The sequence below is a fragment of the Rhea pennata genome, chromosome 16 (genome assembly GCF_028389875.1).
Source record: "Rhea pennata isolate bPtePen1 chromosome 16, bPtePen1.pri, whole genome shotgun sequence".
NCBI lineage: Eukaryota > Metazoa > Chordata > Aves > Rheiformes > Rheidae > Rhea > Rhea pennata.
The window spans coordinates 8,845,312-8,987,288 of NC_084678.1; the positions used below are offsets into that span (position 1 = coordinate 8,845,312).

Genomic DNA, 141,977 nt, shown 5'->3' on the forward strand with positions numbered 1-141,977 from the left:
CAAAATCTGAGGATGAAATCTATTTTTAGTGTAAAACCAATGATGCTAGCAGGGCTACAGTAGGAATGAAAACAGTACTCCTATATGATAACAGGAATTAATGTCTATAGTATAAGAAACCAGAAATTTAAATAAAATACAGGAACAACCAGAGTGTAAGATACTTGCAATAGAAAACAAAATCAAGCTAAAGCCACAATCTGAAAATTACTTCTTTTTTTTTTTAATGATATTCTGATTTATGTGTTATTTGTCGCTATTTTTCTGTTATTCCCATCACCATGATATATAGCTACCAGAGTCTCCTTCCATCTGCTAATGTGGCTGCTAACATCCGGATTGGATATTAGGAAGAATTTCCTAATTGGGTAAGTAGTGAAACACTGGAGGCAGCTAACCGAAAAGCTGCGGAATCTCCTTAGAGATTTTCAAGAACAAGCAACATTTTGCGTTAGTGTTTGAAGATGGATTAAATGATCTATGGAGGTGCTATCCTGCCCGGCATTTCTAGGATTCTGACTTGGAATAATTCATTCATTCCACAACGTGCTTTATTCATTTGATTCAGAGGGAAGTTCAACTCAGTTGCCTTAACATCTGCTTCAGCTGACAAACTGTCAGAAGGACTATAACCTTCTGATGTTGTCCCACCTTTATTACACTATGTTTTCTGGTGGCAGACGAGGCTGAACATGCTCTTAGTGGGAAAAAACACAAACAAAAAACAGATTACACCCTGATAAACCGTGATCTTAGGACAAGCTATGAGATCACGCTTGTATCACAGCCATACTTGAACTGTTGACCTGCAAGGAAAACTGAAAGTCTTCAGACAGTTACAAGCCATAAAAATTGTTTTTAGATAGAGGTACTTCCCTCACTTCTTATCCTTCCTTGTGAGTAATGTTTGATTTCCCCTTCCTCTAACGCATTTTTTTCAATGTAAGTAAGTGGAGTCTTCAGCTCTCTGTGAGCCAGTCCACATAAACCTCCGCATGGGAGGGGTGATCACATAGCACTGCCTGTTTTCCGTGTGAAATAATACTAAACTAATGCTTTGCACAGATGTTTGGACTTGGAACTTGTTAGTGTTTTTTAAGATAAAATGTGCAAATCTTGACAATGCGGCATTAAAAATCCATTAGTGTCACTTCAAAGGATAAGAGCATGAGTCCTACTGACTGGGAGGTAAGGAAATAAAATGACATTCTGAACAATCTAATGTGCCCCTGTAATCTCAATTATTTGTATTCTTAATTTGATTAAGAACATTGCGGAGCGACGTGGAAGAGCTCACTGCATTCCAGTGAGGGCTGCAATTTTCTGAAGGAGGGTGTCAAAGGAAAAAAGTTAATAGTGATCATGCAAGTGTTGGAGAGTATGATATTAATGCATCCTCCTTTCAGTACTTTAATCAATATAAATAATTGCAGTAGTAATTGTACCTGTAATTCTTTATTATTGATATTGGAAATATTACCTGAGACCCAATAGGCCTATTTCCACTTAAGAACTCTAAATTGCAGCAAGGAAGCTTGTAGTTTTTTGTCCTGACACAGTGTAGGGACAAGAATAGGAACCAATTTTTTTTTTCCTTTTTTTTTTTTTTTTTTTGTGGTGGTGTTTTTGTTTGTTTGTTTGTTTAAAGAGACCAGACAGCTTGTACTGCTTTGGGGACAACTATTTTCTCAGGAAATCGGCCGAGAAGGGCAGGCCCCAGCTACAGCTGCTGCCTCGGGGCGCTGCGCAGCCGCGCACGGACAGGCGCCCACAGCCCACTGAGGCAACAGAGCCTGAGGCTGCAGCGAGGCCGGACTCGTTTGCTTTGATCCGGCGCTTCCGGCCCTCACCGGGCGGGCTGCCGCTCCGAGCAGCCCGAGCCCCGCGGCCCCCTGGCAGCGCCGCGCGCTCCCACACGGCGCGGCGGCGCCGCCGCAGAGGTCAGAGGTCACCCCGGAGCGGGCGGGCGGGAGGGTGTGCGGGGGGGGGGGGGGGGGAAATGCCCGTGTCACGTGACGGTGACAATATGGCGGCGCCGTGGCGCTGGCGCGGGGGCCGCCGCTGAGGGAGCCGCGTCTCTTCCGCGTCATGGGGCCGCGGCGCGGCCGGAGCCTCTGAGCGGCGGCGGCGGAGCAGCACCGAGCCCGAGTCCGGGGCGGCCATGCAGCCCCCGGCCCGCGAGCAGGACACGCGCACCAAGAGCATGTTCGTGTCGCGGGCGCTGGAGAAGATCCTGGCCGAGAAGGAGGCGAAGCGGCCCCCGCACGGGCAGCTGCGCAGGGCCTGCCAGGTGGCGCTGGGTGAGTCCGCGGCCGCGGAGCCGGTTCTGAGGGAACCCGCGCGGCCCTTTAGCTGGGGAGCGGCTGCCCGCAGCTGCCGGAGTGCCGCGGCCGGCGCCGCCCGCTGCTCCGCGCTGCCAGGCGCAGCGCAGCGCGGCGGCCTGCGCGCCCGGCTTGAGGGGCGCGCAGCGCGGGGGCGGACTGCCTGAGGAGCTGCAGAGCCCGCAGCCGCTGCAGCCGCGGGCTGCCCGGGCCTTCCTGAGTTTGCGAAGGATTTACGCTGGGCTGCTGTTACACTCCGGTTGTTCTGCGCTAATGTTTTTGTCTTTATCTGCGGGGAATTTGCTGTATTAGCACCCGAAAGTGGCACAGAAGAAAAGGACGGTTGAGGAGGTGAAGGAAGTGACTAGATGCGAGTCCTGTCAAATGCCCTCTGAAAGCGAGCTGGGAAAATAGCTACCTCACTTGCCACGTTTGCCATAGTCCTTGCCTTGAGGAAATTTGTAGAAGCTAACTGTAGTGATGGTATAGCCAGAGAAGAGTAACCAGATAACTAGATGGAAGAGCAGGGGGTGGGGTTTCTTTTTCTTTTTTTTTTTTTTTCCCCTTTTTCAAGTTGACAGTATTAGCAATGATATTGTATGTGTCCACCGCAGCAGTTCTATTTTTTTCCTGCTTCTTCCTTTTTCTCCCTCACTTCCCCCCCCCGCCTCCCCCTCACACCCCCCCCCAAAAAAAAAAAAAAAAAAAAAGAAGAAAACACACACACAGAGAAAATCTCCCTACCTGTAAGGTATTCAGTACAGGGTACAGTCCTTTACAGGACTGAGAACCTGTTTTTCTGCTACGTAAAATACATCTAGAGGGCGAGAAGGGGATCCTTCTCAGATGATTACTAACTAACTTCTTTATGTTTAACTAATATAACAAAGATCATGATTTTCGGGATTGTTGCACAGTAGCAACGTATTAGCACTATTTGGGTTGTAACTATTCTGTCTGTATATGTTTTAAGGTAGAATAAACTTGAGGTTCTTTAGGTCATTTCTATTACTAGCATTAAAGTTTTTGCTAATCTCGATTACAAAAAAAAAAAAAGTTATTTGCTGGACTAAAGCAGAGGTCAGCATGAATAGATAACCTTCTGTTGCCCAACTGCCCTGCTCAAGTAGGGCCTTGATTAATGTACTAAAGGATTTCTGTTATATCTGGTAAATGTTGTTGCATCATTTTAAGTAGTCAGCAGGAATGCAGTCCCTTTTATCTATACGTGTGATTTTCAAACCTTATTTTGTGTAGGATTAAGATCCTTTATACTCAACTGAAGAAAGTCACCATTATATTTAACTAAAGTCTTACTTAATTTAATTAAGCCTATACTTTAAGTTAAATAAAACTAACTAATTTAAAAAAAAGTTAGCTTAATTATCAAGCCTATGCTGTAGTAAATATGCAAAGCAACATGAGAAGAACATTTCTTGCAGTCTGAGGAATTCAGGCCAAACTTCTTAATCTGCACAAGTTCTTTTAGAAGAAAGAAACTTCAGTGCCTCTAATAATAAAGTTCAGTTATCCTTTAATAATGAACTGTGAGTAAAATTAATTCAATCTGAGAGAAATGTATAGTTAATCTTACGTAACGAGTAACAGTACCTATCAGATGTTAATCCCCCCCCCTTTTAAAGTGTCGTAATTCGTAATAATCGTTTTCTACTACTTCTTAAATTCTGTTTGCTGTACTGTTGTATTTATACAGTGGTCTCTTTAATGGAGACTTGAGGTATTATACCACTAATAAAGCAATCAGCAAATGCATGGGTCATATGTAAATGGTATGTCTGGCTGTATGAGGGAAGTCTGTGATGCATCCTAATTTTAAATACAGAGGAACTAGTGTACTTCACAACCAGCTAATCTAAACCAACCTGCAGCTATTTCTGTTACAGTAGTGTTTCAGTTAATTACACGTGCTTTAAAATTACTGTTTGACTATATTCTTTACTTCATTTTATGCTAAACTATTCACCTGATGGGTGACAAGCTCAGTGGTACTGGAAGAATTTTAACCAGCTGTAAAAGTGTTCAGTGATCAAAACTGAATGTATTTCCTGTGGGATTGATGACTATACTTCTAATTGTGGGAATGATGGTCTTACTTAAAATAAATAAACAACATGTGAAAGAAAATGTTAGTCAAGTGCTGAGACTACTTAAGTGAATTACTGCTGAAAATTACTGTCATTCTTATTCAGGAGAAAAAAAAAGGTATTCTTTGATTCTAATTTTAAACTGTTCTTATGCTTCTCCACTTCCTCTCTCAGTAGTATACCTGTTACTATACCAGTAGTCTGCTGTTTTAGGCTGCAAAATAGCTTCATGACTTTGTAGAAATGTGAAATATTGCAGGCTCAGATAGGACTTTAAACATGGGAAGGTGAAAGAAAAGCAGTGCTTATTCATTCCTTGAACTGTACAGGGCTTGTTAGCTTGTACTGATGGCCCAAAGCAATATTAGGTATCTGTCCTTGGAAAGGAGTTTGCTAACACAACCAGTTTCTGTACATTTCTGCTCTTCCCTTCCTACCCCCACCCCCCATTTGAAATATTCAGTGTTAATGTTGAGTAAGCAGAGTTTGAATGGATTCTTTCATTCAGTCTCTCGCTTCATCAGTAGGTGTAATAGTTATATCCTGTGTTCTTAGTACCAGTAAACCACAGAAGAGACTGGGAGAAACTGAGTTTTCTCAACAGAGAAGCAGTTCTGCTCTGCTATAGCAAACTTTTTTTTTTCTTTTTTTTTTTTTTTTTTAGGAAAACTAGTTTTCAACAAACAGCCAGTGTATAGTATATACATAGTTGATTAATAAGCATTTTTGTGAAGCTCTAGATGCAAATGGTTCTTATTAAATCTACTGATACAGTCTCTATCCTGAAGAATTTACAGTGGAACACAGACAATATATATTACAGCAGTTCATGTTGGTATAATGCTAATTGTGCACCTGAATCTCTCATCCAAACTATTTAGTCTTCTCCTATTAGGAGTTTTTAATGATGTACTGTGCAGCCAGCCTGGTTCTGTAATCTTCTTTGCTGAGGAACCTCCAAGTATATCTATTTGTGAGCTTTGTAAACAGCATAATTTGTTTAGTTAACTTGTTAATGAATGAAAACATCTTTTAAGCCTTGCCTTGCATTCACTCTAGGAATCTAGATGGGTTTTTAAGAAATTTATTTGTATAAAGGATGTCTAAGAATACCTTTCTTAGTCTAGTAAAGCCTCTTGACTAGAATGTTTTGAGAATACTGCAGCTAACAGGAGAAAATCTTGCTTCACTGTAGCAGCTTCATCTAAAGGTTTTGTTGATAGTTTGATAGAATCAATAAATGTAGATGATTATTTGGTTAAGGTAACCTGGAATTCGGCAATGCAAGGCAGGGGTGGAGGGGAAGCACTTTTGCTGCTTGGTGTGTGTTTATATTGGCAGTGCTCTCGAGTGCTCTGACCAGCTGTGGAAAGACAGACATTGCTTGTGTCCTTGTGGTAACGGGCACTATGCTGTTTTTGGCAGAGGAACTATTTTGTTTCCACTGAGATGAGGTTGACTGTTCATTAACATAGGATGCACCTAACTGCAGGCAGTTACGTCCTTTATGTTGGTATATAGTTTTAAGTACAAGCAAACTTAAACCATCCATCTAATTTGGAGCAGTAGCTGCTTTCAGTATGAGCTGCATACTGCTGCATACTTGCTTCTACAGCAAGAAGCTGTGGAAGAAATTGCTGCACATCCTTGCTGGTTATTCCAGTTAGGTTACTCGGTACGCGTGCTAAAAGGCCTGATATGTAGTGGACGGGATGCACACCATGCAGAATTGAAGAGGGTGCTGCTGACTGAAGTAGATGTGATTTCTACCTGTATGTTCTGTCCTTGACATGAATAGGGAGCTCTAATACCGAAAGCATGGAACGAGGGGCCAGCGTTGTTCTGCAGTGGCCAGAAGTTGATCCAAATTCAGGTTGCATTCTCCAGCTGTGGAAGGACTTGAGCTGTGCCCCTTCCCTTATTCCTGTGCATGGAACAGAAGAATGACAGCGGCAGTAGGTCAGGCGCTGGCTCTGCATGGTGGAGGCTTGGCATGGTATTAGGGGCTTCAGTTAGGCAATAATTTCTGTTTCACTCTTTTTGGTGGTCAGACCACCAAAAGAGCACTTAATATGGAGATTTCCAAACTGTTTTGATGAAATCAGTAACAGAGGTATGCCTGTAACTTGTTTTTGCCCACTTGTTTATTATTTTCAGCCAACATTATTTGTTAATATTATTGTGATGCAGACCTTTCTATACTGCTTTGGAAAACCCTTCATATAATAGAAATTATAGGGCATTTGGTCAGATCTTGAGTGTATTTTATTTTTTTAAATTTACAGAGTATTTCTGAGAGTGAAATTGTTGCTGCTCTCGTATGGGAATCTATTATATTTTTCCTATACAATATCTCATGTAACTATTGGAAAAGGTATCATTACACTATCAAAAAGCATAAGAAATGTCTGATTGTGTCTGCTTATGGCTAAATCTTCATTGAAGATCTAAATCAGTGGAAAACACTTTTTTTTTTTTTTTTTTTTTTGCTACACTGCTTTACTAGTGAATAGTGGCTTTTTTGGGGGGGGGGAAGAGAAGAAGGAAAGCGATCTGTTTGGAGAAAAAAAAAAGACAATTTCCTTTGAGCAGGTAGACATATGTAAAAACAGCATTGCTTGATTATACCCTGAACTTGGCAGCAAGTACTTCTGTAGCTGAGAATAACGTAATCTAACAGTGAAACTTGTTTTCTTGTGCAGTGTCCAGTTTTACAAAGTAACTTCTTTCCTTGGGTGGACTAATGGTTTAATACTACTGTAGCTTGAAACAGTTCTTTTTACAAATGAATTAATTTTTAGATAAGGAATTTTTAAGGTGGGGTAAAAAGCGATCATCATCTGCGAAATAGTATGGCAGAATGAAGATGCCAATTAAAATGGTGTTTGACCTTCAGTTTTCTTTCTGCCAAACATTTGATGCCTATGGGAAAGAGGATGCCAAAATTCAGCTGGCTGAACTGAGAGAAGCTTTGGGTAGTAGGGTGACCAGACAAGTTGACACTAGACAGATTTCAGTTTCTACTGAGAGATCATGAAAATTGGTGCCTTAACAGTTCAGGAAGTGGCAACTGCTGAGGAGGAGTGGGAGCTGGATAGGTGTGGGGACAAAGAGGCCCCTGAAGGAAAAATGTTATCGGTGAGCTAATGTTTGGATTTTTTTCTCCTACATCTCTGAGAATATTCATTTTGTTGATCTGATACTGGGAAAGAATTTGCAGCAACTCTTTTATATATAAAATAGCTTTCTATTTCTTGTGCTTTAGAGATACCTGTGAAAATTCAAAAGGTCTAATCTGGCTTGGCCAAAGCAGCGTTAAAACAAATTTTTCCAAACTAGGCAATTGACCTAGTGCAAGGACAACCACTTGACTGTAACTCAGGCATAGTTAGCCTTGTTCAGAAAGTATTGTGTTCCTGCAATCATTAGAAATCCTATAAACCCTGGTTCTACAGGGTGTCTGAAATATCAGCATCAACTGTAATATTGCTGACCAGCCTGGCATCCTGCTGGTCTTGGAGTTATGACTGTAGCTGAAATATGCCTTGCTTTGCTGAGACCCACAGGCAGGATTAAGCATTCTGAACATTGAAAGTATGCCTAGAAAGCTGTGTATTAAGCAACCAGGTCCTGTATGCAACAGTAATACTCCATTCTAATAACCTAATAATACAACAGAATAAATCCGATCCTTTAGTGTGTATTACTCTCAGTAGTTCTGTGGATTTTAATGTGCTGCTGAAGATGGGAAAAACCACCTAATCAAATCAAGAGTATTTGCATTTAAAATTTTGCTTAACTGAACTTCTGACTAGCACACTTGTCAATTAAGCCACCTGGGTACTGGAGTGAAGAAAACGATGATCCAAGAAGTGGTCCTGTGTTAAGATTTGCACTGTCTATCTATTTGGCACCTGAAGCCCTGATTATTTCTTGATCAGCCATCAAAAATCAGTCTGTGGCCTTTATTCTGTTAATTCTCCTGATCAGCTGAACCTTGAAATAGTAGGAGATTACAAAACTAGATTTGTACCTCAGAACTACTCAGTTAATTCCATCTCCGCAATCCGAGGCATGGGATGTTGTTCTGTGCTGCTTGCTCATTGCCTTGCAGCTGTCTTGTGTAAGACTGGGAAGTGAAAGTGGTCTCATTTTGTAAACCTCTGTTGCATGAGAACTGCTCCATGTACCGTGTATTCGTTACTTGAGTAAGATGTTAAGAAAGTTTAGTTGTTATCATCTTGCTGTTCCAGTTGAGTTGGAACCTCCTGAATGGAGGCTGTTCTGTCCTGGTCCAAGGCGAGGTGGAGGTGGTCGTTGGATTGCATGCGAGGAGATGGAGTGCTCAAGAATTTCCCTCCAGCATTTTCCAAGTAGTGGCTGGCTTTTGTAGCTCAGTGTTCCCATTTTGGGTTGGCTTTTTCCTGTAAAAGCTGATGATCTTGGGCTCTTAATGGTAAAGCACTGTGATTATATCCAATAGAAGTAAGTGGAAATACGTGCTTGTAGCTGGGCATCAGTCTCTTCTCTTGATACTGAGTTTGAGTCTCCTGCCTCAGGAGATTGGATCATGAAGCTGTTGTGTAGCTCAGGTTTCATGAGTACCACTCTAATTTTTCTGTAAATTTGACAAAAGGGGGGGAGGGACCTGCTATAAACAGTCCTAACAAGAAATAAATACATTAGTAGTTTTTCTATTTTAAAAAAGATGAAACTAGTAGAATAGTTCGGTAAATGGTCTAAGCCTTTTCTATAGTTGATGACAGTCAAGGTTAGAATTCAGATATGTTTTTCAGGACCAAGAGAAAAATTATTTTTTCCTCTTTGAACAGTCTTTTAACCTTTAACTTCAAGAACGTGCATTGATTTGCATAAAACTGTATACTAGGTAAAACATTCTATGAATTGGACACAATCAAAGAGTTGATGATGGAACCAAGCAGCTCAGTGTTTGGAAGATACGGATTTGTGCCAAGTGTAACTGGACATGCAATATATGAAATCCAAAGAATTTAGATATGAGCTACATTGCAGAAATTTAGTGGACTGACAGGGCCTCCATGACTCCAGGGTCTTTGGGTTTTGAACTTCAAATTTTCAGGACCAGGATAATTACTGCTGCTGTTTTTCTCCTCAATACTACACAAGAACACTTTTTTTTTTTTTTCCCCAATCACTGTATAACTTCAATATGATACCTGCTACAACAGTGGGGAAGGGGGAGAAACAACCAGACACATGAACCTTTTTAAACCTTTGGCATCTGTGAGCTCAGTTTAGTGAGAGAGGTAAGCATAAGCTTGCCTTAAGTAGCTGGGATGGATACAACTCTTGAGCTGAGAAATGGTAAGGGATAGGCATAACCTAAGACTGGACTGTAGCATTTTCTGAAAGTAATAATGAATAGGTTATTTCAACTTAGAAATGATCGACTTAGAAAATGAGGAGCTTTTAAACAGTGCCATGACGTATTGCAGGTCTGTAACTGTCTTCATTTTACTGTTGTTTACTTTTTTGTCACATACAGGTTGGATAGTCCCTCAGTTCTTGTCACGTCACTTCTTGCTGACAGATGGCAAATCGCTTGTCCTTTCCCACTGCTGAGCCTACTGGCCTTCATTAATGTGAGGTGACGGCAGGCAGAGTAGGAAGTCCCAGGCCTAGGTGTAGCTTGTTACTCACAGCTTGTAGTTACACAACCTTCTCCCTCTTGCTTGTGTTTTCCTTATAAAATTGGGATAGTAATGCTACAAAATGGGCATATTCTGTGAGGATTAATTCTTGTAACATTTCTTGAATAAAAGAACTGTGTTAAAAAACCAAAAAACAGAAAAACCCCAAACCTGTAATACATATCTGTTTCAAACTTGTCCTTTTAATATATTAATGTTTTGGAGACAGAGGAAACTATTAAGGTTCAAGGGTAACACTGAAGCCATCTGAACTTTGCATATCTAATGCGAAATATGGTGCTACTCCAGCAGTTAAGGAGAACAAGCACTGGGTGCAAGTTTTTGGTTCTCATAACTTTGTAATTTAAACAATTTTTGCTGTTATATTATTTTACAGGAGGGATAAGATAGGTGGGATGGACAGGATTCTTCATGGTGCTACAAGCAGTTGTAGCTGTGCAGCCTTACTGTTCTGTTATTTCTTGTTCAGTGTGTGCTTGCGCTGTGTTCAGTGTAGTGGGATGTTGGTCTGTATTGTACATCGTGGTGATGCATTAGGAATCCTCAAGACGCTGTATTAGAACCTCAGTGGATTTGTTGCTGTGTGCAATGGAAATTACTAAGAAACAAGTTTAAGTATTCTGAAAACCTTCCCCAAAGTGAAAGCTTTCAAAGGGGGGAGTGGGGGCAGAGGGGAAGAACACCACCACCCTACTGGAAGATGACAGCATGCCTTTGAGATGTCTTATCTCTAAGTGGGAGTTTGTTTATTCAGCTGATGCCATATTGCAGGGTTTAACATTGGTAGGCTAGCAAGCACCTTAACTAACGGGAGTATCCGATGCTTTGAATTAAGTGATTTATGTTGTGACTTAAAGACTTTAAACTTGAGCTTTCTGTATGTAAACTTAACCTTGAATAAAAATTGCATGCTAGTGCTTTCTAAAGGTATATTTTTGTTAAGAATATTTGGAAAAAATAGAAGATGTAGAAGTTGATGCCTTTCAGCAAATAGGCGAGTTATCTTCGATCTCTGGTTTAGGAAGCCGAAGATGTTACAGGAAAGGAATAGCAAACACTGAAGTGCAGGGCTTTTGGTTTGAAACAACTTTACTTCATTACATTTTTCATATTTTTGTTATTGATAATTATGTTCAGTGTCAAGTATCTTGAATTCTTTTCTTCCAGATGAAATAAAAACAGAGCTGGAAAAGCAAAGGTAAGTTAATAATTGCTGTAAACTATACCACACAATTGCAAGTTAGATATTGTGGTGGTGGAAATGTGAGAGCATATACAAGTCATGGCAGTGAGCTTGTGAATACCCGTTGACATACCTTTCCTGCCAAAGCACATGGTATGGCCCATATTTCCTAATTACATAATGTTTGTGGCTCTGTGTACTCAAGCCATAACTGCCACTAAGTTTCATTATGGATAATTGCAAAACTTCTAAAAGGTGCTAGTTTTCTACTTCCTTTCTTTTACTGGACTTAATATAGCCTGATAGAAAATCATTAAGATCAACAAGTATCTTATGTTTGTTAGTATGCTCTCTTAACTACCGAGATCAAGAATTCCAATTTAAATATTATGTAAAAATCTGCCTTTATAACCCTTCATAGCACTGTGCTATGATTTAAAAAGAGTTCCAACCTGTGTGTCTCTTTGTTTAGTATTGTTTATACAGGCCTAATTTAGGTAAGTTTATCCTTACATTGTGTAGGAATTCTCCTCCTTTCAGGCAATGTGATGGCGCTGATCTCTATTGGTGGAGGAGGTAACTTGAAGGAGGAGGTAATATGAAGGAGGTCAGGTGTAATATAAGAAAATGTAAAGCTCTTTTCATGTGATTTTGAAGGAAGTACAACTTTCTTTTGAAAGTATGCGTAAAAAGAATTTGCATTAAATTTGTATGCTGCTATGTACCATTCAGCTTTTAATCTGAAAATGGAGGCAGTGTAGGTTGTGATATACATGTTTATGAAAATTAATAACTCTTCTCCTCTGACCTAGAGAAGGCACTGCCACTCCACCAAAAGCAAACTTCATTGAAGCAGATAAGTATTTCCTTCCGTTTGAGCTGGCCTGCCAGTCAAAGTCTCCACGCATTGTCAGTACTTCACTGGATTGCTTACAGGTAAGTGTTCTGATTAAACCTGGACACAGTGAAATGGGGAAAAACACAGCTACAGAAATATTGTATGCTCTTGGCAGTCTTCATTTGAAGAATTGAGGTTATCCTGACTATATACATGTGTGTGAATAAACACTATGGGTAACACATGTATAAACCATGCAAAATAGGCTATTATCAGACTTGGCTGAAAGTGGATCTTATCACAGTGAGAAATGCATGTGGTTTGTTTTAGAATGAAACAAGCATATTCATCTTAGCTCTTGGATGCTTATGCTATTCTATGCTGATAAAATAATACAGAATATTTCATACAACTCTTCTAAAGTAGTATTTACCTTGGATCTGTCTTACAGTGGTGATTTGATGGTAGATCGGGCTCTAGAATCTTTCTACCTTTTCCTCCCTTAGATTCTTGCAGGAAAAAAACAGATGCAACTTAATTGCAGCTAATTACTTGGGTAGAACCTCTCTGTTGTGAGTAGATACAAAGACTGACAATAAAAATTTGGTCTGGTTGCAATAGAAAGAAATTGTCTGGGTGGCAAAACTGTGTATCTCTCCATACATCTAGACAAAACAGGTTTCAACAGACGTGTATGTGGTAGCCAGGCTTATTGATGGTGTTACATCTTTGTTATAAATGGCTAAGTGAGGTAGGCAATTTAAAACCCTCTTTTCATGTTGTACTTAACTGTGTTTGTCTTAACAGTGTGTGATTATTTAACCTGTATTCTTTCTACCTAGAAACTCATTGCGTATGGACATATCACTGGCAATGCTCCAGACAGTGGAGCTCCTGGAAAACGACTGATTGACCGAATAGTTGAAACAATTTGTAATTGCTTTCAGGGTCCTCAAACAGATGAAGGAGTACAATTGCAAATAATTAAGGTATTTTGGAGTATTAAATTTTTTTTTCTATCTCTGATTCTGTAACTGGAACAAAATTGAATCTAAGTGCTACTTAGCATCCAGTTTCTCCGTCTCTTGCACGGTTAGATGTATCGTCAAATTTAGAGAGGCTTTCACAGTGTCTGAATTAGTATGTGGAATGTATTTTCTCCTGCTGAAATAGAGCATATAGCTGTTAACGCTTGTCCTTCATTCTGGGCTGAGCCATGGTCTGGAAGCATTATCTTGTAAAAATAGGACAGCTTGATGGTAGCACTGCTCATCTCCTAGGCTTAGGATGCCTGTGTTCACAAAGCTTATGAAATACTGTGAGCCTTCAGGCTAATATACAGAATTGCCAGAGAATTTCAAATGAAGGCACTGTAACTGTGGTGCATTGTCATGGACTACTGCTTGAGCCTGTCTGCTCTGGTATCTCTTTTCCCCAAGATTTGCAGTATATGTTCTCAGCAAATTGTAGTGCTACCGGAGTATGTGTTCTAATATCAACTATATTTGCTCAAGTAAGTTCCAGAATCAAGTTGATGAACATTTCAGAAGTTTAATTTGGTGGAAGTTAAGCCGAAAGGCCCCTTCGCAGAAAGGAAACTATAGAATAAAATAACTGTTAAGAGTTTGGAGGTGGAGTATTGGATGTATTCTTTTTCCTTTCACAGCTCAGGAGACTGATCTACGAAAGTTCTGTTAAACTTTCTCTGATTTGAAAAGTGCTTTCAAAGAACTAGAAGTTCCTTAAAAAGTCTTATAAACAGATGTACATGTTTCATAACAAAGCCACTGCTTATTGTGGAAGACCTATGTGATATGTATTGCTGTTTACTTATTTAAGTTTCAGTCTTACTGTTTTATGTATTCTTTCAGGCTCTCCTTACTGCAGTAACATCTCCATATATAGAAATTCATGAAGGAACAATTCTGCAGACTGTTAGAACCTGTTACAACATCTATCTGGCCAGTAAAAATCTCATTAATCAGACGACTGCCAAAGCTACCCTTACACAGATGCTAAATGTCATTTTTACACGGATGGAAAATCAAGCTGTATGTAGCCATTACTTCTGCTAATCTCAAATGCTTAAGTTTGAAGAACGAATGGAATATTTTCATGCATCTGTTTCATTGTAGCTGAGTACCTATCGATTTGTTATTTAAAAAGAATTTGCCAAGTCCTGCAGTGAAGTCCTGCAGCAAACCCTATAGACTGATTAATAATAAAGTATGAGGCTTATTGCTGATAACAAGATTTGATGCTGTAGTTTCTGACAAACAGCTGAATAAACAGATGGGATGCTTTAAAGATACTCTTGTTTCCAGAGTAGCTAAACTAGAAGCAAATCAAACTGGCTAAATGAATCTATTTCCATTGTCTCTTTCTTGTTGGCACTTGAACTCATAAAGCAGCATCAGTCATCAGAGATATGTTCCCCTTATGTTTTCTACCTCAGATTAACTTTATCATATTATGGGTTTTTTGGGGGGTTGTTTCTTTGTTTCAAGATACAAGAAGCCAGAGAAGCAGAAAAAACAAACCAACAGAAATCCCAGTCTCCTGCGATTCAAATGGTGACAAGGTCTCCAAAGCTTGGTCACTTAAAGCACAGCTGTCAGGAAAGCAAACCTACTGCTCCTGTAAGCATAGAATTAACTAATGGTGAGCCTGAGAGGACAGAAAATGGAGACCTGAAGTCAGAACAAGATCGTATTCCTTCACTATCAGGTGAAAAAGAATATATTGTCTGTTGTCTTCAATTAAAATATTTCTACTGGAAAATGTTCTTTTGTACTACTATGAGGAGGAACAGGAGGGGTTATTGGCTCAAACCATGTTCATATCTTCATAGTAGTTACTCAGAGTATGCAGACCATCCTTAAACTATTTTAGATGTGCTTAGACATTATAACTGTTTAAGAAAGACTCATGTTTGCCCTAGAATTTTACTAAAAGTACATATAACTTTTGTATATAGAATTATTTTGGAGTTTTACTGGATTATATTAGGTTGATAAAAGGGAAGGAAAACAGAATAATCATGGTATACTTACAAGTGCTAAAATTGCTCTGGGGTAATTGAAGTCCTGTGGTAAAAATAATGTTCATTGTAAAGACATTATCACAAGCATAGACTGTATCCAAATTAAGAACACAAAATATTCCAATATGAAAACTTTGTAACAGTTCATAAATACAAATGACAAATTTACTGCATTAAAAAAGTGTTTTGATTTAAACTGTGAAAAATAACATCAAAGTTTTTTTTGTGTTTTTGTATGAACTTTTGGAAATAGCTTTAAAGGAGAACAATTAAAGGAAATCTACATTTTTTTTAACCTTTCTGCCTCCTTCTCCTTTCCCTCTTCTTCCTAAACAAAAGTACAAAATACAAAGCTATCTTTTTGTGTGTTTCATCAGAGGAAACAAGTGATGGAGGAAAGGAAATGGTTAAAGGCATCTTGGAAGATGTGGTCAAATCAGCTGTGGAAGGTAGTGAATCTTCTGAAATAAAATGTGTGTAATGCCTGACACATACTGCTGTGTTTATAAAAATGAACTTAGATTTTTATTGCTAAACATCTTGTCAAGAACACTTTACTAAAGTAGTAAGAATAGACTTTCATTGCCTCACAGGAATACTTCCTTTGTTATGGCTGAGAAATTCCCTCTGATTTACCGCTGCTGCCTCTCTGTCCCATTCAGTTGTAGAGCTTCACAAATATTATGCCTTTAAAAAAAAAAAAAAGCGGGGGTGTAGGTGCTCAACAGATAAATTCAATTATTTTTCTTTTTCTCCTTCAGTGGCTGAAGAAAAGCATTTAATAGAAACAGTTGAGGCTCTACCTGCATTAGAGACTGCAGATACTGCTTTTTCTGGCTCTAATAATGAAAATGTACAAACAAATGGGATTCCAGATGACAGACAGTCTGTTTCCTCCACTGATAACTTGGTAAATAACTTCACTGGATGTTAACAAGAGATTTCTCTCTCCCTGTGTCTACACTATGCCAACTAATTTCAGTGGGATTTTGGAGGGAAGAAATAAGCTTTTACTAAAAAGTCCTGCTCAGATTTGGAAATTGAGTTTAAGCAGCAAATCCAGTTTAAGTATATGTTGAAAGTAACTGCTTTGAAATTGATTGTGTTTATTGTATTTTAACACTTTGGGGTGGGAGAGGAGTCAATCAACACTATGAAAAGATCTCGATCACTTGTGTTCCTGTTTAGGTTTGGTTTAAATTTTGGAAGTATGTTGTTCTCTAATATGTGGCTGATTCTCAGAGGAGCTATGGAATCTTCCCAATTGCTGTGTTCCTGTGTTCCTTTGCCTTATTGAGGTTTTAATATTGTGATTCTTGCTTGCTAGGAAACAGATGTACCTGGACATCAAGCTGCTGCCAAATTTTCCCATGTTCTTCAAAAGGATGCCTTCCTTGTGTTCAGGTCCCTGTGTAAACTTTCAATGAAACCGCTTGGTGATGGACCACCAGATCCAAAGTAATAAGATTGTATTTATTTTGTTGTCCTCTCCAGGTATCTTTTAGAGACAGAGGATGCACAGTTGTGCAGCTGCTTTATACAGAACAAGGGTTTGGAGTTCCCCTGTTCCAGTTAGGTTGATGATTCTAGAATTGAAGCTTGCTTCAAATAATTAAAGTGTAATAATTGAGGAATTTTTTGTATAATGGACTTATTTACTGTGTTCTTGAGTATAACATTTAAAACTTTTGGAAAAAGTACTTCTCAGTAGTTGCAAGAATCTGTTATTCTAGTCCAAGATGATAATCTTCCTGGACATCTCCAAATTAAGGTGGTCCAGCATTACTTGCAAACTGATTGTCATCTTGAAGTGGATAAAAATAACAGTCATTGCTTCTTGACATGGAAGAAATACTATAATACTTAGACTGAATACAAATGTGTGTGTTTAGAGGTGCAATGAAAATTTTTGTTGAATTTCTTCTAGATCCCATGAATTGCGTTCTAAGATAGTGTCTCTCCAGCTTCTTCTCTCAGTATTGCAGAATGCTGGTCCAGTTTTCAGGACACATGAAATGTTCATCAATGCAATCAAGCAATATCTTTGTGTAGCATTATCTAAAAATGGAGTCTCTTCTGTTCCTGATGTATTTGAGCTCTCTCTAGCCATTTTTCTCACACTGCTGTCAAATTTTAAGACCCACTTAAAAATGCAGATTGAGGTAAGAGGTTTTATCTGATTTATATGATCCTGTAGTTCTTAAATCAAAATACTGAAATGATATGAAGCCAACTGTAACTTAAAAAAAAAATGGCTTAATTTTGTTTGCTAAGTAAACTGGTGTATACTGTGGTTAAATTACAATATGTGAGATGGTTACTATTTGAGAAATTGCTAAATGGAAATGAATCTGTGCAGTTAACCTAGTTTTAAAAATTTTCAGAAAGCTGCAAACATCAGATCCTTTACCTCATTTATTTTGCAGGTGTTCTTCAAAGAGATCTTCCTAAATATTCTAGAGACCTCTTCAAGCTCTTTTGAACATAAATGGATGGTGATTCAGACTTTAACTAGAATTTGTGCAGGTATTTTCACTATTGTAAAAAGTGACCTTTTTCTCTGGAAGCTGAAAAAAGTTCTTTTTGAGACATGCCGTATTTAAATATGAAAAAATGAATTTGGCCCCATAGTTCTTGGGTTAAATATCTGGATTCACCCCTGCTCCAACTGGGTGATTTCCTTTTATAAGATGCTATTTCATAGAATTCTAATACTCTGCTTTCTCTTATTTTCAAGATGCCCAGTGCGTGGTGGATATTTATGTTAACTATGACTGTGATTTAAATGCTGCTAATATATTTGAACGCCTTGTAAATGATTTGTCTAAAATCGCACAGGGACGAAGTGGACATGAGTTGGGAATTACACCTTTACAAGTAAGAATTACAGCTTTGGAGATAACGGTTATTTTATTTTCCATAAATAACAATGTGTCATTATTACTGGCATTTCCAGGGATTCATGTTATGTGTAACCTACCGACATCAGTTATTTTTTGTTAGTTAACTATGTTAGATTAGTTGTAATTGGAAGATGAAACATGATTGATTTAGGTTTTATTTTTCTTCCTGTATGTTTGTTATGATGATAGACTTGTTCTGAGCACTTCTTTGTTGGACTGCAAAGGAAGAAGAAAACTCAGTGAGCCTTCTTTTGCAGTAGTCAAGTGACTTTCCTTCTGGGGCTTGTGCCTCAACAGTTTGTTCCTCTTACATTTGCTTTGCACAGACAAACTTTGTGTGCCCTATCTCCACCACAAGCATTTTATTTTTAAAATTGCACTTTCCCAGTCTTTGGAGTAGCAGTGAGTGTGGACATTGATTTCAGCAAGAGTAGGTCTTTCTGACCTTGACTCTGTCCTACAGCGGTGTTTTTTCCAGCTGAGCACAGATGTCTTTCAGTGCTGTAAAATGAACTTATTGCTAGTCTTGTTATTGCAGCTGAGCGCACCTCGCTCTTTTGGTCAGAGCTACATAAACACTTCGTTTTCCTGTATTTCTTTGACCAGAAAATGGAATACCAAAAGATCTTTATCGCAGTGTTTGAGTAGAATTGTTTACTATATGACTGAGGTAATGAGTCTTGCTTGTGGAGAGATTTGACTCTAGCAAGTTTCTAGATCTTCATAATAATTCATACAACAAAAGGGTTGAGTTTGCATTTTGGATTTGTTGCTAATCAGTTTGGTTGTAGTTATCAGCTGTCAGTAGATCTTAAAGTAGCTGGGATGTGTCCTGATGTCAGTCTGAACTATTTTATGCAGGGTGATAGAAGTGCTTCTTTGTTAAAAGCTATGGTTCCTTTTGGCCTGGGTATATTCAACCTAATCAGTCAAGGAGGAGAAGTTTACTTTTGTACAATTAGTTGATCTCCTTCTAATTGTTAGATTCCAAGTTTAAATCATGTGATGAAATGTCTCCTGAAAACTTGTTTGTATGCATATTTTTACTGAACGAGAGACAGACAGACAGAGAAAGGTAGCATACGCTTTTTGTCACTAAATTTTGTAATTAATCTGTATAATGAAGCAAAATGTATTGTTTTTTAGGAATTAAGCCTGAGGAAAAAAGGACTTGAATGTTTGGTTTCTATTTTAAAATGTATGGTAGAATGGAGCAAAGACCTCTACGTGAACCCCAATCATCAGACTACCTTAGGTAAGGTTGTTTCTCTATGGCTGACCAATTTACTTAGTAAATTGGTCCCTGTGTATATCTAGTGTCTAGAAGTTATGCTGGGTTTTTATGTAAAGATTTGTTTAACAACTGTATGTAAAAAAACTTCATTTGTATAATGCCATTGCAGTAAGTGTCACTCTAGGTGTCTGGTTCAAATACATAGATTCTGTTTTTCAAGAGTTTTATCCAGGCCATCATCAGTACTGTAAAAGCTGCTTTAGGTAGAACAAGAAATGTGACAAATGTTGTGGTTATTAGATTGAATCTAGGAAGAATCTGTCTCTGTAGCTGCTGCTGTTCCCTCTTTAAAGTTTGGATTATTCTATAGCTGCATCTGTTTAACACTGATAGAGGGTAGACTGCTAAAAAGTATATCTGATAGAAGTTTCTAAAGAGATGATATTCTTGTAAGAATTCTTACTATAACAAAAATCCTGTTTGACTGAAATGGACCATATAAATCTCACTCTGTTTGTAAATAGGTTCATATAAACCATCTGAACAGGAAATGAGTGAAGGTAAATGCCTTGACAGTGGAGGAAGACGAAGTAGTGTAAGTTCCTTGGATTCTACTGTATCATCAGGAGTTGGAAGTGTTGGTACCCAGACTGCTGTCCCGGATGACCCTGAGCAGTTTGAAGTCATCAAGCAACAAAAAGAAATAATTGAACATGGGATAGAATTGTAAGTGCGATGGGGGGGGGGAGTTCATTAGTTTAAAAAAGCTAGGTAGGCAATCATATTGTTTCTTAAAATTCTTAAACAGTCAAATTTATAGGGACACTGACATTAAATTTACTGCTTAAGATGCTTGCTGTTGTCAAAAGCTGACTCTGGAGACTACTATAATTTTCAAAAGGAGTTCAATAAAATCTTTGGTCCGAGTGCAGGTGGAGGTGTTGTTGAACAGATTTTCTTTGTGCTGGTTCAGCCATACAGAGGAAAGTTTGTCTACCCAGACAGACATTGATTTGAGCAGGCAGGCTTAATGTTGTCTTCCAGCTTTTACACTATTTGTTGCCTTTTAGTAAAATAAGGTTTGGAGAATGAAATGGTTGTCTGGCAATACTTCACTAACATTTCATTAATTTGAGAATAAGTATTTGTCTGTAAACACTATAAATGGTTTTGAACAGCAGCTTTTTAAGATTTCATGGAAATTCTCCAGTTTTAGTATTTGAGTGGGTCACTCTAACAGTTTGACTTTCTTGGCAGTAACTTCAAAGCTTATCAGCAACTGAATATGTCTTATAAGATGTAGCCTATGGTATGATATAGTTAATATGGTTATATCGTGTTCTTTGACCAAACTTTTTTAAGGTGACATAGAACTACAGCATGGAATCTTTAGTTTTACAGAGCACTTCTAAAGATAAATTTTTATTGGCACTTAGACCTTCAGTTGCATGACCTACTTTCCCCTGTGTTTTGTCTGAGTAGGTTTAACAAAAAACCAAAGAGAGGAATACAGTATCTACAGGAGCAGGGAATGCTTGGCACTACAGTAGAGGACATCGCACAATTTCTGCACCAGGAAGAACGCCTCTGTTCTGTAAGACTACATGCAACAGGATAGTTAATGATGCTTTTAGAGAAATAATCCTGGCCCTCTCTTCTCTTCCCCTGTTCTCTGAAATCTGCCTGTGTGTTCTTGGTCTTTTTCATTAATAGATAACTAAAAGTGTAAGAGTTCTAATAAAGTTTCTTCAACCTCCATTCTAATTTCTATTTACTTGCTGACCTAGGCTTTTTGCTAGAATGAATGCATTTATGAGAAAGTGCTGGAAGGATTCCCCATACATGAGAACATAGAATTTATCTATATCTACATTAGCAATACCTTGCCAACGAAGGAGTGTCATGTACTGCAGCAGCAAAGCATTCTTCACTGCAGATGAGATTTGGCATAATACTGTTTTTCTTAACTGTAGAGTAATGCATGCACCACCTTAGAATGAGGGAAGCAGGAATATAAAGGCTAAAGCCATTTGTTCAGTGATGTTACTGTGTTTTAGTTTTTAGAGGCTGTCCTTGTAACAGTTGCTCTGTCCGCTTCGTGAAGCACATCAGTCTTACAAAACTGACTGCTGTGCAGCTCTTGTGCCATAAACTTTCTTGTGAAGCTGTCAGCTGGATTACACGCTCATAACTGTCTCTTGTGTTTTTAGACTCAAGTAGGGGAATTTCTTGGAGAAAGCAACAAGTTTAACAAGGAAGTGATGTATGCATATGTAGACCAACTTGACTTCTGTGGGAAAGACTTTGTTTCTGCTCTACGTATATTTCTGGAAGGTTTCCGGCTGCCAGGTGAAGCCCAGAAGATTGATAGATTAATGGAGAAGTTTGCTGCTAGATATATTGAATGCAACCAACGGTAATTCAAAACCTATTTGTTTAATAAGTGCTTGGGGACTGGCTTTTTTTGTGTGTGTATGTGGCCTTTAGGGATAAAGTGCAACTTCCACTTACACCAGAAAGGTTGGGCATCTCTACAGATTTGTGTGGGAGCAGATCTTTGTTGCGTGCATCTGTGCTGAACCTCTTCAGTAGCCAGGCAGAATAGTATTCTGCCAGGATTTCCTGGAGGTAAAAAAAAAAAAAAAAAAAAAAAGAAAAACAACACTAAAACTTCACAATACTAATGAATGCTGGCACTTCATTAGATGCCATGTATTTGTTAGAAGAAATTCTTGAAAGATACAAGCCTTGAGCGTGTTAAAATTCTGTAATGTATCAGTTATTCTCTCTTTTTGATCAAATCTAGATTAGTCAAATATCAATAGTAGTAGCAATTGCAAAAAATAAAAGTAAATGGCTTAAGTAGCTAATAAGATGCTGTAGTTTTTGCCTGCTGTTAGTCATTTAACAAAGATGCATATAAATCACTTACATAAAGTAGACCATGTTTCTATTATTTCTGATACAGTAAACATGGTAGCATTGACATGTAGCTAGATATTCAGTCTTAATTGGCTTCCCAGTTAGTCCAGTTGGTGCATCACTATGTCTGATTTTGTGTAATTCCTTATGAAACTCTGTGAATTAACAGTAGCCCATTTTTCTGCTTTTTGTCGAAGGACCCAGGGGAGGATAATATGCAATCTTTTGAGAATAGGTTTAAAAAGTTCAGTCATCCTTAGTACTCAACCTTGTAAAGATAATGCATTTATGTTCTTTTGCTTTTTATTTGCGTTATAAAACACTTGGGGCTTTATGCATTTCTAAAGGATAACTTTAGGCTTTATTGCTCTCTCTTGAATGAATGTCTAGCACTTCTGGGTATTTCTTTCCTGTATATGGAAATAGATCTAATGGACTGAGGAATTAGGGCTCTAAAACCTCTGTTTTATTATTATTTTTTTTTTCTTCCCCCTTCAGGCAAACACTATTTGCTAGTGCTGACACTGCCTACGTTCTGGCATACTCTATTATAATGCTGACTACAGACTTGCACAGTCCACAGGTAGAAATAAAAAACAAACAAACAAACAAAAAAAAAAAACAAACAAAGTACGTGTAGAAGTTCAGACTTCTCTAGAACTCATATTCAAATCTAATACTAATTTCCATTCTCTGTTGTAGGTAAAGAATAAAATGACAAAGGAGCAATACATTAAAATGAATCGAGGAATCAATGACAGTAAAGATCTGCCAGTAGAGTATTTATCTGCCATCTATGAAGAAATAGAAGGAAAGAAAATTGCAATGAAAGAGACAAAAGAATATGCAATTACAAGCAAGTGTAGTAAGCCAAGTAAGGAGGATCTAGAACCTAAAAGCTCACAATGCTCTGAAATACTGCAGTAACTTTCTTTCAGCATGGCATAGTGGAGTTCAGATGCTTTTTGCAAACATCTCTGTGCAATACCTAAATTGCTCCTAAAATGACTAATATAGATATCTGGAATGAAACTAGCTTGGTTATTGTTTAATACTGCTGCTTTTGTGATGGAAACTTAGCTGTGTGAGTTCATCTAGCACCATTGCAGAGGCAATAGAAATTGTAGATTTTTTTTTTTTTTCGAAGTGGAAATGTGGGGGGAATGGTTGGCACTTACATTGTAGGTTGTCTTCTTGCTTTCATATACTAAGCAGCTATATTTTGTGCCTGCCTGTCAATAGCATGTCGTAGTTCAGAGGCTGATAAATCGCAAGGACCTTGTGATAAAGTGTTTGAGAGACTGGAGAGGTTTGTCATGACTCGGTCACCTTTCCTCATCTAGAACAAACATGGACTTCTGTGTAGTGTACACCAGAAACTAGTAGCTCCAATTGTGCTCTGCTCTTGCTAAGAATACTGGGCATTCATTTGATTCTAATTAGTGAATTCTGAATCTTTAACATGTATTTTCTTTAGTGGTTTAGGTATATTTGCAAATTTTCTAGAACAGAACTGTTAGAGATTTGCCTGAAAAGTGAGGTTGCAATCTTTAGGATAACTAAATTAAGTTACTGTTTCTTTTTCTAGCTGGGTGATGGCTAGTTTTCTTTTGAGGACTTCAGCTTAAAGAGAAGATGCATTTTATGTCCATTTTTACAGAAGGAGTGACTTGAAGTATGCCTCTAACTTTCTGTGATCAGGTTTTAGCACCTGGCATATAAATGGAGGGCAGAATTAATTATGTTTAGAGTAAAGTATTAAGTTGGGGTATGCATTTTGGTGCTGAATTCTTGACCTGCATACTATGACAACCTCTAAGTTGTAATGCTTTGGGGAGACTTTTACTGTTAGACTTCATTTTTGTACAGCTTCATTTAACACTTGCAATACCCAGAGCTAAGGCATGGAATCTGCTATTTAAGAAACAGAAGCAAACAACAACAACAACAAAAACCAAAAAAACCTGACCCAACTGTGTGGTGTTCCCCTTAGATGTAGCTAACGAGAAGCAGCGGAGATTGTTGTACAACTTGGAGATGGAGCAGATGGCTAAAACAGCTAAAGCCCTCATGGAGGCAGTAAGCCATGCAAAGGCTCCTTTTACTAGTGCCACTCATCTGGATCATGTCAGACCCATGTTTAAGGTAAGTGTATGAAATTCTCCTTATCTTCATTCCTAAGACAGTTTTACGCTGAAAAAGGTAGAAAATGACCATCTAGAGTTAGATAATGCAACAGATTTTTTTTTTTTTTTTTGGATACATTTAGTCTGCCTAGTGCTTTGGGGTAAAACCTTAACAGATTTCTAAGTGAGGTTTCTTCCTTTCTTTAGCTTGTATGGACTCCATTGCTGGCAGCTTACAGCGTTGGTTTGCAGAACTGTGATGACACAGAAGTTGCATCTCTTTGTTTGGAAGGAATACGATGTGCAATTAGAATAGCCTGTATCTTTGGAATGCAGGTTTGTATAAGACTTTGCATGGAGCTCATTAACAGTAGTGTAGGCTCTGGGAGGGAGAAGACAAATTGTGAACAAGCCATCTCATCTAACTTTGAACAAGTTATCTCATCTAACTTCTTGAAATGGCCAAATAAAAGTAACTGACTTCCCTCACTAACTCTTTAGTTTATTTTGAGATCTTGATACTGTCAAGCTTTTCATAAATTGATCCCCTTCCATTGCTGAATCTTTTATTAGGTGTATTTGTATGCTTGCCACCTGGTCTCCTTCAGATGGAGAGTGCTCAAAATGTAATTGCCAACTATATACGGAAAGAAGATTGTGCAGGCATGCCAGAAGTGGCCTTCTCTAGCTCTTGAGGAACTTAATTACATGGCTTGTTTCTTTGCCTTGTAGCTTGAACGAGATGCTTATGTACAGGCGCTTGCTCGTTTTTCCTTGTTGACCGCCAGTTCTAGCATTACAGAAATGAAACAGAAGAACATAGACACCATTAAGACGCTTATTACAGTTGCTCACACAGATGGCAACTATCTTGGGAACTCTTGGCATGAGGTAAAGACTTGAATAGTTTAAATAGTACAGCTACAATTCCCTTTGAAAACTTGCAGGATTTCTTCTTCTAGTTTGTTTATTACCTTCAGTCTTTGGTAGCTGCATTTAGCTCCCTGTATTTGTCGAACCCTGCTTGAAACTTGGATTCAAGTACATTAATTGGTAGGATTTTTTTTTAATTATATAATCTGTAGTCTTTTTTGGGGCAGACAACCTAATTGTACTGGTCATGTAAACAAAAATATTCCAGCTCATAGCTCCAAACTTTTCTATGAGGTGTTTGGCAACGTTTATAGCACAATCACATAAGAAAATAGAGCCAAAGTAACTTGGTCAGGAACAGATAAAGATAGGCTGTCAGGATCATAAATATTTTCCAAGAGGTCTTTAATCTGACCTAAATCTGTGCTATTGCTAAAAGGGGCATTTCTACTGCTTTATCTTTGTCACTAGTCTTTTGCTGCTTAGTAGTATGAGCCCAGTAGTACTCTAACTGACAGGTTATTTAGACCTGGCTTGCACACACCCCTGCAAATGCTTGTGGCAGCCCAAGGGATGTTGGAGTTGGGGAGAGAGAAAGAAGAGATGGTCTATTTTGTGCAGATGGCAAGGCACAACTTTGGTATTTTCACTAATTCACATTGAAACTTCATTGCTACAAGTTGTAGCTGTGATAGTCTCTTATCTCTCTGGGTCAATGAACTGTTAGGAGGATGATCCCAAAACTGTTCTTCTGAACATGACTTCTTTTCCAGTTACATTAGTAATGGTGTTTCAGCTATATCAAAACTGGTGGTGGTGTCAGAGTTGTTCTAAAGATTGGAGAACCCATGAAGTGTTAGGAATACAAATAAGATGGTATCCTGAAACAAAATATTTAAACATAATCTTTTTCAGATCTTGAAATGTATTAGCCAGCTGGAACTAGCACAACTTATAGGAACTGGAGTGAAAACTCGGTATTTATCTGGCTCTGGGCGTGAAAGAGAAGGAAGCATTAAAGGCTATTCATCTGGAGGGGAAGAATTTATGGGCCTGGGATTAGGTAAAGTTATTAATCTACACAAAGGTGCATTTATAAACCAAGTATAATGGATAAGAAAGCTTTATGTTGTAAGATACAAAAAATATCTGTTTGCCTGCCTCAATCTGAGATTAATGAAACAGAATAAAACTGAATCTGATATTTCAGCATCATTTAGTAGTTACCAACCATGTTCCAACTTTGGTTTAAGATATCTAATAAAACTCCACATTTATTTGTTGGAATGTGAATGCTGTCAAAACCGTTCTATCAGATTTACTAAACTACAGTTTTAAGTGTTGTCATCTCTTTTTACACTGTTTAGAAGTAAAACTATAGAAATGGTATGTCTTTAGGAACTATCGGTTGTTTTGATGATTGGTTGGTTTTCCGAATAGTTTCCCTATCCCTGCATGTAGGATTTGCTATTTCAGTTCATATTAATCCATATAGAATGTACAACAAACAAATCTGACTCTTTTCATTTGTAAATTAAAGAGAGGAAAGTAGGTTGTCTTAATCTTTGGAAAATCACTGAAACAGCCTTGCAGAATGTTACAGAGTTAATGCTATATCCAGCGATGATGGTGATGAATGTAACAAAACTGCACAGCATTGATGGCTCCTCTCTGACTTATAGTGGAAACAATAAGATTTATTATTTAAAAATCTTTTATTAACAGCATTACAACTTCTTAACTTCATTAACCTGAAGGTAAAAACATAACACCCTAAGAAAAATCTCCTTTTTACTAGGTGCTCAATTTTGTAATAATTTGGCACAGATCAGACAAAGCACCATCTGATCCATATAAATTACAAGCTAATAGTCTCTTTTATCTACTTGTATGAAGTTTGGGGTTACCTTATATTTAAAGGTCACTATTTCATGAGGCTAAATAGTGATGTTGAATTTTATTTTATTTTTTTATTGTAGGTAACCTAGTTGGAAGTGGAACTGATAAACGGCATATGGCAAGCATTCAGGAGTCTGTGGGAGAGACCAGCTCACAGAGTGTGGTGGTAGCAGTAGACAGGTATGGAGAATATTATCTTTCTTACAACTTGAAATTACTGGCCATTCTCACTTCATCTGCAGACTCTTGTCAGGCACTTTAGTTCTTGAAGTCTTTCTCTCTCTTTTTTTTTAATTAAAAAAATTAGCAGTTTTTGTTTTGTAAATCCCTATCATAGTTGTCTCTGATCGATGTGCATGTTAATCTTTCTGGAGTTAGGCTGAACTGGACTGGTATCTGAAATTAATAAATACCCTTATTAAATCACACCATTTTTTGGTCTTGTGAACTTCAGTATTTCAGCATTTCTTTATTTGCTGTTCTGAGGTCTTTTATCCATTAGTCACTGTGGTTTTTTTCATATTTCTCATCTGTGTCTCTACACTGTTGTATGAAGAGGCATTTCTAACACAGGCAATGTGTTTGAAGGAGACTTTTGTAATTACAGAAACTGTTAGGCAAACCTGTGGAATCATAGGTTCAGCCTTTTAGTGTTTCTTGTAAACTCTTCTCAAGACTCTGAACAACTGAAAGAGAGAGGGATGATTGCAAGTCTTTCTGATATCTGTTTTAACAGCAACAACTTAAACTACTCTTGAACTGCATAAAAATCAAGGTGGTGGTGACTGGCATCCAGTAAAGTCTTGCAGCAAAACTTTCTTAATGTTTTTTCATTTTTCCTTATCACGCAAATGGGTCTTCAGGCAATACATGCACATGAAGAAAAATGTGAGCCTGTGTTTTTTTTCCTGCAGCAGGGGGGAACGTAGGAAAGTGTTTTGCAGCAGGACAGTGAATATGCAAAACTGGAAGGAGAAGGACATCAACTTCTGCCAAGGAATAAAAATAGAACAGTTGCAGAGTTCATGACATAGAGGGTTATGAGATACCTTCAGGGGAGGTGGTGATGCTTGCCTACAGTGCTAAGATATATTGACTCTTGGGGATGTGCAGCTAAAATTGTGACTCATTTTATTTGTTCCATAGGATATTTACAGGCTCAACTAGGTTGGATGGAAATGCAATAGGTATGTATGCTGACCATATGGTGGTTTACAGGGACTATTGCAGTGTAACAGCCTGAACTTACAGTAATGTGTTTTAATGTTCAGTTGACTTTGTCCGATGGCTATGTGCTGTTTCCATGGATGAGTTGGCTTCCCCACACCATCCACGTATGTTCAGCCTGCAGAAGATAGTGGAGATATCATATTACAATATGAATCGCATTAGGCTACAGTGGTCAAGGATATGGCAGGTGATTGGAGATCACTTCAATAAGGTAACCTGAAAATCAAAGTTACAGCAAATACATGAATGCAGCAGGATTTGTTTGATCAGCTTTTTCATTTTGTGTTCTTAAGTGGTGTAGGCTCTGTTGTGAAAACATCAGGATCCATTAAAGGCACTAAGTTTCCAGCATCTGAGCTGGGAAATTTTGAACAATGTTTAATTAGATACAAGATTCTAATTCCAAAGGGAACAGACATTTAAAAACTGAAAGAGTATAAGTAGAAATGGAATTAGTGGAAATAATCTTTAACTACCTTTTTATATAGTCTTGTATTTGTGCTTTTCTGTGTGCCTTTGTATCCTCCTGATCAAACGTGAGAATTGTTTCCCTCTTAGATGATCCTTAAACAACAAAGGTATTTTGTTTAGGAACTTGTACCGTGTTACCCTTCTAACCTAATAGTTTTGTGTGTCTACTTGGTGATTATAGTAGTTCTTCTGCACTTCTTGCATACAGGATCTCTGGGGCTTTTTACATAGATAAAATGTTTGAGATAGCTCCTTCCAAAAGTAACCTCTAATTTTCTAAATATCTGAAAACTAGAAATGTGCCAAAGATCCTCAGCTGACTGATACAAAACTTATATGATGAATCAATGCAAGTTGTAGTATGCTAGCTGCTAAGTGTCTGAAAGTTTGCTTTTCTTCTAGGTTGGATGTAACCCCAATGAAGACGTTGCCATCTTTGCAGTAGATTCATTAAGGCAGCTGTCAATGAAGTTTCTTGAGAAGGGAGAACTAGCCAACTTCCGTTTTCAGAAAGACTTCTTAAGGCCTTTCGAGCATATTATGAAGAAAAACAGGTGTGCATGCACAAGAATTTCTGTGTTAGCTTGCTTTAGTCCTGTTTAAAGATGTGCTCCAATGCAGCTTGGATTCTCTTGTATGTGGAAGTGGCAGTTGACATCATGTTAATTTCTGCTTTTTAAGATCTCCAACTATTCGGGACATGGTAATACGCTGTATTGCTCAGATGGTGAACTCTCAAGCTGGTAATATTCGCTCTGGCTGGAAGAATATCTTCGCAGTTTTTCACCAAGCAGCTTCAGACCATGATGGGAATATTGTGGAGTTGGCCTTTCAAACTACAGCACATATAGTTAGTAAGTAATAGTTGACAGATGCAAGTACCAAAATTAAAACAGCTGTGATTCTAGTTAAAAAGGTCTAGCAGAAATAGACTCTTGTATTACTAGGTAAATAAAGATCTTACAGCCAGATTTTTTTAAACTCTGCAGTTAGGTCTTACCTGTTGCGTTAAGTCTTCTGATTTCCTATGGATGGGGGGAAAAAATAGCTACAGTAACCTCCTACAGATGGCTAGTAGTAGTAAATTTCAGTATTAATAAATTTTTAAAAGTACTTCCATTTGTTTTCCACAGCAAATATTTTTCAACAGCACTTTCCAGCAGCAATTGATTCATTCCAGGATGCAGTAAAATGCCTTTCTGAATTTGCCTGTAATGTAGCATTTCCGGACACAAGCATGGAAGCTATTAGACTTATTCGTTACTGTGCAAAATATGTTTCAGAAAGACCACAGGTATCTTCTTACACGTTTACCCTTCTATATTACTGCAGCATTTTCTCCTGTTAAACTGAGATTATTCTTGTAGCCAAGAAGTAGCTCTCAAAGTTCAGTCTCAAAGAACTGAATGTTTGTATTAAAAGTTTATTTAGAATAAGGCTCCATTTTGGTATTACGTAGGCAGTAAACTAGGAGTAGTAAAAACATTCTTAAGCTCTTTTTTGGTCTAGAATGGAAATAACTGAATTAAATAGTCCTTTTTCTACAATGTTAGGATAACATGGAAAATAAAGCTTCATGTTATGTCACATTAATTTTGTCTAGTTAAACTAGCTCCAAACAACTTTTTTGCTACATCTAGGTCTATTGTATAAATATTTAATAAAACATTCACTTTGCTGACAAGAGCCTCAGGTTAGATTACAGTTGCATGTGAATGGTTGCAAGATATGCATGGTATATGCCGAAGAAGCATATAACTGGTTTATATGCAACTGTTAATCTAGATCCTATTATTACTTATATATCTATATCTATAATTTTGCTGTCACTGTTAAACATGCTTTTTAGTGCTGAAACCTCTGCAACTTGCAGAAACCTTTGGCAGGTCTAAAATAAAACTGACTTGACGTAAATACTTTGTATATTTTCCAGCTATCTTCACAGATAGATACCTGTCTCAGTTTTCTTTTTGAAAGAATGAGTGTTACAGCAGAAACTGAGCTAACTTTCCAGATCAATTTATAACATTAGAAGTATCTGTAATGCTTCAGAATTAATATATTTTTTTTTCAGTTTTCTTTTTTTCCCTTGTTTTTTTCCTGCTCATCTCTAAGGTATTAAGAGAATACACAAGTGATGACATGAATGTTGCTCCTGGGGACAGAGTGTGGGTCAGAGGATGGTTCCCTATTTTATTTGAACTTTCTTGCATCATCAATCGTTGTAAATTAGATGTTCGAACAAGGTAGTAAAACTCTTCTGATTTTTGTTTGTATACAATTAGCGAAAGAATCACAGGTAGCCATTTTAACATCTTTTCCTATAATTGTTGTTTATAGAGGCTTAACAGTGATGTTTGAAATAATGAAGAGTTACGGCCATACTTTCGAAAAGCACTGGTGGCAAGATCTGTTCAGAATTGTGTTTCGAATTTTTGATAATATGAAATTGCCTGAACAACAAACAGAGGTAAAAAGCAAATGAAGTCTTGAGTTACATTTTTGGGAGAATGAAAGGGTTACTGAAAATCTGGGAAACGAAAACAGTTGTGGTTTATTGCCCTAAAAGGAATCAACAGAATTAGTCGTCTTTTCTAGAACTCCCAACAGTCCAGGCAAATTGTATGGTTTCTCTTAATGTACTTCAACCCTCATGACATTTTATTTGTCATTATGATACCACAGAATGCAGCAGAACATGAAGTGTGTATGAAGCTACTAAAGCGGGTAGTTTCCAGGTGGAAACTTGTCAGAGATACCCAGTGACCTATTTGTCTGTTACCAGGGAGAATATTCATCATTTGTGAAAGTTTATAGCCTTCTGCAGTGATCATGTGGCTACCTAAATGCTTCAGACAACAGACATCTCCAGTAGTGGGATTTTTTTAGCTTTATCTAAATTCTGTTTCTCTCTTCAGAGGTCAGCTCCTTTTTTCTAATAGCTGTTCATAAGCCAAGTGGTATCATAATAGAAACCACATAAAAACAAAGGCTTCTCATTTTCTAACAGAAATCTGAATGGATGACAACTACATGCAACCATGCACTTTATGCAATCTGTGATGTATTTACGCAATTTTATGAAGCTTTAAATGAGATCCTTCTTCCTGACATATTTGCACAGTTACACTGGTGTGTAAAACAAGGTAGCTTCTTTACTTATATCTTTTGATGAATGTCTTTTTAGAATGCTCATTTTTAAGGAGAAAGTTAACTGAATTTTGGAAGACCACTAGAACAGTGAGTTAAGTAATAGATGTGTATTGTATCTTAAATATTCCAAAATCATTCTATTTAATCAGTTAGGCAACTCATTTGTTAATAGCTTTATGGTGCTGTTGTAACAGAGCAAAACCTCTCGAAGAGTTGTGTAACCTCTTGAAGAGTTGTGTAATTTTTTGCCAACAGCTTTTCTCTGTTTGGCTGCTTGGATAAAATTCTTAATTTACTTACACGTGTGTGTGTATGTATGCATTCTGATCTCCCTCTTTCCCAGTACTTTTAGAATGACTTTCTAAAAAAAATAGTTTATTTTGGGCTTTGACTTTTGTGCCTGCAATCCTGCAGTTTGCTAGCATGGAACGTGAGGGGCTAGTTAGGAGGAAATGTAAGAACCTCTAATTTGTATTTTCTTTTTTTCATCCCACTATAAGCTTCTGTCCTTTGTCTTTTCTGTTTGGATTTCAGTCCCATGATGTCTGTTTTTAAACAATATTTTCTGTTCAGTAGGATCCCAGGTTTGGTGTTACTATAATACGTTTTACAAGTAGGTTTTGAACTATTGTGGGCACTTTGTACAAGCACAGTGTATCTCTGAAAAAAAAATAAATAAAAGCTTCATAGAGCCATAATAAAGAATAATTTTCATTGTTATTGTAGAAGTTGATAAGTATGAAACATATCATTCACAGATAATGAACAGTTGGCTCGATCAGGTACGAACTGTCTGGAAAACCTGGTAATACTAAATGGACAGAAATTCAGTCCTGAAGTCTGGGGCCAAACATGCAACTGTATGCTAGAAATCTTCAAAACTACCATTCCTCATGTGTAAGTATATAAAGTATAATTCTAATACTAACAGCTGTTTCAGAGCAATAGTACTTATACAATTTTTCTTTTTCCTATGAAGATTGCTTACATGGAGGCCTGCAGGAATGGAGGAGGATTCAGCTGAAAAACACTTGGTAAGAGTTATTTCAGTGCAATAAATTAAGCTGAACACTAGTGTGTTAGGTTAGTTTTAGAAATACTTTATTTCAGTAAATGCATTTGAAAACAAATACTGTATTTGATGGCATTGTGAAATAAGATATAAAGAATGGATGGAGGAAACCTTTGAATCTAAGATTAGTTAAATTATCTAAAAACTGGTAGTTGAGTGATAGTTTTTTGGATTATCAGAATTCTTCTACATCTTCTAGGATGTGGACCTAGATCATCAGTCTCTAAGCAGCATGGATAAAAATGCTTCGGAAAGAGGACAGAGTCAATTTTCAAATCCTACAGATGAGAGCTGGAAAGGTGGTCCTTATACAAGTAAGGTTACACATGAGTTAATAAACTTTTATAGCCACTCTAAATCCATCTCTGCAGTCTTTCATTGTGTGTTGGGGGAAGCTTTAGGGCACTTGATAATTTCAAATGTAAGTTGTAAAGACTCAATGTAGCCTCTTACTGTTTGGAGAGAAAGTGTTTACGAGGTGATTCACAACATCACAAAATATGAAAATGCTAATGGTAGTGTGGAATTTTGCTAACCTGTTGTAAGTGTGTTTTATAAATTACTTCTAAAATTTGTTTTGTTCCATTTCATTAGACCAGAAACTATTTGCTGGCCTTCTTATAAAGTGTGTGGTACAACTGGAATTGATACAAACCATTGATAATATAGTATTTTATCCAGCAACAAGCAAGAAGGAAGATGCTGAGCACATGGCTGCAGCTCAGGTACCATCAGATTTACTTATGCTTGTGGCAGTAAAATGAAAAGATGTACTTGTAAAGTACATTTACACAATGGAGTATATATAGCTGTGTATGTAGTTAGCTTTCAAAAGTACCCTGATTGTATTGTTTCTCTTTGCAAGTGATTCCTTGACAGTCCACCTGTTTGTGCATGTTTTATAATAAATGCATATTCATTAAGAATGTCTCTGGGTTTTGGCAAGAGAGTTCTCTTACTTAGCAAGAGAGTCTTTAAAACTGTTAAGAGCCTTTATTTAGCTGTTGAGGTTGTGCTCAACATCTAGGTGTTTACAAAGGAGGAGCTGCAGAAGTTGTACTTTAACAAGGTTAACAATCAAGATTTTAATTTATTACCAGCCTTGGAAAGGTCCTTGTCCCTGATAATGGGACATTCATCCAATTGTTATGATTTCTAGGGAATACTGCAAGGTAGCTCTTGCTTCTCTTTGTTAATTTAGCCCTAGGCTGAAAGTTTAGGTTAGTGCATTAATATTTTGAGGCATGGCACAGTTAGATTCCTAATGAAATTAGTTCAAAAATTTGAGAAATTTTAAAGAATCTTACGACATTAGCCCAAGATGGAGAATTTTTACATCTCGCAGCATTTAAACTTGCATTATTTTAGTGAGTCCTACTGGTATTCAGAATTCTGCAAGACTGTCAGTCAACTCCTAGGAGAAACGTTCTCCATTGAATTGCTGTGACCTCATGGTGGCTTGATATGGGAGGCCCTTTCTTTTTGTCTGGATACCCCTCAGTATGATACCTTTTCCTTAAAATATCTCACTGAAAAGACTACAACTAACATATTTTTAGGCTTACTGGTCTTCGAGTGTGGGGTTGTTTTTTGTTTTTTATTATTTATTTTTTAGCTCTGTAGATTAAATCTGCTATTCTATATTGCACTAATTTCCCTTGTATCTAAAAATGGAATCTTGCTTGAGTTAGTGTATTGTCTCTGAAGTATTAAAGTCTCTTAAGACTATATAATAAAGCTAAATTATTGATGCTGTTTATCTGTTTTTTTCAGAGAGATGCACTGGATGCAGATATCCACATTGACACAGAAGACCAAGGAATGTATAAATATATGTCTTCACATCACCTCTTTAAGTTACTAGATTGTTTGCAAGAGTCTCATTCATTTTCGAAAGCCTTTAATTCAAATTATGAACAGCGAACAGTCTTGTGGAGAGCAGGTGAGGCTTTTATTTTTAGCTTGGTGGAAAATACTGAACTTCATTTGTGATTTTAAATATATCATGAGATAGAAACAATATTACTACATTAATCTCTACAATTAACCTGCCACTGTTGCATGCTTTTATTACTTGTCTGCTTCCTAGTGATTTAAGAATAATTATTTTCTATATTTTTCATTAAAGTAAAACCACACAATTTGCACTGCTGTAACTAAATGTCTTTATAAAAATAGACTAGATGTCCTTCCAAATCAAGAAGGAGAAAATAGTGTCAAACAAGAAATCAGATTCATACTACCGTTTCTTAGTGGAGATATTGCTGATAAATTTTATTTCTTGTCTGGTAACTACAAATGTGGATGTTTTTCCCCCTTTCCCCTCACCCCAACCTCTCCCATATGTAACTGATTTCTAGGGTTCAAGGGTAAATCAAAACCTAATCTCTTAAAACAAGAGACCAGCAGCTTGGCTTGTTGCTTGAGAATACTCTTTCGAATGTATATTGATGAAAACCGCCGAGACTCCTGGGATGCTGTGCAACAACGGCTGCTCAGGTAAAAGCAGCTAGCATGGAAATACATTGGTTATGGTCTGTGCTGCTTTCTGTCAGCTCAGATGGCTACTAATGTTCTGTTTTAAGTTGCTAAGCAGAGCATGTGAAGTATTTGAAGTTTAATAAAGAACTGCTCTTAAAGGTGAATTTAGCAATAAGGAAATGATCCATTCAGAATAAACAAAGCACCTTCTTGCCTGATTTACAAACTTTTCTTTGTAAAAGTAGTGGTATAACTATTTTTCATATCTGGTGAGTACAGTATGATATTCAGAGGTATAATGGATACAGTAATTTAAACAGAAAGTAGCATAAGGTACAGTATGCATGGAACTTAATGTAAACAAAGCAAATGATGGTAAGTGATTTTAAAAAATGGTATCGGGGTGCCTTCTATTTGAAAGGTGAGTTGTTGCTACTTAAAAGTTCAGATAACTGATCTTGAATCAAATCTGAACAACTCTTAAATTTGTAGGTCATTGGCACAAATTCAGTGGAGTTCATTAGCATTCTGATTCATCAGTACCTATGGGCATTATTAATCTTGGTGTGTAAAAGGGGGGACCCTGTTCCTTTGTTAGTTAGCAAAAAAAAAAAAAAAAAAAAAAAAAAAAAAAAAAAAAAAAAAACATAATTAATGGCACAGATTGTGTCTTGTGCTGACAGTCATTACAACTCCTTCATCTTTAGCTTGATGCTTCTTTATTAACGGTATGAAAAGTATTCCAGTTCATTTTTCTAACAACCCTAGTAACTGAAAATTTATTAAGGCAAATTTATGTAATTAACGTTGTTGCATATTATTGAAAAATTTCCAATAGAATTCCATCATATTTGAAAGCAAAATCTGTTATGAGAGGACAAATAGGGCATGTTACAAAAACTTTGTGTGTGGTATGTGTATGTTTGGGGGGGGGGATGGGGTGGGGTTTTTTGTTTGTTTTCTGTTTTTTTTAATGGATTGTTTTGAACTGTTATCTCTAGTGTATGCAGTGAAGCCCTGGCATATTTTATTACGGTGAACTCGGAAAGCCACAGAGAGGCTTGGACCAATCTACTGCTGTTGCTTTTAACAAAAACACTAAAAATCAGTGATGAAAAGGTAAGAATGGGCTGGAAGCAGTGTCTGTTTGCATTCAAGTATTTTTCTGTATCTCTGCTATTGAGTTCAGTCTTTGCTCTCCTAAGACATAATTCAAGATGGCTAGTTCACTTATTCACATAGATGCAATCTCTCCTTGAAATAAAGGAATCATTAAATCTCTGTGTTGCAAGCATTCTGCATTGTAGAAATGGACCCTATCCATAAAAGACAACAGCTCTGGTATAGAAATGTTAATACGTTTCATATAGAAGCACCTTGAATGTGCAACGAAAGGAACGTATTTTGTGATATAGTGATACAGATGGTATAGGTAAACTTTACCAGTGTAAAAACTGGGATTCTTGTCCCTTGATAGCAGTGGTGAAGAATTGTCTTCAGAGTTTTAGTCCTTCTGAGGAAAACTAATGCGAATGTTCATTAGTTTAGCATGTGTAGAGAAAGCTCTGGAAGTTGTTTAAGCTTCCCCCTCCTTCATTGCAAAGGATGTAATTCCACTTCACTCTTGCATATTTTAGGATGTCTTTCTACAAGTTACTAGTATCTTAAGAAATCGGTAGTAGTGGAATATAGTTCCTCAGGGAACCATATGTAGGTTAGAATTTTTCTCAGTTATCTCTTACCTAGAGAAGAAAGAAGTGAGAGATCTGGTGGATGTAGAGCGTTATAGTTGGTATTTTGGAGGCGTAAGGAGCAACTGGGCAAATTCATATTGGAGAATGGCTTTTCTGTAATGTATAGGCTTTGATATCGCCTCAAATTTAGGAAATCTAAGCCATAAATTGGAATCTGACTCTATTCCAGGCAAGTATTGCCATATGCTTGCCCTCTGTGTGTTTTTTCTGTAGGCATCTGCTAAGGCTGATGTGGAAAACAGACATTGGGCTTGATGGCCCTTTGGTCTGATCTAGTGTGGTCCCTTCTAATGGGCGTAGCCGTGGATGTGGGAACAAATTGAGCTTTTGTGTGGTAATAGAGAATAATAATCTTTTTTTTTTTAATATATATTTTCTTTAATAGTTTAGGGCACATGCTTCAACATATTATCCATATTTGTGTGAAATCATGCAATTTGACCTGATTCCTGAGCTTCGAGCTGTGCTACGGAAGTTCTTCCTGCGTATAGGTGTTGTGTTCAAAATCTGCATAACAGAGGAGCAGATACGGACAACTGGGACAAAATTACCTCCATGGTAGCTGAAAGTAGAGTTAGTTACTGCTGCTTGTACATAAAGTGACGTTCTACAGATGGATTAAAGTGGATGGCAGAGGGGAAAAATGGGACCCTGGTAAATCAACAGAGCAGCAAGTTACTTTTACCATAATGGCAATTTGGGGGGAGGAAAAAAAAATTGTTCTGTCCATCCTACAAAATTATCAGCAGTCTATTTTATTTAAATTGTTGCTTATGGAGCTAATACAGTAAAAGTAAAGTCTATTTGTTTCAATGCTAGTCATACTTATGATCAAGTCCGTCTCTTCTTATCTTTTAAAAAAATTGTTCAGTCTTGCCTCCCAGCTAAATCTTAATCAGCTGGAAATTACTCCTTAATAGAAATTATGCCCCGTGCAAATTAATATAGTTGTATAGCCTTGCAATGTTAGCACATGTGTTCAAAATAAACTATACTGCAGTGCTAATGACCACCTAAGATCATTCTGTTTTTTCTTTGTATGCACCTGACTAGACCAGATAGTGTATTTAGTTTGTTGTAGACGACCTGTAGGATGTCCCAGTTGGGAAAAGGGTTTTCGTCCTGTTTAGCAAGTCATTTAAAAACACTTTTTTTAATAGCAGTACTTCATATTCTGAAATGTGCTTTTGTTTTTATGGAAGGTTTTACATCAGGAATACTCAGTAGTATTTACTCTGTTTAGGTCATTAGTCTTGCATTAATTGAAAGCATTAAAAATTGAACACTTTTAAACTTTCCATTGACTTTCATACATTGCTGGATCATGGACCAAGCATCTAAAGTAATACAATAAATGGGGTTTTGACAATAACACCTTCTTTACCCTGGGCTATAATATTCAGTAGTAATTCTGTCTGTTTAACAAGTAACCTATCCTTAATACATATCAGGGTTGTGTCTCTTTTTAGTGCAGATCTGAAAGTGCTGATTGTCTTTCTTTTTCTTTTTTTTCTTTTTTTTTTCCCCTTTATGTCTCACTTGTAGTTCCTATTATGATCTGGAAAGAAAACTGAACTCTCACTGGAGTGCTCTATCAAATTTCAACTTAAGCTCATACATGTACTGTAACAGTTTCCAATACACTTCTGTGCTTGGAAGTACCTATAAAACAAATGTGGCTTAACATTACAGCTTGGTTTGCCCTATGATTTTTTTTTTTTTTTTTTTTAAGAAAGACTTCAGTTTTCTGTGGTAATATGATACCAATTTTAACTGAAGTACTGCAGAGCTGAGTTCTGTCCTCTGACCAATTTTAATTGCAAGTTGAGCTTTCTCTAAGCAAAGCATGGCAGATAGGAGGGTAGGTGCCACTTCATGAAATACAGTAATATATTCAGCACTATGCTAACTATATCAGGAACCCTGAAGTATAACAGTATTTTAAAATAAAGAATGGTATTAATGGTATTTTTCATTAGAAGTTGAGTTTCCTGGTGGGGCAGCCATAGTTGAAGTAGTGTTGGGATATTCCCCTTTCAGAGCTGTTGAGTATGGGTGTTTGCTTTAAGCTTTCTTCAAAGGTTCAAATGCTGCTCTTTCAGTAAGCCAATTTTTCCTACTTAAGCAGTGTTTGGGAGTGTTTTTGCAGAACACTACTGGTAAGGTTTTCACATTATATATATTTTTTTTTTTAACCAAAGAAAAGTAAATGGCAGTTGTAGCTTTTTAATATTTAAATGCCTGTTAAATGTATACATTAACGTTTAGAAAAAAGGAATACGTGGCTATATTTTTACCTTAAGGAAAGACTGAAAAATTAGTAATGCCTATATTCACCTTGCTGCATTTGAAATGTCCTTTTGTGTTGCATTTAGTGTAGCTGTTCACTCCCTTGTAATGTCATTTCATCAATTACAGTAAAAATGAAGTATTTATTTTGATACTATTTAAATATTTAAATGAACTATTCTTTCTTCCTGTCCTAGATAGTCCTAAATAAAGTATTTGAAACTTTATTTGAAACTTTGTTTTTCAGATTTTGAATGTGTCACAGCCTCATTGAATGTACACCCTTTGGTCCTGTCAAAACACAGTTTTTCTAAGTTGCATGCTTTCTCTGTATATTTCAGTTTTGAAAGCCTTACAACTTGTCTTGGAAATAGTCTCTTAATTTTCAGATCTTAAATTATTTTACACATGCATCATAGGCTTTATTAAGTAAAGCTTTTATTTATACCATCTGTAAACTGCTGAAATTAGGTACATGACATCAGAACCATTCTAGATTTATGCTGTGGTGCATGAAGGAGATAGGGACTGGAATGCAATAGGATTACAACAGCCTTAATCCTGTCATAGTTTTGTGGAATTGACTGTACACATAAAGCAATAAGAATGTGTTAAGTGTAATATCTGGAACAGTTGTGTTTACATCAGCTGTTTAGTTTCCCTTATACACTCAGAAAGAGCATAATCCGTAGACATTTTAATGAAGCTAATAATGCTGAGCCAAAACTCCTGAAGCAATCACTGCTGGTTCTGATCTTCTACTGGACTGCTGATGCTGACTGTAGCTGCCTCTGGTAGTTTTATTGGCTTCAGTGGATCTGTATGAATGAGAACAGCATTCTTTGTCAGCATATCCTGGAAGAGATCAAGGCCTCTATGTGCAATACATGGAGAAACTATTAAAAAATAGCTTTTAGAGATTTCAAATGGTGTTATGCTACAAATCATAGCTAAATCAGCTTATAATTTAATGGTATAAATGGAGAGACTCTCCATGGTATTTTACTACTACTTACTGTGCAGCCCTCTATGAAATAGAGGAGGCAGGATGCTAATGAACCCTAAAAAACCCCTTTCCAAGAAAGAACATAACTTTTGAAACAAAGGTTTTGTTACCTGTATGTCTCATATCTTGCTGTGTTAACAGAACAGTTAAAATGGCTTTCAGTAATACAACCAAACACCCCTGAATATACAGCTCAGTCTTACAGTAATTTTAAGAATTAGAAAAACTTACAGTACCTTTACTCTGAAGTAAAACTAAGCTCTTTTCTCATCAAAAATGCAGCCTTCTGTAATATGTAAATTGTTTGTTCTGCGCCTTTAATGTTATTTTTGTGCAAAATGTATGTTTTTAAATATTTTAAATGGCTATGGTTTTTTTGAGATCTCCACATTAAATGCATTTAATATCAATAACTTGAAAGAGCATTCCCTTGTCCAACGGATGTATACACTTTTGAGAGAATAGTGACTTCTCTGGAAGGCTATGTAAAGTTTTCTACATTTAAAAAAATGTATATTATTACTAAAATACTCCATGCTTTAATCAAGTGGTAAATCAATAAAGTTTTCCAAAGCGCAGTTTGTTCTTCATGGAGCTTTTGGAGCGCTGTGAAGCGGCGCCGCGGTACTACGGAAATGAGGGAACCGCCCGGGCCTTTCGCGCTTCCCCTTCCCTCCCGCCCCACAGCTTCGGGGGGAGGCGGGTTGGGGAGAACTGCGCGCGAGCCCTTTCCTACGAGCCAAAGCAGCAATTCACCTTACAGCCCCTTGTTAACGAACAACGGGAATAAATGGCCTCGCCCCGTCCGCGGCTGCTGCGCGCAGCGGCCGCCGCCGCGGCCTGCAGGGCCGCCCCGCGCTCTGCGCGGCCTTGTGGGAAGAGCCTCGCCATTGGTCGGCCGCCTCAGCGGGGAGCGCGGCGAGGATTGGCTCGCAGCAGAGCGCGTCGGGGAAGGCGGGGTCGCTGATTGGCCCGGCGGCCGGACGGTGGCGCCGCCCTGCGTGATGCGGTCACTCTGCCGCCGCCGCGCCCTCTCGCCGCGGTTTGAATGTGAAGCGCAGCCGGAGCCGTCGGAGCCGCCGCCGCCGAGGCAACTTGCCAGGTGAGGCCAGGCCTCGCCGCCCGGCGCTGTGGGTGGAGGGGCGGCAGGGCGGCGCCGCAGCCCGGCGCTCCGCGTTGCCTGCAGCCGGCCGCCGCTCGGTCCTGCGCTGGGCTCGGCCGCTGGGCCCGCGGCGCCGCGGAGAGGCGCAGCTCACCATGCTGGGGCTGCTGTGGCCCGCCTCCCCGTGCTCGCGATTGGCCCGCGGGGCCCCGGGGCAGAGCAGCGCGCTCCTCTCATTGGCGCCTGCCGCTGTCTGTCCGCTGGCGGCCCTGGGGGGAGGGGAGCAAGCTAGTGTGAGGGCGGCGCTGGTACCGGGGCTGCGGCGCGTGAGGGGCGCGAGGGCCGGAGCGGGGGCGGCCGCGCGCCGCGGCGGCCCTCGGGGCCCGCGGGAGCTGGGCCTTGGGCGGGAGGGTGGCGCCGGGCCGCGGCCTCGCGCCGCGGCGGGGTGCCCGGGCGTAAAGCCGGGTAATGTTCGCCAGAGACCGAGGCCGGCGCTCAGGGACGCGCTGGGGCTGGCGCGGTGCGGGCCGCGGTGAGCGGGTGCCGGAGCGGCGAGCGCCGGACTTCCTCACAGCGCGGCGGGCGGGCGGAGCGGCGGGCTCGCCGCCTTTCTGGGGCCGTCTGGCGTTAATGTGACTGAAATCGTTAATGCGTTAAGTACGTTTGTGGCTTTTCCTCTGAAGAGAGAGTTTGAAAACATTACAGTTTTCTGTGACCTTTTGAGGAGGCGTATTTCAGCACCGAGCTAAAAGCCGTAGTATTGCACTGGCAACTACCCCAACCACCTACTTGTGATCTTGCAAGCAGACTACTTGCCCTTGGGTTTAGAACAGGCATGGGTCTGTGATCTTAATGTGACTGACAACATGAGGGTCTGGCAAAAAAAGAGAGAGAGACTGCAGTATTTTTTTTCTTTTGCATCATATTTTAATTTTCTATCCTCCATAACACTACTGTAAAGGAAAGCTGATTCTTTCCTTCTTGTGAAAAACGGTGGAATATCTAGTAGTCCTGCCGGAAATGTCCGATACCAAGGCCTGTAAGCTGCTGCTCACAGAAGCAGCATGTGGTTGGTGAAGTTGAATGTAGGATGAAAAAGTAAGTGGATGATGCTGTGGGAATAAAATACTAATTTACTTACGTCTTTATGTGGGTGTGTTAAGCTAAATTACTTATTTCCTAAACATAGTGGGAAAACGAAAAAAAAAACAGCTAGAGATGAGAAGGATGTAAAAATAAACAGGTAGCAGGTGGAAAAAAAGTGAAATCACGCATAATTTATATGAATATCCCATGTATGAGTGATTGAGTAATGCCTTCAAATCTTCATGCTTGCCCTACAAAGTAAGCTCACAGTCAACTTGAGGTGTATGAGTATGTTGCTTTACATGGACTCTTATATAATATAACTATGTGAGGAATTCTTAAAAGGCCATTCAATATTGTGGGGGTCCTGCTTCAATTTGGTTTCCTAGCTGAGTAAAGTTTAGTCTTTGTAAATGATTTCTACGTGGGCTTGCACGTCAGCCTTGTAGGTTTTCCTGATGTAGGGGTGTGTGTGTGTATATGTATTTAATGATGGAAGACATAAATATTAGTTTCAGCATCATAATAATGACGTATGGGGCTACTTTGTAGTAGAAAAGATAGACAACTTTTATTGGTGCTGACTGGTAAACCTGCTCTTTATTAGGATTTTAGTGATTAATGTAAATTGGTGAATGAGGCTGTAGGCAGAGGAACCCAAAAAAGAGAGGTAAAATATGAGAGGTAGGACTTTTGGGGTGCCCCCCCCCCCCACATTGTATTGTGATCTCAGTTACTCGTTAAATTTGATTTAAGTCAGGAGGATACAACTTCTTTCTCTTTTAGAGATATACATGCCATAGTTGAAAATCGAATTATTGAAACTTGCTGCCTTTATAAATATGCTTAAATAGCAACTTTATTCATTGTGCTGGTCATAGATGAAATCCAAAGTGGGACACACAAATTGCACTGTATGTTGGTAATCATAAAATCCAGAGGAAAAATAGAAGCCCTCATTCTACATTGCTTCTGTTGTGAATGGGCTGTGCTGCTGGTTGAAAAATGGGCAGTATGGATGATAGTATCCTAAACAAAATGTCCACTAAGGCATGCCCTGATAGCGTTTTAGTGTTACTGTAATCTGAATGGTTCTAATAAAAGCTGTGAAGCTAATAAATAGCTGTAGTATGTAAGGGAATGCGTGTAGGAGGATGACTGGAGAGGAGTAATTTAGACTTACTTACACATAGTTATTTTGTAATAACTATTGCAGTTTAATTTCATGCCTGTCCTCATCTAATTTTACAGCATGAACAAACCCTTTGGCTTTGTTCACTTTTTGTGTCTCTGTATATTTTAAAAAAAATATTACATTGGGTATTTTCTACAGAAGACACAACAAGTATATATTTTTAAACAGAACTTGTCTCTCTAATATACTTTGAATTATTCTTTTACAATTCTCTAGGGCATGGCTATTTCAGCTTTTTTGACTAGGGCAGGTTTCTGGGGTTAATAGTTGTTCTCAACAACAACAACTGCAAAATCTTCTGTGTAATCAATTTCTATACATGTGTCACTTATAGGATAGAATTCTTGATCTGTGTTTTTTAACGATTATTTGTGGGTTTCAGGTTCTGCCAAAATGGAACTTAGTGATGCCAATTTACAGACTTTAACAGAATATTTAAAGAAAACGCTAGATCCAGATCCTGCTATAAGGCGTCCTGGTAAGTGACTAAGTGCCACATGTGACCAAAAAACTTGATGTTTGTTTGCCTCTTCTATCTGCCTAGAAGGAACTTCAGTGGAAGTTTATGCAGTAGCCTCTTTATAGAACTTTTCGTTCTCCCCCAGAATTTTATAAATGACACATGCAAATGTATTTTTTCCCCCTATTTACTTTTTCTAATTTTATTTTCCTGTTTTCATACTGTTACTAATTAATACAGTGATGCTGTTGCTAAATATAGAGAGTGCTGCTAACAATAAACTAGGATTTGTTGCCGTCATGTTATGGCTTTTAAAAATGATGAGGAGGCAAAATTTCTACAGGCTGCTCTGAATTTAGAGCTTTTGTTCATAGCAGAAGCATTAAAATGCTTAGTAGTAAAGAAGCTACAGTGCGTTTTGCCCAAGTTGTTCCGTTTGTGTTTCTGTTCCTGTAAATCTTTTGCAAAGTGTTAATCAGTTGTATGTTCTAAATAGACGTTTGAGAAACGATAGCGCTCCAACTAGAAAAATCAGTTCGGTTTTGGCTAACCTTAGCATGTTCTTTTACAGCGGAAAAGTTTCTCGAGTCAGTTGAAGGAAGCCAGAATTATCCACTGTTACTCTTAACACTGCTGGAGAAATCACAGGAAAACGTCATCAAAGTTTGTGCATCTGTAACGTTCAAGAACTATATTAAAAGAAACTGGAGAATTGTAGGTATACTAGTGAGTAGTTGTGCTAGATTTTGTAATCTTTTTGAGCTACAATGAGATACTCTAGCTTTGGGGAGTACATGTATGTTTGGACTTCGAGAGAGAAGGGAGATCATCTAGAAAACTTACAGGGAGCTAAAACCTGGAGTGTTTGAGTCTGTTTTATTAAAAAAAAAAAGAAAAAGAAAAAAAGATGGATGGTAAAATGCTGAAGGAGGAATTTTTTGCAATACTTGAATGTATGCATCTGCAGAAGTACAGTATTTGAAGCCCATTTAACCAATTGTAGTATTATTTAAGGTAAAACAATTGAAAATATTTATGCTCAGGAGTTGAACAATTTGACTGGTGTTTATTGTCATAGTATTACAAACACTTCGTGCTAGCACTGTTGCTGAAAGAGATCATAATAGTTCATCTTCATGCAAATGCTTGCAAGGCCTGAAAGGATGCAGGCAACACCAGTTCATGACTCTTGAAGGTATTTATGGAAGTAAAATAAAAAATATTGCCATTTAATCACATTTTATCCTTTGTTTTGAAGAGTTATGAAATATTTTTGATTCAGAGTTTTTGGCAATCCTGCTACTTAATTTATGGTGCAAATTATTGCATATGAGCTTAATGCATACCGTAGGAAGAGACTTTCTTTGCTACCTTTTATACCCTATTTCATTGTTTCTAGCTCTGAAAAAACATTACACATATAACCTTGTATTCCAGGAAAACTTTTGGTAAGTTTTTCATCATGACTTCTTTGCTGGTGCCTATTTAAAAATTTGCAGATGTTGTCTCCTGCTCTTAGTATTAAGCAGATTTGAGACTGCTTAGCTTACTATGTTGGGTAGGATCAGTGCATTCAGTCTGGCACAAAATTTGTAGACCTTTGTGCCTGTAATGACTGAAAATACAGTATTTCTTCCAAATTGCATCTTTCTGTGGTGTGTTGTGTTGTAAAGAGAAATAACACTGTCATGGAAAAATTTGTAGGTGACTTCCTTGTTATGGGATACTGGTATAATAAAGGATCAATTTTGTGTTGGAATAGATGGATATGTAGTAAGTGCAGCCAGAGCACTGTCTTGATTGTTGTATGGTAACTTTAAGCAAATTCCTTTGCCAAAATTTAAGCTTTTATTTCAAGAACATCTGTATGAGTGTAAAGTACTAAGACTAACTTATCTAGATCACATGGTTTAAGTTAGCAGCCTTGGACTTGACAGATACAAAGCTCAGAGGAAGGAAAATGATTTTGCCTCCCTAAGCATTTTGATTGATGGGGCCTGGAGAGTGCTACATACAGGGTATTTCTGGAGACAGGGAAGAGTTTGTTTTTTCTAAGGTATTTCCAAAATAGCCTCCTCTGTGCTCCCTTTAATGTCTTGTAAAAATGTCTCATTTCTCTAAAAATTTCATAAATAAACCTATAGTAGGATTTGCTGTTGCTAATCTCACCACCATTTCTACCTTCCTCACCCATCTAAATGGAGCATAGCAGAGCTGTGAGTCCTACCTCTCTACCTGGAGCTTGCCTGCTACAGTTGCTGCTGCCTTTCACATCGAATAACTTCTAATGATCAGATTTTAAAGATCATGTTTTTCTTTTCGTTGTTTTTAAATGTACATATGTTCCTCTGATTCAGTGCAATGTGATAGAAGTAGAAAAAGGTTTTCTGTGTCTTATTTTTACAAGTGCTTGCTTATAGCTAAGCATAGCTTTTGAAATTGCTAAACTATTTATTATTATTATTAAATTTATAGGAAAATAGTGGAAGGGAAGTGAGAAAGAGGGTAGTGTTATCTGATTTAAGGCATCTTAGAATCACTGAATTATGCTCTGGAGGTGCATGGCTCTTCTAATTGCTATGGACAACTCTTAGGTTTCTGAACCTTGCTGTCATCGTGGATGTGGTGACTATTACTGCTGTCTGCTGCTTTTTTCATTTAATTTCTTTAATGGAAACATTCTAGTTTACTACCACTTGACTGTATTTACATCTGTATTTAGAGCTGATTGGATAACTCTTAAAATCAACTTTACATTTTTGTGTCACCTACACTCATCCTAATGTACTCTTTCTAGAATGTAAGGCTTGAGGCAGCTGAAATAAAATTAATCTTCTGAAGTTGGTAGCAGTGAGGACAGATGTGGTGCTGTGAAAAAGGAGACTGTTGGATAAACTTATGCGTATTATTGGCATTTGCAGCCACCCCTATAGATGGTGTACTATTACAATTCCATAGTAGGCCATAGCTTATCTTTGACAGATTTTCTTTTTAGTTTCTTTAACAATGTAATAGTTATGATTATTTCTGTAATTGACTTTGAAATACTGCTGTTCTCTCAGTGCCTAGAGTATACTGATACATTCATGACTTACTATTTTAATTTTAGATTGAAGATGAACCAAACAAAATATGCGAATCAGACCGATTAGCCATTAAAGCCAACATAGTGCCCTTGATGCTCAGCAGCCCAGAACAAATTCAGAAGCAGGTAATATGACAGTTTCTGGTTGTGTCCATGAGAATTCTAGAAAACTGTAAGTGTCTGGAAGCTCTGGTTATTGGTGCAGCAGCGCTCAGATCACTTTTCAATAGTGTCGTCCCAATCTAAGTATCTTGGAGTATATCATTATAGCTTCTTCTGCCCACTTAATGCAATTATTTTATCAATAAATAACCTTGCAGCTGAGTTCCAGCATTAGCCAGTTAAACACAGTAATTCTATGAAGTAAGACTGCATGTGCACATGGGATTTAAAGTGAGATTTATTTATTTGAGGTGAAAACTGGTAGATCTTTAACCTGGTGATTTTGAGTCTGACAATAATAAGAATTTTCTTAAGGTACTTGTAATATTTGGCATGACTGATGCATTCTTTTCGTGATAGTGTGTTTATTATATCATGTGATGGTAATATTTCCTTTCCAGTTGAGTGATGCAATTAGTATTATTGGCCGAGAAGACTTTCCTCAGAAATGGCCAGACTTGCTGACAGAAATGGTGAACCGCTTTCAAAGTGGAGATTTCCATGTCATTAATGGGGTCCTTCGTACTGCTCACTCTTTGTTTAAAAGGTACCTGGAATGTTGGAGTCTGTATATGAACTGTGAAATTTCTGTTTAACTCTGTAAACTTTGACCGTTAGAAATAGTTGTGCATATTTACAGAGTCTGAAGTTGTGGCTTCTGATTATGCTTATTAACTCTGTAATATGATCTTATTTAAGAGGTTATCAAATTTTACACCTAGCATGATCATCTTGAACTATGTTGTTTAGTTCTTGTGCTTGCTTGACAAGATTTGCCTTGAAGTTCGGCACGAAAATTAATTGTATGTAGGTTAATTTAGGAGCAAGTTTTAAGACTGCATTTATTTGTGTGCTTATCTCTTTCACTTGTCAGGTACCGCCATGAATTTAAGTCAAATGAGTTATGGACAGAGATCAAACTTGTCCTTGATGCCTTTGCTTTGCCCTTGACAAATCTCTTTAAGGTATTCATTGTTGAATCATTCCTAAAGCAAGTTTAACATTCTAAATTGCTTGTTTTAAGTGCCTATGAAGTGAAAACTTAAGAACAGTTGCTTTAAAACTAGTAATGATGTTCAAACTAGAATCAAGAGATGAGACATTACAGAACCAGGAAGGCAAAGAAAAGTGTATTTTCTATAAAAAGAAATAAATACATTATTACACACCATTTTTAAATACCTCTTGTAGATATAGTTTGTGTGTGTTACTTGATTGAATCTTTTGTCTTTTTCTAGGCCACAATTGAACTTTGCAGCACACATGCAAGTGATGCTAGTGCTCTGAAGGTTCTGTTTTCTTCTCTCATTCTAATTGCAAAACTGTTCTACAGTTTAAATTTCCAGGTGAATCTCCTTGTTTTTCTAATTGTTGATTTTGCTTTGATCTCACAAAGTTAGTGTGCTCTTATTTATAGGATTCATTTGAGGCAACCTTTAAGGCCATACTTTGTGGCCAAAATAAAAGTTGGCAGTCTGCATCAATGCTGGAGTAAAGGCACAGTAAGGATGGGATTATTTAATGTGTTAGCTTGGCCCTATCTGTATAGAAAATTGAGAAGAGAGGCTAAACCCTTAGTATAGCAAGGAGGAGTTGCAGAGGTAGTTCTCCGACCATGAGCTGCAAAAGACACAAGTTAAATGGCTGAGTTTGTTACCCACTGTGCTCCTTTATAAATGAGATTATGTTGACATGAGCTCAGTTGTGTAAATGAAAGTCAATTAGTTTAAATTTAGTAGCTCTATAGTACTACAATAGCTAGTAATTCTGGTAACACTGATGGTTTTTTGAGACCAGACCTAGATTTCTAATATTAAATGCACTATATGAAAAGTGGTAAGACCAGACTTTGCTGGACTTCCTTATCTATTTGTTGTATCAGCATAAGCAAAAGCCTGTTAAGTATGGTGATTTTGTCTTGATTGTTCAGGCTACTTTTTCAGCATTGGGCGAAAGAGCAACTTGGAGTTAGAAGTGGGGCTTGTGCTTCTTTTGCTCAAAGAGGTTCGTTCTTTAGAAAACTGTAGGCTACATAGGGCATAACAACTAACAGGATGGAAAATTGTGTTCTGAAGTCTCTGTTTTGAGGAGGAGGGGCTGTGTGTGGTTTTTTAATGTTTTGTCTTGAAGGTTGTTGTCCACGCTTCAGCTCGCAGTAGTAGATTGGAATATGAATGCACTTTATAGCATAGGGAAATTATCGTAGTGTTGCAGTCAGAAATTAAAATGTGGATTTATGCTTTTCCTTCATAGGATCTTCCTGAGTTTTTTGAAGATAACATGGAAACATGGATGACAAATTTTCATAGCCTTTTAACTCTAGATAATAAACTCTTGCAGACTGATGTAAGTACTGCATAAAACTTCCCATTTTAACTTTGTGTACTCGCTGAATAATCCCAAGTTTTCTTTGTTGGGTAAACAAAGGGATATGGTGACTGTAAGGAAATGGGATTACAGAGAAGTAGATAGGCCCATTGTTTAAGAAATCTGGGGTCTGGTTCTTAAAGTTCTGTATCAGTTACAGATATAGCCAGTTGTGTGCAAAAGTGAAATCAAATACACATGAATGAGTAGGTTCTTTTGATGACATCTGCTGAAGTTACCTGACTTACTAGAGTCACAGGGCTCAGATCTTCTGTACCATCAAGTAGTTCATGTACTATGTTTTAGAATACAGAATATCTTAAAGATAAATCTCACAGCTGAACATATAAAGCATGACCTTCACAAGTAGTTGTTTATCATTTGCTGCCTCAGTTTGTCTAATTAGAAGAACTAGGTTCCTGTGTGAAAAGTGATATCAAGTCATCAAAGCACAAACTCATTTTGTGCATTTTTTTTTTATTTTTAGTTTAAATGCTAATGTCTTCCAGATATGGTATGATAGCTTGCCACATGATGGAGCCAAAGCATTGTATAGGTTTCCTCACAATGTTCTGGAAGATGTATTAAAAAGTGTATCTTGTGCTACAATTTCATGGTCATATTAGGCTAATGCTGCTGTTAAAATAAGCCTTCCTCCTCTTTTCTCTTACCCTTTTGTGTCTGTGGGTCATTGCTCAGCACGGGCATTTGTAAAGCTGTGGGCTGAACCCCTATCATGGAAGTGAACTGAAAGGTGGGGATTTTATTTTTTTTTTCCAGCTCCGTTTCCCAGTAATGGTTCACTTTGCTTTGTGGCTTCACAAACATCTACTGGTATGGGGAGGGGTTGGAAATAAGTAACAGAAGGTGTGAGGAGGAAGAGTATTTTTAGGAAAAATCTCAATTTAAAGTAACAAGATACAATGCTTTCTAAGCCTATTCTTCAGTGCTTACATTTTCCTGATGTAGTTGTAAATTAATTATATGTTAAACCAAACTCTAAATCATTTAGGTGTGTGTAGTTCTTATATTTGAAAAATAGGTGTATAGCACAGATTCGTAGTGGAATTCCAGAACAAGTCAGAAAAATGTGATCATTCCAGCAAAGTAAGAACTTAAAGCTTTTTAGAACATGGTGAAATAATACTATATAATCTTCAGATATGTTGGTGACTGAATATTGAAAGTAGTGTTGGAGTTCGGATGTTTACGGTCTTTTTTTTTTTTTTTTTTTTATGTGAGGATGAAGAGGAAGCTGGATTACTGGAGCTCTTGAAATCCCAAATTTGTGATAATGCTGCTTTGTATGCTCAAAAATATGATGAAGAATTCCAGCCCTACCTTCCACGTTTTGTAACAGCAATCTGGAATCTGTTAGTCACAACAGGCCAGGAAGTTAAATATGACTTGGTAAGTTGTTATAAACTGGTTTTGTAAAGCTTAAAAGTGAATTATAAATTGGTCGGAGATGCTAAAATTGTGTGAATTTTGTGTGTGTTGTTCTAGTTGGTTAGTAACGCAATCCAGTTTCTGGCCTCCGTTTGTGAGAGACCACATTATAAGCATCTGTTTGAAGACCAGAATACATTGACAAGCATCTGTGAAAAGGTTATTGTTCCCAATATGGAATTTAGAGGTATTTATTTATTTATTGGATTAAGCTTTCAAAGATGCAGTAAAAGATGACTGATCATAATGATACATTACAGGTTACAGGTCTAAGTATGGAGGATTATGTCCTGTGTACTTTAGTACTAGATTCATAACCAAGTTTCTACAAGATTCCTGTCCTTCAGACTTTGTAGAATTACTGTATGTCTGATCATTTTTTTTGCCTTACTGTGATGTCAAATTGAAATGCATGAAAAGTCTAGGTCATGTGCTGAGTACCACCAGTAACTTTTCATGCTTAATGTGAGTACCAGAATAATTCAGGGAATCTAGGTATGGATATCAGCCCTGCTCAATTGTGATACTTACTCCTCCTTGTTTTGAAAACTTCATTTTGATCCTGGTGCCTAAAATGCAGTGAAGGTGTATTGCAACGATAAAAAGCTTTTTTAAGTTTGACTCTGGAAGCATTTAGTATTGAATGCGTGTTTGTTTGTGGGTGGGTTTTTTTCCTTTTCCTTTTTCTTTCCAGAAATGCATCAGATCATGAATGTAAAAGAAAATGTAATTTGAGGCAGCAAGCTAAATATGCTACTCTGGGTAGTTCTGTAGTTCTGATTTATTTCTATTAATGTTACAGAAAGCTATTCGGAAAAAATACCAAATTGATAAAGACGATGCTGCTTTTTATCATCAAAAAGAGAGGTCTTGGTGTTTAATCGCCCACATATTTTATATTTTCAGCGGCTGATGAAGAAGCATTTGAAGATAATTCTGAAGAATATATAAGAAGGGATTTGGAAGGATCTGGTAATCTGCAGATTTATACTAAGAATACTTGGTCTTAAAATATAGCTCTAGAGAACTGAAGCAATTTTCTGAGGCTCTCAACTTTTTTAATTGGGAACATGTTTTTCTCGCAAGAAATTTTATCCAAATTTTGATCACATTTTATGTCATGACCTGCCCTTCTGGTGACTTTTTGTTTTGAACAGTGTTTCTATAGATTCTTAACAGGTCGTGTCTTCTGTACTGCACTGTCATTTCAGCAAATGTAGCCTGTAAGTCATTGCTGAATACTGGCCACTGTTCTGTATTTAGTTCCAGTATGTACAATTTTAAATAACATAGATAACTTTATACTTGAATATAGCAGCCGATGGTGTTTTAATTAAAACTTTGCCCAGTTTTGCATGCGGATCTGTAGTCAAGCCGGGTGGATACCAGCCAGCCTTTATGTGCTGACCCAGTGTTCAAACTGATACAGTAACCTTTCTGAGAACACAGAGCTACTTGATTTTCAGATTGTAGTGGTCTAATATTCAGTCAGACTGGAGCATAAATGAACCAGGTCTAAATCTCTGTGGTGTTCTGTATGTGGTATTCTGTGCCAGAGTGGATTACTGGCACTTTGTAGTAGGTTTAAGAAATTACTGTACGCTTGCAGCAGAAGACAAAATTAGAGTTTTGTCTTCTGCTGAGTTTTTCAAGCAAACATTTTATGATATTCATCCAGAACTGGCTGCATTTTAGGTGTATGTAAAGCTTTCATTTGTCAACTACTTCTACTTTTAAGATAACTTAAGCAAGAAGTACTTTATGTGTACTTCTGAGACTATTCTAGAAAGGAACTCTATTGCAATTTAATTCAGTTGCTTTACTTTCCTATGTCCTTTCTGTTCATATCATATTCAAGGCCCAATTAGACTTTATTTTTTTCTCTTGAAACAAGATGTTTTTTCAGATCTTATGAAACAGGTAGTCAAATGTATTCCCCTGAATGCTTATCGAAACTTGCTTTACAGGACAGGAAAACCTGTGTATACACAAGCAGTACTGGGAGATGTCCATTCCTCTTGTGCAAAAGAGTGAATAAAATACACTTCTCTAGTCTCAATTATGACAGTAAATAAAATGCTGTTCTCACACATCAGTGTGGAGAATTGCAGTCATTAGCAGAAGATGGGGATGTGACGCAGAGGAGTTTGTATTTTCATATTTAAAGAATCTTTGGTTCTCGTGCAGATATTGACACCAGGCGCAGAGCAGCTTGTGATCTAGTCAGAGGTTTGTGCAAGTTTTTTGAAGGGCCTGTGACAGGGATCTTCTCTGGATATGTTAATTCTATGCTGCAGGAATATGCAAAGAATCCATCTGTTAACTGGAAGCACAAAGATGCAGCTATTTACCTCGTCACATCTTTGGCATCCAAAGCTCAAACTCAGAAGGTACTTCTACGTTCTCTTTGTTTTAAGCCACATAACATTCACATATTACGGCATGTATGAGGATTGATACAATTCACTTTATGCTTCTTCAAAATGGGAAGAGTTTTATTTGCAGTATTTTAACACTGATGAGATTAAAAGCTATCTTTATAATGTGGACATGGTTTAATATGCCATCAAATCTCCATTAACTATGAGTTACCTGATATTCACATGGATTGGCCAAAGTCAGCCACTATGTGTGGCTATTTAGCAGGGTCTGTTAGCATGAATGTGGCAGCCCCATAAATAGAATTGGCTTGGGTCTAGGACCTCTGTGCTCTTACATTGTACTGAGCCAGAGTTGTAAGCTCTGGAAGGCCAAATGAAGCTATGCAGGAGGAGATCAGAAGTGTTGAGAAGGAGAGACTAGAGGGAATTCAAATGACCTTCTTAATTCTTCGTATTATATTCCCCAGCATTTCCTGTTCCCTGAATGCTTATTATCTTGAAAATAACATGTGAACCCTGCAGTTGGGCTTGAAATGAGTCTTATTTGTTCAGGGGGAAGCAAATAATAGTGGATATATTGGAAACATACCTGAGCCAGACTGTATTTGGGAGCAGTAACCTTGTACCAGTTGCCCATCATCCTACAGAACAGAATTTAGTATACTAATATGTTAAGTACATTGTAGTTCTTATGTCTGTGGCTTTACAAGGCAGATTTGAGGCAAGTACAGTGAAATATATTATAAAAGCTTCTTTACTCAGTTTTGCTAAAAATTCTCAATCTCTTCCTGTAGCTTTGATGCTTGAATTCTGAACTTCTGCACAGGAGATGATAATAATCTCGATGCATAATATGAGGCACAATCTTCTAGCAATTAGCAATCTGCGAAGATATGCATCTTACCCTTTCTATGCTCTTTAGTGGCAAATATAGGATAATAACACTTAAAACACAAATACACACATGCAAATCTGTTGTTCTGTAGGTATTACTTGCATTTTTAATCTTAGAAAATTGAAGCAGTGATTATTATTAGCTGTTCAAATTTAGAATTCAAATAATCCTAAACTTTTGCTTTTTAAAAAGTCTATCATAATGAAAGTATCAAGTTATTAAGCGTCTAATGTTTTCTCTCTAATATTTTGATTCATTATTATTGATGATCTGTGTTATTGTTTCTCAACTCAAGGCTAACAAATTTGAATGTCAGTACTGCCCAATTTTAAGTTGTAACACTAAAAACAGCAAAAAAAAAATAATTAGGGTTCTCTGCTTGAGTTGATTGAAATTGCATCTCTGCAATGTGCTATAGATTCCGTTTATTAAAAACACATGAGAAAAACAGCTAAATGACATCTATAATAAAGCCTTTTTCTTTTTTTTTAGCATGGAATAACACAAGCCAATGAACTTGTTAATCTGACAGAATTCTTTGTGAATCACATTCAGCCTGACTTAAAGTCTGCTAATGGTAGGTTCAATGCTAATTTTCATACAGAAAATTTTGTAACGTGCTAAAACCTTGACACTGGCTGTTCCTCTGAAGGCTCAAATACAAATTGAAATTGCCTCATGTCAGCATTATCTGAGGCAGAAGACGGTATACAGACTGTTAACAGGTGTCACATGAAAAGTAATTCAGATTAGTTTGGCTTGCAATGAATAAGCTTTTAAACAAAGGTGAATTACCTCATGCCATCTTCAAGATAAGAGCTCAAGACAGCTCACATGGTTGCTATCAGCTGACATGCTTAAACTTGTTGAATCAAAGTAATTTGATTTCTGTATTTGTATACAGCAAACTTCTATGCTAAACAAAACTCAGAAGTTAAAACACTGAAAGCTAGGCTGTAGTCTGTATCAGCCCTTGATGATGAGATTACAGATTTATAGATTTAAGCCACAGACTGAGTGATTATTTTATACTTCAGCAATTATGTAGCAAAATCTGGAGGGCAATGGGTGGTCTGGGAATAGTAATTGGAGGCTGTTAAAGCTAAAAGAGGAAGCTTTACATGAAAGAGTTGGACTGTTCATTTAATGATGTCGCGGTTTGATTTCCATGTAAAACTGATATTGTATCTAAAAGTGTATATATGATAATGCAGAAACTAAGCAGTATGGAAATACATTGCGTGTTTGTTGTCTTCCATTTAAAAAAAAAAGTTTGTCATGTCTGTGCGCAGTATTACGTCAGTAATCAAAAATACCGGGACTTAAATATTTTTCTTTTGCAGTGAATGAATTCCCTGTTCTAAAAGCTGATGGTATCAAATATATCATGATTTTTAGAAACCAAGTAAGTTTTTCCTTCATTCATGTGGAAAAATATTTGTAGTTTATCACTTCATACTTGCTAAGCCTGCTTAACTAATTTAAGATACTTGATGATACTCAACAGCTTTATATAACATTCTATGCTGAATTTTTAGTTTTGAAAGTAAGTGATACTGGTGTAAGTAGCTAATTAATAAACAGTATGTGCTGTCCATATCCTGTTGGAACACTGAACTTAGCATATTTACTCTAGTGGAATACAGGTTTTTCCAAGTGAGTTCAGTCTAAATTCAGCTAATTGCTTGTATCATGATAGCAGTTGTTAGGGCTAGTACAGCAAATTTGTTCTCTGTTACCTTTTCTGATTTGTGAGATGCAGCCAGAGTATTTTTTTTAAATTATTATTATTAAACTTTATTACTTTTATTCGCCTCTTCAAAATATTTGTGTGTTTATTAAAAAAAAAAAAAAGAGATAATTTTTAATTGCCACTTAAGACAGAGTGGAAAAATAAATCTTCTTCAGGAATATATGCAGCTACTGTCAGATGTAACAGTCGAGGGTAAATGTATAGGAAATGACAGAAGTCTGTACCTCTTGGTTTACAATGTGTGATTTACCAATTGGAGAAGACTTCCAGGGTTTCTTCCTTTACCAAGCTTTCAATTTATAGCTGAGCTTGGAGCTGATAGGTGTTGAACCATCTGTATTTTTATGTAACATTTATATAATCTGTTGCTATATTTTTGTAGGTACCTAAAGAACAACTGTTGGTATCTATTCCTCTTTTAATCAATCATCTTCAAGCAGAAAGTATTGTGGTCCATACTTATGCAGCCCATGCTCTTGAAAGGCTATTTACCATGAGGGGGACTAGTAATACTACCCTGTAAGTTTTCACACAAAAATAAATTCATTGCTAAATAGCTTTTGTCCATTAAAGATGAAATATCTATAGAGATCTTTTATTTCTCTGTATTACAGTATTGTAAAATGCTTGAAACTTGTGAATATGTTTCATCATTAAGGAGTTGTGTTTTACTTACAGCATTACAGCTGCAGAAATGATACCTTTTGTAGAAGTGCTGTTAACAAACCTTTTTAAAGCACTGACACTTCCTGGCTCGTCTGAAAATGAATACATTATGAAAGGTGAATGCTTTGAGTCCTTACCTATAAGTGTAACTTGGTTAACTTTAGATAAAGGCTCAGCTTCTTATTTAGTAGCTTACGTAGGTTATATATGTTAGCTTATTTATAATGATAGGCTACCAAAATTTTAATTTGAAAAACCTGATTTATGCTGACCTGTTAAAATGGTATGCACAGTCTGCAGTTTTTTACTAGGCTGTGTTAAGTCATCTTTGACAAAATCTGTGGAACCTAAGAAAAACACTGAACATATAATTGTGTGTGACAAATTAGTTCTCAGATGGTAGTCTTTGTAATCAGGGTAGCTACCTAAGCAGTATCAGTAGCAGATCTGAATGACATATTGCTAATAGTGTGCCAAGATTTGAGACTTTGCCAAAACCCTCTTTTACTTTGGGCAAGTTGCTTAATTTTTCTATGCTTCATCTATAGAACGAGGATAGCAAAGCTTTGCTTCATCCTTTGTAGTTGTAGATCTGCACCTTGCAGCAGGTGCTCTTTCTTACGTAGTTCCTTGATCTGATTTAATAGTAAAAGAGTAAGGATTTAGGCATAAAACAGAAGCGCATGTTCATCTCAAAAAGATAATACTTTCACTTTTTTTGCAGCTATCATGAGAAGTTTTTCTCTGCTACAGGAATCCATAATTCCTTATATCCCTTCTGTCATCACGCAACTTACACAGAAACTGCTGGCTGTCAGTAAGGTAAAGAAAAGGTTATCCGAGCAGAAGAGTTCCATTTCTTATCTGAGCAATCTTTTTAAAAATTTAAACATGCTACATTTATATTTTGTTGAAATATTACTAGTTGTTCAGTACTTCTCACTTAAAATAAGCAGAAGCATCCTTTCTGTCTTGCTTTCAAGATGCACTTTCAAATCATTCTTTTCTGCTTTCCTCTGAAATTTCAAAACTATGTGTGAAGTCTTTTTATAATAATAGTTTTTACAGGTATAAATCTTGCTCTATGCAGAGGGTAGCATTACAATAATTTAAATTTCTCAAAGCTACTTTATTCTTTGACCAAGAAACTTCTCAGGCTAATGGCAAACTTAAACTCTGAAGTGTAGGCTTAGATTGACAAAATTACCCTTCTACTTTTGGTGGGCAAAATTCTCTCAATCTTAATTTGTTCAAGCTGAGCTAATGTTCTTGAACACTGACTTCAGAGGATGCTTCAGGATATCTTCATCAACTATCCAGAAAACCTTTTTTGCATATAGTTTAAACTTACCTGCAAAGTATAAAAATTACATAATAAACAACTGAATAGACATTTTACATGGCTGAAAAATGTTTTCTTGGTTTTGTTTTCTGATAGTGTAACTACTTGTTTAGTGTATTTGATTCTGAAAATCTTTTTGTTTTTTTTAGAAATACATATTTAAAAACATCTTTTTTATATTTAACAGATTTTCATTTATTTTTTGTATCTATGGAATTCATTTCAGTAGCATATTAATATAGCAAAGTGTCCTTATTCCTCGTCTCTCCTTTAGACTTCAGTTGAAATAAAAAATTATATCATGCTAAATAAATGATATAGCTACAAGCTTGGGTTGATTTATTTGTTCATAACTTGTTTGTAGAATCCAAGCAAGCCTCACTTTAACCATTACATGTTTGAATCAATATGCTTGTCGATAAGGATAACGTGCAAAGCAAACCCTGATGCAGTCGGAAGCTTTGAAGAGGCTTTGTTTTTGGTGTTCACTGAGATACTACAAAATGATGTACAAGGTAAAATAAAAGTAGTACGTTCTTGTGTTCTATCCCTGCTATAACGGCTTGCCTTGGTTAACCTCATGGCATTTTTTTCAGTAACACAGGAAAAACCCAAGTGAAAGTGCAGTGTGTTCAAAGTCCAGATAAACTTTTTTAGGAAACAATTGAGTTTGGTTTGTGTGCCATAGGGCACACTCACTTGATGAATTTATTTTCAAAATAAACTCTATTTTAAAAGTATTTAACGGTCACTACTCAATCTTCATATGATTTTCTTATTTGTATTGCCTTGTTTGTAATGCTTTACTGTCCATGTTATATTCTGAAACGTTCACAAATAGTAGTAGAAACTGATTATATGGCGTGCTTTCATATGTTTAGGATAATTAAATTTGAGATGCAGTGTACTTTTCCCAAGGTTTTATTTGTTGGAATCTTTCTGTTAATATATTGGATTTGGGGGTTCAGTCCAAAGATATGTGGCTGTTACAAATTCACAGTGACCATTCTTGCTGAATTTTTTCCACTGTATTCTGTCACTGTATCTTTTCTAGAGTTCATTCCATATGTGTTTCAAGTGATGTCTCTACTTCTGGAAATGCATAAAAACGAAATTCCATCATCCTATATGGCGTTGTTTCCTCATCTACTTCAGCCAGTATTATGGGAAAGGACAGGAAACATTCCTCCCTTGGTCCGACTCCTGCAGGCTTACTTAGAGCGAGGTGCCAATACAATAGCAAGTGCTGCTGCTGATAAAATTGTAAGCTGGATTGATTTAGTAGGAATGTATGTCTCTAGACATGTTGATTTAAGATTAAATGCGGGGGGCACTTTTTCTTTTAGTGGATAGCTGAATTTGTGCAGAGATTGTGCATGTGTTTTTATATTAATGGATCCTTACATAGAAGGACAAAGAATAGCCTGAATTCAGGCTTTTTGAATGATTTTCCATTATGACATCCTGACTTTTTATTTTTAAGGCAGTTTTCCTGCTTTATTTGCCTCACCTGGAACATGAGGCATCAGGAAAACTCAGAGGTTGCTTTCAGAACAATGAAGGAGAAGGAGCAAAGATGTTGGGAGATTTGAGAGTTAGTAAATTCAGTGAGAGAATTGTTCTGTGTACTTACCTTCTGTCATTTCTGCTGCATGATCTGCTCTAGTCAGAGGTGATCAGATGTGCATGTGTTCATGTAGTCAAGGTTAGTCTTAATGCTTAAAGGGAATATCACTTGGTCTCATTAGAAATCTATCTCATTGTCCTTAACTGCAGAAATTAAACCTGTGTAGGATTATGAAAGCTTTTGCTTTGGTATGTGTTTTAGATCACAGGGGCAAGTTTCTGGTAGATCACATAAAAAGAACTGTAGTATATATTTTTATATTTGCTTTCTTACAGCCTGGATTATTAGGTGTGTTCCAGAAGCTGATTGCCTCTAAAGCTAATGACCATCAAGGATTCTATCTTCTAAACAGCATTATAGAGCATATGCCTCCGTGAGTATGAGTTGAAACTATGTTCAAAACTAATTTCTGTAGTTGTCAATAGCTGGTGTGTTTGTACACTCCATATTTAGTGTTTAACAATTTAAAAATTCACATTTGTCAGTAAAATATATGAACTATTCTATACGTGTTTTCTGTAAAACAGCATAACGAAATGCTATTATGACTTGATTATTGTTTTAAATTTCTAGTGAATCAGTTGACCAATACAGGAAACAGATCTTCATTCTACTATTCCAAAGACTTCAAAATTCCAAAACAACAAAATTTATTAAAAGTAAGTTCCTTGCTATATGAAAAATGTCATGTGCTGCTAATGCTAACTGCTTAGAATGTGCAACAGTACTGAATAAGTATTATGTCGTGTCCTGTGACTATGCAAATAAACACAGAATAGTCACATTAGTGACTTGCTTCGGATTATTTGTATAATAATGTTGCATACAGGGGATTTGTCACAGCAGTTCATAGTTAATTCAGCAGAACTTAGAGTGGAACTAATATGAGGGAAAAAAATTCTGTATTCCTCTCCATTTTCATACTCTAGAAAAGGCATCACTAATTATCTAGAAGTCTCCTTTTCATCTCTAATACCAGCAAACTTCCATTCTCAGACGAAATAATATTGACCTCACTTGCCTTTTTTATATAAAATTGTTGTGGTGTTCAATTTTCCATGATTTGCATATCATTCTTCCTAATATAGCTGAAGTTATTGAAAAGATTTTGCATTAAACAAGTAAAAATATGTGACAAATTACTGAAATATGTTTTCTAGTTATTCCTCCTGTAATTTGGAGAATATCATCACACTGATTAAATTTTCTTAATTTTACTGCCACACAAATTATACAACATCCTTTTTAATCCTGTAAAACCTGGTTAAAGCCTTCTACCGATGGCAAGAACGATATGATTGCTTTTAATGCTCATCTTCAAACTAAAATTAAGTGGCACTCTTAATGCATCAGACCCATTCTGTATTACAAAGGCCACTTAAAGCAGTTTACAACTAATCTGAAAAGCTGCATTGTATTAAAGAGTTTCCAATTAAAACCATTCAAGAAAACTCATAGCTCATGATCCAAGAAGTTTGGTGAGAGTTTTCCTAACGCTTTATGATTGCTATGATGGAAAATGGATTGAGTCTTGTTTTAGTGGTTCTATGGCTGTGTTTAAATATTTCTAGTAATTGTAGGACATGAAAAGATCAGTAATTTTTTTAGACAAACTTCAGAAAGTCCAGGCAACAAGTTAATGTAGTCAATACGCTTCATTAATACTTGACACTTACTTGGAATGCCATTGCTAACCCAGTCAATAACTCTATAATAATGTATTCTGCTGCTGACTCTAGATTTAGTCTTCTGTTTGCCTGTTGATTTTAATTTGACCTTCTTTTTGTTACAGGTTTCCTAGTCTTCATTAACTTATACTGCATAAAATATGGGGCATTAGCTCTTCAAGAAATATTTGACAGCATACAACCAAAGTTAGTATGATTTTTTTATTCAAGACTACCATGTAATCTTTGTCTTTTAAAGTTGGAAATTGTTGGCTCTTTTTTTTAACTACAATGGAAAAGTGTATTTGTTGTAATTTGATAAGACAAACCCAATTTGACTTGCCAAACTGGTTTCATTCTACTGTAGAGACAGGTTAATTTCTGTGTAGCAATTTTTCTTTTTTCTGACTTGATGCCCACAGTTCTTTTGTGATAATTCAAGACATTAATCACCTGAGCAGATTATAAAAAGCTACAAGTGGTGTTTTTGTCTTCTCCCTTTGTAAAAAGTTTGTGCTGTCAAATTTCTAGCAGGAGTGTGTTGTAACAGGGCAGCATCATTAGTTACCAGTTAATAGATTTTTTGAAGGTTTTTATTTGTTTGTTTTTCCCTAGTAACTCACATTGCTGTTATTTTTGTCACTGGAAGGCTGATAAACTCACTGTCTAATACTTTTTGTTTTACCATGATAATAGGATGTTTGGAATGGTTTTGGAGAAAATAATAATTCCTGAAATACAGAAAGTATCTGGACAAGTTGAAAAGAAAATCTGTGCTGTTGGTATTACAAAAATATTGACGGAATGTCCTCCTATGATGGACACAGAATATACAAAGCTGTGGTATGTAGAACACTTTGTTGAAAGTTTTTAAGTGAAACCATTTGATTTATAAAAATGTGGACTACTTATCAAAATATATTCTCCAGAAATCACTGTTTTGATTTCTTCAGACCTGCTGTTTGTTAGGAAGTTGAATTTCAGGCTTCTCATACCACTTTTTCTTAGAGCAAATAAAGCTTACTTTCAAAGCAGATGCCAAACTGGTTTGAGAATTCTATGATGCACTGACCTAGCATAGGTGGCCCTGCATTTAAGAAAAAATATTAACTAGGATTAAAAAAATAAAAATAAAAAAGATGGAGTTAGAGCAAAGGAATAATCTAGAAGAAAATGCTTTTTTTTTAGGCATGTTAAGAGAATTCAGCCTGATCAAAAATAGGTTTTTGTAATGCATTTAATAAGAGCATCTCCCTTATGCCTGTAAAATAACCATATCCGTAATACGTATACAAATCCCACAACTCCTTAAGCCTAACACAGATAGGGTGCTATAAGCTTTCAGCAGCTGAGCTAACACATGCAAGAGCTAAATTATAAAGGGTTCTGGATAATTTGGACATTCTTATAAAATGCTCTGTTCTAACACATTAAGCATTCTTTATCCTCCCTGTTTCACCTGTAGGACTCCTTTGCTGCAGGCCCTAATTGGCCTTTTTGAACTGCCTGAGGATGACACTATCCCTGATGAAGAACACTTTATTGATATAGAAGATACTGCAGGATATCAGACTGCATTCTCTCAGCTAGCCTTTGCTGGGAAAAAAGAACATGATCCTGTAGGTCAAATGGTGAACAATCCTAGAATCCATCTGGCACAGTCTCTTCACAAACTGTCTACTGCGTGCCCAGGCAGAGTAAGTGACTTTCAGATAAGGTATGCTCATCTCAAATTCTACAGAGAAGAAATTCTCATTTGACAATGGACCTCTTTTGCTAAAGTTTGATAATCAGCAAAAATAGAGTACGTCATAATCGGAATGCTAGGAATTGCTCTCTTTTATTCTATAATTGAATATAGCTTTTGTAATTTTTTTTTTCCTGCTAATCTAAGGCCCGTTATTTTCGCATTATTTCACATAGTGATAATCTTAAACATACCATTTCTTAAACTAAAACTTACCCATTCAGGAGATACATAGTTTTGATTTTTCTCCAGTTCAATTTTATTTTTCAGGTAACTTCTGGTAATTCATGTTACGTGAAACAAATTAAATTTACAGTTAGTTATTTTAACCCGTACCATATTTGTTTTCAAGTTATTGGTAAGTAAAGATTGCTTGAAGGATCCGATGCTTGCTGCATCCCAACATCTGCTTTAATAACTGAAGGCTTGCTATATTCCTTCATATTTGATTCAGGTAAGAAGTAAGTAAAGCTGCTATGAGTATTTCATTTGCAAGATACAGCATGGGATAAGGCATGGTGGTGTCAGCATCAGGAACTGTAATTCCAGCAGCTGCTTTCACAGTGAAAAACTGCTGCTGTCAGGATGTAATTTGACTTTGTACCTTATGTTGACACAGTGATTAACAGTCTATAGTGGTAGTTTAATGTATACACACATTGACACTTCTGCTCTCGTGTATTTTAAGGTTCCATCAATGCTGAGTACTAGTCTGAATGCAGAAGCGTTGCAGTATCTTCAAGGATACCTCCAAGCTGCAAGTGTGACACTGCTATGAATTACATTTATTTTACGAGCAAGATCAAAAGCTGTTTTGCTATACAGAAGGTTGACACTGACTTTTTTTATAGCAGAGCTCAGACAAAGTGAAAAATGCTACTTGAAAATGTATTGCAGAATCCATCTTGTAAAAGATAAATGTTGCTTTAAGCAGAAACTGAAAGAATTAGGTGGTTCATGTAATCATAGATAAAAGGTGGCTAACTTCCATTCCCAGTTTAATTTCAAAGGGAATAGTCGTAGCAGTTTATTACAGGATTTATTTGAATTCTGTGCCTGCAGTGTTTGGATAACATTTTGAAATGTATGGAGAGAGCACTGGCTGTAGAAACTCACTTTTGGTCACTAAAATTTCTTTTCATTTTGATGTTGTCCTTTGTATTTCTTTTGTCTTTCTTTAAACTTATCTAAATTGTGAATAAATAAGAAGTACTTGTTTAAAATGCCTGTCACTGTGCGCTTACTGTTGGTTTAGAAAAAAAGAAAAATCATGTGTTAAACTTAAGATAGAATATACAATAGTGGGACTGTGCGGATTTTTCTTTAAGTGTTAGTTTAAATGCACTGTAGCATCATACAGCAAATGTAAAACTTTGGCAGAAAATCCAAAGCAATTATCACCCTTCTGATATTCATCAACAGGTGGCAGTAAGCTGCTGAAAACACCCCTTCTCTTTGGACAATGCATGTCAGTATAAGGTGCCAAAGGCAAATGAAATATCCTCTTAGAGCAAGTATCAGTTCCAAGTGGATTTTTAGTGATGTATTAAAACTGAAGCAATAGTTTTCTCTGTTTAACTAGGTTGTTCTCACTTTCTCCTCATAAATACGTCGATTAGGCTTGGTAGCCTTGAATTCTAGGTGCATCGGTTTACCTTGTAGTTATGGCTGCTTGAAAGTGGCAAGTTAAATGCCTAAGCCTCATTCCGTTCTCAGATGGCACGGGCACAAAAGTGCTAGACCTCAGACTTTGAGTGCTGATACTGAAGATACACAAATTTATGTCTAGAGCCTGAAAAAATGAGTAGATTGAAGTTTCAGACTTACGTGATGGTAACCATCACATATGACACATGTAACTTTCTACAGAGATTCTGCAGATGACTCGAGTGGTTATCCTCCACGCAGAATAGGGTTTCCTTATAATATCTGTTGCTCAGCATTGTATCAAGAACATTAGTGAATATATTGAGAGTATAACGTAGAGCAGAATCAGCTGTCTTTCAGTTCTTCCTTAGTGTTTTTGGTTGTCACATGGAAATATGCGTTGGTCATTTCTTAAGACAGAGTTGCTTGTTAGACAGGGGATCTAAACGAAAATGTATTGAATGAATCAGCATCAACAGGTTTTCTTGAATCTGCTCTGTAATTCAATGTTAGACCCTCTTCATGCACAAATATGGAGTGATGGGAAGTCTCCAGGTGTAAAATACAATACAGTGGTGACCATGAAAAGCATTTTTCTTAATGCTGATAAGAGAGATACTAATGAATTGTTGCCAGCTTGCAGAAGCACCCTGCAGGATGAATTTTAATGTAGATAGGCTGAAACCACATGAGATGTGTGACATTTGCAAGTAACTGAGGAGCACCTACATAAAATACCACTGTTAATTGAGCTGTGATCATTCATAAACACTAAGCCAAAAAGATGCTCAGAACTCTGCTATGTAGCTCTGTCTTTTTTTTCTTTTTGCTTGGAAAACAGGGAGAACAAGTCTGCATGTTCTCTATAGAATTGTCTTTCAAGTCAGCTTGAAAGAACCAAAATCAAATGGATGTTGGTGATCATGTCAGAGTAACTTGACATGTTACCTTTGCTTCTATTCAAATATATGGCCTATGTATGCTAGATAGTTTGTCTGAAATAGGACTTTTTGGCATGATTCAATATTAAGGGACTCATTGTGTTAGAAGATCTTAGTTTGGCAGCTCTAAGTAAGACTTCTTTAGGGGACAGGTGGTTGAGATACATAACTAAGTGAACGGGTGTTTCTTTTCTTAGCAGTACTAACCATGGATGGAACTAGACAGGGTTTACAGCAACAGGCCATAACATTTTGGAGAAATAGCCAAAGAGATTGGATCTTTTGAATGGAAAATAATCAGTGGATCTTAGTCTTTGCCATTTTGCATGTCTTGCAAAGTGTGACTTTTTGTTGTGGGAGAGACGTTCCATGTGAAGAAGTGCCTAGGTGAATATCAAGAAGAGCTCAGATCAGCAAATGGTGGTATAACTGTCCTTTAGTTCACTCAGAGTTGAATGTCTTAAACTTTGTGAACATGGCTGTGGCCCCATTAGTGATACATAATTTATTCCTGATATAGTCTGCAGATTTCACGAGGCATACAAATGTTTATGTAGAGCACTTATTCTTTCAGGGAAATGAGATTTTCAAGTGTAGGGCAGGTAAGATTCAGCTCTGCTTCTGAGTGCAACTGGTACTGGTAGTGTCCTCCACCTTCATTTAGCTGGAGACCTTATCAGTAATTTTGACACCTTCCATTCCAAAGATTCAGGAGGAAATGCAGTATACCTGCCAGATTTATCTGTCAATTTTAGTGGAAACTGGTGAAAGCACCTTGGTAACAGTTTTCTCAAGACTGTTGAAGTCTTGTATGTCACCTTTAAGAGAGCTTCATGCTACTCAGTTGGGCAAATACCTCTTCCATTCGATAGCTCAGGCCCAAATCACGTGCTAACAATCTTTTGAGGTGCTGGAGGATCTAATCCAATTTCAGACAATTAAGTCCTGGCCCATCATCTGAGATTCTTTTATGAAACACTTGCGCAAATAAGAAGCCAACTCTCCCTTGCAGTTGATAGTGGCAGAATACGACTCAAATTCAGGGGGCAAGGATTACTTGCTCTTTTTTGAATACAAAGTGGATAGCTGAAAGGGACATCTGTTTAGGATCTTTTGACATCACAGAGCTCTAATCTACTGTTTCAAATTCATAACCCTTCTTTGGCTCCTCTTGAACTATTTGTGGGTCTCAGCTTCCAAGTAATTTTCTGAGGTGTTTGCAGTGGAAAAGAATAACTGACTCTTGGTGTGAACACCTCAAGATGAGTACATATTCCTGTTAGCTTGGGTTGTGAATAGACCAAGATACTATCAGTATTCCTGGAATGGTAGCAGCACATACAAAAGTGAAGTTCTTTGTTTCCTCATTCAAATACGTGCTAAGATGAGACTCGTCCTTCTAGTGAGTCAGATGCTTCATTTTGAAATTTCTGATGACCAGAATATGTTCTTTCTCTCAGCTGACTCTTTTAACAAACAAACAAACAAACAAAAAAGAACTTAATTTTCTTGGGCTCTTAGTAGCTTGTTTGAGGGAGCCTTCCTTCAGGCTGTACTTCTCTGCTTCTTCCATACACTTTTCTGCTATTTCTACAACTTCTAAAGGAAAATAGTTTTCCTGAGAGTCATAATATTGTCAAGAAGGATAGATTGGATTAAAGTTTTCAAAGCAGGTCTTTGTACTGCTTTTCACCAGGACAAGATAACCACAAGGCACTATGTGGGGTTTCAGCTCAGAAGTTTTTCACAGCAATCTGTTTGTCTACAGTTCCTCACCCCCAAGAAGTTCACTTGTTCATATTCAGAAAAGATTTATCCATTTGGTGATCTTCCTTTATCTATCCAAAAACTGTATGGTTCAAACCGTCAAAAGTGCTGTTAAAAAGATGAGAAATCAATTTGAAAACATTTCATGAAACTTTTGAAGAACGGAGATGCATTTCCTGCAGCATGGTATGCATATGCTGACACTAGTTTGGCTTCTAGAAAGGGTCTAGCAGTAGTAGTGTGATTTAGTCAGCCTTTTACTTGGGGTGGAGTAGACTGTCTCGCCTAACACCAGCTGCCTCTTGTCGGACTGCTTCCAGTAGCTCATGCGAAGCTAGTTTGGATACAGCCATCCACTGTGCTACAAAACAGTTTGTCTGTTTCCTTGTCCCAAAACTCTGAATGTTTGGATGCCTTGATTAATGTCTTAAAACAGCTTTATCTTTCCTTCACAGAAGTAATAGTATTTTGTTTAAAACCTGTTATATTTTTTGCTGATTCTTTCAACAAAAAAGCTGGGAGAAGAGTCATGCATGTCATTCAGTCCTGAGCGGAAGTATTGCAAATATGTTTTCCATTAACTGTGTTTCAGGTATTTGCTTTCAAAACTGAGAATGTTAATTGAAATAAAGATATGCTCCAAACATGACTTCTCTATGAGAATTTATGTATATATATGTGTATGTATACACATATACATACACAAATATATTTATATATAAAATGGCAGGATAAATGCTTTTTTTTGCCTTAGTTTTCTACCTTTAATAATCAAATGAAGTCATCATCAACATTAATTTAGAGGAAATTTGAGATGTTCTTGGGGTATGCTGGCTAAAATAGTAGGTACCAGCTGGTACATAAAAAACTCTGAGTTGGGTTGATAGCTGGTTGCAGAGTGACTATAAAGGTCAAAAATTTTTCTCTCAAAATAATAATCTTCTAATTCATATGAGGTCAGAGCTTGTGCTAGACTTACTATATACATTAAAGATGAGATCATATACAGAAGAAAATACTTTATTAAAATGACAGCTCTTATAAAGAATAGAAAGTGACAGAGTTAATATTTTGTTACAGATGAGTAACATGTCAGAAAAGCAAAAAAGAATGGGTTTTAGCAAAGCTAGTTCATATATTTAGCTTTCTGGTTTAAAAAATGTTTTTGTGCCTGATATAAGGGATATTTTGAAGTATTTAAAAAATATTCATTACAATTATCAGATTTCTACATGAACATCTGAAAATAATATAATTACAGTATTGTTTCCTTAAAATTTTTATGGAAGAAAACAAAAGTATCAAATATTTTGCAGATTATTAGCTAGAAATAGGTCTCTGTCCCTCTTTGTCCCTCTAAAGTTTTGTTTAAGCTGCTGCATAAGGAAGCATGGAAGAAGTCTTTTATAACATTTTTTAAAAAGTAAAAATCATGTGCATACTAGAGGAGTAAAAATCTCATCCTTCAAAAGAAAGGACAAATGTGTTCGGTATTTGAGATATTCTGCCAAGTGCTCCTCAGACTTTTGAGTTACATATATATTTGCTTTAAATTATGTTCAACTTTGTAATCTGGCTGCAGATAATTTTTGGCCATTATGCAGGTTTTACGCTAACCCAGATGCTTAAAATTTTCTGGAAAAAAAAAGAAATAAAAAATGAATTTTTAATATAATTCAGTCAGAAAAAAATCTAACTTTATTTCCCTATTTCCACCTAACAATCTACAAAATGCACAAATGCCATTTCTTCTTTAGACAACATTAAGCCTTGCAGTAACAACGACACAACAGTTGAAGTTTCATTTCCTTCTGAAATATAACTGCTGCTGGCGTGGCATAATTAAAGCATCTAACAGCACATATTATTATGCAACAGACCGCAGGAACATATGAATAGGTGTTTAAGTGTGATATGGGTTATATATATATATATGCTTATATACTGGAGAATGTCTTTTAAATGCTATATTGTCAATTATTTTAAGTGTATGATGTATTTTCTTTATGGTGTCTTTGGCATCCATGCCAGTATTAAAGACAGAAATGGATATGGAACTTTAGGTATAATGTTTTTTATTTCTAATTGTTTTTGCTGAGATGTTTGTACTTGTGATTTTCCCCACTAAGTATGAAGGCCTTTGTATTTACTGTAGAATTAAGCTACGTGTATTTGGTTATTAGATGACGTGTGTTGCACGCCACATTTTATTCACAGAGCAGAGACAGAAATTACTGATTTGCAATCTAATGATTCTATGGGGTTTAAATGCAATGTTGTAACTTAAAATGTATTTTTACCTATTAAGAAAGATAAAATATTTCTAAAACAAAAAGCTGTCATAGTATCTTTTTCTGACAGAATGGATTGACTTAGTCTAACGTCACCGGGGACTGTTTGATACTGTACTGCATTTTTGCTATTTTTTTTGCTAGTGCAGACTTGTTATAAAAAGAGAAGATACACTACTTTAAAAAGTCATAACAGGTTAGGAAAGTGCTGGTTTTAAAATATTTAAGTTGAATGATAACATTTAAATCTTGTAGGGCATTTTGATTGCTACAGTGACTCAGGAAGGGAAGCCTGCGATGTCACAGGTGAACCGTGTGCTACTGTTACCCTAGTTTTCACTCTTCGCTCGCTAGCTGGGGACCAAACAGCATTTAATGGCTTGATTTATGTGACAAACCTAAAATTACAGGCTTCAATAGCAGCGTGTTGGAATTTTTGCTTTCCTAATGTGCAACAAATATATTTTTATCTTCTTTTTGGCTTAAACCAATACACATGAATTCACTCCAGGTAGCAATTTCAAGAGTCAAGAGGGAACAACACGAAGTACCTGACAGCCGAGGTTAAGTCAGCGGCAGTTAATTACTGGCAGCGTTGTGGGGGCATCGCTGCAAAGAGATTAGCAAAGATCAGGGTGGATTAAAGTTGTGTGTAAAAATTAAACAAATAGGTTTAGCTTATACGCCTTTTACACATGCTATTCGGACTGAAGCGCAGGGCTCAAAGCGGGCAGCGCGGCCGTGAGCCGCTGTGTAATGGCAGTCGCGCACTGCCCAAGCGGTGGGTTTTCTTCCCGGGCGGTTTCTGTTCGTGGCTTTTTGCCTGTACTTGCTGGTTCTACTTATCTTCTTGGGCTCAGCACGACTTCTCCTTCCCACCCACGTGTTTTGAAATTCGACTTTTTGTTCTGTTGTTCAAATAATCTGTCACAGTTGTGCTGGCGCTAACTAGATGGTTGGAAACAGCCTCTGCTAGCGGTTCAGCGGCAGCACCGGCGTTGATGCCGTTGGCCTCATGCTGAGCGGCAGGTCAGGCTTCCCAGCGGGGCCAAGCACGCGTGGGGCTGCGTTTCGTCCAGTAGTGCAGTGTAGAAAATGGACATCTTAAACACAGTAAAATGTGCTTTATTTAAACAGAAATGAGGCGCGAAGCACTACAGGGCTGGAGGAAAAGCCCTGCCGGTGCCGCTGTGTCGCCGCAGCAGTACAGCTTCGCTGGCTCCCGGGAAGGGGCTCCGCGGAGCGGCGCAGCGGACGCGGGGAGCGAGCCGAGCCCCTTCGGAGGCGGCTGAGAGCGTCCGCTGAAGCCGCGGCGACGCGGCCGCGCTGCTTCCCTCAGGCGCCTCCATCTTGGCCGGGCGCGAAGGCCCGGCCAGCGCGGGGCACGCCGGGAGTTGTAGTCGCCCCCGCCCTGAGCCGGGCCGCGGCTCCGCCGCGGTGCATGCCGGGGAGTGTAGTCCTCGCCGAAGAGGCTGTGCTCCGAGCCGGTCCGCGTGCTCATTGGCTGGGAGAGCGACGCGGGGCGCCGCCCGCGAGGGCTCGGCCGCCTCCGATTGGCTCTTGGCCGCTCCTCCTCCCACCCCCTCTCGCGGCGCGGTGCCGTCACTTCCTCCCCGGCCGGAGCTGGCCCCGCTCATTCTCTTTAGTGTTTGCCCTGTGCCCGCCGCCTCCCTCCGCCGCCGCGACTCGCCCCCCGGCCCCCCGGGACCCGGCCCATGGACTGAGCCGCCCGCTGGCCCGCAGCACCAGCCGGCCCGGGAGCCGCAGCCCAGGCAGCCAGGTGAGGGCGAGGCGGCGCGGCTCCCCGGCGCCGCGGCGGGGCCTAGCGGGGGCCGCGGCGGCGGCGCCCCGGGGAGGGGGCGGGCCGCCCCCTCCGCGCCCCCTGCGCCCGCCCGGCCGCGCGCGCGCGCGGCGCTGCCCTGCTCCCGCCGCCGCGGCCCCCGGCGCCCGCGGCCGGGCCGGTCGGGGCAGCGCCCCGCGCGGGGGGCGTCGAGCCGGCGGGCCGGCCCTGCCCGGCGGAGCGGGGGCCGCGCGACCTCGGCCCTCCCCCGGCCCCGGCGGCGCCCCAGGCTCCGCGGCCGCGGTGGCCCCGCCGGCCCTCGCGGGGAAGCGGCGCTGCACCGGGGTCCCGTGAGACGGGGCTGGTGGCGGCGCTCGGCCGGCGGCAGCCCCCGGCAGCGGCGGGCTGCGCACCCCTGGGGCAGGGCTGGCGGTGGCCCGGCCCTGGCAGGCTCCCGACCCCCCTGGAGTGGTGACTGCCGGCGTCCTGCTCCTCCAGAGTCCCCAGAGTAGGTGACAGCAGTAACTGGCTCCTTAACAGTCTCTGGGGCAAATGGTTGTGGCACCGAAACTCCTTAGCCTGAGCCAGCCCGGCCTTACGTCTGCGCTGCCAGTGTAGCAGGGGCGCTGTGGGGGACAGCAGAGTCCGCAGCCTCCGGCTTGCACAGGTCGCGGCCCAAGCCCCTAGCAGCAGGGTTGGCAGCGTCGGCCTTCTGTCTGACCCCAGCACCAGCAGCCTTTCTCCTTCCCTCCTGTCGGGTTCGGCAGCCGTGCCTGTCCCAGGCTCACTTATTCTTCCCCTCTGCCTTCTGGTTGTGACACTAAGTTTTTGGGGAGATGTGACAGCAACAGGTTTCTTTTAAATGTTTGTACTGCTTCTGTGTGTCCTAAGGCTATACAGGATTTGATTTGAGCGTTCTGCCTAGGTGATACCATAGCTAGTAACATTGGTAGTTGTTTTTCTGACTTGCCAGTCTGTTGAGATTGTTTTTTTCATCTTTGTTTTTCTGTCTAGTTTAAGACAAACTTGTGAGGAACATGGGAAAGAAGCCTAGGTGTAATTATAAAGGGTCAGAGCAAAACTGAAAACTTTGCTCCTTGCATCTCATATGGCAATGAAGTGAAATACGTGAACAGAAGTATCAGGCCTTTGTCTACTTTTAGGATAATATATTTATAAAATCTGCCTTCTAACTAGATCGTGCAACTTTACCTTATTGCCTTGCCCATATTTGCAGAGATGTGTTTTTTAATATTAATAAATATCAAATCCTGAGTTTTAATGATGCAGCTACGACTATGGTGTAGTAATCTCCGATTATGTATTGATTATGTATAGGCAACAGATGTGTATAGGCAAACTATTACAGAAATATTAACCATCATACATCAGCTGGATGTTTGTGATATCCAGGTGAAAGTTTAACAGTAGATAGGTTGAATTCTTTGCTATATATTCCATTTTCTGATTTTGGGTCAGAATTTCATTTTAAAATCTCTTTATGAAATGTATGCAAGAAAATAATTCCATTAAAGTTCTTTTTTATTATTGCTTTTAGGTAACCACTCCTTGTTTCAAATCTTTCTTGATGTTTACCAATACTTATTTTAGACTGTCTGTTATCAACACTAGTCAGTCAAACTGTTAGGTGTTTTGTGTCAAAATTCAAATATTCATATGTTGAAACTAATTTGTGATATTGTCTTATTGTAACTGTACAGGGTCAAAACAAAACTGGAAACTATGCTCTTTGCCTCTGAGATCTCGCTGAAAAACAGCAACTTTATTCTGAGGTTATACAAACTTTTTAAAACATTCTTTTTAATTTTAATCTCTTTAGTTTGTCTGGAATCTCACTCAGGGGTGTGATTATTAGATTTTTTTTGAAGATATGACTGGAACAGTAGAGGGGATATGTGCATCAGTTATATGTTTACTGTAGTCTGTATCTTTTAGACTTGTTCTACTTCATAAAAATAAAAATATTAATTAAATATTTTGCAATAGTACTAATTAATTCAGCTAGATGTAAGCCTCTAACCATTTATCTTTATTCATGATTGTCTTGCCACTTTCTGGTTTATGCTTTTGTGTCATATATGGAACTGTCTGATTTATGTGTACATCTGCTAAGTCCCTCTTCTCCCTCATATTTTACCTCAGAACTGTAGCTTTTCATTGCCTGTTCTCTTATTAATGATCCATATCTTAACTCCTCAACTAATTTGCTTGATATTTAATGTTTTCTGCCTTTGGAAATTCATCTCCTCTGTACTCAAAAAGCAACATGTAGGTTAGGAACTGTGTGAATTTTGAGCCTCATCTTTTTCTTCAATGCATGCTGCCTTTGAGTTGTACCTTGGCTAATCAAAGCCTTGCCCAAATATCGTAGAAAAAGATGGATTTTTGGAAGTGTCCTTCATGTTCCAAAATGATTGCGTGTGGGACAGAAGAAATTTCTGCCACCAAGTTCGAATTATTTGCAGTTCCTTTAAAAGAAGGGAGGAGAGAACAAATGCAGTATTATATGCTAGCCAGTATTTTGTCTAGATAACGATGCACTCTGGTCTTCCTGAGTCTGCAAACAACAGGTGAAAATTACTAGTTTTGCACTGAAGAGTCAGTCTGCCTTTGTGATAAAACCATAGCTTCTGGTTTGAACTGTGGAGAATTTGCTTCATTTGTTAAACCAGATCCACAAATTGTTTCTGGGTAGCACTGATACATTTGCTCACTTTTGTATAAAAGATAGTTGGTTGACATTAAGCGGTAACAGCTGTGGGCATGTAAAAATACAGATGACAGAAGTTAAGTACTAAATCTTGTGCATTCCACAGTGCATTTAATTGTTTAAATTCTGCCCAAGCACCAACTTAGATACCTACATCCTTTTACAGGGATAGGACTTCAATTTCGTTGTGTTTTGGTTCCCCAACTGTGAAACAGGGGTGAATGAACTTTCCTGCTTTGTGAACAGTTAGTTGTTAACGAAGAAAATATAGCCTTCCTTGCTGTGTAGCTGAAGCATCGGTAACTTTTAAGATGCAATGTATCATGAAGCATCCAGTTTCAGAAATAAATTAGTGCTAAATTTAGTCTCTCGGTTCCTGTTGATAAAACTTTTTCTTGGATATTCCTTGTGGCATGATTTTAGTCAGTGATCTCAAGAAGTGCTTGTAATTTGAATCCTAATGATTTTATCTGGTATCTGTTCTGTTTCTCATTGTGCTTTGTTCTCATTCCATAAAAAGCTCTCTCTGATGCTGGTAGTTCATGAATGAATGCAAAGAATGTTTTAATGGGATACATATGAAAGTTTGTAACAAGTAGCATAATTAGAATGTAATAACTTGTGGCCCTCCAAGTATGTGCATCCTAAGGAGTAGGACACCTTTCTGTATTCTGGTCCTGACTGTGAATAAAATGAATTTCTCTTGAGAATTTAGTCTGCATTGTATTTTCAAGTCACTTGTCAGAGTTCAGAACAAGTCTGTCATACAACCAGTGTCAGAAACTAGATCCCCCTTTTTGCCAAACCTTTTGTTTAACCACGTCCTTCCCTGATAAGGATAAGAGACAGCAGAGCAGAAAATGTACTACTACAGTCAGGTAGACAGAAGTATATACACTGTTAAGGGAATCTAGGGCTGGAAGGGACTTCTTCAAGAAATTAAGTAGTCTATCTTTCTGCAGTGTCAGTTATAGCAACCTCATTCTTAATGCATGTTTATCCGCTGTTTCTTAAGCTTTGCCAGGAGTGAAGTCACCTCTGTCGCCCAAAGCAGTATATTGTAGCGTACTTCAGTAATTACTATCAGAAATAGTAATGCAGCGATGCACTTTTTATATTCTTTGTTTGTCACTGTAAGCATAAAGAATGGATTATTCTTTTCCCTGCTAGCAACCTGTTACGTGCTGGAAGACTGGCCCCAGCCAGCCCTCTATTCTTCAGCAGATACACACCCAAATCCCTCAGTGTTTTTCTTACAGGTTATATTTTTCTAAAGCTCTGACTGGGTTCTTGTTTTTCTTTATTGCTGTTAACTGGGTTCACGTCTATCCTGAAAAATGGTACCCATGTGTGGATTCCAGCTCAGGTCTGACTAATGCTGAGTAGACAGATAAATTCATATATCTCAGGCTTTTTTTCTAGTTTTGCATCCCAATATGATGGCCTTTTTTTTTTTTTTTTTTTTTTTTTTTTAATGGCCTGGCAGTGTTGGCTTGTGTTAGCTTGTCATGTACTGTTAGTTGCAGCTTCTTTCCCAATATACTAGTATTGGCTGGTCTTTTTTCCATCCTGTGTTTGGTCAGCAGACTGTTCCTGTCTAGAGCTTAGTGCTTGTTCCTGCTGAGCTTAAGACATTAATTTCTGGGCCTGGTTGGACCATCAGAGGGCAGGAGAAAGTTCAGTTGTCTTTATACAACTTGATTTTGACCCTTCTTGGAATGTTATCCAGTTCCTTGTTTTTCCAGTGCTTAATTTTTGAAACCTTCAGAAAAAGTTCTAGAAGAAAAATTGAACTGGTAGAGCCGCAGTCCTCTCGTCTCCCTTCTTCATTCTGCAGTTAAATAAATAAATAAAGCAACTACCTGTCTTTTCTCAGACTTGTGTATCCTCATCTTGAATCATGGATTATATTCATGATTCCTACAAGATAACTGGTTATAGTCTTGAGATTCATTGCAGGGTTTTTAAAGGACTATCTGAAGTAAATTTGAGTGCTTGCTTATCTTAAGTCCTCTTCTAACCTTAATCAAGTTTGAGATCTTACTGTTTTGTTGCTGGTAGTAATAATGCTTGCCATCCACACACCATTGGCTTTAGTTAAGGAAAAGACAGATTAAACGCTCTGTGCTGCTTTTCAGAATAAAATAAGTTTTGATTTCCATTTAAAACAGTCCATGCAAGTAATAAGTTTCATATATGGTACAGAAAAATCTTTGTTCTAAAATGTTTTCAGCTAGATTGCTTTCATATACCTATTTGTGAGTGAAATCATTATTAGATTGGAAATGCAGCCAAAATATAAAAAATTGTATGAGATTTTTGCAGTTAATAGCTACCAAAGTTTCTCTGATTGGTGCCTTGCTTTTACTTTTTTTGTGTGTGCGTGAATTAAGGTTTGGGTTTAATTTCAGCCTCTGATCTTTAGGGCTTTTAGGAAGCAGGTTAATTTCTATAGTTGCGGAAGGAAGCCTTGCAATGGAAAAGTAAATTTGCAAGTCACCCTTAATAATCCTGCAAAGAGCCCTATTGACAGACTCCACTGTTTGTGTAAGGAAAATCACTTGGGTTTGGGGAAAGAGCAAGGAAAGAGGATTGTTGAATCAAGTTGAAATTTCTGCTTGGAAAAATGTAGCTCTGTTGAACAGTCTGTCAGTGAGAATTTAATGCTCATATGAGTTCTTGTCATCCAAATGGATGAGGCAAGCAGTGCAGTGATGAGATGTTTACTACTGAAGTTCTTGTAGCTTTAGGAAGCGAAATACTAACTCTCTGTTTTTCCTTTTAGGCATTCTCCATCATAAATACCCTTTTCAGAACTAAATCCAAAACTTCACCGTCTGGATCTCCTAAAGGTACAGGAAACTTAATGTTAGTTTCTTACCTTTTATTTGCATCATGTTAAAGAAACCACAAGCTGTGGCAAAGCGTAGTTATCCGCAGGAAGTAGCTTTTTTGTGTGTGACCCTCTAGCTTCTCTTTGCAACATTTCTGACAATTATGATACACGGAAGCCTCAAGAGAAATTTTTTCTGAAAAATATTGCATTCCTTTTTATATAGGAAGACATATATATTTTTATATATATGTGTGTGTGTATATATATATACGTGTGTGTGTGTGTGTGTGTATATTTTTTGTTGGTTGGTTGAGTGGAGTGAGACCACATTCACATCTTTTTGCATTTCCTTACTTGTCTATTGGTTAGCATAGTGAATTCCAACTTCTCATTTTAATATAGCAAAAAATTCTGGGAATGTGCCAGGCTTTGAGGGGCCAAAAAAGAGGGAAAGAAACAGAAAGAAAACCAAAAAAACTGAAATGAGGAAGAATTCATGTCTGTTTCGAAGTTTACTATTATCTATAGATCATTGAAGTTTTTAATGGCAGCCATTACTATTGTGAGGATAGTAGTCTAGCACAAAAGTATTGGTGGAATTTGAAATATTACTCTGGATTAGCCTTTTAGATAGATCAATGGAAAAGTCTGGAAGGGTGGGAAAGCAGCAAGTTGTGTGATTAACTTATGAGTGAGAGATAGGGTGGGAGTAAAACATCTGTTCATTCACCTATCTATGAGTCTGTGTGAGTGGTTGTAAGTTCTAACAATGCTTCCAGTATTGTGTAGAGGTCACTTACTTTGTAGTAGTATTTATCTTGAAATGTCTGAAGTAGCTAAGTCAAATTACTGGAAAAATCACCTAAAATACTAGGATCTTTTTAGCTTTTCTGTCCATTAACACAGTCTTTATAAATGGTTAGTCTCAACTTTCTAGGTTATGGTGCTTTTTCTTGAGTAGAAAGAATCTCTCGTAGCATATATAGCACAATGCTTTGTAAAACCATTGTAAGCCCTTTTATTTTTCCAAAACGGGATAACTTACTGGTATAGATTCAACTTTTGATCTGAATATGGGGGAAAAATGTGAAACTGATTTCCTGGTGTCTAAGGAGATTGATATAGTAATTATGTAGAAACAAGCACTCATAGAGATAGGTTAAAAAAATACGTTAATTGAAAATTTTCATGTACATTCCGACTCAGTGCTCTCCCTGGTAATAAATTCCTATTCAACTGTAGAAAAAGACTGGCATACCCAGATATCCAGGTGTTTGGATGCCATGGGGATAAATCTTGAGGAATAGTATGTTCTACAGTCTTCAGATTTATATTTCAACTAAAGATTTAGCTTATTGATTCCTAAAAATTTATTTTTTGGTGTGCATTGATGCTTTCCTTCCTCTACTTTTTTATATTGATACTTGCTTTCTTGTGAGATTGGAGTCTTCTGGATTTGCAGAAGGTACATGAAGGCTGAACTCCTCCAGTTCAGTGGCTGGCGAGGGGAGGCCACGTGGTGAATCCCCAAGAGGTTTGCTTAACGCCCCTCCCTGGGCCTTTACCAGGCTGTTTGTTGAACGAGACTGAGTGGCCAGAGCTTGTCTAAGAAGTTGAGCGGTTGGTCTCTAGGTTGAGAGTAAGCGGGTTACGACCTATGAACACATCTGCAGTGATTTTCCATTGTGCAGAAGTGGAATGGGAGCAGCTGAAGTCCATTCATGATTGGATCAGTTTCCAAAACCTTATTTTTCAGGTACAAGGATGTGAGCTCCAGCCTCCATAGGTTTTGTGGATAATGACTGAATTGTCTGTCCTGAGTATTATTCTATCCAGAAGTGCTTGAAGAAAAGCTTTTTCAGACTTGACAGTGGCGGTCTCTTGATGGGGAAATCTGGGTGGAACAGGCTGAGGCTGAGCTTTACTGGTGTGAGGTGCTGCCTGCTAGTGCTCTGCAATAAATATAGAAAGTGAACTAATAATATCCTTGTCAGGGACTTCCCTTCTTGGAAAAAAAAAAATACTAGGGCACTTGAGGGAGATCGGTGTAAAGGTTTGACTAGTATCATGTGAATAGAAGATGAGAATAAGAGAAAGGCATACAAGTAAACTTTAAGATAATTTGTTACTAACATTTTTAAGTTGAATCACAGCATCTCTAGAGCTCAACATAAGTGAAATGATAATGTTGTATTTTCCTGTAAAGTATGTACTGACATTCTGGCTATAAAATGTCTTACTGTTGTTCTGGTAATGTACTGATTACAGACCAGTTTGGATTCCGCAGTAATATTTGTTTTCTTTGCATCCAGGAGGCTGAGACTTCTAGTAGGACAGAGAATTATAGTATTCTATATTGAACTGTCTGAGAAATGAGCAGTCTTGTGGGTTTTTTGTGTAATTTTTAACCACCATCCACAGCGTTATACTCTTTCTTTATGAAACTGCGGAGTGAGTTTTTATTTTAAAAGTTTTTAAAATAGGCCTTCATACATGTCAAAAATATTGAAAAATATTTAAGCTACAAAGTAGCTTAAACTAGTAATCTTTCCAATTTCTTTGGAAGTCTTACTCTAATTATTTTGTTGCTTTGGCAAAAGTGTGGGTTTCTTCACCTCAGCTTTCTTAAGAAGTCAGATACGCAGCGATTTTAAAGATGCATTCGTTTCATAGTGGTCCATGAACATTTAGCAAAATACGTTTCTTATGTGGTGGGATATATAGTGAATTTGTGTTACTTATCTAGGCTGCTTGGTATTATGTGTTTTAGGTTTATTGTAAGCAACTCTGGCCTCTTGCTGAGATCCAGAATCTCCCTTGTTGTAATTTGCGGAAGTATTATTTTTGTACTGTAATTTTTGCTTGGAGAACTAGATGTAATCAATTAATTTTGCACCACAGTTCATCTAGAATATTGTCTCATAGTAGTAGCTTAATAGTTAGATTTCATTTTTAGTGACTATAATGGTCATGGATTATTCAACTTTTATTGTGTATGTCAGGCTTTTAACCATATGCAGATGAGCAGAACATTTTGAATAATAAATGGGAATCTCACGGAGTGGATCTTATTTTTACAGCCAAATTTAACTAGCTAGTTTTTTTAAAAAAAAATTAATTAAAAAATTAGGTCTTTTCTAAAGACCTAATAACCCACTTCAAAACTCTGGAGTATTTCTAGGTAGAATGCAACTTTAGAAACATGTTTATAAAATCACACTGTTCACATTTTTGTGAGCACAATAGTTTCACTTAATAAGAAGAAAAAATGATGAGGATCTGGAATTTTGCCTTTGTACACAAAAGGATTGCTTTGGTAACTTAATAACTAGATTAGATACTGCACTTCATTACAAATCATCCGCAACTTGTAATGGTGACAGTGAAGTTGAAAGATCTTTTGCATACAGTCCCAAGTAGAAAATAAGAGGGAAACGTCCATGGACTTCAAATACCCAGTGATAAGAGTCTGCCTGAAACCAGGAGACCTCTGGGGAATTCTAGCCAGAAATTGATTTGATGAGATGCTTTTTTTAGTGGAATTTGCTACTGGTAGTAAACTGTTTTTTGCTGCGTTGCGTAACAGTTGACTGGAAAATCACTTTAACATATGTGTTTTGCAGCTGAAATCCTGTGTTCCCTAGAATTAGATAACAGCAAATAAATGAACGATGGTGCTTTGCCTTTAAAAATTAAGCATTTACAAGTGGAGTTCTTTTTCAGAAGAATTTCAGACTTCCTTTCCAGCTTCCTCTGAAAGATCCTGATTTTATTGACTTCAAAGCCATACATTTTTGTGTTTTCTTCTTAAAATGTGTGTATTAGAAACTGTAAGTTAAGTTGCTTTGAAGGGCATTGCACTTTAAGAGAAGAGAGTTAGCATTTCTTATTGCACCACAAGAGTTTATAGTCTTATCTAGGCAATTATTGTTGTATTATATTTGAAAATTTTCAGCATTTCTAGTGATACTCCTGGAAATGAAACTTAATGATTATAAAATTATTACCCTAGAGCCTCACTCTAAATAATTTCATCTTTACCTTTCAACTTCTTGGAGCTTCATTATATTCCTAATACTTCTCACAATTATAGTGTACCTAATGTGTAACTTCTGCAAATTTAATAGTCAAATATAGGATTTATTTTGAGTATAATCTATGTAAATGGAAGAGGTTTTCTGAACAATAACAAAGTTATCCAACTAGCAATTTAATAAGCCTGACACATTAATGATAGTTCTCCAAAGTAAAAATATTCTGAGCGGTAGGTTTGTTTGTATTTACAGAGGGTGGGCAAGGAGTTGAATATTACAGATTATTATGTTGTTTCCCAGAGTGTCTTTCGTCTACTCTGATCAAATAAAACCTTTGTATGCATGAATGTATTAGCGTAAGTTCTCCTCTCAGATGTTCTGTCAGTAACTAGCTGAAAACTTCACCTTGACTCATTGCTGCTCCTCTCGCTTTGGAAGCCCATTCACAGGCTCAGAATTTGAAGCTCAGTGAGCACTTCGGTAGTTGTGTTGCTACTAATAGCTCCCAAGAGATATCTGGAGCAGTAATTTTACTTTTACACTTCATCTGTAAATTACGAAAGAATAAGCTTTTGTTTGCTGCCCTACAGTTGAGTAGTATGTGTGTTTCCAGGAAAAATATATTTAAGTTGACTGTAAAACTTATTTTAAATAAATAGATTGATATGTGGGTCGTAAGTGGATAGTGGCAGCTGGGTTCTGGCAGCAATGATAGTCTTCAAACTGGCAATCTCTTAGTATATATTTAGGTTGAACTGTCTGAGTATGGAGATAATGTTGCAGCCACATGTAAGAGAAATCTATCACTAATTTGTCAGTGGAGAAAAGACTTGTCACAGTATTTCACAATGATTGGTGTAAGCTCATTGCTTGGAGGATTTTTGGTTTTGCTTTTTAATTAATATAGCTGCTTACAAGGGCTTTCAACAATTGTTTATGGGGTTGCAAAGCCAAGTAACTCCAATCTGACGCTTGAACTGTGAATGAAACACTTCCTGGCTCAGTTGGAAGTAACCTTCGAAATACATGTAGCTTATAAAGTTTGTAAGCTCTTACATAAGCCCTTATACCTTCCTTCCTCCCTATAATAGCTACTTTGGCATTTTCTGCTAGACACCAGTTGTATTCCTCTCACAAATGTTTAGACTTCTTGTTGATTATGAACAATGAAAAAATATATATGGTAGAGGGTGTGTGCTCTGAATAGCTGTTCTGTAAAGACTGCATTTTTTGTTTGCCTCTGAGTTACAAACTTCAATTTCAAGTATCAAAAATGCATGAAATAATCTCATCATGAAAGTGTTCAATATATCAGCAGTGGCTATCAATTTAGGTAACTGGATTTGCTATGTAAGTGGATTTAATGATATAGAAAGCAGATGGCTAGATGATCTTAATTGAGCAAGCAAAAATAAAGCTTCTATACTATATGAATATTTAGTCTAATTGTTATGTTTTTCATCTTTACAACATTTTAGGTCAACTATTTGGCTTCATCGCATTGAGTTTGCCTGCGTTCAAAGCTGTTTACCTACAGTAATTTGCTCTGGTTGGAAGTGAACATGTCTCAAGTTCAAATTCAGAATCCTTCTGCTGCCCTTGCAGGGAACCAAATATTAAATAAGAACCCGTCTCTTTCACAGCCTTTGAGTATTCCTTCTACTACTAGTTCTTTACCCTCTGAAAATGCAGGTAGACCTATCCAAAACTCTGCTTTACCCTCTGCATCTGTTACATCCACCAATGCAGCTGCAGGTAATATTGATTTTCCTATTAATGAATGCCTGTATTCTTTGTGTCTATAGATTGGCATGGTATCGTCCTGATATTAGTACCTAAAATATTTTTAAAGTAGTATTTACACAACTACAGTGGCATGTCATTCTTTATTTCTATTGAATGAGACTGAGACAGATATAAGGATACTTTTCTACAAAGTTCTAAGAATTAGTTAAAATATTTTTTATAGTAAAGAGTACTTTAAATTGTTGTATAAAAATTAAGCTTGTAAAACATTGTTATCAATTTTTTCCATAAGTAACTTGTTTTAAATAAAGTATTTCAAACAATATCTATTTTTTCTATGTCTGCTAACAGATTGATGCATGGGTATCACTCAAGATCTGCTTGTATCTGTAAAGCTGTATTCTGTTTTACAGTATTTGTTTAAAACTAGTATTCCTTAGTGTCCTTAATGCATGCAAGATTGCATATGCTTTATTCATTTAAAAAAAACTATTAATAAGAATATTGGAAAATAAATGGAATAATAATTGGATGCTTAAAAATAGTGTCTTCTAGGCTTCCGTGGAAAAAGGGAAATAAATCATTAATAGAAAAATGCAGTGGCTGGAGTTTGAAGCAATGCAAAAGCAATTTTGTCCTGGTCTAGTTCAATTATAATCAGTTTATTGATAAGTATACTGTAGAGCTAAAGAAAGACAACAGAGCTAATTAAAGGTAATAAATAAAAAATAGATAGTAGATTTAAAACAAGAGAAAGAAAAAGAAACAAACTGACTTTTGGGGAATTACTCAAAATGAATAACTGTGATGAGTATGTTTGTGATTTGCTCCTTGAAGTATGCCATATAAGATCTAAGCTGATAACTTCATAACTTCATAGTTACGATTTTCATTAACACATAAATTTTAATGATACTGTTGTAGGCATGCACATTGCATCAGTAGACTGTTGCCAGTTTGTCTAATGGCCAGAGACATCCAACCTGGCGGCTTTCTTCTGCGAAAGGGTGTATTGCAGGCAACTGGATGCTAGGACAATGTGTGCTTCTTTATGTTAAAGACTGTAGGAGCATTCATCACTACCTGCCCATTTATCTGTTTTTATTTATTTATTTTTTTTGTATGATCTTTCAGCTCCTTCTAACATGGCAAACCCCAAAGAGAAAACCCCAATGTGTCTTGTGAATGAGTTAGCCCGTTTCAACAAGATTCAGCCTGAATATAAGCTTTTAAGTGAGCAAGGTCCAGCTCATTCTAAGGTAAATGCTGATATAAATTTCTTGTTGTTTCTGTTGCTCATGGTCACCTCTGCAAGTGGAAAGGCAAAGTATATGTTTCTGGTGCAAGATAATACAGAATAATAGAGAGGAATAGGAAGCTGATCAAAGTACTGGATATAATGAAGTGCAAAGCTATTACTACAGGCATTCTAAAAAGCTGATGTCCCAAAGTACATCAAGGTTGAACCTATATGTTACCTAAAATTTAGGCGTTTGGGAGAGTTGTTAGCACCTTTGTGAGGTGAGTGTATTCATTTGCAACTTCCATTTAATCATGCAAGATTTGCCCCTTCCAGTCTTAATTTTTTGTTAAATGTGAGATTTCATTGTGAAATCACTTTATAATGTTATGCTAATCTTTTGTTCTGTATCTTGCCTCTTGTTCTGCAAAAAAATTTTGTGTTTTTCCTCTGGTGCATTTTAATATTTTGAGGTAAATCCCACCAATTTGTAGTCCAAATTATCCTGTGAGATAGGGGAAGGTTTGTGGCACTTATTCTTCTTTAGAAAAATGCTACTTCGGTGCTTTTGTGTGTACATATAATTGGTGAGGTGCAAATCTAAATTCATTATTTTGTCTAGAGAAGTTTAATTGCTCGCTTTTAAGGGGGTGGGGTGTCCTCCTTCCTTATGCATATCATAACTGAATATTGCTTTGCTGTGGCTCTTTTTTTCTGAACATTTGTCTGTTCCAAAACAGTTACTTTAACAAGAGAATCTTTAGCTCCTTGTAGAGGGAGTATGTAAATGCTTAGAGTAGACCAGTATATGTACATCCCAAGTCAATGCGTGTGTCTTACAATGTATCAAAATTTCAGTATTATACAATTCCTTTAGTGTTAGTCTGTTTGTATTTGGGAAGATAATTTTACAGGCATATAGCAAATATACAAGCAATTTATGTTGCTTCAGAGAACACTGAAGAAGAGAATTTTAGCATTATTAAACTTCTTACCCTTCATTGGAGATCTGTGTTATGTGAATATTGAGGTTAAGACATAGAAGAAAAATCAGACTAGTATGTTTCTATTTAATCTTGCATCTTCTCCTTAAGCTGTTTCATGAAACAGACTTAACATTTTATAGTAGATGAATTGCCTTGGATTTGAATAATATTAAGAACTGAAATCTTTTGTCCAAGGTATGTGTAATGCCAGCTTCAATGTGCAAAAGCAGGCAAGGTTTGCATTTGAAAGCAAAAGTTTCAGAATAACGTTCAGAGCATCTGTTCGCATGTGTTTTCATTCTGATTAAAATTAAACTTCATTTAATTACCAAGGAGACCTTGGCTTGCTGTTGTATGATTAATTTGTGAATTTTTAGGTCAATATATATCTTTATCTCGCATACTTAAAATGAAGTGCCACAGAGCTTTTGCTCTATAATCAAATAGACTTGTGCACACCTGTGGTCATGTTGGAGCATTTATAGCATAACATGACCTTATTCTCTATATGCAAACTACTGAAAAAAAAACTAACTACTTAAAAAAAAAAAAAAAAAAAAAAAGAAAGAAAAAAAGAACGCGTTAAAGCAACGATTGAGTTATGCAAAATGAAAATGAGTCTGAATTTAAAGGCAGCTGTTCAGGATAATTTTGGTATTCCAGCTATCCATGTATCTATATTCATTGCCTCTTTTGTTTTTTAGACTGTGTGATCTCATGCAGAATGGAGGAGGACAGTTACTAGCCACAAATTTTTATGAAATGCTTAGTTCAGTAGTGGGAGAAACTGCTAGATGTCCAAAGTTTTTAGACTCTAAAGACAAACATGGTAGTTAAGGATGTGATAATCCAAGCTTTCTTTAAGTTTTGCGCTACTAAAAAAAGGCATTTTTCTATGTAAGATAATCTAATAAATGCTGTGAATTCTGTTTCAGATCTTAGTAAAATCTGTATTTTCTATTTGTTAGGTGTTTACAGTGCAGTTGACTCTTGGGGACCAGCACTGGGAAGCTGAAGGAACTAGTATTAAAAAAGCGCAACATGCAGCAGCTGCCAAAGCTTTAGAAGGGACAAAATTCCCTAAACCTACAGCTCGTCCATCTCGTAGCGAAGGAAAGAATCCAGGTATGTACCAGGACAAAATCATTACGAAAACAGCCTGGAATATGACCCTCTCATTTTTATATGTATTTTAAAGTTGAATAAGGATGAATAAACCCACTGTTTAGCTTAGTGTTTTGTTTTGTAATACTTGGTAGAATCCTGGAATAGATGCTTATCTTAACCTTGAAATATGAATCCTAAATAAAAAATCCAAACTAAAAAAATCAATGAGGAATTTAGTTAAAGCAAGGAATAATTTCTCATATGGACAAATAAATGTTCTTAGTAATTCTGATATGAATTCAGAAACTTAATGGCAAAGATTTCTTTGTAAACATTGTAGTTTAGTGAAAAATAAACTATTGAATGTGTCTTGAGAGACTGGATCAGAGCTTTGAAATATGCATCATTTGTATTTCTGTAAAGAGAGGCAGTTGTTCATTTGTATAAAAGCAGATAAGCTGTAGCTAGTTATGTCTCTGACATTACTGAGATTACTTATAAGCTATCTTGAAAATGTAAAATTAAATGTAAATTAGCTTCACATCTCACCTGCACATGTATGATTGTTTAGCATTTTCGTTTAGTCAGTCGAATTTAAAAATCATTAGGATAGTGTTATAATGCTCATCAAAGGTTAAAACTTAGGAAAATACAGTTGGTACATGTGTTTTAATTCTTTCTTTGAAAAACACTTCATACAATGAACAGAGAAATTATAAAAAATTAGCAACAGCTTCTTTCGGCTGTGAATATCCGTTCTGTAAATTCGTCGTCTTTTGGCAATTGCTGTATAACAAAATAGTGCTGTCTAATAGACGTTGATTTTTCAGCCTGTGTTAGAAGAGTGACAATTTATGTGACTGCTCTTTCTCAGATGAGAATAATCAGTTAGTCAATTCTTCATCTACATGGGGGAATCTGCTTGGGAAGAAACATTTATAGCTGTCAATGGCAGCATACCTTGTTATTTGAAAGACAAGTTGTTATTTGAAAATGAAGAGTTATAAAGACCCTTTCTAAGTCATTGAATACAAAGAAAACCATTTGGTCATTATCAATAAACATTAGAAGTAAAGGATATGTAGCATGCCCATCTAATTTAATTTTTTTCTCTAGGAAGAGAAACTTGTCTGTTCTGCAGACCACTTTGTTAGTCATTTGTAAAACATCAGTAGCTTCACATTTTTTCAAAAACCATCAAACTTAATTTTTGTAATGAGATTTGTCATTTTTACATTCATACTAGGCACCTAATTTAATATGCATTGTATAGACATATTTTCATTCATTGGTATTCATATTCATTTACACAAGAATAATGCATATGGCAAAATTTCAGCCCAGTTATCCCTGCTTTGAGGCAGTAATGGAGTTTACATTGTTTCAATCTCTTATGAAACTTAAACAACTCTATTTTCCTATTTGTTTAGACAGTGTAACCCCCACAGTGGAGCTAAATGCACTTTGCATGAAGCTGGGAAAGAAACCTATGTACAAACCTATTGATCCTTATACGGGGATGAGATCCACTTACAACTATACTATGAGAGGTGGTGCTTATCCTCCACGGTACGTATTGTATAATATTTTGATTTTGTAATCTTTTATCTTTGTACTTCCACTCTGTTGATCTGAGTGCTCTTTTGAGGCCATCGTCTCAATACTAGCTAGAAGTGTAGCACGCCTTATAGAGTTATTCAGCTTGAAATATAGCCAGCTTAGGATGGGAAAGGCTTTAATGAGCATACCTCTTGAATATCTACATATAATCTACAGGAATATCTATCTATTTAAAGATTTTTTCATTTGAGGGGGAGGGAGGAAGAAGAGAACTGAACCCATGATTGAAGTGCTTTTGAGAGCACTGACAAATAGCCAGATTCACTAGATGAACACTTAAAATTATTTCTTCTTTTTCCTTTCTGTATGAAAGAAAAAATGAGGAAAGGTTTGACAATCTTCCTAGAACTGACTTTAAATAAATCGCATCTTCAGTTTAAAGAATTTTATTTGAGCATAGGACTTGAGAATTTGAAACTTACTGCTCTGCTAGGTTTATAAAAACATACTTATGCTGTCTTTCTCTGTTCTTCTGGTTGGTTAGAAACCTGTAAAACAAGAAATATTGATATTCAGTTTCAAAGTCTCTCACTAAAATCTTTTAGACTTCAAATCAAAATTTAGCTTTTTAATATTAGTGCTTCAGAGCTGAGTATTGGTTACTGATATCCAAGAGACTCATCCACATATAACTTGCATTTCTAATCAATTACCTTGTAGACCACATGATTTGCTTACTTAAATCTCTTTCTTGTAGGTACTTTTACCCATTTCCTGTTGGGCCCTTACTTTATCAAGTTGAGCTTTCAATTGGAGGGCAGCAGTTTCATGGGAAAGGAAGAACAAGACAAGCTGCTAAACATGATGCAGCTGCTAAAGCACTGAAAGTTCTGCAGAATGAGCCCTTGCCTGAGAAACCAGAGGTGGGAATTGATTTTAGTGTTGTAAGCATAAATTGCTAAGAGAAACTAAAATATTAAATTTTTTTCTAATTGGAAGGAAGACTATAGTGAAATTTAATTTTGTACAGTAGTGTTGACCTATTTGTGTCCAATAGAAACATTTTAATTAATAAAAATGGAAATAGAATTTTCTTAAATTAGGTTATATTAATTCTTTTACTGTCATATTTTTCCACAACAATGCTATAGAAAACTGATGGATATGAGTGCTGGAAGCATATATAGCAACTAATATTTTTTTCAGGTACAGGTGATGTATAAACTTCTGAAGAAGAGTCAGATCAGGGTACATAGGTTCTACTACAAGCAACATGGAGATCACATGAGTTGGAGATGATGTAGGAATTTTGCTTAGGTTCCAAAGAACCATGGAAACTCTAGAAGATCAGGAAGTTCATGAAAGTAGTAAACTCATATTTCTAAATGAATGTAGGAAGCAAACTTGTAGCCCATTGTATATTTAATGTTGCCCAGAATGTCCTACTTTAAGACCTTGTTTTTTTGTTTTTGTTTTTTTTTCTCACTCTCCCCATGCCTTTTAAAGTTTCATAGGCTAGAAGAGTCACTGCTTGGATGTGAGCTACTTACAGGTCCTGGGGCTGAGTTGACTACATGCACCCTCTCTGTATGTGTTGGCTGACTGCTCCAGCCAAAGACTTGAAGAGTGCATCTAATCTTTCCTATATGGGCTCACTATACACATCTGAATTATAAAGGCTTGGTGTTAGAACTAAGAGGAAGAGATTTATTTATGTACTCCATGCTTGCATCTAGGCTATGTTGAAAAGGAGGCCGTGGAATATAAACTTAGAAGTGAGAGAGAGACTAGGACATTGCCAGTGAGGTTAGGAACAGGGAGTGGAGATTAGTAATAACTTGCAATGTGGAGAGCCTGGGAACTTGCTGGATACGGAGTCTGGCTATCTGCTGAAACAGGAAGATGAAGAATAACAAGACAAGAAAGAAGGGATCTGAGACAGAAAAACTGTCTGGGGGCCTATCAGGATTGCCAGAGCAAGAGGTCCTAGGATATGTGTCATGAAGTCAAGGGAGACTGAGCAAAGAAAAGTGTGTTTGTGAGAGAGAATTTTGCTCAGGTAATTAGGCAAAGATATTGGGTCTGGTTGAGAGAGGTTGCCTGGGAGGTTGTGATGATGATAGTTCAGGTGACAGAAAGCTTTTCTGGATAAAGAGGAGATGTAGATAGTGAAATGATGGAGACCAATAAGAGTCAAGAGAATAAAAGTGCTAATGGAGAAAAGAGTGATGCTAGAAACAGAAGCTGAAAGAGTGGAGATTAGTTTTGCACTGAAACCTAGAACTAGTGGTAGGGTAGAAGCTGGACAGGGACAAGCTGGAGGTAATCAAGCAAAGGAGGTCAAGTCTGAGAGGGATGGTCCTCTTCAGTGTAGCGGAACCCTGAGTTCCTGAGTACTGTCGTTCTGTGCCGCTAATACATTATATCCTCTCTCGCACACATCTACATAGAAGATAACCTACTGTCATCAGTCATTTTTCTACCTCAGGCAGCAAAAGTCTGTACGCTGAACCTAAGGAATCCAACTCTGCAGAAAATCCTATGATGACATGTAACTGATTTTTTTTTCTGTTCACTTTTTGAGAAAGGTTTATGTGCAAGTGACTTTTTGAGTATTTGTAGAGCTGTGTTTTTAAAGTTGGGAAATGAGGTCTTCAGCACAAACACTGTAATTGTCTTTACATGACCATGCTTTTTCACAGCATCTCATTCAGTCTAAAGGGAATGAATTGAAAGGCAAAGGAAGTAAATCTAGAGAGCTTCTGCCTTTTTTTGTGGGGGGTGGGGATGGGCAGAGAGATATGACCAAAGAAATACTATAGTGAATGAGGCAAGAAATTGCAAGAAGGGAGAACTATTTTAAGAATAAAACAATTGAAACCTATCTTGGGAGTTGAATTCTATTGTGACCTCTGCCATAGAGATGCTAGACAAATCTCTTAAACTAAACTTTCCTGTGAAACATGGGTTTGATGTTTTATTGATGCCTGACTTGTCTACAAAATGAATAGCAAGTGCAGCTATGTTTAAGGAGAGCAGTCCCTTGAACACAAAGTATTGTGTTATATAAGTACTCCAAAAAGTCAGATCTTTGGCATTTCAGATTTGGTATTTGAGTACTAAGGTCATTAATATTTGTAGCTTTCAAATACTATATTGTTATGATCATAAATAAAGGAATTATTGTCTTCATAACACGCATTTATTTTTGCAGTGGACACAGAGATGATAAAATAGGGAATATTTTTCCACTAAGTGAACACTGTTCATTCTTGCGTTCAGTGAGGCAAGATCCTTGAAGGATACTATAATGTAAGATCATAAGAAATAATATTATAATGCATGTATACAATGGAGGCAAATTGGTTGTACAAGCAGACTTAATGTTGATACTTTGTACCTGTAGTTTGACGTTGCCAGTAATATTCCTTTTTAATGTAGCTGTCTTCCTGTAACCTATAAGTCTGTGTGTGTGTGTGTGTGTATTTTGTATATGAGTACACCTGAGCTCTTGTATGTTTAGACAGAGCTATGCATTAGAAGGAATTGTTGAATAAAATGATTAGGCTTAAATGGTAAGGAAGACAGTTTCCCAAACTGAGTGGGATTTGTACTCAGAGTGCAAATCCAGAAGCAAATGACAAGAGAAAGATTTTGATAATACATGCTCTCAACTGGGCAAAGCTCTGAGCAATCCGACAGAATTTTAAAGTTGACTCTACTTTGAGTAGACAGTTGGATTAGGAGACCTCCAAAGGACCTTTCCAACCTAAATTAGTCCAATTCTAAACAGAAGCTAAGATGTACAGACAGAGACAATACAAGGTTACTTTGCGCATTCAAAGACAGAGATAACAAAGCATAGGTTTACCCTTCTAGCTCAGGATTTAGGTAGGAATTCTAACTTTTGTCTGAAGACACTAAAACCAGCATTGCTTCTCTATTTTTTTTCCCCCAACTTACCTGCTAAATATCAGATGTTCTGTACATGCATGAAAAAAGAGTGATAGCCGTATTGAAATCAATGTAGTTCTCACCAGTGGGTATTCAGGTTTTGTTTATAAGCAGTCTTTGGGGAACTACATGTTGAAACAGTTCCTTGCAAAGCAGGTATCTCTCTTAAAGGACTGTATTACTTCTAAATTTTGTTTGGGATCTTTTTAAGATACTACTTTTGGTTCCTTCTGTGACTCTTCACTCATTAAAAAGTGAACAATTTGATGAAAACTAAGAGTAGTAAATGCTCATATTTGTGGCCTCCTTTTGATTTACAGGCATAGGTCCCTTGGAGAGTTTAGTCTATGCACACATGCAAACTACTGTGAAGCCTTCTGCTTTTAAAAATCATCTATCTTTAGGTATGGGAGGGAAAGAGAAAGAGGGAGAGTGTGTGTGCATATGTGTGATTGACTTATAAAATAAACTGATCCAGAGCTCAAGTACAGGTAATATAATTTTCAAAATAGCTATAATCTATTAATTGGTATTTTGCTATTAACTTAGAAAAATACATTCAAAAATAAACGCCTGCTTAAAGCATGTGAACAGACTTGGAATATGCCGAGAATAAACACCATAATATAGCAGATAATTTCTCAGTATTTCTTCACTAGCCTTCTTTTGAAAGAATTTTAAATGGAAAAAATCTAATCTGATAAAGAGAAGACTTGGTCATTTTATCAAGGCAAAATATAGGAATTTGTAAATTCTTTTGGAAAAACTAGAATACATCTTAAATTATAAGGAGAGAAAAAAATACTTGTAATTAAAGTAATTGTGCTAATGTTTTGAGAGTAAAGGCAGTGGCAAGTTATTCCTAGAGATGCTGGTGCTAAACATTCTGTAACACTTAGGCCCTAATAAAATAAGCCCTTAAGAGTTCAAATAACTTTGCTGGGTGTATGATGCTTTTCATTTTGAAAAAAACATTTGCATTTGAAATAGGTGCTAGAATTTGATGATCAAGACTTTCAACTCCTATTTTCAATCTTAATTTTGCCAAACGCCACCTGCTGAGTGTTGGTATATGGTTCCCCTAGTGTAGACTTTTGCCTCTACGTTTCTCCTGGGCTTTGTAATGCACAGTGCATTACGCTTTTGGGAGTGGTGCCATCACGTGGCCTCCGTTTTTGCAGACCTGATGATCGTGCGTGCTATGTACATGCTCGTGCTCAGAGTTTGGAGCCTGGATACTGTAGCGAGATTAGATCAGATAAATATTTTTGTTCTAAAAAGAATACTGGGCTGTGTGCAGTCTTCTGAAGCATTTGCAACTCAGACCTGAAATGCAAGGCCAGTCCATAAGAACAGTGAAAAAATGTGATGGGACAGTTTGAAGGAGTGAAAACCACAGATTAATTTTGTTTTGGAAGAGGTGACTATAAATGATGAAAAACAAACTATCATGAGAAACAAACTATTCCTTCATGTTTTATCTAATCTGCTAGTAATGGAGATTACGGATGCTTGCTACCATCAAAATGAGTTTTAATCAATGAATCCTCTTTAGCATATTTCTGCTTTTCCAATAAAATACATAATCATTTTTGTAACCTGATTGCGTAAACACTACTGCAGCCAGATACAATCAGTGAAATTACTGTTGTTAATCTTTATCATAATCTTTCCAATATCACTTGGACACTTAGTCTTAAAATGTCTCTGTTGCTGTTGCCATGCCTTCTTAGCTCATGTTGTTACCAACATCAGTAAAGACATTTTTGGAATTGCCAGTCAGTTTTACCTGGTGATATGTAAAAGTGCCTGTAGGTAAGCTCCTGCTGGCACTGCCTCAGCAGATGTAAGGCATCAGAGGTGTACATCGTGTGATTTAAGGCAAGTTGTTCATAGTACAGTCTCCTTAGGATTGTTCAGAGGAGAAAAATCTGTAGATGGAACTCTTGCTAGGGCTATGCCAAGGTCTAATTAGCTATCATTTATTCATATTGGTCCCACTCTCAGATTCTTTATTTTTCCTGCCCTTTCTCTTATCTGACGCTGTCTTAGTGCTTTTGGTACAAATGTCCAATCAGCATATGTAAATGGTATTTCATAAAGGTACTTCCATTTGGAAAATCAGTTCATTTAAAACTTCAGTTTATCTTTCTATAAATAGATTTTAAGCCTATTGGCCCTTATTCCCTTTATTCTGCATTGTACTGAGCACATGCAAATATGAAGGTTTGCTAGGTTTTACACTTAACACCTTAAATGAGGTACTCAAATTTCAATTCTGTAATGTGTGTGATGCATTTTTACACATTCACATAAAACAGCAATAAAGGTTAGACTACTTAGAAATTTGAGAGTTCAATAAACTGGTTGGATGAGTAGAGTTCAATTTAATAGGATCTTTATTTTAAATAGAGTATGCTTCTTTTAGGTTAACGGAAAAGAACCAGATGATGAAAATCTCAATAAATCTGAAATAAGCCAAGTTTTTGAGATTGCACTTAAAAGGAACTTGCCTGTGAATTTTGAGGTATGTTTATTTTACAAGCTCTAGATTTGTTTTTACTAGAATATTAAGGGTACACAATAATTTAAGTAGCCTGTCTCAGATAACCCAAACAACTGACTTTTAATATGCCTTGTTAGTTGTGAATATACTTCTATCTTTGACAGTCACCCTGATTGTCTCAGAATTTATATGGTGAAGGAAAAGAAGAAAAAAATTCACTGTTCAAATTCACACACAAAAAATCACATTAGTGAGCAGCTATGCTGCAATTCTCTGTGCAATCTTTTGTCCAAACCTTTTGAAAAAAACAGTATTGTTGTCAAGAAACAAAACACAGCTCCATAGTAATGATTAGAATATTGGAGTACAGAGTCAAGACAAATGAGTACAACTCATTCTGAAAGATTATTTATGGAAGTATTTACTGAAGCACTGATGTGGACTACTTGCAAGTTGCAGAATCTCAAATAGGTTTCTTTTCTTGCCATGAGGTGACCTCATGTGCATCTTACTTTCCTTTCCCTTTGGCCTGGCTGCTTGCTGCCTCTTTGCCCCTCCTTGATCATTTTAGTTAGCTTAAATCAGTAAGTTCCGCAGGAACATCTTTGTTGTGCTAAAATATTAATTTGTTGTGTTGCCTTCCTGAGCTGGCATAGTGATGTTTCATTCAACTATCTGAGTTGTTATAGTAAGAAAATGCAATTGTGTTTTGCTAAGTGCTTCTGAAACTGTTCTATGAAATTCTATATGAAGATTTCAATTATTGCAGATTAGCATGAGCATCACCAGTGAAAAATGCACTGTTACAAAAAAGCCAGCTGTGGGTGGAAGTTATTAATTCCTTCCAACTTTTTGACGCGGTTAATATTTTGAAGTATGATGTATTATGAATGCAGTTAAAGAATAAATCTGTAATAGGCAGCTGTCCCTTAAATGTCTTCAGGATTAAAATGGTAGATCCTGAAGAATTGGTTTCCCTATATTGATCTATTAATGTAATATGAAGCATTTAATGAGGTGATGTTAATCGGGTGGAGGTACATATTTATGAAATAGAGCAGTTGTATTTTTCTATTGAAAGAGTAAATCAGTAAGCTAAATAAGATGGATTAATGACTAATATGTAAATATTATTTACTGTTTGCTGTACGTGAACCTTTTTAAAGTATATTTTTATTTGTGTTGGATTATATTGTTAGAGTGAGCATGATTTAGATAGCCACTTTTTGGATTGTATGAAATGTATATTCCCTTTACCCTTAGTTCTTAAGAGAAGTTTGCTATAAACAATGTGCCCTACCATTTTTAATAAGTGTTTATCACGCTTTCACTCAGTTTTTCCCTCTGAAACAGGTGACCAAGGAAAGTGGTCCTCCCCATATGAAGAGCTTTGTAACCAAGGTGTCAGTTGGAGAGTTCATGGGTGAAGGTGAAGGAAAGAGCAAGAAGATCTCTAAGAAAAATGCTGCAATAGCAGTCCTAGAAGAACTGAAAAAATTGCCACCTCTTCCTACAGTTGAAAAAATGAAACCACGAATCAAAAAGAAAACAAAATCAATAGTGAAGGTAAGAGACCGCTTTAACAGATTGAAATCCAGCTGTCTTAAAATATCATCAGATAAGAGACATGCCTAAGTCAATTATAAACACTCTTCAAGTGCTAAACATTAATCAGCATTCTAGTACTACAAATAAAATAATATTTTGCACCCATTCTAAATGGGGTTCTTATACCATTGTTACAGTAGCAAAACAATGATTACAATAAGTTCAAGATCAAAAAGAAACCGTATAAAAGAATGGGTGGCATACAAAAATCAAGCTCCGATCTTCAAGCCTTAGACTTTACAGTTTGGGGTTTTGAATTATTCTATTTCTGAAAATTCTACTGCAAGCCTTACCCTCTCAATATAATCTGATTAAAAACTGTGAAACTCTTACCAGTGGTAGGTTATCTATGGTCAACTATAACAGAAGAGCCAAATAGTTTGAACATTTTTCTTTGGCTGTGACGGTGTTTCATTAAGCAGCTTTTGTTTTAGTGTCTCTAATTCCTAGAGATGAATGAGTTTATTGGCACACTGCATTTTGTATATTAAATCAAATATTCACAGAGTGTTGGCTTATTTCCTAAACATTATTCTACTTAGCTGCAAACAAGTCCAGAATATGGTCAAGGAATGAATCCTATTAGCAGACTTGCCCAGATACAGCAGGCCAAGAAAGAAAAGGAACCAGAGTACATGCTCATCACAGAACGTGGTCTTCCAAGGCGCAGGGAATTTGTTATGCAGGTTTGTATGTTAATTTGAGAAATCTAGTTGCTTGGCTTTGTCTGACTTTTTTGGCTATGATAATCAGATTGTCACAATGATATACAAATGTTACAGAATTACAGCTGTACTTCCATGACATTTATTAAGCAAATATCCAATGGGCTCTATTCAAGCAAGATAAGAGTTCAGGAAAGATGATCTGAATTATATGTGAGAAATATCATATAGGGCACTGCAAGTTTTTAACTGCCTAATACTTTTAATTAACAGGAATAATAAGATACTGGTAAGAGATACTGAGCTTCTTGTATTTTTATGAAGTAAGATTCATTAATAAAAACAAGAAAAATCCTTCATTTTCTCCTTCCTCCAAATTTTGCTTTGCTTTACAATGCAGCGCTTTCTGCACTCTGCATTGAAAATTCCAAAACCATTGCAGTATTTCTGATACTGAGTGTCTTCAAGCCTCTAATAAGTGCATCCTCCAGTCTTCTTTCCTGCCTTGCCAGGACAGGAAAGAACTAAGCAGAAATAGTAGCTGTTTCCCTTCCAGTATGTTAAGAAAGCTGCTAAACCTTTGAGTTTAGTTTAGAAAATTTACATCCACCATGATACCAGTTTTGAGCATTTAAGCTCGTGCCAAGGGGTGTGATTATGCCATTTCTGTTTATCTTTGTGCTTGGAAACCAATGATGATAAACAGCAGCTTGCTTAGAGCTATTAGGTGACTCATGCTGTATTTGAGATATGGGTCACTAATCAGTGAATCCTAATGCCACTTTTATAAGAACTTGTGCTTTTTCTTTCTATTTTGTCCAGGTGAAAGTTGGTGTACACACAGCTGAAGGAATGGGCACGAACAAAAAAGTCGCTAAACGCAATGCTGCTGAAAATATGTTGGAACTTCTAGGTTTCAAAGTCCCTCAACCTCAACCTCCAAAGCCAGCATTAAAGACAGAAGAGAAGGTAAAATTCTTTAAATAGCTCCACTCTTTGAATGACAGCAAAAGTTCAGTTGAAACAACAGCAGCTTTACAAGGCAATAACAGTATAGCAAATTCATGCTTTCTGTACCAGCCAGAAAACAACCTCATCAGAAGAATAAATGAATGTATTTCTTCATCAGAGAATAGCTCTTAACTGGTTATAGTTGATGTATTTGATCTTGCAAACTTAGACATGTACATTATATAAGACTTTGTGGTAGCAATAGTTTTATGTAATGTTATCACTAACTGTATTCAAAAGTTTGGAATGGGTCTCTCTGGGCCCCTTAGCAGGAAAACAGCCTTGCATTGTTTTTCTGTTGATGTAGCAGTTTTCACTGGTGTGTTGAAACAGTGAGACTGATTTTAGTTTTCCCCTTGTTTGGTATTTGTTCACCTGTATCCATGCACATTGCCATCAGCAATGCTAATAACTAATGCTAATTTAATTATGGTTTATACTAGTTTATTATGGCATCTAGGTCTCATTATCTGTGTTCTTAGTAGCACTTCACTAGCTTGTAGGTAAATAATTTTAGTCATTCAGTGAAAAAGAATCACTGAGCTCATCTTATTCTTGACAGCTATTTAATAGTTGAGGTTTTTGAACAATAAAATCTTTAGTAAAGCTTTGACCAATCAGATCAGCTGCATCTTGAAGACTTTAAAACTTAGATTTTTTTTTAAGGGATATTGTGTGGGTGTGTTTCACTCTTTTAAATTATTATTTTATTTATTTTTTTTAGACACCAGTGAAGAAACCAGGTGATGGAAGAAAAGTAACCTTCTTTGAGCCAGGCTCTGAAGAGACTTCACCTAGTAAGTGGCCTTTTTGAAAGAAGTGTAGCCCTATTAGCATGTGTACGTAAGGTATGCTTCTCAGTCCCATCAGCAGTGTCACTCAGAACATTGTAATGAGCAGAGGTATGCATCTGCCATCCTATAGACTAAATCCACCCCCTGGGAGAGTTTGGTTCACATTCCAAAATGCTTATTCCTTCCAAGTCATATAGTATTTGGCTTGTTTGGCCGCATGGTCAGGGGAGGAAGGACATGGCTGAGTCAAGAGGAAAGATGTGCTAATGAGTCAGCTGAGCAGTTGATAGAGGTGCAGCTGCTGCTACCTACAGCTTCCTGGCTTGTCACTTGTATCTGAAGGATCCTTGGGCAGGCTTTAATCAGTGTCTAGGGCTTTCTAGAACAAGAGTGAATGCTTGGGACTGGATTTGGCTCTGGTTCAGGGAACAGGCTCCTTTGATCAGCAGTAGAAATGAAATAGGGACAGTTTGTGTGGGGAGGAAGTAAGGAGAGGAGAAATCAGCCTTTGGCTCAGGAGGAAGTTTCTGTGGTACAGGGTGCAAATGAGGCTGGGAGCAGATTCCCTGGGAAAAAGGCTGGGGGCTTCTGCCAGCTGGGACTAGCCTTCCACGTTGGAAGAATGGTTGAGCGCAGGGTGGAAGAATGCCGCAGAGATGGATACGTTTCTCATAGCCTGGGGTAGAGTGTCAATGGGACGGTGGTGCTGAATATGCTGAGGCAGAGTTAGCTGTGTTAAATTTGGCTGCATCCCCATGCAGATGTCAAGGGGAATAACTGTAGTGTAGTGAAGACAGTCTTCCTGGGATGAAGATGGGAAAAGAAATCTGCTAATTAAAATTAGTCTTCCTAAAGCAGAGTCATAAAGGAACGGAATGGCCTTGCACTGCAGATCAACCTCTTCATCTGTGCTCAGTCTCTAATGACAGAGCAAGGAACTGTGGAACTGTGCCTGCATTATTTCAGACAGTTGATGGCTGTAGGGGTCTGATATACAGATGACTGGCTGGAAGAAGGAGGAAGGTGTTGGGGGAAGATGATCACAAAGCATACTGCAGCTGGCAGTGTAAACTGCTGAAAGTAGCCTTATAGAAAGTTTATCAATCATAAAATTATTCTGTTCTAAATAGTATGTTTTAGGTGTTTTAGTATGTTTGTTGTTTAAATTATAAGTAGATGGGATTTAATATTTAATAACACATTCCTATATCTAAAAGATCTTGGATAAACTTCCTGGTTTCTTACTCGAACTTTCCCATCACTGCTTTGTATCCATTTTTCTTCCATCTATAGATTTTGGCTTTTGTCCTTAGACTTGTAACAGTTCAGTCCTGCCGAAACTCAGTTCTCTATTCTGCCATACTGACTCCTGCTTTTATTCTAATGGCACTGTCTTCCCCATCTTTCTTAAGCACACCTCTTGAATTTTTCACGACATTCCTGTGTTACGTGAGTTCCCTGTAAGGAGCTATTGCTATCCCTCTTAAATCTAATTTATGCAACAATGTCAGTAAATTGCTTTCAGTTGCTATTGGTTAGATACTTGGTGTAAATAGTGACTTCTACTTACTTCTTACTGTTCTGGTTTTACATTTAATCTTACCTACCTGCTCTATCTTTTCCCAATATACAGTATAAACTTTGTGGATTATCTTGTCACTGTCTTTACAGTGTTTAACAGTGGCTCTGACCATTTTATGGTGTCATTATTTGCTTCTACAGTTTAAATGATGAAATAAAAGTTTCTGAAACCAAAAGATACATCTAGAATGTGGTTGCAACAGTCTGAGGTGTCTGTAAGCTTGACTAACCTGGAGAAATTGCTCCTGTAGGTAAATGTGTTCCTTTGGCAGAAGCAGGTGTTACACTGAATAATTTATTCAGTAAGCAAACTCTCTTGATGGTGCTGAATCTCTGACCCAGTAAAGGTGAATCAAGTTCACTAAGTTTGTTAGTGTTTTAGTGTTTCAAAAGTAATTTGGAATAAAATATTTTTATTTCAAAAGTGGCTGCACTTCGTATGTTTTTATGTGCCTGCAAAAGGTCTCATAGAAATAGCTAATACCTGTTTAATCTGTACCTCTCTCTCCAGGTAATAAAGATGATGAGTTTAGGATGCCTTATCTCAGCCATCAGCAGCTTCCTGCTGGAATTCTTCCCATGGTCCCTGAGGTTGCACAAGCTGTAGGAGCCAATCAAGGACACCACACCAAAGAGTTCAATAGGGCAGCTCCAAATCCTGCCAAGGCTACAGTAACAGCAATGATTGCTAGAGAGCTATTGTATGGTGGTACTTCTCCTACTGCTGAGACCATATTAAAAAATAACAACTCATCAGGCCACGTACCCCATGGACCACTTACTAGGCCCTCTGAGCAGCTGGACTATCTTTCCAATGTTCAAGGAATCCAGGTAAATGCTCGACTCTGCAAGAGTTCTTCCAAGGCCTGTTTTTGTTTTAAAGTTCTAAAGTTTTGTTTTTAAGTGTTCTGCTGTTGCCTTATTTATTCTGAGGCTGTTAAGCTGAAGTTCATCTCACTTCACCTAGGAAACATACTGAAATTTACAGGTTTTAATTAAATATTCAAATATGCTATCTGTACTATATCCTCAGCCTTAATTCAGTGCTATTTGAAGAATGAAATTGAAGGTACCGTTGTCTGAATATTTTCATGATGTAGGGATGTATTGTGAACTCAATCTTGGCTGATCTGAATGCAGTTCTTTGAAAAATCTTTGTTACATTAACATTTGTTGTAAATTGTATATTTGGTGCATAGTCCCTTTAATTAGAATTGCATTTCAATTACTATATTAATACATTAGAAGAGCTCCCTGGACAATAATAGGAAAAATTTTAAATGCAGGTAGCTATCAGAATACAGCTTGCAGCAGCAATCATTTTTATATAGTGCCTTTTATTCAGAAGGCTTACAAAGCTCTCATGATTACTCAAACTATTGCAAGTGAAATCAGGCTTCAAAGTATATTGTTCTACAGGTTAACAGAGAGAACAAGTGTAAATAGGATTTTGGCTTCTTATATGGGCAGAAAATATCGAGCAATTGTGATATATTTTCTGTGTTTCATTAACTGAAAAGAACTAAATTACTTTTTTTTCCTCAGGTTGAATACAAAGACTTTCCAAAAAATAACAAGAATGAGTTTGTATCTCTTATAAACTGTTCCTCTCAGCCACCACTGATCAGCCATGGAATTGGAAAGGATGTAGAATCTTGCCATGATATGGTATGATGAATATTGCTGAAATGTTTTCTTTTTAGATTTCTGTGAGCTAAGGGGTGCAGTTGATAGACAAAGATGTCCTATTACACCTGAATCGCAGTGAATTAAATGCTGTACAATTTTTGACTGTTTCTTGTCTAATATATCACAAGTTGCTGAAATAAATGAGGGATAATACTAGAATCTAATACTGTGTAGCTGTAGACATAATCTTTAAAATGCTTAATATAGACTCACAATTTTGGCCTACACAAAATGCATTACATTTTCTTGCTATTAGTTGCGTGAGCACTTAGTAAAGAGTATATATAAAAATGAGCTTTTAAAATGTAAGAACTTGTCACTGTTTTATTTTTCTTTAATGGAATGGGCTGATATCTCACTAGGAACTGTAATACTCTTGTTCACGTTACCAGACTTGCTGCTGGAACAGAATCCAGAATGAAAGAAATGCAGTTCACCATTAGATAGGAGACACTGTAAATCTGTTAAACTCCCTTTAAAAAGAAGATCTTTTATTAACAGTAGCTGAACTATTTCTTTGTGAAAGAATGAATCTTCTAGACTGTAAACTGTAAGGGACTTTGTCTTCAGGTCAGTCTATAAAATACCTTGCATATTGTTGGCAGTATGTACACAGTCTACTACAATTTGAAAAGTATTTAGTTCTTTTGGTATCCAGTGGTGAGCTATGTAGTAACTGCAAGCTAGTTAAAACAACAGTTTATAATATGTAAATGCACTCATAAAAACTTGATTTTATTAATTTTTATTCTATTTTTTGCTTATTATCAAAATTATATTTTGATAGAGATTTCTTTGATCCAATTTTGTCATTTTATTCTGACATTTTCATACCCATCTCTACATTCTGTTGTAAAGAGCTCCTGTAAGACTAAGCAGACAAGTTAGTGTAATAGGTGAAGGGAAAAGGACTGCTATTTTGCAGGTTAAACACTGCAACTGGGTGAGAATCTTCCTCTGTTCGGATGTTCAGCTTTCGCTCTGCCGTAACTGATCAGGGATATTTTAAAAGGTGAACTGGGAACTGAGCAGAATAAAATTGAAATATCTTTTCGCTTTTCTCAAGGAAATGGCTTACATTAGTATTATTCATGCCATATTGACAAAACACTCTTTTACGGTCACACACGCCCTTTCTATATTTAATTTTCGATTCTTGTGTAATTGGTTTCCTTCTTCCAGAAAGGACTTTTTAATTCCGTTCATTTTAATGTTCTTTACCTAATCTCTCTACAGTTTGAGCCATCACTAATTCAGCGTCTTTTACCATGTTACTAATAGTACCGCAGAGTTAATTTTTCCCCGCTGCTAAAACAAAAGCCATGGGAACCCCCTAGCCACTGCACCATTCTAGAGTTTAATATAACAAGATGAAATTTTACACCATTGCATTTTTTCCCCAGAATTACACATCTAAATAAATATATTGCCAAAATTAGAATGTTTACTCTGTTTCAAGTGAATTTTAGTTCTGCTTTCAATAAATTATACAGATATAAGTTGGATTACTGAATTCTGTCCCTTTTCTTTAGGCTGCATTGAACATTTTAAAGTTGCTGTCTGAGTTGGACCAACAAACCACAGAGATGCCAAGAACAGGAAATGGACCAATGTCTGTGTGAGTGAAAAGCAGTTGATTGTGACACATTGACTTTCCCTTGCATTAATGGAAAGCTGTGACCCTATGATGTGTTAAAAACAAACAAAATGTGAGGGCTTTTCTTTACCAGAAAACTTAAAATACCAAGGGCTGTTATCTTCTTGGGAAGGCCGAGAGGGTAGGTTTTACGATCAAGCTTGTAATTTTCATGTGTCAACTGTAAGTTACTAGGCTCAATGCATGGGCAAGTGGATAAAATGTACTGGCTATGACATACAGCAGTTCTGATTAGCTAATGCCTCTGCTTAAACTAGTTATACGTATTTGTAAATAGTGTCACGTTTTTCAGGGTGCTTGTGTTATAGCTGCACCTTTTTTCGAGAAATCTTCCGTATGTAAATTGTAAACAATGTACAAGTTTTGCAGCTTGCTTTCAGCATAAACATGGAGGTTTGCAAATTATTCCCTTTGACCAGAAAAAAGACTGTTGCATAATAAGTTACTAAAATGGTGAAGCTTGCAAAGTGCTAATTAAAAAAAAAAAGGCAAGTTATATGTAAACAAATTGTAATATGTGCATCAAATCCTGTGTGTCACGTTTAGAAGCTTCTTGTTGGGGTAAATTGTGTTTTATCTTCTCAGTAACAAGTGTTTTCTCATTTGCAGATGTGTGAAACAAGAAATGGAAAGTGACCCTCTTCTCAAACCGGCTAACTCAAACACTTTGGGACAAACACTGGACAGCACTGCCTAAAAAGGCTTTTGACTGGACCCAAACATGAAAGCACCAGAGAAAATCAAATGCTTCCTATTAATGTAACCTAACTGTTTTAGAGTGCTACAGTCTTTACAACCTACTGTAGTGTCTAAATCATAACCGTTGCTTTTTCTTCAAACAGTGATAAATTTTTAGTTTCATTATGTTGTTTTGATTGAAATGACACTATAAATTTTTCATTTAAAAGTTTCTTAATTGTATCTAGAACCATAGCACAGTTTAGAAACTTTGTCTTCTGAGACTGACATGTTATCTGTGAACTAACTTGGGAAGATCATATCCATGTATGTGGTTATTTTGTTTTTACTGAAATAGAAAAGTTTCACTAGAAACAAACTGTGTGCCCACCATTTTAAAAAGTCCAATATTTCCACAAACCTAGCTTACTTCTCCAACGGTTGACCGAATTAAAACACTCTAGGAATTTTAAACTTTGATCATTTTTGGTTAACTTCTAGTTTTCTTGAGCGTGGGTAGGGGAACTTGAATGCAACATGAATTAAAATGATCTCTGATCTATGTTTTAAGGATTGTGTGTATAGCTGGCACACAGCTCACTACATTACAGGATATGATCTCAATGTAGTGCATATAAAACTGCAGATTGATTTTCCTTGAGTGCTTTATACTGTTTAATTACATCTCCATGTAGGGCTGAAAAAAATTACCTATGTTTATATATAAACTGTGTTGCTTTTGATGTTGTGTTATTGCGTGCTGAACTGTGCGCAATAAAGTTTTTTGCATATGGTCCAGGTAAAGCACGATAGCCTTGCAAGTTAAGTACTGCTTCAGTTCATTGTTTACGCTGGAATTTTTTCTCCCCATGGAATGTAAGTAAAACGTAGTGTTTGTCACCAATAAATGGTAATACTAAATTTTTTTGGTTAATTTATTCTTCTGTGCCACTACAGGGACTGCTTTTTTATAGGATTTGAAATGCTTGTGATATAGTACCGGCAGTATTGTAAAGCTATGGAGTAACTGTAATGTGGAGGATGTGACAAACTGGCAAGGTCAAGGAAATTCAAAAGTAATGTGGCTACACTTTATTTATGCCACAGTGTGTTAGTGCTACTGTATTAATGGGAGCTTAAACTAAAGTTAAAATTGTGAAAATAAACCTGGTGCAACAGGTTAGAGCAATTTCAGAGTTTAAATCTCTACTTTTAAGTTTCCTTGTTTGCTTGTAATTTCAGTTTTAACCTTGCCTTGCACTTAATTTTTCTGGGATAGTACTTTAAAAAGGAAACAAAACTGTCTCTCTGGCAACAAAAACTGGCACCATAGACTGACACATGACAGTGTATCATTTGGATGTGAACTACCATAAATGTGTATTTAACTGGTTACCTGTAGCAGCACTTCCTAAACTAATTGCAGTGTGTTCAGTAATTGCCATAGAAAGCAGTTACGGCACATGCTGTGTCTCAAAGCTAAATGTTTTGGCCACTTTATTCACATGAGCAAAAGCAATCCATTGACAATAACCACATACCAAATTTTATTGAATCAAGTTGGTTTTGATCATTATAAGCGCAAAAAAACTTTGTAAAGTTTTGGGTTTTTTTTTGTTTTTTTTTTTTTTTACATTTGTAGAACTACGATACTGTACATTTAAAAATTAAAAGAAACTTGCTAGGCTGAGGTTTTGGATTTTGTATTGCAAATTCTTACAACTTAGAAACTACTTAGCAAACAATTTATACTGGAAAACATATACATTATAGTGGTATAAAGGGTCTCCCTAAGTTTATCTGCTGCAACTTAATAGTTTTCTCTTTGAGTGGGGTGAAAGTTTCTTTTTCTGGTTATTTTGCAGCATTTATTTGCTGATGATGCTATGTTTTTGTATAAACCTTAATTAAGGTAGTTTATCATAGATACCTAATATGTTTTAATACTGTTAAATGCATCCATCGTCTTAGAGGTGCTATCTAAGAGGAGGTTCCTGTGTCAAAGACCTTGGAATCTGAGCCAGATGATGGAAAACTTCAGACCACTACATGGATTCTAGGTGAGCCAAAGTGTGTTCCAAAGGAAAGTGTTTTTCACATAGCGCTACAATCACTTGGCTTTTTACATTGCCTTCTCTATGCTTGATGCAGCAAAGACTGGGAAGAATTGACTATATGTAGTATGTAATCCTGAAGTTTTACATGATGATTTGTTCGGCAGATATTAAAAGAAATTCAAACAAAGGAGTCAGAGGTGAACTGTCTTGCAGACAACACTTGCCTAGTACTCAGAAATGTATGCTTTATACCAGGACTAGCCTGCTAGATTAATGAAGCTATGGCATTGTATCTATGGCATATGTTCGCCCATGTTTGTCATCTTTGTAGAACACTTTAGTTCTTGGATCTTAAAAAACCTTTTTGAGTGCCAGTGAGTGAACTGGCACTTATGAATGTGATTTACAGCATTTATTAGCTTGGACATAATGCCACTCTGCAAGACTTACCTTTCAGCAGTGAGCCTGCTATAAACAAACCACGTGTAAGATTTGTTCCAAAATGACCTTCTTGTGTTCAAATCTTAATTGGTTAGGGTCATTTTCCCACAAGCAGATTTTTGACAAACATTTTTTCTCCCCATTAACTTATTTGACTCTGCTTAAATTAGCACAAACACTTTAAAAAACTAATGCTTTTTTGTACATTTCTCTGAAAGTTTTTGGTAGTATGACACTACCAGTTTCAGTGGCCAAGAATCCTTTGCACAGGAGAACTAGGAGAACTGTAAAGTTTTGCACTTAAAATGTCTTTCAATTCAGTCACAGAGAACTTCTGTTTGAAAGTGAAAAGTTTAAAGGCAAGTAACGAAAACAAAATACTTTGCCCAATCAAGATAATCTTGATTCTTTTCAGATTTTACTACAAGTTATTATTCCAGCCTCTTAAATCATACAGCTACTGTTCTGCAAATGGGGCTGCCTTTAAACCACCGCTTCAAAGTGTGGAGGAGGGACGTTTGATTTTTAAGGGGTTTCCAGTAATGCTTAAGTAACTTGTAACTGAGGGTGATACCTGAGGAGGCAGATCAATGGGTGACAGAAAATGTGATATGGCACAATACACTTGTTACTGAATTCCAGTCCCTGTTAAAAAAGCAGTAATGTGCAAAACCTCTTCTTAACAGGCAACTAACTTTCTTAAATAAGCAAGCAATATTTGGGGCTCAGACAAACTAGGTAAAATTTAAGCAGGCAGTCCACAGAGTGAACAAAGACATGATCAAATATGGTGATTTGTGCTCATTTGGAGCTTTTTTAGTGCCTATCCATTTTACATCAGAAAGCCAATGCAGAGCATAAAAGTTCAGAAGTTGCCAAGAATTTCAGAAACCAGACTTTGAAAATATTTTGTGTTTGTTTTCCAGTAATTTAGCTTGTTAGTAAGATCAGTGGAGACCAGACAGCACAGCTAATATTTTTTCCTTCACCAAAGAAAATGTCCTTTCTTCATGTACTCTTCTACATGCCTAAACTTTGACAGACTTCAGGCATCAGGTGTTTATTTCTGGTAGCAGCAAGAAAGCCCTCATTAGTGCTTTCTAAAAATTCAAAGCTTTAAGACAATATCTAAATTCTAGTTGCTTTCATTTGCACTGCTTTCCTTTGTGCCTTTTCTTACAAGTGTGTAGCTGCATTTATTTGTGGCTTTTGTCAAAAGAATGATATTGTACCATTATTTCTTTGAAGAGATGCAGTCAAACATTTCATGCTGCAGTGCTCTGTGTAAGAACCTGAACAGTGGTTCGGTAGATGTGCTTACAAGACTTAAAGAAAAAGGGGAATAATGGTTAATTGGTCAGAGAATTTCTTTTGAGCAGAGTATTTTATTTACTAGAAAATTCTGACTCCCCAAAGACAGCAATAAGAATCTCATGGCTTTTTATGATCTCCATCCTGAAACTAAGAGTGATGGATCCTGAAGAAGAGGATGACTTGTACAAAATTTAGAATACTGACCTGTAGGATGGCTAAAATGTGCCTACAAAATGAGAAGCAATCTGGACTAATTGTGATACCTGATTGTTCCATGATATTAAAATCCATTCCCATACCTCCAATTGATTTTTGAAATGGAATTTTGTTTTGCAGTCATCCCTAGCTGTAACTACATTGCTATTGCTGAAGCTCTTATGCTGGCTCACCTTCTGTCAAATAGACTTTTATTTTAAGACTAGACAGCTGGTATTTCCTTAGGATTATTCTATCTGAAAGGACTCCGTTGGGAAATCTGTACTCAGCAGGGTGGTTTTTCATGTTCTCAATTCTCTGGCCAAATTTTAGTAACATCAGAGCAAAATGTAGCTATGCTTGGAGTTCAACTGCAATTTTCTCACCATTATGTAAAGCATCAAACCAAAATTCTGTTCTAACCTACTGATCAAAGTTAAAAATAGAACTTTTATTCTGTCCTAATGTTTAAAGACAAATGGTGGAGGTTCCAGAAGTGCCTAGCTCCAGCAAAGGACAGGATGTGTGCATACCACTCCACTAATCTTGTGGAGCAAGATTCACAACTCAAATTGTGAGGCAACTGCTAACATTTCAGTGCTTTTATTTTGAAAGTCTGCAGATAAAAACCTACAGAACAAGTGTGAATCAATGGAATCAGAAGGGCTTCTCATCTTATTCAGATGACTTCTGCATTTAGAGTTAGACGAAGTAGTGCTGTTCCAGAGGTGGTTACCAATCTGAAAATACATAGCTTCATCTCTGTGGCTGTGACATGTTGTATTGCTTCCACTTATTTGCTGATCAGATACATCCACTTACTAATACCCAGGAATCTGTGAGTAAGAACCTGAACATCCCATGGAAGGAGTTCAGGGGGAAAAGGAAATTTAAGTTGTTGAAGCCAATTAAAATGCCTCGATTATCCATTTGATCTCTGAATTGGACCTGAAAAAAGACATACTGATAGTGAATAATACTTATCCAAGAACATACTATATTCTGTAGCAAAACAAATGACTTTGTATATCACTACTAATATCCTAACATAAATTGGTTTTGATCAGCAACAAAAAAATTATAAGCTTTTAAACTACAAGCATTCCCCCCTTCCAATTTCCCAGTATTTTTTGCATCCTGCTAATAGAGAATGTTTTAGATATTCAATGTCCTGTGTTAATGATGCAGAAAATATCCTTCACGGTGTATACTTTCAATACTTTCACTCTACACTAGCATTCTTCCACTATCTTTGCTATTTCCAACCAGAAGATACAGTGTTTTATGTTTAAAAGCTTTTTTTTTTTTTTTTTTTTTTTTTTTGGTAGCAAAAGAAAGATTAGTGTTCCATAAGGAGGTGATCCTACGCCTCCATTAAGGAACAAAACCTCTGATATGTTTTGTGTCAAAGTCTTAATGCAAAAGCCATTTGGGGACAACTGAACATCTGTACAAACACTCATCCCCATTTTCCCCATTTTAACATGGGTGAAATCTCCCAAGCTGTTGTACTTACGATTTTAAAACTGCAGCACAGAACATCGTTGTAGGCATGTGTATTGTGGTCTGACTGCTAAGTATTACCTTCACTGCTACTGTCACACAACAGCTTGATTTTAATGAGGAGAAGCCCGTATTTATTTCTTGCCTAGAAAAAACAATTGGTAAAGGTATCACTGAAAAAAAGCAAACCCATTAGTATTTTGTGGTAAATTGAGATTACATATAACTGAAACTGCCGCTGTATTTGCATAAAAAGTCTGTGAACGTTTCCTTTAAAGCTTGTTAATACATAAGCTCCTGTATATCTATTTAAAATGTTCAGCCACCAAATTATTTAATTACTAAAGTGGATAAAAACTTGAAGAAAATATACTACTTCAAATTCACAAGGGCTAAATGTATTTAAATAATTGGCTCTTCTAACACTAAGCGTTGTGCTTTCTCTTGTGCTACACCAGTTTCAAAGATACTGTTTTCACTGAGTGTTTCAACTTTTTGTACTTCCATGTACTAAAGGGCTGATTTAGAAATCCAATGCTGATTTGTATTTAAGAGAATAAAGGATTATTTAAGAGCTTTTGCTCTCTAAACTCCTCCCCCTTCAACCCCATTATACTGCTCTGTAATAATATGCAGGAAGGGAAGATGTACCTGGGTTCAATTAGTACTTAAACTGGGCCAATACATATTTGTTGTCATTCAGCAATCAGCTGGATATAACTGCATTGATTTTAATGGCCTTTTTGACACAGGCTGTGAATGCTTGAGTTTGGAGACTTTTGCCCCCCCACCCCCCCAGTCCTGCTGTCAGCTGAGCACAGCGAGTGAAGGATGCCATACAGCTGCCCAGGAAGGAGGGAACCAGGTGGCTCACTGAGGGAAATCTCCAAGTTCCTTGTGAATGCTACCTTTACTTCCTTTTTATCCTGGATTTACTTTCTTTTCTTTTCTTTCTTTCTTTCTTTCTTTCCCTTATCTACTTAGGAAGCTTAAAATAAGTGATTTTTGTTGGCACTTTCCATTCAGAAGCTGTTTTAGTTTTTGGGAATGTGATATTACTCATGTCTCTTACTAGTGGTTATCCTTAATAAATATGCTTGCTCTCTTCCCTTCCCCTTCCCTCGAAGAAATTTTACTCCTAGAACAATAAAATTTCTTAAAAGCAGGCAGTTCACCTGAGCTTTGATGGACTGGTTCTTGCATCTATAAGGCATAGAAAATATCTTTTCTGCCTTAGAAATATATGTTACTGAAATGTTTCATGATACATTCTTCCAAACTGGAAACAGAGCTAGAGGTATGCTTGCAGTCAGGGCTGTGTGGGGTCCGATGCTTTTCACTTGACTATCCCAGAGTGCTGCTGTTCTCTGTGCAAAGATGCTGCTGTTGAAAGACCACTCCAGGTACTGCGCTGAAAACAGGCTAGCTTATAAGAGAGAGATTGTTTTCTTCCTGTCCTGACTTTCTCAACACCTCCTGATTCCAAGAAGCTACCAGGAAGCCTTGTGGTACCTTCCCGATTTTAGCTAGTGATATACTGTTTAGCTGTATTGTACTGTTTAAAAATAGTAAAATTGGAGCATAGTTAACTTATTTCAAGTTTGAAATAAACCAGCAATAAACGTTAAAAAAAAAAATGCTGGTTCTCATTGTTCCTTTGTTTCTCGTTCTTCATTTTCTTAGTGATGTCCAACTACAACCTGATGATTTTTCAGACTTTTTTTCAAAATAGTGGTTTTACAGCCTGTCTTACTTTTCTGACTTTGCTTATTTTTAAGAAGTTTTCAACAGGAATGACTTAAAATACTATAACTTAGCAGCACCCTGAAGGAAGCACCTGAGACAAATAAAAGAGTAGTTGTGAGTATGAAGCTGGTGTTAAGTTCAAATATTGGTCTATGCTGATTCTGTTTCTCAACCAGCTCACTGCGTAAGTTTGTCACGTTCCTCCCAGATCAGGGCATTTCTTCAAGGTGAAGCAACAAGGATGACTGGTTGTATCTGTGTAAGTGGATTAAATTTTTTTTTTTTTAACTGATTCTCTATCCTGCTAACACACAGGATTCAGTAAGAGAAGGCAACACCAGGGTTGTCCTCACACTGTTGATACATTTGGCGTTCAGCTCATGGCTAGGAGCTTCATGAAATCCAACAGCAGCAAATTTACTTGCACAGTAATCCTGCTGGAGGAATCAGGCATTATCTTGTAATAAATAGACTAATGCCTATTCCAAATTCCCAAGGGGAGAATGGCGATTGTTGACTCAGCTAAGTCAATTGAAGACTGTAGATCTATCTGTTGAACTGAAGTACTTCCTGGTGTGTACATTGAAAAGGAAGCCTTGTAATGTGTTTGAGTTCCTGCACAGTCTCTTTAAACACTGAGGTTGAAAAAAATGTCCCATGTGAGTGGACTGACAGCAGTCGGTTATTTTTGCAAGATAAAAATACTTAGACCTTACCTAAAGTTCTTTTTAAGTTACCACCATATTAGTCCATAATCTCCTTTGTCTTTTTTGCTTTACCTCTTCCTGATTAAGCAGTATCTTTCATCACCAATGCCTATGTAAATTCATTTGCCAATAATCTAAGGGAGTAACCTGTCAAATGTTCGTTAGATTCAAATGTTGCCTTCTTTCTTCACATATGTTTTTTGTAGAATTTTGTCAATTTTCCAAAATTTTCTCTGGTGTCAGGCAGCATTAGAAATTGCTGTGTTCTATGTGCAAAGCTGTAAAAAGGCAGTTGTTAGTCTAACAGGCATTTTCTGTGTCTGCTTTTAAAAATGGTTTCTCTGAACTTGAGAAAAACTTGCTTTGATCCATTTTAAGGCTAACCCTGAAGAGATGCATTAAATCACTGAAGGACCCAGTTCCACAAGGTGGAGCATTCTGACTCATGATGAGACTCCCTGCAATGGTCATACCCTGAAATACTGTGACATCCAAGATCTGTGGTTATATAAAAAAAGAATGCTTAGATTTCTGAGTGCTCTGACTGTGGTGCTGCTTAGCTACTGACCTCTAAATGTGGTGCTGCCTGAACTTCCTGTTACAGTTGCAATGTAGCCATGATCCATTTCTGTCATTTTTTTGGAAGAAAAGCCTTAGTAGCTTGTAGAAACACGAGAGATCTTCATTTACATGCAATTAAGCCTATTATATTGGTAAATGTGAATAAGGTCTGCTTTGCTGAAGCTCAGCTGGTTTGCTGTCTTCATTTATTTCCAGTCATAGCTGCAGCCTAAATTATACCAATGGTATTTCCTTTTTGTTGCCCTTTAATCCATTCTGTGGAATTTGTGTTTAAAATTTTCTTGTTCCGGAAGATCGATGTGTATGATTTGGCAGATGCTTATAAATGTGTTTTTTAACACAGTCAGTGTGCCAATTGGTGTATTTTGATTACCATTGCATTCTACAGTAAAACTGCTGACCTGACAGTTCAGAGGAGAGATCTTTTCAGTTTCTTCATGTGTTTTTTTTTTTCTTTTCAAGTCTATTAGAAGTGTGTTTTATGTTAGAAAATTATAGTCTATACCAGAAATGTCCTAAATATCAGTGTGTTTGGTGCTGGGGTTTTAGTTTTAATCATCATATTGGGAAGTCAGAGGTCTCATCTCAGTAAAAGTTTGAATTTGTTTTTATCTATTTTTTTTAATAGCCATTGGAGACTGGCATGTGAAACATTTAATGATCTCACAGAGATTAACAAGGTCTTTTTTTTTGGCAATTCAGAAGCATTTCTTCTTTCATCATGTTTCCCCTTCCTTGGGCACTTGAGAAAAAGTATGATTGTATGCTAGTACTCAATGTTGGCATTTAGAAGAAGCTGGAAACATGTCTATGTGAAGGTTTGTGTATAATATAAAAGCATTCTCCAGCTGCTGTGGTACTGTGATAATAATACATGTTACTAATTGCCTTTTAACCATAACATTAGCTTTGGCCACTCTTAGCAAGGTTAGACAGCGTAACTGGTCCTGCACAGCTCTTCTAGGTGGAGTTGGAATGACATGAGTGCAAACACTTGGATATGAGACCAGAGAGGCTCAGTGCACTGCTGCCATGGTGAGTAACACCCAGTGCACAAATTCTGAAAACAGTGCCTAATTGTCCTTTCCAAGATATGTTGGCCAATATCCTGCTAACTGGCTGTGAAGGAAAACCTCCAGACTGGCTGCTTTGGCCAGCAGTGCACCATGGAGGTGTTCCCTCAGTATCTGCTGGTGAAAAGCAAAGAGATATGAGGCCTGAGTATGTTCTGACCTTTTGCCATGTGCCGAGAAGCACTCCTGTGTTGAAAGAGTCTTGCTGCAGTAAGCCCCAGACTGAGTTAAGGAGTTCATCTAGCCAGCGATTTTCAGTGTGGTTCTGCCAAAAGAAAAGTCAGGGAAATCAACTAAACTCAATACTAAGCTCTGTTGCAGCTATTTAACATCTGAGCCCTTCCCATTTCTCATTTTCTGCCAAGCTAGGGAACACAGATCACATTTATGGTTCCTTTAGAGTTGTGCATGTGACATGGGTTTGCAGTGTAACAAGATTAGTTTTCCTGGTAATCTTCTTAAAATGTCCTTCCTTTGATTGTCATTTCATCATTTGATGTTCTGGAACTTGGATTAATGGGATTGAGATTTACTGCACAAGTCCTGTTCAACAAGCTGCTTTCAAGAATTAGTAGCCTACAAACATATTTCATTTGGAAAATGCATTTTAATGGTAGCTGACTTATACAATGGTATGCCAAACGTAGTATAATGTCTGTGTATGTACATGCACAGTACTATGTATGTGTTTATTCACTGATCTTGTAAGATCTAAAACAAGATAGGTTTATTTCAGTCTCTCATGTAGCTTCTCTATACAGATTTGCAGAGGGACTTGGGTTATATGATTGCAAACTAGTTTACAAATTTGCCATGTCTTCTCTTGTTTTCATCATATTTCAAGCACCACCAACTACCCCTGTCACTGATAATATAGAGCATATTTACCTTGTGATCAGTTTGGTCCATTTTGCTTTTCACTGAATCCATTTTTAGTCAGTAGAAGTTTGATCCCAAAGTAACTGCTGGTTTGCTTTGGCTGTGATGTGGCAAGCTATACAATGCAAACTCTTCATGACTCAACTGAGCGCGTCAAGAAGCTTTGCCTGGTGGCTCAACCAACTAATGCATTTCATGAACAGTGATACTGAGGTACAGGGAAACTGTATGATTTTGACCTACAGAGTCTAGTACAGAATTGGCTGTTGCAGAGCTTAGATTGTTCAATTATTGTGGTTAGTCTGAAAGACCACCCTGCAGATGTAAAACTAACAAATGACCTTCTCTACCTTTTCCTGCCTGTTAAACTGACTCCATTTCAATTCCACAAGAGATCCCACCTTCCTTGGGGAGGGCTGAGGATGACTGATGGCTGCAGAACAGCTCTGAATCGCACAGTGGCACCTCCAGCTGAGCAGCCATCGGTGAGAGGGAAAACGCTCTGCTTGGCCAAGTTTTCCGAACAGGAATAGCTGCTGTGCACATGTAGTGAGGATGCTCAGAAACACCTTCAGCGTGTTTCCAAGACTGTCATGGGGCAATCTCAAAGTGTCTCTGCTAGGTAGGGATGGCTATTCACACCCCCTTTTGAGGGTGAGTTTATAGCTATTAGATCACCCCTCACTGCAGTTTTGGGTATTCCGTTTACAGGCAGCTGCTCTCGGTCAGCGTGCACACTTTGCTCTCCAGTCTTTTCCTGAAAGTTACTCTGTGGCAAAATATTCCTGTTGCAATTTGCCTGGGAAGATTTAAATTCAATTCGTATCATACAAGTTTGTGTGCTACCATTTAAAGTAAATTTGCTGAGAGTTAGGTGATGTTTTCAAGTTTTAGGTTGCCAGGATAAGTAGCCGCTGCTTTTCATTTGAGTTGGTGATTAAGCTGCTGCAGATACTATTTCTGTGTATTTTCAGCGTGACCTGGTGACATGGTAAATACATCGGATAACAAACCTGAGCCAAACTGAGATCACGTCATAGGCCTGATTTTGCCACTGTGCTTGCACATGCCTTTGGACAAATCACTAAACACCTCTGAACTTTATATTTTCCTTCTAAGAAAAAATAAACCAGAAAACTAAGTAAGAAATCATGCTTGTCCATCCTGGTGAAGTGTTTTAACACGTGTCAAGGCTACAAGCCCAAGGTGCATACTGCGCTGCTCTGATTTAAATCTCTGCAAGTTTCCTGCATTGTGGAATATTTAATTGTGTTGACTCTTGGTTATTGCAGAGAGAGTCGGTGCCCCCCAAACCAGGAGGAAACGCTGCGGCCAAACTCTGAGCAAAGCACGGCCCACTGCCAGACCAGCCCGAGGCCGGCGAGGTGAGTGAACTGAGAAGCATCTCCTCCTCTTGCTTGAATTTACTTTCTGGAAATGTATTTTCTTGAAATGCGGCCCGAACAGTTGTTCTGAGGGACGTGCTGCGAACAGGCGCCGCTGGGGAGCGCTGACAGGCGAACGCCAGCAGCGCCGCCGGCTCGGAGCCAACATGGCGCCGGCTCCCGCCTCCGCGCGGCTCGGGGCGGGACCGGCTCGGGGCGGTTCGGGGCGGATCGGGGCGGGCCGCGGGTCCCCATAAAGCGCGCGGCGCGAGCGCGGCGCGGCCTCTTGCTCCGGCGCCGCTGAGGTGAGTGGACGTGGGGAAGGGGCTCGGTGAGGGGTTTTACCGCCCTGCGCCGGGCGGCGCTTCCCGCTGCCGCTTCCCCCGCCTGCCGAGGGCAGCGAGCGGCCCCGCCGCAGCGCCCGGCCGGCGGCTGCCGCCCCGCCTCGTGTCAAAAAACCCACTCAAGTTTTTTTCTTTTTTTTCCTTTTTTTTTTTTTCTTTCATGAGTGTTTTGCCCCATGCGGCGGCTCTTCGGCCGCGCAGCTCCTCGCGGGGGAGCGTTTGCGGGAGCTCGCTCGGGCCGCGGGGCTGCCCCGCGGCGTGGGGGGCGGGCGGCCGCCCCGGTGCGGCCTTCCCCGGGGGTGACTCGCTGGTGTTCGTGATGACCGAACTTTTTTCCCCATCAGAGCGACAGTGTTGATTTCTCACCACTCTAGCCAGATCTTGTCTGATGCACCAGTTGGGAAGTGCCGACGTGTCCGGTGCCCTCCCGGGACTTGGGCTCTGACTGTTCGCTTTGTGTTTAATCCTAGGCTTCTGCGGAGGGAGACAAGGCCTCGGGCCTGCTGGGGAACTGGTGGGAAGACTGTGGCAGACTGGAATTGGTCGTAGCGGCTCCACCATGCCTGAGCCACTGGCAGGGCGGATCGGTAAGTCTTCAAGCTGTGTTAAACACTAGTGAAACAAGTATCTTTACAAGGGAGTTACTTCTAAAACTCTTTGTCAAGGTAATCACACTGGAGACTTGACTGATGCATAGATCTAAGCATTAGTCTAAATATCGGAGCTCCTGTGTGGAGGCTTCCTAAAGGAGAAGTGTTGCTTCATGGCACTTTGTGCGTGTGTTCCTCCCGTTCCATGGTGTCCGAGGGGCAGGCAAGGCCAGTGAACGGGGACAATCATGGCCGGGAATGGGCACCTGCACAGGGGGAAGGATGGCAGGGTTACAGCTCTCTGTCCCGGGCAGGTGCCACGTGTCCGGAGGGCTCAGGAGAAGGCTATGCAGCATGGAGGCAAGTAGACAGTCTGCTGTTTAGGGCAGCTGCCCCAACATGGGACGGGAGCCAGCCTGGCTGATGCAGATCCATTTGGAAGAGGCACTGGTGAGTTACGGAGTTTATGTGCTCTGCCCCTTGCTGGTAGATATCAGGTAGTGTTCACAGGGGAAGCCATGCGTGGCTTAGCACGTGTGTGTAGCCTAGCAATTTCCTCTGCATGGAGTCTGGCTGTATGGAATTTACTGCAGCATATGGTACTTCCTTTACACAATGAAGATGCACACTCACATAGTTGTAAAAGCTGTACCTACAAAAGCATGTAAGTCGTATGTGGATGCTGCTTTTCTTTGTCGTCTCAGTAGTCTCTTGCTCTGCCCCATGTGGCTGATGTTTAAGCGCTTCCTTCTCTAGCATTTTGTAAAGTGTTGCCCTGTCCTGCTTGCCTGTTTAGCCAGCCAGCTCTTTTGGAGGAAGGATTTGCATGAGTTCACTCAGTCCACATATGCTGCATGGAGAGCGAGCATGTGTCATGGCTACCACACGTGTAATTTATGCAGCCGTGTAAATTAGGAGTGACTTGCTGGTGTACGTGATGACGAAACTTTTTTCCCCATCAGAGCGACAGTGTTGATTTCTCACCACTCTAGCCAGATCTTGTCTGATGCACCAGTTGGGAAGTGCTGCTGTGTCCAGTACCCTCCCGGAGCTTGGGTGCTGATTGTTCGCTTTGTGTTTAATCCTAGGCTTCTGCAGAGGGAGACAAGGCCTCAGGCCTGCTCGGGAGCTGATGGGAAGGCTGTAACAGACTGGAATTGGTCGTAGCGGCTCCACCATGCCTGAACTGCTGGCAGGGTGGATTGGTAAGTTTTTAAGCTAAATGTTGTTTACTAGTTTTGCAAAAAGCTTTTTTTGTTTGTTTTGTTTGTTTTTAAGGGGGGTACTTCTGAAAACGCTCCGTCAGATTTTTCTCACTGGAGGCTTGGCTGTGATGTGTAGATTTGAGCATTAGCCTCAATTTTATACAAAAGTATTGCAGCGATGTTGTTCCTGTTCCTGTGGTGTCTTAAGATGATAGGAGAAGCTAGTGAGCAGGGACCAGCACTGCAAGCAAATAGCATCCTGGAGCCAGTGGTGATCTCTTGAAGAGATTTGCCTAGGTACATAAAAAATAATTTTTGCGTGTTAGCATCCACCAACACTTTCCTTTTATCATCTTCCCTGCAGGGAGTAATACCTTATGAGTAGTTATGGCCATGAAAATTTTCAAAAGTAGTTGACTGTCTTTAAACTGAAGAGCATTTGTTACTCTGTGGTATATGATGACTTCATACTTTTTTCCCCATCATATCGACAGTGCTGATGGAAACTTGTGTTTAGCCCGATTGTCTGATTCCACAGATGCAAGATGCTTCTTCTCAGTTTATCTGGTTGTGTATTAAGACTACATGCCTGTGCACCTGTATGTTAGGGAAATTATACATATCCTGCCTGCTTTGAAGAGGAGCTGCACTGGAGGGTGCTCTTTGCACATATCCAAGTAATACTGATTGTGTAACACTGACATGCATAAAAGATTTGTGGATCAGAACTGAAAGAATTCTTACTTTCAGGAAATCTCAAGTAACAGAAAATGACTGAGAGCTCGGGCACACTTCAGTTAACTGTAACTTAAATGGCATAAGCATAGTTTGTTTTTTCCTCACCACCCCACTTCAGCAGCGTTAAAATGTGGTCCTGTTACAGAGTCAAGAAGCTTTCATTCTCTCCCCCCCTCCCCCTTCTTTTTTCCCCCATAGTGAGTGAGCCTTTTGAGTTTCTCTGCCTGGGAGAAGTGTAGAAGTCAAGTTTCAAAAGATGCTCTTTATATTTGGGAGGTGTGGAGAGTGTGTGTGTTTTTTTTTAAAAAAAAGTGTCAGCTTTAGTCTCTTCTAAAAGGTAGGCTGTTTAATTAAGACTGATATTGCAAATGCTCTAGAAAATGTGGTTCATAGCACTTGGCTTCATTAGATGACCAATTACTGTTACTGGCTTCCTTCAGTTGGAGCCTGGTTTTGCTGTTCAGGTATCTGGTGTGCGGCTATTAAGTATGTTCTCTTTGGAATCTGTGTTAGTGCAGGAGTTTTTGGGGTGTCTGCAGAACAGCTCTAAGCATTTATCAGTTTGGGGGGTTTTGGAAGCTTTATAGCTGTGCTACTTGAGGCAATGAACTGACAAAATACTTTTTTCTTGACAGGTTGGAATTTGTCAGAAGTTGTCCGAGGATCTGCTGTGGTAGCAGTGTACTAGTGAGAAGCTGTCTCCTGCTAATGATGCCCCTGTCTGTTACTGCTGTCTGTGATCCCTTGTCTGATCTCTTTGGTCTTTTCTCAGAGTTAGCAGGGAGTGATAAATTGGTGTTCTGCCAACTCACAGATGAAGGGTGGTGATTTATTTTTCTTTTCCTTCCTCAGTTTCAGGCATTTAATTATAATGGATTCTGGAACTTGCTATAAGTTTAATATAATCTCATACTTTTGCCTGCAAGGGCTGCATTCACCACCTGATAATGTTACCTTGCTGCTATCATTGAAAGTACGGTAGTATCACCTTAAAAAGGAGTTTTTATGTATGGCCTTGTGGTTAAGGCTAGTCCTTTTCCAAGAGTGAGGGTTCAGATCTTGGCTATACCCTGTTACTCAGTAAGCTTCAGCTTGTCACTATCTTCCTATAGTATGGGCAAGGGACCTCATGGATGCTGCAGTGCAGTCTGGGTTTCTGTATTGCTTAGAGCTTACTATTTAATAAAATCTGAGTATTGTGTGAACGTGGCTTGTATGTGCAATTCTCTTTCCACACTTCAAACAGCCAGTTTCTAGATGTCCTAAACTTTATTTCTGGAGTCTGATGGCAGCAATACTTCTAATGTAGTGACCACTCACATGGAGTCTGCTGCACCAAGCTTAAGAAAAGGGAAGAGTCTTATGGCACAAAGTCTCGACTTGGTCTGGACTTTGGCTTTGTTGTCATGGCAAGGGCTGTCCCTTAGTTTTTCTCTTAAATACTGGATAGGGAGCAGCTGGTGTGGTGCATAAAATTGAGGATTTTTACTGACCTACTAAAGAGATGTGGATTGGCATGCTCCCAGGTAAGTCACTGTGGCTCTGCAAATTCTTCATGCAGGAGCCCTAGAGAAAGCTGGCAGTGATCTAGGAAAAGAAGCTGATGTCAAGGCTGCTGTTGAGGATTAGGGCATTTTCATCACGTGTGCAATTAGGTCAGCTATCAGGAATGACTGCTTCTGGCTAGAAGGACTGTTCTAGTGACAGATGTTCATGCAGACAGCTTTCCTTTGAATGCTGTTTCACTGTCTCTAGCAGTTCTCCACAATATACACATCTGGTCTCAGTGGGAACAGCGAATCTACCTGTACTGTGTGACGTCTGCATTATCAGAGGGACTGAGCAGTGATGAGTCTGTTTTGCAAAGAGGGAGAAGGCATTTTCCATCTGTGCCTGTTAGCCTGGCAGTCAGGAGTGGAGTCTGCATGGTGCACAGTTAAAAAGGCCTTGACAGATGTCTCGTGCAGGTCCTAGTTCAGTAAGATTTGTACACCCCGCTAGCAATGCAAATGAAGTAAATATCCCCTTCAGTTCATGCTGACATGAAGAATTTGGATATATGTTAAGCTGCAGTGTCTAAAACAGCAGGTTCAGATTTAAACCCCAGGCCTAATGATGAAAGTAGTTGTTCCTCATGTACTGCTGTTGGGAAGTCACACAGCAGGTATGTCCATTAGGAATGGGGTTTAAAACCAGTTCTCCTGCAGCCTCATTAGGTTCCTGAGGAGCAGGGCCACCTGGCAGCTGTTGAAAGTTAATGTGTTGCTACTTCTGGGCCTATGGAAGCCTGGTTGTACATGTTAAACACTGAGTGAGCGGCTGTTGCCTGAAAGCCACTGGGTACACATGATGTAGGGCTATTGAGAGCTAGATAGCCCAGTGGCCGCGATCACTCTTGCCTAAGTAATTGGGCAAATGCAAGGAGCAGGTAATGGGCTGAGGAAATATTTAAGGAATAATTTCCCGCAGCATTTAAAATAGAGCTGTTGTTTTTAGTGCCTGGTAGCAACAACCTAATTAATACTCTAATGGATTGGAAATTATTTATGGTAAGTACAAGTTTGTAGGGCGTTTCTTCTATTTAAAAGCATAAACAGCAATTTCTGTGGTTATTGGAGGGAATTCGGTAGCTGAACTGATGGTAGCTTTGGCAAGTATGTTTAGCAGTGGTGGAAAATAAGCTATTAATCAGCGTTTAAAGCAGTCCTGCATTAAATTTGTAGAGATTTTTCTTTTTAAGTAATACAAGCAGCATAATCTGTTGAAATAGGATGGATGAGGGATCAGAACTGGTGCTAATACTTCTTTGATAATATATCTGACAAAGCATCCTTTGGATTTGGAATTGAAGGCTGTCAGGTGCCCAGTGGGAGATGTGAGGACAGATCTCTTACAGCAACTTAAGTATAGCTTGATCATTCCTATGTTTCAATGATACTTTTTCTGGAACTAGCTTGGATGTAGATGGCCTACCCGCCACTCCTTGTAAACCTCTCAACTCTCATGCACCCTAGCAAGGCTGCTCAAAAGTGTGAGAATGGATATGTTTACCAAAAATCTGTCTGGACAGAGCTTCAGGAAGATGAGGATTTTGTAGGCCCGTCGGGTAAACTGTCCAGGGATCACATTCTCTGGTACCACTGTATCATCTTTATTGTTATACAGGATATCCTACCTTCCCTTGCTGCTTCTCCCTCCTTCCAGCACCCTTAATAATGAAGAGCTGGGTGAGTGTGGTGTTGACCAGATAATTTCAGTCCTGTATCCATAAGCTAGTCAAGATTTGCGCTGCTGTGGACCTCGCTGTATTGTGGCCAAGTAATGAACTAGGCCTCCCAGGCAATAAGGGAACTGTAAAATGGACTTTATACTGATCATGGATGTACAATCACCCCCCATTTTAAAATCTCTCAGTACAGCCCTTTGATAAAAGTTGGGGAAGGATTAACACTGAATCTAAAGCAAACTCTCTCTGAATTCCTTTCCTTAGAGCTGTCATTAATATTTCCTACTCCAGTGCTTGCCTGACTTGCCAGGCACTGGTCAGCACCTGAGTGTGGCTGCTGGGTGTTCTGAATGAAAAGATGAAGGCAAGTATGTTTTGGACAAAAGTTGATTTACAGCTTGTTCAGATTGTGTGTCTACCCAGAGAGCTCTGTATTAGCTCTCAGAAGCAGATAAAAATCCCAGCGAGTCCAGAGCTCTTACGCTGCTGCTTTGAAGTACTTGAACAGGACGCAGGGGACAAAGATGAAGTTGTCAGTCTAATCAATTATAGCAGAAACAGACAATACTGTATATGCTTGTTTAACTTTGTAAACTGAAAAGTTGGAATCAGTCACTAGACTGATAAGTTTAAGCAAATGTTTACTTTTCTCAAACAGCGCTTTTTTTTTCCCCCTTTGGTGCCATGAGGGGTTGAGAGAAAATAGCACAGATTATTTTGCTGGCTGATGCTGCTTTTAATAGATATGTATTTCCATATGCAGTGAAGATCTAACATTCATATTCTCAAACACCCTGTCATCTTTTTGACCATGTGTTGATTATATTATATTCTTTTTATACTCACCTGTTAAGCAGGTGCCTTAGCTTAAGGGATAACAGTCAATTTACTCATTGTTACTAGTACTCTTCACAGCATTATTTCCTCTGCCTCCATTTTGGCTTGGTGATATATTAAATTACCTGATACATCAGCTGTATTGACTGGTTATATGCTATCATAGCAATGAAACAAAACTTGGTTTCGTGATTGCTGTAAGAGATTTTTGCATCCTTTACATATTATTTATTTTCAGAAGCAGAGGGCTTTTTCCTCCTAAAACACCTTGCTAAGCCAATGATTTTAAGCAGATGTCCTACAGCTGTAGACTCTTAACATGTTCATTCTGCCTCTCTTGCCTGTTCACCAGCAGTGGTGGGGTCAAGTGAAGTCTCTTGGTTCAACCTGGGTCTGTGGTTTGGCACTGTGGGAACCACTAGTGTATGTTACAAAAACTGGGGTTCCCTGGCAGTTTCTCATCTAGATGTTAGGCACAGATAAGGCCGTGAGCATCCCTCCTGATATTGCTGAGGCAGTAATGGTTTAAAACTCCTAATCAAGAGTGAAGAATGTTAGTTCTGTATAAAACACTTTTGCCTTGCCCTCCCATTTTTGGGCCCATGCCAGTTTCTGAGGCCTCTACATATGGGGCAGATTTTTCCACTTTAATTTTTTCCAGTAAATTTAACTCTGGAGAAAAGTCCCAGAGTGCTGGAGATGGTTGTCTTCTCCATGTTTACAGAAATAGATGACTCTGGGGTTTGAAAGAATTCTCTTCCCTAGTGACTCTGCTTGGTGCTGACATGAAGCTAGCAAGGGCTGGATATAGCCCCTGTTGCTCAGGGGCTTGAAGAGCCTGTTATGATGTGGGTGGAGACCACCCAGCAACTTCCAGCTGGTGACAAAGGGAGCTGACTTGGGAGGTGATGGGAAAAAAAAATACTCTCTGTGCCAGACTGTATTCATGGTGTGTATTTGGAGTAACTCCTTTAAATTCCCTGAGATTGTTTGGGGTTCATGGATGCAAGTTCAAGACAGGTTCTATCTGTTACTTGAGATTTCTGTTATGTTTAGAAAATATACTAGACAGACACTGAGAAGTCTCGATTTCACTTGTGTCTGTTGCATGCTCTGTTCTGCACAGTTTTCAGTGCTGTACCTGAGTTACCTTGAAGTCTTCCCTCCAGTGCTGAGAATAAGTTCAACTTCTTCTGCCTTTTCTCAAAGCTAATATTAAAGTCAGGAGTTGCCGTCATTTCTCTACTTTGCACAGATTCCCTTGGATTTTTGTAACCTTCCTCAGCAAGGATGTCCAGAACCAGAGATATTTTTTTGTTGGGTGTAGGTTCAGCACAGACTGCATAAGGAAATATGGCACTTTTTTATTTCAGGCAGGGTGAGAAATGTCCGTACAGTGGGCTGAGAAGGCTCATTAGCGCGAGTGCTACGTAGGCAGATGCAGCCCCACGTAGTGCTGTTTGCCCAGATGGATTCTCTGAAAGCTCTGCTCACGAGAACTGCTCTCTGGAGGTGGGGTGGCATGTTGGCCCCCAGGGGCTGGCCCAGAGTAGCACCAACTTTCCACCTCACGCACACTTGTGTTTCCCGCTGTGGGTGGTCACAATGTCTTCAACAGCCTACTGCTTCTTGTTCAGAGCTGCTGTTTAATTGAAAGGGTGAGGCTCATGCTTTTCATCCACCCACAGATACTGGAATGCTTACACATTGGTCCAGGATAGAGCCTGGCCTTTAGGCAGCAGCTAATCTACTGGATACCACTTCTCAGTGAGAGAAGCAGTGCTAAGCCCTACCTCTGCCCTTGTTTAGCAGCTGTGGGTGTATGCACTTACTTCATGCTGCACAACTGCAGCAAATGCAGGCATTGCCTTAGCCCACCCATTTTCCTAAATCTAGCTGGGGAATTTAATGGCCTGCTAAAGAAGAAAGACAACTGCTATCTCTTGCAAATGGTTGCAAGCCATGTGCAGGCTCATGAGATTGTTGCTGCAACCGTTGTGCTGGCTTAGACTCCATTCATTTTTGGAAGGATTTTGTCTTATCTAAAAGAAATATTTTTTTTCCTGAAAAAAAGCACTCACAGAGGAAGACCTCTCTTAGTAGTGAATCCTTTTTCCAAGCAGTGTGGATCAGGCCCTTAACATCAACAGTTCAGAGCAGACTTTTCCTCTGAGTATTCACTGTCACTTTTTTACAGCAGGGTATTTATAGGCGCAATATTCTTGGAAATTTCCAGAGGAGGAATGTGAGTGTCTGGGAAGTTTTGTTAGTCAACAATTTACATTGCTGTGGAAACACTTTGGTAGGGCTTGGGAAAATTGCCTAGAGAAAAAAATAGTTGCTATAGGTACTAAGAGCCTTTTGCTTTTCTTACTGCTTCCTAGGTCACCTGAACTTATACACTGGGCACATACTGCACAACCACTGCTGTTGTATCACGAGAATGACACATCTTATGCTGCTGATGATGATTTTGCTCTGTAAACTCTCTCTGTCTCTCCTCTGAACTGTGGGATGTACTCCCTGCCATCCTGGGTAGCCTGCTGGGTACCGAAGTGGTGTTGAAGCGCCCACGCGTGAGACTGCTGACTATCAAGGCAAGTAGCAGCATCACTGGGGATAGGAGGGAGCTGATGAGGTCTCATGTCTCAGAATGAGTTACAACAAGTTTGTGAATGTGTTTGCACACGAACACAAACTTTTTTCTTTTTTTTTTTCCCTCCTAGCAGACTTGTCCCAGGTAGATCTGTTACATGGCCCTTTGGCCAGTGAGAGGCTTGCTGAGGAGGAATCAAGTTCTAGGTCATCTTCTTAGTTTATGTAGCAGATACAAATCTGCCCCTTGCTATTCTTTCCCTTACTCATTTTTTTTCCTCCTGTAGTTAAAACTGCTTGCGAGAGCAGAGCAGGAAGAGACGTACTGAAGGATTTCCTCTGTGAGAGAAAGCAGACAGAGTCAGGGCTGTGAGTGCCAGGCTTACAGCACAAATGCTTGATGCAGTGTTCACCGTGCTGCAATGACTGGATATGACTGGTGCAGAGCATGTCCCAGCCTGGTGCCTGGGAGGAATGATGTGGCGTTTTCCTCCCAGGTGTGCATCTCTTGTTTTGCAGGTTGCTAGAAGTTACACCAGTGATCTTTCTTCCTTTCTCCCTACCTCTCTTTCCTTTCCATTCTTTTTTTTTTTTTTTTAAACAGAAAGGTAGTGGTCTGCCCTGAGCTGCTGTCTCCCTGTCTGAATTGTGATAGGGAGTCTGACAAAGAAAACTACCATCCAGGGAGGAGCCTATGATGATTTTCCCTCACACTGAGAAGGGAGAAATCTCATCCATTATGCCCAAATAGCTGGGTGTTGAAGGTTATCGCTGCTTTCTGGAGAAGGGAGTCTGTCCATCACAGCATTGCAGTTCTCCCAACTGTAGCTAAGGAGCTGTGAGGAGGGAGATATACCTTGCACAGGGGATCTACAAGCCTAACAGAAGACAGGAATTCTCCAGGGACTTTGGAAATGCATCAGTGTGTTCATCTATGGTGACAGGTCTGTCAGTGAGTTGTAGTTTCGTAGAGGTTTGCCTGATTATTAAGCCTATGGAGGGTCCCTGAAAGATGGTGGACATTTGGGATGGTGGCCAACCCTGTAGAGAGAATCCTAGCGATGAAAGTGTTGGAATCTCATAGAATTTCTTCATCTTTAGTTCCCTTGTGCTGAAAGCAAAGAGCTCAGGAATTAGAAGAGCATAAATAGTTCCAGCACTCTGTGAGGTCTGTTTGTGTGTGCTTGGTGCTATGGCTTTCAGCTCGTGCGGCTATAACATGCCCCTCATTGCTCTCAAAGTCTGTTTTGACTGGGGCTGTTGTCTACAGCAGATCAGTTTGCAATGCACCTTTTGCTGTGGAAGCAAAAATTGGTTTGGGACCCTTAATACAATTTTTGAAAAAGATTGTGTGCAGTGGTGTAGTCCTGGTAATAAATGTCACTTGAGTCAGCTCCTGTGTTCTTATGCTAATGTCAGTCTAGCAAGATCCAGATTTAGGCTAGTATAATGGAGAGCAAGACCTTAAATGTGTAAGAGGTGATCTATCCAGGAAGCTCAGCAGCTATGTAAATCTCCAAATTAGAGGAGAACTGAGGAAAATTTTCCACGTTACAATTAGTGAATCTGGCCCCTTAGCAACAGCCTTATAATCTTCATCATCTTACTCAGAGACCTGTTATTATCAGTGCACTGAGCATGTGGAGGTGGAAAGATCCTATGTGGTGAACTGAACTTGTTTTGTTTTGTTTTTGCCTTGAAGTTGCTGATTAAGTAAACAGCAGCTACACAATTTCCCCATAGTTGAGCTTTTTGTACGTAAGTCAAGACAATGGTTGTAGGGAGGAACCTGGTCTCATGCTGCATGATGGTAACATGTTGTGCTGTGTAAATGTAACCCCTAGGTGCGTTACTCTGGTGGGCTCTCCTGTGCCTACTTCACTGAGAGTATAAATAAGTTACAGCTTTTAGTCTGAACTATAACAGCGCATGCTTTCAGTTCATTTCAATACATGGTGTTCAAGATGGTAAGTGCTTTGGAACAGGGAATAGTTAGTCATAATATGAGTCATGAAACTGATATACAAGGCAAGAGGAAAGACTGAGTTTCAGACAACTCCGGTCTAACAGACTGACCACATAGGTCAAATATTCCCTACTAAAAAATGTCATTTATTGTACATCTAACATGGATCATCAGTCAAATCACTGCTGCATTGACAAAGAGGTTACTCAATGTACAAATATGCACATGGAAACTGGTAATTGCTCAACCGAATTAGGTATCTGATTGTTCATTATTTTTGCATGAAAAATAAGTTATGGATGACATAGCACATATCAGCTGAAAAATCTACCAGGAAAGGGCATGGGTATGGGTGATTTTGAGGTTGACCAGGAAATGGTTGAGGCCATTGATAAGTTTGAGTGTCTATAACTGCCCCACTTGTTGAAGATGTTCCTTCTGTATTGATGGAAATTGGAGATACAGATAGGGGAAACATAAAAGGATGCGGCTCAGCTCCAAAAATGCGTTCTGGATTCACTGACTGGAATGGAAGAGCGAGTGCATCTTTAACACTGACATTCAAGGAGACTTGGGCTTGATCAGCAAATCACTGTCACAAGGGCATGTGGAGGTGGGAAGATCCATGCAGCTGTTGAGAACTGGGTTGAAATCGCCCACAGCCATTAAAATCACCCGGTCCATCTGCTCCGGCTATGGGATGGTGTGTGAGCAAAGACCGGTAGTTGCAAGCTGATTGCATGAAGCCAGATGTTGGAAAAGCTTAAATCATTTCTTATCCATCCCCCTCTCCAAAGCAGTGGGTATTCCTGTAGGTTCAGAATATGATTACCAATGGCATTATACTGTTTTAAATCTGAGTTTCACACATCGATGTTTCCTTGCACCATGGATTTGTGGTGCCTATGAACCTTTTCTCTAGCTCACTTTCCCTTGAAAATGTATAATGCTGTTAATTATTACTTCCATTATTGACAGAGATATAAAAGGAAGTACTCAGTGATACTATTAAGGTGATTTAGGCTTACAATGCCAATCTCTTGGGCTTGTTAAAAAAATATTAAGTCATTTATTCTTTTAAGATATCATTATTTAAAGTCTAATAACGTCTTTTGCCATTTAGGTCTCTCCTCTTGACTGTTTTCTTTAAGACTCTTGGCATTGCAAAACCCCATGGTGATTTGTTTAACTTTCTCACTCCAGAAATGCAAAATGCATTTTTTTAAGATTAATTGTGGTAACTTGTCAAAAATCACCCGTGATTTCCACACTGCAGAATATAAGCAGGGACTCATGGTCCACATCATGCAGATAGTAGACTGAAGGACAGATCTTACCAGAGGACCTGGGGAGATGGACTTAATTGTCCCAGGGCAAAAGCTGTTTAGAGAGAGTGGAAAGAGAAGGTACGGTTAACCCCTCCTCCCCAAAACTTAGCATCCTCTGCTTGTGTCAAAACTTAGCATCCTCTGCTTGTGTCACTGCTGTAACTTGCATGGTGGTCAACTGTGATTTCCATCAACAAAAGAATATGCCTTCAGGTGTAAGAATAACAGCAGACTCCTTTTTTCATTCAGTTGTCCTTGCTGTTCAAGAATAAAATACTCCCACAGCCCATTCTTCTGAATATGCTGTCTAGAAACATGCTTCATCTGCAGAATTGTTTTAGACCAACCTTTTTTTTCACCCTGTACCTTTCCATGAGCCCCTGGGAGGTCTTTAAGTTCCTTCCTACAGTTGCTGTAGGAATATATAATATATTTCTTAGTAATGAAACCTAAATTGCATTGGAAATGCCTTGATGGAGTTTTACAACCTCTTTGTATAAAACACCGTAATAATGGGGTGGAAAAACTATTTTCTGCACACACTTAATTTTTTATCTTGTAGTTAACATTTTTCTTCATCTTGCAATTTATGGCACCATTTTTCATGGATCTGAGTAGGAGCGTGGGTATTGAAAAGAATAATGTTCTTTAGTAAGAAGGTAAATTAAGTTTTTTACCTAGAGTCTTGTAATTCAAACCTGAGTATAGCTGAAGTGTGTTGAAATAGCAAAAAAGTTTAATCTCTAGAGAAGAGGGGAAAAAAAGTAATGCATCTTGTTGCAAGCAAAACAAAGTAAAATCTTTCTTTCAGCATTTACTAAACTACAAGGTGCAGAAAATCCTATAGCTTGGTTTTGCCTGAAGAACATGAATACTTGACTGATCAATGCTTTCCAGTGCCCATGATGGCCTCTGCTCTCGTTTTAAAAAATAAATGTAACCATTTCTGCCATGTACACTATGGAAGAAAAAGGTTAAATACCAGAGCTGTTGTTACAGGTTCTAGTTGCATCTGCATGCTGTTCTGTAGTTGCTCTCAGAAATGCTCATCACTAATAGGACCTCATGTGCTGAGAAGTCCGTTGACTTCAGTGAGTTTGGGTTAGTGCTTTCTTTTTGACTCTTTTCACATCATATTTCTGTGCTGCTTTTTAATATTTTAATGATTTTCACTTAGCTGTGAACTGTCTAGCCATCATCTGCAGAGATTGAGTTGGTGCACATGGATGTTCTTGAACCTTTTCTGGAAATATAATTCTTGTATATAAGGTCTCTGGTTTCTGGGGAAATGGGTAAACTATCGCCTCTCTTCCAAATCAAATGTGAATCAAGTATGAATGTTGGTGCATTGTATATCACTGTCCTGATACTGGCTCCACTAGCAGCTCCTGGAAGGCTGTTGTCAGTGATGGCTTGAGTTGGGGATTGGTCTGGCACAGCTTTTGTGTCCATCTCAATTTTAAGAAGCAGTGTGGCCCTAAGGCAGAGCAGGGAGCTAGGAAATCAGTACTCGTTTGTTCTGGGTCTAGTCCTGCAAATGCTTGCTCAAGTGAAAAGACCCAGTGAGGACAGGAAACTGCCAGCCTGAGTGAGATTTATTTGGTAGACAGGACCTAGCAAGGTCATGCTTTACTCACAGCTTTGAAATGATAATTTCCATGCCCCTTGGATGGCAGGTTGCACCAGATGTGCCTGACTCATTGCAGCCATGCGAAGTGTACAGATCGTCTTTGGCAGGTGGATTGGCATGGACCAGAGCAACTGTCTTTCCCCTTGGGAACTCCTCCAGCCACTCTGCACAGCAGAGCTGACACTGGGTTCTGCTCTTTGACCTCTCTGGCTTTTTGACAATCTGACATATAAAATAAAACCAACGTGACCGTATGATACATGATACAGCAATAAGCAGGGAACACCAGGACTGCTGATTTCCAGACAGTGTTCAGATAAGTTTGATCCTGACATTATGATCAGAATGAGTTGCTTTTCCTATTAACGTGGCTACAGATGTCTACTAAAGACCTGGCTGATAATACCAATGCTTAACCTGTTTTTGAACTTGGCATTTTAAATTTCTGAAACTTATGTAGATACCAGACTAATTGGCTTTCAAATTTTGCTTGGCTTAGTCAAATATTAAGGCGTAACATCATCAGTTTACTGGAGAGATTTATTTAAAGCTAAAGTTTCTTGGGATGTACAATCACTGGCAACTTAAAACCAAGATTTTTTAATAGAAAATATATTTGCTTTCTTCTGCAACTTGTATAGCTCATTACAGAGCGTAGTTCATCGAAACAATTGTGTGTGTGTGTGTAGCATAATATTTAGAATGTAGTATTTAAGTGTACTCTAATATTTAAAGACACTTAAGTATTTTAAGTAGTGTCTATATCATGCTAGGATTTACTTTACGTTTGTTTTGCTTTTCTTCCTAACGTGTGGGGAGAGATTTAGCAGAGTCAGTTTCATGGCCCAGGTAAATAACTGTGTTGAAGATGATTCCCAGCTGTGCCTGCACTGCATAGGACTCTGAGGGACAAATGGTGCTGTGTCAACCTGGAGCCTGATGCTGCAGTTTATACATGGTCCCCACTTGCACTTACTGCCTCTAGATAAGCTAGCTCAGCTGACAATTCAGTAAATAAATAGATGGGCTTTTCTTCAGCTGTGCTGGGTTCATTTATCCTGAGATGCAGCAGGGTACTACTATAAATCCCAAGCAGTTCCTATGCTGCATGGAAGGAGAACATCCATTTTTCACTGTCTCTTTTAGGAAAATCATTGTACAAAAACGTGTACAAAATGTTTCTCTTAGCTTTATCGGTCAAAAAAGAGGGAGATGTTAGCTTTTTTATCTTAATCATATAAACAGCCACTTGTGAAAAATAACAAAAGGGGCCTGGTTTCTAGCATATGCCAAGTTGCAACTGCTTCCTTGTGACTGAAGAAAACAAAAAAGGGTGGCCTGGAGTCTCATGTCTTTATGCAGAGAATACATTAGCGAACGTGATTAACTTATGCAGGGCAGGGTGATTCAGCATTGACTGGGAGGCCTGACCTTGTTGGGTTTGAATAGGTTTCTGGGGTCTCTGAAATGTGCACTTGTTTCTTCTCTAGAGCTGTAACATCTCTTGCACACCTGCGGATTCCTGATAGGAAGAGGATAAAATGGGCCTGTGCTAAAGAAGACAGAAGAAAAATAATTTCCTCTTCTAGTTTAGCCTTCTTGGGATGAAGGATGACTTTAAGAGAAGTCCCTGACTGCATTACACATGTCCTTGTTGTCTCCATCATTTAAGGATGAAAGAGATCAAAATGCCATAGACTGTAACAGTGAGAGATGCTGAGCTGCAGGCTGGGTCAGTTGAGGAGGTGATGCTGCTTCTGCCTGCTGCTCCTGCAGGACCTCCCAGTGTGGTGATTTAAGATTTAAAAAATTTTTGCGAATGCTTTGTGGAGTCAGATGCCACCCACTGTCATCAAAAGCTAGGGGAAAATTTCAGCTTTGACTTGAATGCAAATCTATTCTGGACATTTCTGTTTAGGGGAAAGAATATGGCTTACCTTATTCATAGGATTACTTCTCATAGCCTGTCACAAACTGTTCATTTATTTTCTCTTACATTTGTGGAAAAAAGTAAGAATCCAAACAGCATCAGTATTGTGTTTAGAAAAGTTGGCTGATTTCCTTTCTTTTGCTTCCAAGAAGAAAAAGACCCAAAGTGAAAACCAGTAAAAGTTTTTTATTAAAGTATTTATCTTTCCTATATTTTAAATAAGACTTCTGGCCACTTTGAACCTTCTCCAGTTTTCATTAAAGGTAATAGCTTTTTAATGACAATGAGTGTTTTCCTCGTGCCCTGGGGTGAGTCATAGCCCTGTTCTCTATGGGAAGGCTATATGTGATGAGGTTGCAGAGCTGTTGGCAGAGGACAGCAGGAGAAAACTAAAGCCCCTGTTCCCTATATCTAAGGCCACATCTGAATGAGGAGAGAGGCACTTCTCCACTTCTAGCCTGACTTCTTTGCATAGTCTTATAATGCAGCTTTATATATGAGAGAGGGGAAAGCAGAGCAAGCAGATGATACTTCCTGTATGTTGGCATCTGAGCTGGAGGACCAATTTTGCTGTTTTGAGGAGGTGTGGCCTGCATGAAGGACAACTTGGGGTTTAAATTCAAGAACGTGTTTGCTGTTCTGATAAAGTTGTGTCAATCGCTCTGCTCTGCCCTGGCATGGTTTCTTTCTGCAGTACCTTGAGGGTCAACATCTTGAGGATGAAACTTGGGAGCTGAGAAGTAGCAGATACTTTGGACCTAACTGGTTGTGTAGTCAGTTCTGGAGAAGATTATTGCCCTCTGCTAGTGCCCTCTCTGCACTCCATGGTCTGGGAAGCTGATATGATTCTTCTCTTTGCAGCAGGGTGAGTACAGGTTTGCCCGAGTGGTAAAGGCGTTGACACTTTTGAAGGGGTGTGCAGCAGATGCTGGCCTCCTGAATGTGCATAGAAAAGCCCAGGTCCAACAAGAAGGGATTTTTCTGTGGATGAAATACTTCTTGGTCGTTAGGTCAATAGTCCAGTTCAGCTGGGCTGACCAAAACTCCCCTCAGCTCTAATGGATCAAATTCCCTTTGCCAGACTTTGGACTGTTGGAGTGGGCTTTGTTTGCAGGTGGAGTTCAGGGCTATTTGTTTTCAAATTCTTCTCTGCTACAGTAAGACGTGAAATCTCAAATCACAGGGATCCATAGTCTGATGTCTTCACACGGGAAATATGACATGATGTCCCATCTTTCTGCATGATAAAAATTAGTAGATGTGTACAAGGGGGGAAGGAATGCTATTCAAAAGTTTTTCACTTCTATTCTGAGCTCTCCAAGTACAATGCAAAGGAAAGAAAGTTCAGAGTTAGGTTCCCTGCAGATGTGTTCTTTGGTTACTGGTCTTAATAAAAGAAAAATCCACCTGAATATTTTCTCAGTTAAGCCTTTTTTAATACTCAGTGCTTAATTATCCTTCCTTTCTTGACCCCTCAACACTTTTTTTTAATTACAGCTCTCTCTACAGAGTGGCTGAGATAAGCAGGTGGGTAGACATTTTAAGAAAGCAGAAGCAGGTGTGAAAGTAAATTGGCTAGCTCCTCTGTTTTTTAAAATGTTTTTTTTTTTTTTTGAGTTTGTCAAAAGAAAAGAAAAAACCTCTTAATTCCTGAATTTAGTTTTTTTCACACATGATATTTTCTCCTTTTTCTCAGCACTAAGCCCTTGTTATCTGCCTGTGTGAATTTGTTTTTTATCTTAGTCTTAAGTGCAGGAATTAACACTGTGAGTGGTTTGTATAGGGCAGCAAGACCACTTCTGCAGAAGCTATTTCTGTTGCTGTCAAGGGCGACCACTTACCCAGAGATGGACTGGAGGTGAGTGTGCATGAGGAGCTGTGTGCTGGAAACACACAGTGAGCAGGGAGCTCACTGCGGAAGCGATGTCAGGATAGGAGGGACCTGCAGCACCTCTTCCAGCTGACACTGCTGGCCAGGCAGCCCCTTCTAGCAGGGTGATTCTTCAGCCTGCAAGAGAGGTGACTAAGGGAGAAATCACTGGAGAGCTATAAAATCCTGAGTGTGTAAAGAAGGTAAATGAGGACTGATTGTTCACTGTCTCTTCCAGTACAAGAACTAGGGACTCAAATTACATTAACTGATTGCAGGTTGAAAACAGTCAGAAAGAGATACTTCATGCACTGTGTAGCATGCCACTCTGCCAGGAGAGTCCGTGGGTACTAAAGGTTTACATGGGTTCAAATGAGCGGCATAAAATTTATAAAAGATAAATTGACTGAGGCATAGGCACAAAATCCCTCAGGTGAAATAACCAGAAGGTGTGAGAGCATTCTGAGGAAATATCCTTATATATTCAACCTACCTTATATTCCTTCCTGGGCATCTGCTATGGGCAACTGTTGGAGACAAATACTCCAACAGTGTGTTGAGGAGATGAATCATTGTTCTGTCCCCATACAGCTGCTCTTATGCATAAATAAATGCTCAGCTCTGTCAAAACAGGGCTTGTATCAGCAGCAGTTAGCTCAAATTCTAATTTCTGCTCTGGTATGGCTACAGCAGCCCTGAGAAAGAAATAAGATGATGCTAACTGGCTTGTGCAAAGGACATCACTGACCTATCTTAGAGAGCTGGGGCAGGGCTATGACAGGAGCATCCTCGGGGCCTGGAGTAGGACAAAGGGCTGAGATAACTTTCATTTTGCTTCTGGTAGGGTGTGGGTAAGGAGTTAAAAACAACTGAATGAAATAAAACAACAAAACCTTCTCAAAGGAATGGCTGCAGTGGGGTATATCCACAGAGAGGAAATTGTTCCTGAACAGATTCCCTGCCTGGCTGAAGCTGGAGGCTTTTTTCCTATCTGCCACCAGAGGGGAGGATCTGGGATGGGAAAACACTCAGCAAACTACAGAACCAGAGAAGTGGCATGAACACAAAACCCCAGCAGTCCCTTTGGCCTTGGCATGAGGCCAGCTTGTCCCTGTTCTGCCTGACCAGTGAGGCACATACGTTTGAAAGGGAGAGTTCGTCATGAATAGCTATGAATAGCATGGGGCTGATCAGTCTCTCTGGATTCGCATCGGTCCTCTGCGCCTTTGCTGCATTTTCTCCCCGGTTCAGGCAGGCAGGGCATTAGAGCAATGCTGCTACTTGTCCAGAGGCCTGAATTTGCAACTGAGAGGAGTGAAAAGAAATGCAGGGCTTGCATCTGAATTGAAATACCGTTGGAGATGAAACAGCCTGGTTCAGAGGATGCTGCTGCATCAGTTCATGACGGGGGACATCTCCAGAAACAAGGTAATGGGATAGGAAGAAGAGTTGGAAGGTTTTTCTATAACTATGGGTTGGCAACTTGGCTTCCAAGGGAAGGGGGGGGATGAGAGCTGGCACCCAGTTTTGATTTGCACAAATGCTCCCTGTGTTTAGAGTGGAAGAGCCAAGCCCCTGATCAGCTTCTCTCCTAAAAGGCCTCAGCCTCTCTCTGGATTTCCCAGTTCTGGAGTTTTGCAGCTTCTCCCAGATTTATTAGTTGTAGGAAGCTTTATTTATCCTGGTATTTCTTTGAAAATAAAGTTTCTGAGGGTTTTCCTGCTTCCCCCTGATATTTAGGAGCTGAGAACAAAGCTGCTGTATGCAGTTGGGTCTTCTCTTTTGCTCCTGTATAATCAGAGGACATTGCCTATTTAGGATCACATGTGCCACATCCCTCACCAGCAAAGCCTGGAAAGTGGACCCTTGCATGCTTCTCAGCTCTGGGCGTGAGACAGGAAATGCTGTAGGCCAGCCATCAGCAGACTGTCGATCAGACTCTTCTGCTGCAACTGGTTTTCAAGTTGGTACCATTTCACAGCAGCAAAGGTGCTGGGGGAGATATTGACCTTTGCCACCTTAGGGGCAAATGTCGTTGCCATTTCTGTTGACCTGCATGCTCTGTAAAGCTCATGTGAACTGGTGGTGCTTATTGCTGGCAAAGTGGCAAGCAGAGCATCCCTTGCAACAGCCTCTGAGAAGGGTTTGAATGGCTGGCAGCCAGTTCTCGTGTGACCTTTGCCTATCTGTAGAAATCAACTCCAAGAAATCAGATCACTTCGTTGGCTACTTTCCTTCTATGCTTTTACAGATTTGGCTGTCACAGTGGAGAGTAAAATCAGATACTTTAAACCAGGACTAGGCTTTTTTGTCCTGCACACTGATAAGTCTGAGTTTCATTTTGGCTGGAATGTATAGGAATCCAAGTCCTGCACAGGGGACATAATGTACAAGAGTCTGTACAAATGCAGGATAAAAAGTGCTGCTGCCCTAGAGCATTTGCAATACAGGTATAAATCATAAGGTGATAGACAACCGTCTAGCAACAAAAGGGTGAACATTCAGGGACAGCATCAGGCTGTATAAACATCAAAAAAAATTTTTTTTTTAATTGTGGCAAAAGATTTTTTAGGAAGGGTCTGGCATTGGACAGTGCTCTGCATTCCACAGATGGGTGGATCTGCCTGCAGTGCAGGCAGGGAGAGTGATTAATTATCCCAGCGTCATTCCCAGTGTGACTGAGAATGAGCTTCCCTTTGTGTCTTGGAAGGGATGTTCCATTTGGTGGCATCCTCCTGCCCCTCAGCATAACGAAGGGGCTGGGGGCCTCTGGGAACTGGGTCAGTGGCAGCTCCAGTGCAGTGCAACTTAATTAAGACAGGGAAAATGAGCGAGAGGGAAGGAATCCCACATGGCTGGCAGGAAAAGCAGCTGTATTTGAGCAAGCAGCTAAAGACGCTTTTCCACCTGCCCTGGCGAGCTGCCTCTTGCTGTTCCCTGCAGACCGGAAGGCAAAATCCCTGCTGCCAAGGACACCCCTGCAAGTTGCTCTGCTACCCAACCTCTCTTTGTAACATGAACTAGCCACATTTCCTTTCTGCAAAGCATGCTTTGGTTGTCTCTGATGTTCCTCATATGGCCAAGAGTCTAGCTTTTAGACTCTGCAAACCCTCCTGTAAGAAATCACTTGCTGTGCTGGTGTGGTCCTGCATGGCTTGGGTCCTGTTTTCCTTGGCTTCATTAACATTACTATATTTAAAGCCTGTCAGCAAGCAAAAATTTAGGGCTGTGTTGAACCCAGAACAAGGGATAACCTTTGCTTTCAAACCAGGAATAAGATAAGCAACCAAGTTCTTTCCTGAAGAGCTTTGGGTCAGAGTGGATGGAACATAAAGTCTAATGGCATATCTGGACCCAGATCAGATTTTCCTATTAGCATGAAATCCGTCAAAAGTACAATCTTTATGCAGATACATTGCCTTTTCAAATTTATTTTCATTCACTGAGTTCTCTGTGTCTCGAGTAATGCAAATATGTCCCTCCTAGCCCAACCAGGCTGGCAGGGGGACTTGGAGAATTGTAGCGTTGGGAGCATCACTGCTGCAAACAGGAACACTTGAAAATTATCCTCTGTTACTGCCCCTTAGTTCATTGTGCAAAAGCTACCCAGACCTGTGGTTTATGTTGACTAATTCGCTGAGTAACACAATCTCGTCTTGAAAGCTCTTCCTGTTCTAGGTCAAGAATGAGCCATGCATCGGTAAATGACGCGATTACACAGTGAGTCATTGGCAGAGGCAAGAATTAACACCTGGCATCTTTAAAGTCCTGCATCCTAGATCTCGCAGCCTCTCATTTTTTGTGCTCTTCTTTTTCCTCTCCTGGCCTTTTTGCCTCGTACCCACTGCGTGTGATATGCAAGGTGACAGCATGTCACTTGTGGCTACTGCCAAGAAAATAAGACATCTGTCTTCTGCTACAGAAATCTACACAAAGAAACTGAAATTCCTTTTACTTCTTATCTTTTTGGAATATTTTACCATGTTCTGCCTAATCTGGTGAGATGCCAGGTCTCCTCCACTCCCATGCCTTCAACAATGCACATGTAATACTAGTTTCTGTTTTTCAGAAACGTCCTTGCCGCAGTCCGCCTGAAGTGGGAACGCTCTGCCCGTATCCACCATCAATGCAGTCGCATAGTCAGTGGGTGGGTTTTCTAAATCCCGGTTCAGTATTCAGCGAGGCAGGACATCTGTTGCGATCAATATTTTAAAGCAAGTCTGTTTGATTAAGAAGTTACAGTAAAGCCTTTAGCTTTCCACTGAATAGCTAAATAATTCACAGGAGTGGCTCTAATCACTTTAAGCTTCTTGCATCTGAGAGTAAGCCGAAAATTCACAGAAATTCTGTAGAGAGGTGGCATAGCCAGCTGGATCACGTTTCTTGCGAGCTGCTATACTCGGAATGAGGTGCTTTCAGGTTTTTGATGGTTTCAAGGTATACTGGTAATCTGGAAAAAATGCTCTCTTTTCTCACTCATTTTTTACTGATATTCTTTATGCTAATATAACTGGTTTGTGTTAGCAGTCAGTGCAGAAATTATACTCTTTAGTTTAAAACAATAGCATAAATGGAGCTATGTATGTGCATCATGAGAAGCCACAAAGGTGAGGGCAAAGAAACGTTGTGGTAGTGTCAGGAAAACAGACTGTGTAAACCCTCAGACACGGTAACGTCTCCAGAGGAATGCCAGGCTCAGTAGCGGTTGTGGTTAATCCATCGTGGCAGCACTGGTGCCAGAGCGGGAAGCTGCGGAGTTGTCCCCGCTGCACTGCGCCGAGCGTAGCAGCCCCGGCGCTGCTCCAGCCCCGGTTTCTTGCGAGGGGGGCGAAGAGGGGGTCTCGGACCAGCTTCGGCTGGAGAAACGTTTCAGGGTGGGGAGAAGGGCCGCGGCGCGCTGCGCGGGGCGGCGCGGCGCCGCCTCCCGGCGCTCGCAGCCGGCGGGCGCGGCCGCGGGAGTGAAGGTCGGCGGCGGGGGCGGGCGCGGCCGCGGGCGCCGCTCGGCACCTGCCGGCGGCGGAGCGCGGAGCGGGCCGCGGCCATGGCGCGCTGCGCCGCCGCGCTGCTGCCGCCGCTGCTGCTGCTGCTGCTGCTGCTGGCGGCCCTGCCGCGCCGCGCCGCCGCCGGCTGCGCCGCCCGCCGCCTCTGCTGCCCGGGCCGCGACCTGCGCTGCCTCAGCGCCGGCTGGCGGCCCGACGGCTCCCACGGCCCCTGCTACTGCGACCAGGCGTGCGCCCACACCCTCGACTGCTGCCACGACTACGCGCAGGCCTGCCCGGGTGAGCGCAGCGCAGCGCGGCGGGCGGGCGGGCGCCGCGGGGTCCCCGCCGCCTCCCCGCCGCTGGCCGCGGGGATGCGCGCTGGCGGCCCGGGCCGGCAGAGCAGCACGGGGCGGAGGGGACCGCTGCCGCCCCGCCCCCGTGCCCGGGGCTCCAGGGGTGCTGAGCCCCCCGCCCCCGTGCCCGGGGCTCCAGGGGTGCTGAGCCCCCCGCCCCCGTGCCCGGGGCTCCAGGGGTGCTGAGCCCCCCGCCCCCGTGCCCGGGCTCTAGGGGTGCTGAGCCCCCCGCCAGGGTCCGGGGGAGCGTGGGGCCCGACGGGGCACCCCCGAGGTGAGAGTCCCCGTTTCCAGCGCGGGCAGCGGAGGCACTGGGAGGTGAAGTGACTTGTCAAGCTGGCGCAGGGCACAAATGTGAAACGGGGCGTTTTCTCTTTGAGTCAGGATGGCTGCCCCCGTTTGCCTCTTGGGGATTGAGTTACTATGGATGGATATAATTCGCCGGTCACGTTAATCCGTGTATCCCCGCAAAAGGCACAGACAGCTCCAGCGATTGCTGCTGTGGGCATTTGGTCTGGCAAAAGCCTCTGCCGCAGCTCCTGTGCAGCTGGGTGCTCGCGTCCCTGGGCATTGCTGCGTCCCAGGGAGCGTGGCAGCGCTCCGTAGACATGTTCTGGTAAAGCGTATATCTGAATTAGGGAGGTAACTCGTTTCAGTGAGTGGTGCAATCGCATACTTTTTTCCTGCAAAGCATCCTTAGAGAGTCCTATGCACTCAGATAATGCCTTTTTTTCTCCCCCCTCTTTTTTCTTTTTCCCTCCCCGTCCTTTTTTTTTTCTTTTTTCTTTTTCCATAGCCAGGCAAAAGTTTTTAAAGCAAAGTTTTGCTTTAGACAGATAGGCAGAAGTTCTGGTGATTTCATTTAATTCATTTCAAGAGAGAGCTGGAAAATAGGTGGGAAATAATTTGTTTAAATCATTTGGGAGTGAACTTAAAGTCAGTGATCTTAAGTGCAAGGTAAATAGCAACAAGTGTAAAAATGACATGCATATGACCCCCTGAATCTGCCCCAGCTCTAACCATCCAGGTCTGAAGGGAGAGTACGGCTTGGCTGTGCTGGTACTGAACATGTCAATGGATGGGCATATTGCGAGATGCAGACACAGCCTGAAAAACCCTGAAACCGAACTGTTTCAGGTGTGCAGAACAACTGAAGCATCAGCACCGTGCACAACCTGTGGCTCTATTTCCCTGCAGTCCTGGGCTGTTCTCTCACAGACACCCTATAGGGTTAAGGTTATTAATCTCCTAGTTGCTCTGCCATATTAATTTGCTTTCATATCTCTTCAGAAGGTTTAAGGCATTTTGTCGCTCATGGACACCTTATTCCATGTCTGAACACGGCTGGGCACTTGGGTATTCCCTTGGCACGGCTGTATCCGAACCCTGCTGCTTTGTGAGTTTTCAGACCGGGGATAGATAGGAATCCCTCACGCGCAGAAGAGGAATAAGAAAAACACGTTTGCAGGCACTTGTTAGCAGCATAAGGAGACAGGAAAGGGCAGTTACGGCTCCGTTTCTGCGCCGGCCCTTGCTGGAGCCTGGCGCGGCTCGGCTCGGCTCGGCGCGGCGCGGCGCGGTGCGCGCCTGCCGCCGCGCCCTCCGCTGGCTCGCCGCAGGAAGAGCAGCGCTCTGCTTGCCGCGGTTTGGACGCAAAACTGGGTGTGTGCGGAGCGAGGTGCTTCTCCGTAATTTCTCGTGACTGGTTTGTGTTGGGTGTAAGGGATCCAGTTCTCCTTCATCGTCCTGAATCATCATCATCATCTTTTTCTTCCCCAGTAGGTCTTCCACCACTGTAGAGCAGCTTTATCAAAGTGGCTTTAAAGCAAAATATTAAGATAAGGGTGCTAATATCTGAAGCCAAATGAAACTGAAAAGAGCAGAAGATTCTAAATAAATAAGATGCACGAAAGGAGTAATTTTGGGCAGCTTATGATCCAATATGTGTGGTTTCTTTTGGTGCATTGCTGCATATATGAAATATTTCACTTACTTAGATGATTGATTTAATTCCTAATCTTTGAATAGGTTTAAAAAAGATGTTTTTTGTACCCTGAGACAAAAAGAAAAGAAATAATTTTTGAAATACCTTTCTAAACCTTCTAAAGACAA

General features: G+C 38.8%; 4 protein-coding genes, 2 long non-coding RNA genes and 3 other non-coding genes across 17 annotated transcripts in view; 8 read left to right on the forward strand and 1 right to left on the reverse strand.

Moving 5' to 3' along the window:
• Positions 1–2,025: 2,025 nt before the first annotated feature.
• Positions 2,026–41,174, forward strand: ARFGEF2 (ADP ribosylation factor guanine nucleotide exchange factor 2). Of its 4 annotated transcripts, XM_062588834.1 has the most exons (39): positions 2,026–2,300; positions 11,287–11,317; positions 12,115–12,238; positions 12,983–13,129; positions 14,012–14,191; positions 14,648–14,867; positions 15,561–15,632; positions 15,945–16,093; positions 16,511–16,641; positions 17,111–17,345; positions 17,610–17,709; positions 17,921–18,060; positions 19,233–19,341; positions 19,845–20,046; positions 20,803–20,914; positions 21,531–21,736; positions 22,741–22,825; positions 22,945–23,116; positions 24,236–24,387; positions 24,576–24,704; positions 25,101–25,259; positions 26,157–26,304; positions 27,221–27,320; positions 28,287–28,327; positions 28,412–28,581; positions 29,244–29,395; positions 29,523–29,695; positions 29,975–30,135; positions 30,957–31,087; positions 31,182–31,311; positions 31,852–31,987; positions 32,753–32,891; positions 32,974–33,028; positions 33,266–33,380; positions 33,661–33,791; positions 34,840–35,008; positions 35,427–35,565; positions 36,549–36,666; positions 37,687–41,174. In XM_062588834.1, exons 1-39 carry the CDS (start codon positions 2,162–2,164, stop codon positions 37,861–37,863), a joined length of 5,379 nt encoding a protein of 1,792 aa, XP_062444818.1. In that variant the 5' UTR covers positions 2,026–2,161; the 3' UTR covers positions 37,864–41,174. The 4 variants fall into 4 exon arrangements, with proteins under 4 accessions (XP_062444818.1, XP_062444819.1, XP_062444820.1 ...); XM_062588835.1 differs by lacking the exon at positions 15,561–15,632; XM_062588836.1 differs by lacking the exons at positions 32,974–33,028; positions 33,266–33,380; positions 33,661–33,791; ... (2 more) ...; positions 36,549–36,666; positions 37,687–41,174 and having other exon boundaries at positions 31,852–31,973; positions 32,753–32,801.
• LOC134147583 (uncharacterized) lies at positions 40,012–41,480 on the reverse strand. The gene is made up of 2 exons (XR_009960035.1): positions 41,353–41,480; positions 40,012–40,408 (listed from the first exon to the last, which is right to left on the reverse strand). It is a non-coding gene; the product is annotated as an uncharacterized LOC134147583 (long non-coding RNA).
• Positions 41,481–41,629: 149 nt separating this feature from the next.
• CSE1L (chromosome segregation 1 like) lies at positions 41,630–64,725 on the forward strand. Of its 3 annotated transcripts, none has more exons than XM_062589135.1 (25): positions 41,630–41,698; positions 44,362–44,457; positions 45,011–45,153; positions 47,549–47,650; positions 48,088–48,233; positions 48,561–48,651; positions 48,925–49,032; positions 49,940–50,032; positions 51,296–51,463; positions 51,560–51,689; positions 52,409–52,474; positions 53,690–53,892; positions 55,271–55,355; positions 56,122–56,183; positions 56,914–57,050; positions 57,210–57,313; positions 57,922–58,019; positions 58,904–59,054; positions 59,594–59,802; positions 60,442–60,539; positions 60,740–60,825; positions 61,959–62,040; positions 62,530–62,676; positions 63,299–63,550; positions 64,269–64,725. In XM_062589135.1, exons 2-25 carry the CDS (start codon positions 44,373–44,375, stop codon positions 64,282–64,284), a joined length of 2,862 nt encoding a protein of 953 aa, XP_062445119.1. In that variant the 5' UTR covers positions 41,630–41,698; positions 44,362–44,372; the 3' UTR covers positions 64,285–64,725. The 3 variants fall into 3 exon arrangements, with proteins under 3 accessions (XP_062445119.1, XP_062445117.1, XP_062445118.1); XM_062589133.1 differs by having other exon boundaries at positions 63,299–63,530; XM_062589134.1 differs by lacking the exon at positions 41,630–41,698 and adding an exon at positions 42,685–42,796 and having other exon boundaries at positions 63,299–63,530.
• Positions 64,726–71,834: 7,109 nt separating this feature from the next.
• STAU1 (staufen double-stranded RNA binding protein 1) lies at positions 71,835–105,310 on the forward strand. Of its 4 annotated transcripts, none has more exons than XM_062589148.1 (16): positions 71,835–72,006; positions 77,523–77,589; positions 83,086–83,362; positions 84,488–84,612; positions 86,548–86,704; positions 88,117–88,255; positions 89,004–89,169; positions 94,629–94,727; positions 96,042–96,272; positions 96,857–97,000; positions 97,802–97,948; positions 98,715–98,787; positions 100,877–101,196; positions 101,911–102,033; positions 103,587–103,672; positions 104,321–105,310. In XM_062589148.1, the coding sequence occupies exons 3-16, from the start codon at positions 83,170–83,172 to the stop codon at positions 104,406–104,408; spliced, it is 2,091 nt and encodes a 696-aa protein (XP_062445132.1). In that variant the 5' UTR covers positions 71,835–72,006; positions 77,523–77,589; positions 83,086–83,169; the 3' UTR covers positions 104,409–105,310. The 4 variants fall into 4 exon arrangements, with proteins under 4 accessions (XP_062445132.1, XP_062445133.1, XP_062445135.1 ...); XM_062589149.1 differs by having other exon boundaries at positions 96,060–96,272; XM_062589151.1 differs by lacking the exon at positions 96,857–97,000.
• An 11,611-nt stretch (positions 105,311–116,921) lies between these two features.
• Positions 116,922–117,013, forward strand: LOC134148010 (small nucleolar SNORD12/SNORD106). The gene has a single exon (XR_009960120.1). It is a non-coding gene; the product is annotated as a small nucleolar SNORD12/SNORD106 (small nucleolar RNA).
• A 76-nt stretch (positions 117,014–117,089) lies between these two features.
• Positions 117,090–120,353, forward strand: LOC134147807 (uncharacterized). The gene is made up of 4 exons (XR_009960073.1): positions 117,090–117,202; positions 117,520–117,655; positions 118,294–118,410; positions 119,784–120,353. It is a non-coding gene; the product is annotated as an uncharacterized LOC134147807 (long non-coding RNA).
• On the forward strand, positions 118,130–118,221 carry LOC134148009 (small nucleolar SNORD12/SNORD106). Its single transcript, XR_009960119.1, has one exon. It is a non-coding gene; the product is annotated as a small nucleolar SNORD12/SNORD106 (small nucleolar RNA).
• Positions 118,857–118,949, forward strand: LOC134148011 (small nucleolar SNORD12/SNORD106). Its single transcript, XR_009960121.1, has one exon. It is a non-coding gene; the product is annotated as a small nucleolar SNORD12/SNORD106 (small nucleolar RNA).
• Positions 120,354–138,934: 18,581 nt separating the features above from the next.
• Positions 138,935–141,977, forward strand: part of LOC134147940 (somatomedin-B and thrombospondin type-1 domain-containing protein-like) — a 15,292-nt gene continuing 12,249 nt past the window's right edge. The window contains exons 1-2 of the mRNA XM_062589538.1: positions 138,935–138,967; positions 139,404–139,809. Of these exons, the coding sequence (XP_062445522.1) occupies positions 138,935–138,967; positions 139,404–139,809 (439 nt within the window). The remainder of the gene's footprint in view (positions 138,968–139,403; positions 139,810–141,977) is intronic.

What these genes read in the sequence shown, in the direction of transcription:
- STAU1 (XM_062589148.1), top strand. Translation starts at nt 83,170, where the DNA reads ATGTCTCAAGTTCAAATTCAGAATCCTTCTGCTGCCCTTGCAGGGAAC. An exon ending in ACTTGCCTGTGAATTTTGAG is followed by an intron (nt 94,728 to 96,041) that starts GTATGTTTATTT and finishes GCTTTCACTCAG; the next exon opens with TTTTTCCCTCTGAAACAGGT. An exon ending in TAGAATCTTGCCATGATATG is followed by an intron (nt 102,034 to 103,586) that starts GTATGATGAATA and finishes CCTTTTCTTTAG; the next exon opens with GCTGCATTGAACATTTTAAA.
- CSE1L (XM_062589133.1), top strand. Translation starts at nt 44,373, where the DNA reads ATGGAACTTAGTGATGCCAATTTACAGACTTTAACAGAATATTTAAAG. An exon ending in AAGGGATTTGGAAGGATCTG is followed by an intron (nt 52,475 to 53,689) that starts GTAATCTGCAGA and finishes GTTCTCGTGCAG; the next exon opens with ATATTGACACCAGGCGCAGA. An exon ending in CCAAAGCTCAAACTCAGAAG is followed by an intron (nt 53,893 to 55,270) that starts GTACTTCTACGT and finishes CTTTTTTTTTAG; the next exon opens with CATGGAATAACACAAGCCAA.
- ARFGEF2 (XM_062588834.1), top strand. Translation starts at nt 2,162, where the DNA reads ATGCAGCCCCCGGCCCGCGAGCAGGACACGCGCACCAAGAGCATGTTC. An exon ending in AGGAAGAACGCCTCTGTTCT is followed by an intron (nt 20,915 to 21,530) that starts GTAAGACTACAT and finishes TTGTGTTTTTAG; the next exon opens with ACTCAAGTAGGGGAATTTCT. An exon ending in GTGCAACAACGGCTGCTCAG is followed by an intron (nt 35,566 to 36,548) that starts GTAAAAGCAGCT and finishes TGTTATCTCTAG; the next exon opens with TGTATGCAGTGAAGCCCTGG.